This window comes from Dendrobates tinctorius, unplaced genomic scaffold (assembly GCF_039654945.1).
Source record: "Dendrobates tinctorius isolate UK_male_01 unplaced genomic scaffold, ASM3965494v1 ptg000162l, whole genome shotgun sequence".
NCBI classification, from domain to species: Eukaryota; Metazoa; Chordata; class Amphibia; order Anura; family Dendrobatidae; genus Dendrobates; species Dendrobates tinctorius.
Window position 1 is genome coordinate 74782255 of NW_027361829.1, and position 144179 is coordinate 74926433.

The window sequence follows — 144179 nt, forward strand, 5'->3', positions numbered from 1 at the left end:
TCTACCGGATGGTAGCTGCATGTCTCTGCTGCCTGACGGTAGCGGCGTGTCTCTTCTGCCGGATGGTAGCGGCATGTCTCTGCTGCCGATTGATAGCGGGATGTCTTTGCTGCCTGATGGTAGTTGCATGTATCTGGTGCCCATTGGTCGTTGCACTTTTTTGCTAGCAAAAGGTAGCAGCTTGGATCTGCTGACTGATAGAAGTGGCATGTTTCTGCTGCCGGATGGTAGCAGCATGTTTCTGTTGCTGATTGGTAGTGGAATGTCTCTGCTGCTGGATGTTTGCAGCATGTCTCTGCTGCCGGATGTTTGCGGCATGTCTCTGCTGCCAGATGGTAGCGGCATGTCGCTGCTGCTAGATGGTAGTGGCATGTCTCTAGTGCCGGGTGGTAGCAGCGTGTCTCTGCTGCCGGATAGTAGTGGCGTGTCAATGCTGCCGGATGGTAGCTGCGTGTCTCTGCTGCCGGACTGTAGCGGAATGTTTCTGCTGCCTGATGGTACCGGCATGTTTTTGCTGCTGAAAGGTAGCAGTATGGATCTGCTGACGGATAGAAGCGGCAATTTTCTGCTGCCCGATGGTAGTGGCATGTTTCTGGTGACTGATGGTAGCTGCGTGTCTGTGCTGCCGGGTGGTATCGGCATGTCTCTGCTGATGGATGGTAGCGGTGTGTCTCTGCTGCCGGGTGGTAGCGGCGTGTCTCTGCTGCCGGATGGTAGCGGCATATTTTTGCTGCTAAAAGGTAGCAGTATGGAACTGCTGATGGATAGAAGCGGCAATTTTCTGCTGCCGGATGGTAGTGGCGTGTCTCTGCTACCTGACAGTAGTGGCATTTCTCTGCTACCAGATGGTAGCGTCATATCGCTGCTACCTGACAGTAGTGGCGTGTCTCTGCTTCCTGACGGTAGTGGCATGTCTCTGCTTCCTGACGGTAGTGGCATGTCTCTGCTGCCGGATGTCATGTTTCTATATAGAGTGGAGATATAACAAACAATAATGTTAAAGCGCTTTTCAGTCACAATATATTGATGCGCTATCCTTAGGACCTATATTATGTCACAAAAGTGAGTACACCCCTAAGTTTAAATGGCCAAATTGTGCTCAATTAGGCATTTTCCCTCCCTGTTGTCATGTGGCCCATTAGTATTGCAAGGTTTCAGGTGTGAATGGGGCGCAGATGTGTTACATTTGGTGTTATCGCACTCACACTCTCTCATTCTGGTCACTGGATGTTCCATATGTCACCTCATGACCAAGATGTCACTTACTGGGCTGCTTGCTGTAGGTTCAATAAAATCAGAGTTTTATCAGCAGGAGATTATCACTGGAGGACTTATAATTCAGCTGCCATGTAGTCCTCCTCACTCATGAGCTTTGTGTAGCTTTGCACCCACCCCTGTTTGGCAGCTATCTGCCTATGCACAGCGCAGACAGAAAGCTGCCAATCAGTGTTGGGAACGGTTTATACAGAGCTCAGCATTCAGAGAACTGCTATATCTGCAGCAGAGAAAACAGGGATTTTTTTTTAAACTGCAGCAAGCAGCCTGGATTCCAAGTGACACATTGGAGTCATTGCTTTTTGATGGGGAAGCAAAAATCTGGTGATAGATTCCCTTTAATGCCAGGGTCGCAAGACCAAAGATTCCCTCATCCGAGAGAATCGGGCTGATTATGCTGATCACAGTATGATTATCCTCTGATCTAAATGTTGGCATAGTGTATTCCCACTTTCGCATAAGAGAACAGGAGCTCACTGTGAGCAGAAGATGGAGGACGACATTTCTCAATCTATCTGTTCTGTGAGTCCTCAGAAATCGGACTGCACTTAGCTGTCATCCGAGTGCAGTTCGGTGTTTTCCACACACCCATAGATTTCAATGGGTCAGTGGCATCTGGTATCAAAGTGAATCACAGCAAGCTGGGATTTTGTCACTCACAGATTCTGTCAGAGAAAAGAAATCGGTGATCAGCACTGTCTCTGTGAATAACATTGGTCTGAGTGCAATCCCATAAAATATCAGATAGAGCTCGTCGGATGTATACGGCGGTGCGAGCAAGCTCCAATGCTAAAGCTCTGTCTGTCAGAAGCTGCCAATAGAGGGCGTTTCTGTATGGGCATACCCAGAGATCTAGAAGATTCATAGCAGGAAAACACCACGTGCTCCATCTTGTCTATTATTTCCCTTTTTACATTTACAATATCACCCCCGTTTTCTCCACGTAACATTAAGAAAAGGGAATAAAAATAAAAAACCCACATATGTGATATCAACATGTTCAGAAAAGTCAGAGCTATGAAAATATAAAATTAATTGACCCAATCTGTAAAACAAATAAATCAAAATGGCTGCAACTCCATAAAAAATGCATTAAGAAGCGATGGAAGCGTCATAACTACCACACAATGGTATCAATACAAAGATCAGATCACCGCACAGAACACACAAGCCCTCACACAGCTCCATCAGCCAGAAAATAACAATGGTGCGGGCATTCAGGAATGGCGACTCAAGCTTATGTTAGTTTTTTGCTCTTTTTGTCACCACTTAAATAAAGAAATACAAGTTTGATCTCGTTGTAATCGCACCGGCCTGATTGGTCCGGGCATTTGGCCGTGTATAAAGAGCGGACATCAGACCTCAGAAACTCATTATTATCTACGTATACAGACAGCATTACCGGCACTGCTCTGAATTTCAGGATTTTTCTTATTTCGGACTTACAGAAATTGTTCTCGGATTCTCGGTCGTTAGTTTTCAGATACAAATAATCGTTAAATCCTGAGTGGGAGAAATAGAGAGGTTTCCTTATAAATCACCGGCTCTTCAGTAAGAGTGTCATCAGGAGTAAATATCGCCATAGCCATAAATATCAGGTTTTCTCATTAATGATGTATGGGGTGTGAGAATTGGGAAGTAGAGGAAGCTTGTCATAAGAAATCAGAAAGTTCTAGAGAGAGGAAATGGGAACTAATAAGGACAGAACAAGAGTAGAAGACGCGCATACTCACTCTCAGCTCCTACTATAACCCTCACCGGAGGTCTGGGCAGCAGCTGCTTATATATCCTTCATGATGTCATAATGTCCCAGCAGAGGTGGCCATTGCCATGACCTCACAATGTTCTAGAATGTTCTTAGAACAAGCCCTGCAGCCAATGAGCTCCAATATAATCCTGTGTAATAAAGTCTATGGAGGGTTAATAAATGTGTATAATCTGATACAGTGATAGGACCCCACACATCCATGACCACATATACACAGAGGCGTCTTACCATCCAATCTTTCTCCTATACATTATACATATATGCCATATGGACAGAAGTCTAGGGATGCAGAGTTTTACAACATCCCATTCTAAATCCATAGGCATTCATTGGGAGCTGGTCCCTTTCTTCAAGTTTGTGGAGGCGTCTGTGGGAATTTGTGCCCCTTCATTCAGTAGAGCATTAGTGACATCAGACGCTGATTCTGGATGGGTGATCCTGACTAGAGATGAGCGAACCTTTCACGGTTCGGTTCGGGACAATTCGCCGAATGTTCAGACGTTTGCCGTACGTGTTCAATAAACGTACCCGAACCCCATGAGATTCAATGGGAGGCCAAACCAAACGAATACACAACACCTTATACCACATGGATGACTATGGGATGTGTATTATATTTATTTATAAAAATGGGCTGTTCATTATACTTTATGTGTGAATATGAGGGTGCATTATACTTTATGGGTGATTATGGGGATTCATTATACTTTGTAGAGGACTATGGGGTGCATTATACTTTATGGGTGATTATGGGGATTCATTATACTTTGTAGAGGACTATGGGGTGCATTATACTTTATTAATGACTATGTGCCGTGCATTGTACTTTATGGATATAGGAAAAGAAAAAAGCACCACTGCAAAAGCGCACACTACTCAATGAAAATAGAAAATGTTTATTGATGCAAGAAGAATGTTAAAAACACAATAAAAACATGATGAGCAACCCACAATGATATAATGGTTGAATATAACATGTATAACATACACTCACTGGCCACTTTATTAGGTACACCATGCTAGTAAGGGGTTGGACCCCCTTTTGCCTTCAGAACTGCCTCAATTCTTCGTGGCAGAGATTCAACAAGGTGCTGGAAGCATTCCTCAGAGATTTTGGACCATATTGACATGATGGCATCACACAGTTGGCGCAGATTTGTCGGCTGCACATCCCTGATGCGAATCTCCCGTTCCACCACATCCCAAAGATGCTCTATTGGATTGAGATCTGGTGACTGAGGAGGCCATTTGAGTACAGTGAACTCATTGTCATGTTCAAGAAACCAATCTGAGATGATTCGAGCTTTATGACATGGCGCATTATCCTGCTGAAAGTAGCCATCAGATGTTGGGTACATTGTGGTCATAAAGGGATGGACATGGTCAGCAACAATACTCAGGTAGGCTGTGGCGTTGCAACGATGCTCAATTGGTACCAAGGGGCCCAAAGAGTGCCCAGAAAAAATTCCCCACACCATGACACCACCACCACCAGCCTACCGAACGCGCAGTGCACACATGGACAAACATGAGACAATACAGTATAACAGATACACAAGGGAAGGGGCACACAAACATAGAATAAGAGAATTGAAAAAGATAATGATACAAGGATAAAAAGCCGCACGGGTTGTGGCGACACGCGTAGGGTATGGCTTTGGGTTGAGTACCCACTTGTTGTTATCTCCTTATAGCTTTGCCGCTTATTGTGCTTAGTGTGGTGTTTGGATCACTTGGTGGTGGACTCTGGCCATTTTTCTATGTGGCCTATTGTGGCCCATATGCTATATAATGGAGAGTGTATATGATTGTGTGGACTGAATTACTTCTTGCAGTCACCACGTTATATTAGGATTATGTGGTCCTCATTAGCCTAGCTTAAAGGTGGTTGCTGAGATACGTCTCTCATGGTTTGATTGTATATGCATTATTATATCAGCTATATATGTTATACATGTTATATTCAACCATTATATCATTGTGGGTTGCTCATCATGTTTTTATTGTGTTTTTAACATTCTTCTTGCATCAATAAACATTTTCTATTTTCATTGAGTCTAGTGTGCGCTTTTGCAGTGGTGCTTTTTTCTTTTCCTATAGTCATGTTATTCCATTGTTGCAGCACCTATTCTCATATATGAGGTTGTGATTAGCACAGATAGTGCGCCCTACACATTTTCTGTTCAAATACATTGTTTTTGATTGGTGCTATACCAGTCCTTCTTGTGGGCAGCACACACTTAACTGGGAGTGTATGTGCTTTATGATTGGCTAGGAACATTATTATATGTGCCTGGAATTGTATTATCATTGATGCTGGGTGTCAATAATTGATACTTTTTTATTTTTTGTTTTGTTTCAGCTTTCTTACTGTGGCTTCCTTTGGGATGGATTGGGACACAAGAGAGGCAGCTTGGAGGGCGCAGTCCTCGGACATTTTTTCTTCCACCAATACGAATATACCCAGTTCAGAATTTGCTAATGTCACTTCGGAGTTAACAGCAGCACATAAGCTGGGTATTAGACTATGGTGGAATGTTCGGTCCTTAGAGGAGTATATTAAATCCAACATTGTACCAAGAGGTTTGAGAGTCTCTATATACCCGGCTTGGGAACCCTCCTCAGATTTTCGTGCCACTTGGGAGCAGGGACTCCTGCGATGCTCGGGCATTATCATGAACATGTTGCTGGAACATGATAGGGAGTTGTTAGTTTCAGTTAAAAAACAGATTAAGGAATTGGCCCAAGTTTCACCTTTTAAAGTCCAACTCAAAGGTATTCTGGACAGATACGATAAGGAGATTACCAATAAGAAAAAAACTACGTTTCATAGAGACCGTAGAGATTTTGAGGAAAAGCAAGTATTTCAATGGAAACATAAGGGGAACACTAGACATAGGGCTCCCACCAATAGAGCCCCGGATAGAACAGCGGAGGTGGCCCGCAAGTCAGACTACACATCAGGTAGTGATTTTTTTATCCTCAGCTGAGAGCGAGGCCGACACCGGACCAGAAGGGGCCGTCGCAAGCGGCCGCATTTTCACGAGAAATACCCGCTTCAGGGGACGCAGGCCCCCACAATACAATCAACACAGAAATTTCCGCAATTAGAGGAGAAGGACACCATGAAGGTTGGGATCATGGATACACAGGTACAGGAGAATGGGCCTCAAATTATCAACCTATCTCAGTATCAACTCTCACCATTGGAGATCTCTGTGTTACTGAGGGGATTAACCTTTGCTCCTGTTAAGGATTTGGATAAGTTCACCTTGATTAAGGATCTTTATGTTTTTTTGCAGGCATTTAATTCTTCAGGTTTTACACAATAAACCACGGATGGTCGATGGTCTGGATCAGACGGATCGTCAGGTGTTACAGGTCTTGCTGGACCTTTTACAGGAGGATTCGATTAATGGTAAGGGTCGATTTCCCTACAAAAATAAGTCTACGGTAGCTCCACCTTTTGCCCTGGTCCCAGCTATCAGGGTCTTCTTTGAAGAATTGGTCAAAAAGGATTTTTTGGCCATCCCTGTTAGGTCACGGGTTATGGACAACTTGCATGCGGGGGAAAGACTGGCTGTGGATAATTTGAGGTCCAACAAATTGTTTGTGATTAAGGAGGCCGATAAGGGCGGGAATCTAGTGCTGTGGCCGCATGAATTATATCAGGAAGAGGCTCACCGTCAATTGGACAATGGTCGATATTATAAAAGATTGCCATCGGATCCAACAGGACCCTTTTCTGTCAAATATAGGAGGTTATTGGACAGAGCAGTTGAATTGGGCATTATTAATAAGAAAGAGATGGAATTCTTGTGGGTGGATACATCCTATAACACCCACCTTTTATATGTTACCTAAGGTCCATAAAGATCTGGTGAGACCTCCGGGTCGACCGATAGTTGCTAGCATAGGCAGCCTATGTGAAAAGGCTTCCATCTATGTTGATTATTTTCTCCAACCCATAGTTAAGGTCTTGCCTTATTATTTACAGGATACTTCCCACTTCATCAGGAAATACCGGGATGTAACCTTGCCCTCTGGGGCCTTCTTCGTTACCTGCGATGTGGAATCGCTCTATTCAAACATTGATCATTCTGATGGTATCACATCGGTATTATATTTTCTTGATCAGGTAGTCCAGTCAGATAGAATGCATGATTCATTCATTGTGGATCTGCTGGGATTTATCATGAAACACAATTTTTTCCTTTTTGACAGATCTTATTACCTTCAGACTTCCGGTGTGGCCATGGGGGCCAGGTGTGCCCCGGTTTTGGCGAATCTTTTTCTCGGATGGTGGGAGGCTACTCAGGTATATGTTACAGGTCCATTCAGTGATAGGGTGCGACATTGGTGGCGCTTTATCGACGATATATTCTTTATTTGGACTGGCACAGTGGAGGAATGTGATGTTTTTATGGGTTTACTAAACTCTAACCCATATAACATTGTGCTTACTTATACTGTGTCCTTTGTTTCCGTTAACTTCCTAGATCTTACGGTTTCCAATGTGAATGGGGGTATTTCCACGAGACTATTTAGGAAACCTACTGCTACGAATAGTTTGTTGGACTACACAAGCTTTCATCCGGCCCATACTAGAAATGGAGTTCCCGTGGGGCAATTTTTAAGAGCACGGAGAAATTGCACATCGGATGAAGTGTTTTGGGAGGAAGCCTTAAATCTAACTAAGCGCTTTAAGAAGAGGAATTACCCCCATGGCAGCATTTCACGAGCTTACCAACGAGCAAATGGATGTACACAGAATTCTCTTTTGGCCACACATGACAAGACCCGAGATTCAATGCCTCGGTTCATTACAAAGTATAACAGCCAATGGTCACAGGTGAGAGAAGTGCTTGGGAGACATTGGGGTATACTTAGGACGGATCTACAGACATCTGCTCTTGTGTCGGAGCAGCTTTGCATTACAGCAAGAAGGGTTCCGAATCTCAGAGACATCTTAACTAAAAGCCATTATATGAGACCAACAATTGGGTTGGATAGGGGAATAAAACTGAGAGGCTCATTTGCATGTGGCAATTGCACCATATGCTCTTATATGCCTCCTACCAGGGACTACTTTGTGAACCCAAGGAATGGAACTAAACATAAGTTGATGTCGTATATCAATTGCAAAACGAATTGTGTGGTTTATGCCTTAATCTGTCCGTGTCATCAGGTATACGTCGGTCAGACTTCACAGGAGTTACGCCGTAGGATACAGAAACATTTCTCTACAATCAATTTGGCATGTACTGATCAAGCCAAGGGCAAGATCTTGACATCTTTGGCAGCTCATTTCCTGACTTACCATGCTGGTAAGGTTGCGGATACCAGGGTATTTGGGTTGGAGAAAATATTTTTATCTAATAGGGGTGGTTCACCTAGGAAACTGTTACTACAAGTGGAGTCCAGGTGGATATTTAACTTGGACTCATTGAGCCCGAGTGGCTTAAATGAAGAGCTCCTATTTACAGGATTCCTAGGTTGACTTTTCATGTATTATCTTTTACTCATGTTCCCCCTCTCTTTTCCTTTTTTCCTTAGGCTTTTTCCCTCCTTGGACATGACTATCAATGAGGGGACGATTATTTTATCATCGTATTGAAGTCGCATCCAACAATATTGCGCTTGGGCTCATATATGTATTAACTATTGAATAAAAATTGGGATTATTGTTTATCATGTCTTTTTGGATATATGGAACTTGGTATAAAATCGGGATCCCTCCACTGTGTCAATATATTTGACCGCTAGGGGGTTCCCTTAGGGAATGTTATTGTCGGTCGTATTATGGCCGGTGATGCACAATTGGGTCTCTTTAAGCCTTGATGGATCATCTAATATACTTTTTATGTCATGGTTGACTAATTTGTCCTTGATATTGGGCTCATGGGGACCGTAGTGTAGGGTTCTGGACCGATCCCTTGATTGTGGATGGGCCCTCTTGAATGGCCAAAGTGTAGGTGGAATTCTGTGATCCTTGGTTGATGTATCAACCCTAGTTGACCATTTTCTTTAGTACATCATCCTTCTTCCTTTATCCATATTGGGTGACCATGTCATCTGGGATACGCTTATTACTTATGTAATTAGTTCTTGTTAATTAGGGCACTGTACAGTACTATCCGTGGTCATGACGGTATTCTGGGTTTGGTCGGGGCTGTTTTTAGCCCCTTGGTTGAGGAGGGGAGGGGAGTGGGAGAGGGGGGAGGGGAGAGATAACAATATCTTTTCTCTTCTCTCTCTTCTTTTCTTTTCCTCCTCCGCTTCCTTCTATTTTCTTGGTTTATTGTACTCTTTTCAATTCTGGTTGTGACATTTTTATCCTTGTATCATTATCTTTTTCAATTCTCTTATTCTATGTTTGTGTGCCCCTTCCCTTGTGTATCTGTTATACTGTATTGTCTCATGTTTGTCCATGTGTGCACTGCGCGTTCGGTAGCCCTATGTGTTCCCTTGCTCCCTGGTATAGCTTATGGATATATGGTTCATAGTGCCGCACATTGATCTATTTGTGGCACAACCATTGTAGTGTGCCGGTTTTGCGTTTCATGGGAGAGGTCTATGCGTCCCACTGGACGCATGCGCAATAGAACTCTGGTGGTTATTCACCAGTCTCATGAGGATTACATAGCACATGCGTGGTGGCCATGTTTTCTATGAGACCGGGACGCCGGTCTTTGAATAAGTTCCTTGGATGGAGGGGGCCCTCCCAGGGCACATAAGTGCTTCCACCTGGCCTCAGTAAGGTATTTAAGCAATTTGGACTTTAGCCAGATCACTTCCCCTGATGAAGCCGCACGGGTTGTGGCGACACGCGTAGGGTATGGCTTTGGGTTGAGTACCCACTTGTTGTTATCTCCTTATAGCTTTGCCGCTTATTGTGCTTAGTGTGGCGTTTCGATCACTTGGTGGTGGACACTGGCCATTTTTCTATGTGGCCTATTGTGGCCCATATGCTATATAATGGAGAGTGTATATGATTGTGTGGACTGAATTACTTCTTGCAGTCACCACGTTATATCAGGATTATGTGGTCCTCATGAGCCTAGCTTAAAGGTGGTTGCTGAGATACTTCTCTCATGGTTTGATTGTATATGCATTATTATATCAGCTATATATGTTATACATGTTATATTCAACCATTATATCATTGTGGGTTGCTCATCATGTTTTTATTGTGTTTTTAACATTCTTCTTGCATCAATAAACATTTTCTATTTTCATTGAGTCTAGTGTGCGCTTTTGCAGTGGTGATTTTTTTCTTTTCCTATAGTCATGTTATTCCATTGTTGCAGCACCTATTCTCATATATGAGGTTGTGATTAGCACAGATAGTGCGCCCTACACATTTTCTGTTCAAATACATTGTACTTTATGGATGACTATCGGTTTTGCATTAAAGTTTGTGGTTGACTATGAGGGTGAATTATACTTTATGGGTGATTATGTGCTATGCATTATACATTATGGGTGACTATAAGCTGCATTAACTTCATGGGTGTCTGTGTATTATACTTTATGGGTGACTATGGGCTTTTCATGTAATTTATGGATGACTATGGGCTATGAATTTTTCATGTTAATGCTTAAATTTGACCTATAACTACATCAGACTTTCACTCCAGTCATATAAGTTGATAAATAAAACCAAATAAAAAAATGAGTAAAACATATTACATTATGTCGTTTTTAAATAAGGAAAATGATCAAACATCGATTGTCTGTGAGTGGCAAAAGTATGTATACCTTTGTTTGACTCACGTGTGCTACATTAACTGCATCTAAATGTTTCCGGTAATTGTTTATTAGTCCTGTACTTCGGCTTAGAAGAATTTGTGTCATGGGCTCATCTGGTGCTGTTGATTCTCTAAGCCATTTGTCAGGGTGAACAACATGGACTAAGTGTTGGCGCTGCAGAGCATGACTTGCCAGAAGGCATGTGGATCAGAGAGGGCAGCGGGATGGAAAGACTGACAAGTGGAGTAGAAATCACCAGAAGACAGAGCCAGAACTGTAGATATACACAGGAACATTTGATGTATCATCAATCCAGGACTTGCAGCAGGAAAATTGCTAATGGCTGAGTTGTATGCTCTAAGAAGACAGGTGATCAATAGTGATGAGCAAAAGTGTTCGCTACTTGAGTTTGCATCGGATGCTTGGGTACGCACTGAGTATCATGGTGCTCGAGTGACATGCTCGAGTTCCGTCCTGTGGCTGTTTGCCAAAACACATGCGGGGATTGCCTGTGTATGGCAAAGGCCAAAGACCTTGGGTAGTGATGTCAAACGTGGTTGCCGGATAACCTCAGTAATCCTTTGCAGAGTTACACAAAGGGAACCAAGCTCAGACACCTGAACACGGACAGTTGAGGAACATATAGTTCTTTTCTAGCTTCAAAACAGTTTCAAGTCTCTGTCACAATCCATGTTGGATTGTGGCAGATCTAGCACATATAACCTTTTTTTTTCTTTCAAGCCTTTGAATTAAGGTTAGTTTTGCCCCCAGTGGCCGCTCGCGTTACTACACTGTAGTCGCTTTAGTGTGGGTTTTGCCCCCGGTGGCCGCTGGGGTTACTACAACTGTGGTGGCTTTAGTGCTGGTGTTGCCCCCGGAGGCTGCTGAGGTTATTACACGTAAATTACCGAGCAGGTGTGATTTCTCTGGCTCCTACCTATAAAGGAGTGTTAGGTGTTCTGAATCACTGTTGGTGACAATGTTCATTCCCCAACCAACCTTGGTGGAGAGAGGAGCTATTAAGAGCAGTGCCTTGCAGCTCAGCCAGAGCTTTGTATTAGCAGCTATTCAGGTGGAAGCTGTATCCGGGTGCCGTACTCTGTTGCTTGGAGCAATTGCAGCAGAGCAAAGCTAAGTTGGGTGTTTTCCCTATTTTGTTGTATTTCCCTTGTGTGTATTAGTAAAGTGGTGGCACTAGTGTCTGCACCAACCAGTTCCCTAGAAAGGGATAGGTGCAGGGCGAGCTAGGGATTGAGGTATCCTGCTCGGCGACAGGTGAAGAGTCTGTATAGGGAATGTTAGGAGTGTTCAGGGACACTGCCTCAGGGGAGTGCAGGAGGTGTCCACGTCCCCGTTCCCTATTGCATGGCCCACCGTTGTAACTGTTTCCCTGGTGTTCCCCTTGTTTGTCCTGTCGTTTTAGTACCGTCCTGCGGGTCGCGTCACATAGGGCAAGTCACTCCGTGACACACTCTTTTCCCATTGACTGCTTCATCTTATGGACACATGTCCTGACGTTTTTGCAGACAATTTGCTGGTTTAATTTAAAATTCATTGTTCCATCAATAATGGAAAGCCATCCTGGCCCAGATTTAGCAAAACAATGCCAAACCACGCTACTGGCACCACCGTGTTCTGCATATTTTATTTTTCCCAACGTAAAACTTCTCATTGAAACCAAAAGGCTGTCACCCATCCACAAAAAATTGCTCAAATAGCGATCTGTTGTGAGTTCATTTTTCCCTTCACCGTTGAGGTCTGATGAACTCCCTCCTCTGGTGAAGGAAGGTAGTGAGGCTGATTACCAAACACCTGGGCAGCTAGATGATGACTGGGTGGCTGGAATTGAGGACTGGATATAAGGCAGCCGACGCCCTTCTGCCTTGCTGGTGATCCTGCTGGATTCTTGGAGACCAGTCTGATTCCTGCGTCTCAAAGCTAAGTTTTTCTGCTATGCTTTGTACACTTTTTGGGAGTTCTGCCATCCCCGGCCGGGGGTGAGCTGAATTCCATTTTTATCTATGATCTGTTGATCTTTTGCTCTGTCTTCAGAATATACCTGAGTGCTGATATAGTCTTTTGAAGCCTAGCGACTTCAGGGCCTGTTTTTCCTATCAGTCGGTTGGCACATTTTGGATAGGGTTTTTGCGGATGGCAGACAGCGGCTTTCCTATCCTTTTCTATTTAGTTAGCTTGGGCCTCATCATTTGCTCAACCTATCTTTCTATCTGTGTTAGTGTTTTCATCTTGCTTCACTGTCATTATATGTTGGGGGCTGCCTATTGCTTTGGGGTCTGCTCTGGGGCAGTTTAGTTTTTCCGCTTTCTGTCTTTAGGCTATGTAGTTCTCCGGCTGTGATCGAGGGGTCTAGGGCACCGTAGGAACCCCCCACGGCTACTGCTAGTTGTTGTGGATAGGTTCAGGGGTCTGCAATCCGATAGCTGCCAACCTCTCTGGTTTTTCTGGACTTAGCTAGTATTTTGTTTTTTCCTCCTTCGGTGACTCATCATAACAGAATCACCAGCCATACCGCAGATCCGAGGGTACTCAATAGCAGGGGAGAATTGTAAAAAAAAAAAAAAAGAAAGAAAAAAAAAAAGTGTGTCAGAATTTTTTTTTTTTTTTTTTGTGCATATTTTTTCCTCTATATCTCTGAGGCCGTAGGGGGAATTTTTCTCTTAATGGAGATGAAGCAATTGTCTGATCGTGTGGAGCAGCTCGCTGCTGAAGTGCGGGGAATTTCCGCCTATCTTGCTCATTCACATGCTGCTGAACCAAAGATTCATACTCCTGATGTGTTTTTTGGGGATCGGTCTAAATTCTTGAATTTCAAGAATAATTGTAAATTATTTTTTGCCTTGAAGCCTAACTCGTCGGGGAACTCCACGCAGCAGGTTAAAATTGTCATCTCTTTGCTGCACGGCGATCCCCAGGATTGGGCGTTTTCTTTGAAACCTGATGATCCTATTCTGAATAATGTGAACGCATTTTTTCAAGCCTTGGGGTTGTTGTATGATGAACCTAATGCTATTGATCAGGCTGAAAAGACCCCGTTCGCATTAAGCCAGGGTCGGGATTCGGCAGAGTTGTACTGTCAAAAATTCCGAAAGTGGGCTGTCCTTACTACCTGGAATGATTGTGCCTTGGCAGCCCTCTTTCGGAAGGGTTTGTCAGAAACTGTAAAAGATACTATGGTGGGATTTCCTGTTTCCTCTGGTCTTGACGATTCTATGTCATTAGCCATTCAGGTGGATCGGCATTTACATGAACGCAAAACTACACGAGAGATCTTGCCACCTGTTGAACAAATGTCTGAACCTATGCAATGTGATAGAGTTTTGTCTAGGGCGCAACATCAGGTGTTCAGAAGGCGTAATAAGCTGTGTTTTTTTTGTGGAGATGCCTCGCATATTATTTCTGTGTGCCCTAAACGGGAGAAACGTTGTGCACACACGTTTTCTGTGGGTGGTGTTCAATCTAAGTTTCTTCTGGCAATTACTCTGATCTGCTCCCTGTCCACATTTTCCGCCAAGGCTTTTGTGGATTCGGGAGCTGCTCTGAACCTGATGGACTTGGATTTTGCTAAACGTTGTGGATTTCCTATGACACCTCTGCGGACGCCTATCCCTTTGAGCGGTATTGATGCTACTCCTTTGGCAAAGAATAAACCTCAGTTTTGGACCCAGGTGGTAATGTGGGTCGCCCCAGACCATCATGAAAATTGCAGATTTTTGGTGTTGCATAATTTGCATGATACCATTGTTCTGGGGTTTCCCTGGTTGCAAATCCATAATCCAGTTCTGGATTGGAAATCTTTGTCTGTGGTGAGTTGGGGTTGTCGGTGTGCCCTTAGTGATGCTCCTGTTTTCTCCACCTCTCCCCAGTCGCATGATGTTCCTGACTATTTGGCTGACTTTTATGATGTATTTAGTGAGAATGAGTCTGCGTCTTTGCCTCCTCATAGGAGTTATGACTGTGCAATTGAGCTGAACCCGGGGTGTAAATTCCCCAAGGGTCGGCTTTTCAATTTATCTGTACCCGAGCAGGAGGCTATGCGATCCTATATTAAGGAGTCGTTGGAGAAGGGTCATATTAGACCATCCTCTTCACCCTTAGGTGCTGGGTTTTTTTTCGTGGCTAAAAAGGATGGTTCATTAAGGCCTTGTATTGACTATCGTGCCCTCAACAAAATTACTGTTAAATATCAGTATCCGTTACCCCTGATTTCTGATCTATTCTCCAGAGTTAAAGGTGCTTGCTGGTTTACCAAGCTTGACCTCAGGGGGGCGTATAATCTTATTCGCATTAAGCATGGGGATGAATGGAAGACGGCGTTTAATACTCCGGAGGGACATTTTGAGTACCTGGTGATGCCTTTTGGGCTCACTAATGCCCCTTCTGTCTTCCAGTGCTTCATGAACGATATATTCCGAGACTTTGTGGATAAATTTTTGATTATCTATCTGGATGATATTTTGATCTTCTCCAAGAATTGGGACTCTCATGTGGAACATGTTCGGACTGTGTTCCGGATTTTCAGGGAGAATTCCCTGTATATCAAGGGATCGAAATGCCTTTTTGGGGTACAGAGGATTTCATTTTTGGGATTTATTTTGTCTCCGTCAACTATTGAAATGGACCCGGCCAAGGTACAGGCCATTTATGATTGGGTTCAGCCCACCTCTTTGAAGGCCCTCCAGAAGTTTTTGGGTTTTGCTAATTTTTATTGGAAATTTATAGCTAATTTTTCTGGTATTGCCAAGCCATTGACTGATTTGACTAGGAAGGGTGCTGATGTGCTGAATTGGTCTCCGGAGGCTGTTTCTTCCTTTCAGGAGCTGAAGCGAAGATTCACTTCTTCTCCGGTTTTGCAGCAACCTGATGTCTCACTCCCCTTTCAAGTGGAGGTGGACGCTTCTGAGATTGGTGCAGGAGCGGTGGTGTCCCAAAAAGATCCTGTGACATCTAAAATGAATCCTTGTGCTTTCTTTTCCCGAAAGTTCTCCCCATCCGAACGTAACTATGATGTGGGGAATAGGGAACTGTTGGCCATGAAATGGGCATTTGAGGAGTGGAGACATTGGTTGGAGGGAGCCAAACACCAAGTCGTGGTCCTTACTGACCACAAGAATTTGATTTACCTGGAGTCGGCCAAGCGCTTGAATCCTAGACAGGCTAGGTGGGCCTTGTTTTTCACACGTTTTGATTTTGTGGTCTCTTTTCTTCCGAGCACTAAGAATGTCAAGGCAGACGCCCTCTCTAGGAGTTTCCTTGCTGATTCTCCTGTTGTGACTAAGCCTGCTACCATCTTAGGCGAGGGGGTAGTTCTTTCTGCCATCTCGCCCGATTTGAGACGTGCTCTGGAAGAGTTTCAGGAGGTCAAACCTGAGCGTTGTCCCAGTGAAAATTTGTATGTTCCTGACCAGTGGAGGAAGAGAGTGATGTCTGAAGTTCATTGCTCTGCATTGGCTGGTCATCCAGGTATTTTTGGTACTAGAGATCTTGTGAGTCGGTCTTTTTGGTGGCCCGCCTTGTCTCATGATGTCAGGAATTTTGTGCAGTCCTGTGGGACTTGCTCCCGGTCTAAACCTTGTTCTCGCTCTAGTGGCTTGTTGATGCCTTTGCCGGTGCCCAGGAGGCCATGGACCCATATTTCAATGGATTTTATCTCTGATATGCCTGTCTCTCAGAGAATGACTGTTATTTGGGTGATTTGTGATAGATTCTCTAAGATGGTCCATCTTGTACCACTCCCTAAGTTGCCATCTTCCTCTGAGTTGGTGCCCTTGTTTTTGCATCAGGTGGTTCGCTTGCACGGGATTCCTGAGAACATTGTATCTGACAGAGGAGTTCAGTTTGTGTCTAGATTTTGGAGGACTTTCTGTTCCAAGCTGGGAATTCAGTTGTACTTCTCCTTTGCATTTCACCCTCAGACCAATGGGCAGACGGTGAGAGAACAATCCAGACTTTGGAGTCGTATTTGAGATGTTTTATTTCTGCCGATCAGGATGATTGGGTTTCATTTTTGCCCTTGGCCGAATTTGCTTTAAATAATAGAGCTAGTTCTGCCACTTTGATGTCACCTTTTTTTTGTAACTTTGGTTTTCACCCTCGATTTTCTTCAGGGCAGGTGGAGCCTTCTGCCTGCCCAGGTGTTGACACTGTGGTGGAGAGAATGCACCAGATCTGGGACCAAGTAGTGGATAAGTTGTCTCTCTCCCAGGAAAAGGCCCAGCGGTTTTCCAACCGGCGTAGGACCGTTGGTCCCCATTTTAAGGTGGGTGATATGGTTTGGTTGTCATCAAAAAATATCGCCATGAAGGTGGCTTCTCCTAAGTTTAAGCCTAGATTTATTGGACCTTACAAGATTTTGGAGATTATTAATCCGGTCTCTTTTCGGTTGGCTCTTCCTGTCACATTTAAAATTCATAATGTGTTTCATAAGTCCTTGTTGAAGAGGTTTGTTGAACCAGTAGTTCCTGTGGTGGCACCTCCTGACCCTGTATTGGTTGACGGTAACATGGAATATGAGGTAGAGAAGATACTGGATTCCCGTCTGGCTAGACGGAGACTCCAGTATTTGGTTAAGTGGAAGAGTTATGGTCAGGAGGATAATTCCTGGGTCTCTGCCTCTGATATTCATGCCGAAAGATTGGTGCGTGCCTTTCATCGGGCTCACCCGGATCGCCCTGGTGGCATGGATGAGGGTTCAGTGACCCCTCCTCATGGCGGAGTTACTGTTGTGAGTTCATTTTTCCCTTCACCGTTGAGGTCTGATCAACTCCCTCCTCTGGTGAAGGACGGTAGTGAGGCTGATTACCAAACACTTGGGCAGCTAGCTGATGACTGAGTGGCTGGAATTGAGGACTGGATATAAGGCAGCCGACGCCCTTCTGCCTTGCTGGTGATCCTGCTGGATTCTTGGAGACCAGTCTGATTCCTGCGTCTCAAAGCTAAGTTTTTCTGCTCTGCTTTGTACACTTTTTGGGAGTTCTGCCATCCCCGGCCGGGGGGTGAGCTGAATTCCATTTTTGTCTCTGATCTGTTGATCTTTTGCTCTGTCTTCAGAATATACCTGAGTGCTGATATAGTCTTTTGAAGCCTAGCGACTTCAGGGCCTGTTTTTCCTATCAGTCGGTTGGCACATTTTGGATAGGGTTTTTGCGGATGGCAGACAGCGGCTTTCCTATCCTGTTCTATTTAGTTAGCTTGGGCCCCATCATTTGCTCAACCTATCTTTCTATCTGTGTTAGTGTTTTCATCTTGCTTCACCGTCATTATATGTTGGGGGCTGCCTTTTGCTTTGGGGTCTGCTCTGGGGCAGTTTAGTTTTTCCGCTTTCTCTCTTTAGGCTATGTAGTTCTCCGGCTGTGATCGAGGGGTCTAGGGCACCGTAGGAACCCCCCACGGCTACTGCTAGTTGTTGTGGATAGGTTCAGGGGTCTGCAATCCGATAGCTGCCAACCTCTCTGGTTTTTCTGGACTTAGCTAGTATTTTGTTTTTTCCTCCTTCGGTTACTCATCATAACAGCGATCTGGCTTATCCAGGTGATCTTTAGTAAAGTGGAGATGAGCAGCAATGTCTTTCTCCTTGCAATCCTGCTGTGCATTGCATAGTAACATAGTATTTAAGGTTGAAGGGAGACTTTAAGTCCATCTAGTTCAACCCATAGCCTAACATGTTGATCTAGAGGAAGGCAAATAAAACTTGCGGCAAACTCTAAGGCTAGTTTCACACTAGCATATGGCAGAGCTGCTGAGGGATGCTGACTTCAGTTGAGCTCCGCCCACTGCCACACCTCCTCCATTCAGCTCCACTTACGTCGTCATGCGGCCTGCTTACCCTGTCTTTAGCATTGGGTATGCAGGCCATGCCGATGTATGTGGATGCCTCCGCATGCATCGTTTTGACGGTGCAGCAACCGCAACTAAATGCAATACGTAGCGTTCGGCGCAGGTTGCCACACCGTCAAAGCAATGCATTCGGTGGCATCCGCATACATTGGCATGCCCTGAGTACCCAGTGCTAAAGATAGGCAGACATAGGCAGAGATGAACGAAGAAGATGGGGCAGTGGGTGGAGCTTCTCGGAGGAAGTCTGCATCCCTCCGTAGCTCTGCCATACACTAGTGTGAAATTAGCCTTAACTCCACACTAGGGAAAAAAATTCCTTCCCAACTCCACAAACGGCAATCAGACTAGATCCCTGGATCAACACCCTATTAAGGAATCTAGTATATATAACCTGTAACATTATACTATTCAAGAAAGGCATCCAGGCCTTTCTTAAATTTTAGTAGGGACTCACTCATTACAACATCATACGGCAGAGAGTTCCATAGTCTCACTGCTCTTACAGTAAAGAAACTGCGTCTGTGATTATGCGTAAACCTTCTTTCCTCCAGACGTAGAGGATGCCCCCTTGTCCCAGTCACAGGTCTAAGAATAAAAAGATCATTAGAAAGGTCTTTGTACTGTCCCCTCATATATTTATACATTGTAATAAGATCACCCCTAAGCCTTCGTTTTTCCCAATCGAAATAACCCAAAGTGTAATAACCTGTCTTGGTATTGCAGACCCCCCTGTTCCCTAATAACCTTAGTCGCTCTTCTCTGAACCCGCTCCAGTTCAGCTATGTCTTTCTTATACACCGGAGACCAGAACTGTACACAGTATTCTAAGTGTGGTCGCACTATTGACTTGTATAGAGGTAAAATTATGTTTTCCTCATGAGCATCTATGCCTCTTTTAATGCATTATTTTATTTGCCTTTGCAGCAGCTGCCTAACACTGGCCACTATCTGTGAGTTTTTCGTCTACCCATACACCCAGGTCTTTTTCATTGACGGTTTTGCCCAGTGTTTTACAATTAAGCACATAATTATACATCTTGTTTCTTCTGCCCAAGTGCATGACTGTTGTGAATTCCCTGGCTCGGACTTTTGAGCTGGAGCTTCCTCTGCTCCCTCTGGTGGTTACTGGGAGTAGTGGAGCTGGCCAGGTTGATGGTAGTTCCCCACCTGACGATGATAATTGGGAACCTGGGATTTCTGGCTGGGAGCATATAATTGAGCAGACTGCCCTTGGTGGTTTTTTCTCCCTGTGCTTTTGGAGTTCCTCAGTCTCCTGCCTAATCTGCATGTTCAGTTAAGTGATTCTTTTGCTAATCCTTTGCATCTAGTTCTGTTGTACTTTTGTTTGCTTTCTGCCTTGCTGGTAGGGTTCAGCGTACTCTATGCTGGGGGCAGCGCTGGGCCCCACTCCATATGTTGCAGCTTGTGTCTCTTTGTTCAGTCCCCTGTTATATTGGTATACTTCAGATACTTGAAGTTAAGCTCACTGGCCTTTAATTTACAAGTTCAGTTTTTGTCCCCCGTTTGAATATTGGCACCACATTTGCTATACGCCAGTCCTGTGGTACAGACCCTGTTATTATGGAGTCATTAAAGATTAAAAATAATGGTCTATAACTGTACTTAATTCCTGCTGTACTCGGGGGTGTATCCCATCCGGGCCCGGGGATTTGTCAATTTTAGTGACTTTTAGACTTCGCCGTGCTTCCTGCTGGGTTAAGCAGGTGACATTTAATTGAGAGTTTTCTTATCATTGATCATGTTATCCGTCATGGGATTTTCTTGTGTAAATACTGTAGAAAAAACAGTCGCTAGTCATATTGACTTTTTCCTCATCCACCATTTCACCCAAACTATTTCTAAGGGGACCAACACTATCATTTTTTAGTTTCTTACTATTTATGTAGTTAAAGAATATTTTGGGATTATTTTTACATTCTCTGACAATGATCTGTCTCAATCTTTGCTGCATTGATTTGCTTTTTACAGAATTTATTTAATTTTCTGTATTTATTTAATGCCTGATCACTGCCTACTTGCTTTAATTCTCTAAATGCTTTCTTTTTGTCACTTATTGCGCCCCTTACAGCTCTATTTAGCCATAGTAGTTTCCTCCTATTTCTAGCATGTTTATTCCCATACGGTATATATTGTGCACAGGTCCTATTCAGGATGCTAATATACGTCTCCCATTTTCTTTGTGTATTTTTATGTCTCAGGATATCGTCCCAGTTAATTGTACCAAGATCATCTCTCATCCGTTGGAAATTTGCTTTCCTGAAGTTTAGTGTCCTTGTAACCCCTCTACTACACATCTTATTAAAGGACACATGAAAATTTATTATTTTGTGATCACTATTACCCAAGTGACCCTCAACACTTATATTTTATATGCGGTCTGGCCTATTAGTTAATATCAGGTGTACCAGTGACCCTCCCTCTTGTTGTGTCCTGAACTAGTTGTGAAAGGTAATTGTCTCTCATAGTTGTCAAAAACCTGTTACCTTTGCCGGAACTGCAGGTTTCGGTTCCCAATGTATTTCAGGGTAGTTGAAGTCCTCCATAATAATGACTTCTCCTTGAGTCGCAGCTTCATATATTTGCTTTACGAGGATATTCTCCGTTGCTTTCATTATTTTTGGAGACTTATAACAAACCCCTATCAATTATTTTCCCCCTCCCCTTATCTCCACTCACAGGGACTCTACATTCTCTACATTGTTTTTCAGTGTCTTGATAGTAATCATGATTATTAACAATAGCTAATGTGATAGAAGCCTTTCGTTGCTTAGAGGATACCATAGGTTCCTTCGTGACCTCGCTGACTATTATATGTCTTGCTCTGGGCGTGATCTTTGTGGGTAGATCTCTCTTGTGGTAATAACTTCTCAATTTTTACACAATCTGACTGTGGATTGCAGGAGTGTGAACTCTTTTCCGATAGTTTTGTAACCTTTTCAGCCTGATGTGCATCAACGTTTTTTCTTCTGAGGCTCCCAGAAATGTTTTTTGATCATTCCATGATACACGTCTACAAATATGTATTAGACTTTGATAGACACATGTTCTTGAAATAAAACTGGTTCCACGCTCACACCTGATTGTCATTTCATTGGTTTAACAATATCATAATGTAATTTTACATTATATTTATCCACTTATCCTATGAAGTGGCGCTGTCAATCTCTGACAGCGGGATTTAACTTGCGCTGACCGGATGTGCGTCACTAACGCCGCCCATCGGCGACGGTCACATGATCGTGGGGCAGTGATGGATTGGTATGACAGCCGGGGGTCTACAGAAGACCTCCGTCCTTGTCATTGCAGATCTCCTATGGATGCCTGCACGTGGCCAGCATTCATATTAGATGATTTCTGCTGAAATCCTGCTTAGTGAAGCACAAGTGATCGGAAGATCGCAACTTCAAGTCTCCTAAGGAGACAATGGAAGCAAGTAAAAATATATATATATACTGTATATGTTAATGAAATATAAACTTCAAGTTACCCCTCTTTTGCCCCAGTCAATATGAAATAATGGAAAAAATATACGTTTGGTATCGTTGCGTTCAGAAATGCCCGATTTTTCAAAATATAAAGTAAATTAGTTCAGTGAGTTAACGGTGTAACGAGAAAAAAAAAATCAAAACTCCGTAAGTATGTTTTTTTTGGTATCCGCAACATTGCAATAAAATGTGATCAAAACATTATCTCTACCCTAAAATGGTATCAATAAAAAAAGTCAGCATGGTGCACAAAAAATCCTGATCCTGAAAAATGGAGATGCTAGGGGTCTTTTAAAATGGCGTCATTTCTTTGTTACAAACTTTGGAATTTTTTTTCACCACTTAAATTAAAAGAACCTTTACATGTTTGATACCTCCAAACTCATAATGACCTGGCAGGTCAATTTTAGCATTCAGTGAACATGGTAAATTTAAAAAAAAACTAAAATTTGTGGAATTGAACTTATTTTTGCAATTTTACCCGTACTTGGAATTTTTTCCCATTTTCCAGTACACTATATGTTAAAATAAAAGGTGGTTTTCAAAAGTACAACTCGTCCTGCAAAAATTAAGCACACATGTGGCCATATTGACGGAAAAATAAAAAAGTTATGGCTGTGGGACAAAAAAGGAGCAAAAAACGAATAAGCAAACATGGAAAATCACAAGGTTGTCAAGGAATTAAAGGAAGTCTGTCAACCCATACTGACAGTATAAACTAAGCACATAGTCATGCACCTCTAGGCCCAGATTCATCAAAGCGATTTATGCCAGAATTTTGCCATAAAATGCTTTGAAAATGTTCAAACTTCTTGCAACTTTTTGCGTTTTCATGCTAATTTCACCCAGCACCACCAAAATAATGAGCAGACACCCAGCTCTAATTCATGACGAGTTGTGGTGTACCTTACGCCAGAAATATTACTTCTGTCCCTGACTGGATAAGGATTTGTGGTGTGGTGCACTGGGGCGCACACCTCTTTTCAGACGTGTCTGAGGCAGTGAATGGAGGCAGCATTTGGAATATTAAGGGCTCATACCCATTTACGAGTAAAAAAAATGGTACAATTTCAGGACCTAAAAAAGGTCCAAGTGCTATGCAAGTATCATGCGAGTGTAATGCGATTTTCGTGCGATTTTTTCCATATGACATCCGTATTACATGCGTATGGAATCCGTATGCAATGCGATTTTAACATGAGGTTTTACATAGACCAGTTCTCTCCATGTAAAAACTCATGTTAAAATAGCATTGTAAACTAAAACTGTACACATCATTTTTTTAAAAAATTCTTCAAAACACGCACACATATATTGTAACTCGGCGGGGTTACGAAGAGGACACCAGCGGCTGTGTGTGAACAGCAGCCGGTGGTGTCGGTGATCGGTGACAGCAGGAGCTGTGGTGGTGCCAGCAAGGATTTGTGTGATATCGTAAGAGACACAAACTGTGTGGTGTGAACTGTGGTCTGAGAAGACCGGTATAATGGACATGGGGAGATCCCGAAAGGGGGTGGAGTCCCAGAAGGGGGCGGTGACCCAAATCTGGGTGGTAGCCCAAAAGGGGGTGGAGTCCCAAACTGGGGTGGTAACCCAAAAAGGGGTGGAGTCCCAGAGGGGGGCGGTGACCCTAATCGGGGTGGTGGTCCAGAAAGGAGCTGAGTTTGGAAAAATGGCAGCACTGGTTGGCTCAGTGGGTATGTCTGGGAAACCGCAGTGTTCGTGTATGTTGTTTCCAGAATGTGGGTTGTACTTTCCGGAGCATGACAGACCGCAAGTGTGTACCGTGGTGCTGCATCGGGAAGGAATCTCTGGACGGTTGGACTCAGAGTCAGGTAACTCTGGTAGGAACTCCTCTCCCTTTCTGCCTGACCAAGAAAATGGCCCAGGTTCGCTGTAAACATGGGGTCACTGTCAACTATGTGCTAGACAGTGTGGTGTTTGAGAGGCCTGGAGGCAGTGAGTGCCAAGGTGGTGGGATACCACCAGGCTTAGTGTATACCTTGGAGAGGGGCCGGGACTTTGTCATGTTTGAGGATGTGTGGCAGGAGGATGGAGACGTTCCTACTGTGGGGCTAGTAGACACTGAGACACTGACGCCTCCTAAAGTGGACAGGTCAGATGTAGAAGTGACCGGAAGAAGGGGTACATCTGCCCAACTTATGGACCCGACGTCTCGTGACATGACGGATGGTGGGCTGGGAGATGAGACGACTGGACTAGATACACGACACGGGTGGACGGTAACTGGAGGGTTCACTCGACTGACCCAGTGGTACCCTTTGACAATATAATTAAAAAAGTTGTGGTGCGACACGTACTGGCCAAAAGAGAACAAGATCATGAGATGCAGTTGATAAGAGACAGTGTAGGAACATCTCGAGCAAGAAAAATTCCTGAGACAAATGGCCGAGCACAGGGTCGAGGAGCTCGAGAAAGAAGTCTTGGAGCTCAGAGGTCACCTGTCCACCTGGCAAATTGTGAATAAGAGCCTTAAGGAAGAGATGGAGGAACTCAGAGGAGTAGTAGAAGGTCTTCTGCGGGAGAAGAGCTTGGATGGAGATGTACAGCGGCCGAGTCCGAGTGATAACAAGACGGAACTGCTGGTACCCATCTTGGCAAAGGGTCCCGAAGAAATAAAATCTCCTGAAGTTGGTGAGCAAAGCGCTGAAGAAGACAGTCACCTGGTCTGGTCAATTGTAGTGAGGGAAGTGTCCGTGGTAAATCCAGAGTCTTCTGTCCAGGAAGAGAGCAAGACCACGACCTTCAAATCTGTGATCGAGGTACCCGAAGACAGGCAAGGAGCCTGTGCGGAGGAAGGTGTACATGAGGCTTTCAAAGAGGCGGTCAAAGCGTGTGAGGTGCACTGGACACCTGAGACTCGGCAGTTGGTGATAATATCAGCCAGAGAAGATACATCAACCCGAGTAGCTGTCCTGAAAGAAATGCACTTGCAATGTCTCCACGCCAAACAGCTGGTCAGGTGGAGTAATACAAAAGCTGCTCGATGCCTAGAGTTAGCAAGGGAGGCTATGGATTGGCTGGGTTTGCAGAAAGATGTGGTTCCGGTACCCAACGGTCTGATTGGGATTTGGAGATCCGGGAAGGTAATCCAAGACCTTGTAAATTTCTCCGGTGTGGTGAGGATCCCTCCAGATGATGAAGACCAGGTATCCAGTGAAGTGGATAGGATTCCCATCATGGTGGTTGGCTCCGTGGAAAGCCTCAGAGACTTTTGGATGCTCTTGGAGTATCGAGTGGGGTACCTACAAGAGATTGAGCTATTGAGGCTGGATCGTCGCTGAATCAATAAAGAGATATGGAACACAAGGTGGCGGCCGCCTTCAACCCAAGATGTAAGGACCCGAAGGGTTCCTCCAAGTAGTGACATGGCAGGTGGCCGAAGAATGTCAGCGAGTGGCAGTTCGACGGGCCATGCGAGGCTGAGAGACATTAGTTCCTGTGAGAGGTTGAATGGGTCAGACTCAGGCCAGACAGTAGGCCCGATTAAGATTGATGACCGTACCAACCGGGAGATCCGGTCAGTGGGAGAAAGGTCAGGTGACAAAGCGCACTGTAGGAGGGTGGTGACTAAACAGTGTCTGAGGACGCAGACAGACTGTGACTGGAGTGCCAAGGATCAAGGTCAATATGCTGACCGCTGGGGGCGGGGAAGGCCTAACGCAGAGATGAGGCCGTATGACAGATGGAGATGGTTCTCTCGACCTGGGGGGCAAGGTGTATTGAGTGCCCGGTTTCGAGTCCCTTAGGTGATGCTGCGTGTTCAACCCCACAGGTTTGAACAAATGGGGAGGTATGTGGTGTAATGATCACTGTGTCCGCAAGGGGGCGCTGTGTGGATGTCCCAAGAGAGAGGATGAATGGCAGAATATGGAAGGACCGTTATGTATCTCAAGGTGGCCGGCCTTGAGATGGAGACTGATGTGTGTGTTGAGAAGCAATGATACGGCTGAGGTGCTGTGTCAATGTGCCGGGGAGAAGTCTCCAGGTAACTAGGGAGACGGGTGGCCTAGTTACCTACAAACCCACCCAGAGGGTGTGTTTAGTACACTATAGTAAAAGACTGTGAGTGTGAGAAGGACCTGTGATGAGGTCATAGCCATGTGACCTGGTGGGCGTGGCTACGTACCATATATGGTGGCCAGGGTAGGTCACATGTGGTGAATGCAGGGACCTGGTTGGTCCAGAGCGGAAGGTCCCGCTAGAAGAGGTGTCTCCTGGCTCACAGCATGTGAGGTGGCTGTGAGCAATGGCGATGTGTGCCTGAGAGTTCCCTGGAGGGAACAAACATCTACAGTATGGATGAAGCAGCCACGAGGTAAAAGCCTGTCAGGGTGAGAACTGTGAGGCTAGAAAGCCTGCGCAATGGACATTTGCATGACCTGTGTGAGTACAGGATAAGCAGAGTGAAGCTCTGTAATGGACGCTAAGCTGTTGTATATTGCTGCTGTGGGTTTATGATGGAGGAATAAACCGCATGGACTATGTTATGGTTTATGAAAACACGGTGCCGGATGTGTTTTATTCGCTGCCAAGCGAGTGATCCCCTAACTGAATGACAGCGCTACCTCACAATATACTGTGTGTGTGTATATATATATATATATATTTATATATATATATATAATGGTTTATTGACCACTGTGTCCGCTATGGGGCACTGTGTTGGTGTCCCTGGACAGGCGTATAAGCATTTCCAGTGTTCATATAGGAGTAGGATGCTGAATGATCATAATGTATCTCAAGGTGGGTGACCTTGGGATGAAGGCTTGATTATGTATTGATCAGCAGAGGCACTGCTGAGGTTTTGGTATAATGTGTCAGGGAGAAGCCTTCAGGTGGTTGGTGAGACGGGTGGGGTCCATCACCTACAAATCCACCCAGGGGCGTGTGTCTAGAACGCCATAGTAAAGTGGATGTGTGTGAAGGACCTGCGATGAGGTCATAGCCTTGTGATCCAGTTGGCGTGGCTACGGACCATATAAAGTGACCAGAGTAGGTCACATGAGTGAATGTTTGGACCCGGTTGGTCCGTATGGAAGGTCTCGTCTGGAAGATGTGGCTGCCTTCCTAACAGCACGTGTGTACGCTGTGTTTAATGGCTGCAAGTGTCTGACAGTTCCCTGGAGGGAATGAACATCTGGAGTATGAAGCAGCGGCCACGGGGTGAGATAACTGTGAGGCTAGAGAGCCTGTGTACTGGAGATAACATAACCTGTGTGACTACAGGGTTAACAGAGTGGAGCTCTGTCATGGACGCTGTGCTGTTTGATATGAACTTTCTGTTGCAGAATCTGGTTTATGCTAACTAATAAACCGCATGGACTGTTATTGTTTTATGGAAAACCCGTGCCGGATCTGGTTATTTGGCTGCCTAGCGAGTATCCCCTACTTTAATGACAAGCGCTGCCTTACAATTGGTGGAGAATGCAAAGAGCAGTGTTGTAGCCTTGTTGCTAGGGGCAAAGGATGAGGTCTGCAAAATTCGGTTGCTAAGGGCAACGATTTCCAAAAGCACATGTTGCAGGGCTGGCATCGCTGAGCCAGGAGGGCGGATGGTCTTGAAAGCCGTGTGATATACTAACTGGGGTCAGTGGAAGAGGCTTATAGGACACCTTTACGGTAGAGGGGTCCGAGAACCTGCGTGGCTGGCAGGTGACGGTAGTGAAAGCCGTGTGATATGCTGACCGGGGTCAGAGAAAGAGACTGTGGATTGCTATAGGGTGCCTCTGTGGATAAGAGGTACCCGAGAACCTGTGTGGCCGACACAGGTAACAGATATCAGTCTGTGTTGTACTGACTGGGGTCAGTGAGGAAGACTGTGTACCTGGAGGGTTCAGTGTGCAAAGGTCCTGGAGGGTCAGTGTTGGGAGGTTCTGGGAGAAGAATCGGATCCCTGGAACACGTGCTGTGACCTTGGACCTGGTGAGGCGTGAGTGTTGGGCAGTCTCGTGATGAGACAGATGTCCTGAAGAGCACCCGCTGAGCCCCTGGACCTGTCAGCTTGCGGTGGCTCAGTGGGGTCAAGAAGGGGACAAGCGGCTTGCTGTAACTCGGCGTGGTTATGAAGGTGACACCAGCAGCTGTGTGTGAGTGGCAGCTAGAGGTGTCGGTGATCGGTTACAGCAGGAGCTGTGGTGGTGCCAGCAAGAAATTGTTTGGTATCGTACTTAAAGGGCCAGTACAGGCCCAAGAGACAAACTGTTTTGTGTGAACTGTGGTCTAAGGAGACCTATAGAAAGGACATGGGGAAATCCTGAAAGGGGGCGGTGACCCAAATCGGGGTGGTAACCCAAAAAGAGGTGGAGTCCCAGAGGGGGGCGGTGACCCAAATTGGGGTGGTAACCCAAAAAGAGGTGGAGTCCCAGAGGGGGCGGTGACTCAAATTGGGGTGGAAACCCAAAAAGGGGTGGAGTCCCACAGGGGGGCGGCGACCCAAAGCGGGGTGGTCCAGAAAAGGGCAGCACTCGGTACCTCAGTGGACATGTCTGAGGAACCGCAGTGTGTGCGTGTACGACTTTTTCAGAATGTGGGACATTCTTTCCGGATAATGATGGGCCTCAGGTGTGTACTGTGATGCTGCACCGGGAAGGAGTCTCTGGATGGTTGAACTCAAAGAGTCAGGTGACTCTGACAGGAACTCCTCTCACTTTCTGTCTGACCGAGAAAAAGGTCCAGGTGCGCTGCAAACATGGGCTTACTGTGAACTATGCGGTAGACAGAGAAATGTTTGAGGGGTCCAAAAGCATTGGGTGTCAAGGTGGCGGGATACCACCTGACTTAGGCTAGTTTCACATTTGCGTGTCAGGGCGCAGCGACGGCCTGCGCACGGCCGCCGCTAAGCCCTGCCCCCTGCCGCGTCTCCTCCGGTAGCTCTGCCTACCGGCGCAAGACGCTGCATGCATCCTGCGACCCCTATCTTTATCACTGGGGACGCAGGCCGTGCGCAGTATGCGTTTGGCGGCGCATGCGTCCTTTTGACGGTGCACTGACCAGCGCCAAACGCAACCTGTTGCAATTTGGTTGCGCAAGGATGCATGCGCCTCCAAACGCATACTGCGCATGGCCTGCGTCCTCAGTGATAAAGATAGGGGACGCAGGACGCATGCAGCGTCATGCTCTGGTAGGCGGAGCTACCGGAGGAGTCGCGTCAGGGGGCGGGGCTTAGCGGCGGCCGTGCACAGGCCGTCGCTGCGCCCTGACACGCAAATGTGAAACTAGCCTTAGTGTGTGCCTTTGAGAGTGGCCGGGACTTTGTTTTGTTTGATGATGTATGGCCGGATGATGGAGACTTTTCTACTGTGGGGCCAGCAGACACTGAGATGGTGACGCCTCCTAAAGTGGACAGGTCAGAGGTAGAAGTTACAGGAAGAAGGGGTACGTCTGCCCAACTGACGGACCTGATGTCTCGTGACAGGACTGACGTTGACCTGACTGAGGAGACAACTGGAGTAGAAACACTGTTAGACAGTAACTGGAGGGTTCACTCGGCTGACGTGACTGACCCAGTGCTACCCTTTGAAAATATAATTATAGAAGTAGTGGTGCGACACGTGCTGGCCAAAAGAGAACAAGATCATGAGATACAGCTGATAAAAGAGACAGTGGAAGAACATGTCAAACGAGAAAGAGTCCTGAGACAAATGGCCGAGCACCGGGTCGAGGAGCTTGAGCAAAGTCTTGGAGCTCAAAGAAATCGTAAGAGGTCTTCTGCGGGAGAAGAAGTTGGACAAAGACTTACAGCGGCCGAGCACGAGTGACAACAAGACGGGACTGCCAGTACTCATCTTGGCAAAGGGTCTTGAAGTGGCCAAATCTCATGAAGATTTGGAGCCAGGAGCTGAAGAAGACAGTCACCCGGTCGGGACAACTGTAGTGAGGTAAGTGTCCGTGGTAAACCCAGAGCCTTCTGTCTAGGAAAAGAGCAAGACCACGACCTTCAAGTCTGTGATTGACGTGCCCGAAGACATGCAAGAAGCCTGTGCTGGGGAAGGTGTGCATGAGGCTTTTAAGGAGGCGGTCAAGGCGTGTAAGGTGCACTGGGCACCTGAGACTCGGCAGTTGGTGATAATATCAGCCAGGGAAGACACAGCAAACCGGGTAGCTGTCCTGAAAGAGATGCATTTGCAATGTCTCCACGCCAAACAATTGTTTAGGCGGAGTAATATGAAAGCTGCTCGATGCCTAGAGTTAGCAAGGGAGGCTATGGATCGGCTGGGTTTGCAGAAAGATGCAATTCCGGTACCCAAAGGTCTGATTGGGAGAATCATTGGAAGACTCAGGAAGGTAATGCAAGACCTTGTAAATATCTCCGGTGTTGTGAGGATCCCTCCTGATGATGACGACCAGGTATCCAGTAAAGAGGCCATGGTTCCCATCATGGTGGTTGGCTCCATGGAAAGCCTGAGAAACTTTCGGATGCTCTTGGAGTATCGAGTGGTGTACCTGCAAGAGATGGAACACTTGAGGCTGGACTGACTGCGGATCAATAGAGAGGTACGGAACACCAGGTGGCGGCCGCCTTCAACCCAAGATGTAAGGACCCGAAGGCTTCCTCCAAGAAGTGACATGGCAGGTGGCCGAAAACTAACAGCAAGGCAAGGACATCAGAAGTCTGCGAGTGGCAGTGCGACGCGCTGTACATGGCTGAGAGACCTTAGCCCTTGTGAGACACTGAATGAGTCTAACTCAGACATGACAGTAGGCTCAACTAAGATGTATGACCGCGCCAACCAGGAGAGCCGGTCAGGGAATGGAACAGATAGAGAAAGGATGGAGAGTAAACAGTGTATGATTATGGAAGGCCAAAGACCAAGGCCGATATTGTGACCACTGGGAGGTGGGGGAGGCCTAACGTAGGGATGAGGCCGTATGACAGACGGAGACGGTTCTCTCGACCTATTGGGCAAGGTGTAATGAGTGCCTGGTCTCAAGATCCTGGGGTAATGTTGTGTTTTCAACCCCACAAGTTTGAACAGAGGGGAGAGGTATGTGGTTTAGTGACCACTGTGTCCACTAGGGGGCGCTGTGTGGGTGTCCCAGGACAGGCGTATAGGCATTTCCTGTGTGCTAATAGGAGTAGGATGCTGAATGATCGTAATTTATCTCAAGGTGGGTGGCCTTGGGATGAAGGCTTGATTATGTATTGATCAGCAGAGGTACTGCTGAGGTTTTGGTACAGTGTGTGAGGGAGAAACCTTCAGGTGGTTGGTGAAACGGGTGGGATCAATCACCTACAAATCCACCCAGGTGCGTGTGTCTAGAACGCCATAGTAAAGTGGATGTGTGTGAAGGACCTGCGATGAGGTCATAGCCATGTGATCCGATGGGCGTGGCTACTGACCATATAAGGTGACCAGGGTTGGTCACTTGAGTGAATGCTTGGACCCGGCTGGTCCGTATGGAAGGTCACATCTGGAAGATGTGGCTGCCTTCCTAACAGCACGTGTGGACGCTGTGTTTAATGGTTGCAAGTGTCTGACAGTTCCATGGAAGGAATGAACATCTGGAGTATGAAGCAGCTATGAGGTAACCTGGCCACGGGGTGAGATAACTGTGAGGCTAGAGAGTGTTATGAATGAGTCACCGGAGGAGGAGAAAACAAAAATACAAGCTAAGTCCAGAAAACCGGAGAGGTTGGTAGCTATTGGATTTCAGACCCCTGATCCTATACAGCACAACTAACAGTAGCCATGGGGGGTTCCTACGGTGCCCTAGACCCCTCATCACAGCCGGAGAACTACATAAGCCTAAAGAAGGAAAGGGGAAATCTAAACTGCCCCAGAGCAGACCCCAAAGCAATAGACAGCCCCCAACATGTATTGTTGGTGAAAAACAGATGAAAACACAGACAGAAAGACAGTCTGAGCAAACGATGGGGCCCAACTAACTAGATAGGACAGGACAGAAAAGATGCTGGCTGCAATCCGCAAAAAACCCTACCAAAAATGTCCCTACCGTCTGACTTCAAAATCACTATATCAGCACTCAGGTATATTCTGAAAACAGAGCAAAGAGATCAACTGATCAGAGACAAAAATGGAATTCAGCCAGTCCCAACCAGGACTGGCTGAATACAAACACTAAGGAAACCAGACAAAATCTCATGGAATAATAGCAGGGCAAAAACTTACCTTTTAGTAGACAGGAACTAAGCTAGATGCAAGAGCTCAGAGCAGAAAGGATCACCAGCAGCCCTGCAGGGTGTCGGCTGCCTTATATCCACTCAGAAATTCCAGATGTCCAATCACACTCCGCCAGTTCAGATGACAGGTTCTTCCCATCCCAATCAATTTCACTACCTCTCTTCACCAGCAGAGGGAGTTCATCAGACTTCAAAGGTGAAGGGGAGAATGAACTCACAACAAGAGAGCCTGTGTACCGGAGATAGCATAACCTGTGTGACTACAGGGTTAACAGAGTGGAGCTCTGTCATGGACACTATGCTACTTGATATGAACTTTCTGTTGCAGAATCTGGTTTATGCTAACTAATAAACCGCATGGACTGTTATTGTTTTATGGAAAACCCATGCCGGATCTGGTTATTTGGCTGCCTAGCGCAGGGGTCCCCAACCGCCGGTCCGCGGCCCAGCACCGGGCCGCTACAGTGCCCTTGCCGGTCCGCGGACACAAGGGGAGGTCAGTGGCGTAACGGGGGCTGGGGCGGCGCGCAGCAATTCTTAAACTGCCCTCATGTGTAGCGGCGGCCAGGGAGCGATCCAAGCAGCTCCGCTGCCTGCAATAGGGAATAGCAGGAGCGGAGCTGCAAGGACCCGTCCAGCTTCCTGCCCGCGCTTCCTGTCTCTGACTGACACAGAGAGGGGCGTGCCGCTGCTGTGTCAGAGCGAGGAAGCGCGGGCGATGCTGCGACAGGTGAGAGGAGAGAGGTGGTGTGTGTATGTATGTCTGTCTGTGTGTGTACATGTATGGCTGTGTGTGTGTTTGTCTGTGTTTGTGTAGGTGGAGCCTGGCCCTGGAGGAGATGGGGACATGAGGAGAAGACCGTGATGGGGAGAGAAGGCCATGATGCCTGGGGTGATGGGAGAAGGCCATGAGGGGGTAATGGGAGAAGGCCATGATGGGGGTGATGGAGAGAAGGCATTGATGGGAGTGATGGAGAGACGTCAGTGATGGGGTGAAGGCAATGATGGGGAGAAGGGAGTGATGGGGTGAAGGCAATGATGGAGAGACAGCAGTGATGGGGTGAAGGCAATGATGGAGAGATGACAGTGATGGGGAGAGGGGAGAAGGGAGTGATGGGGTGATGGAGCAGGCAAGAATAGGGTGATGGAGCAGGCAAGGATGGGGGTGATGGAGCACTCATTCAAAACCCATGGTGAGTTGAGTCACATTAGAAATGTTATTTAATTATAAGTATGCACTGCTATACTACAACCGCGTCCATAGCCCCACCCCCTTATGACCAAAGCCCCGCCCCTGCCACACCTCCATCCCCGCCCTGCCGGGCCATGGAAGAATGGTCTTGCTTGAAACCGGTCCCTGGTGCAAAAAAGGTTGGGGACCACTGGCCTAGCGAGTATCCCCTATCTTAATGAGAAGCGCTACCTTACTATATATATATATATATATATATATATATATATATATATATATATATATATGCACATGCAGTATTTGGACACACCTCATTCAAAGAGTTTTCTTTATTTTCATGACTATGAAAATTGTAGGTTCACTCTGAAGGCATCAAAACTATGAATTAACACGTGGAATTATATAATTAACAAAAAAGTGTGAAACAACTGAAAATATGTCTTATATTCTAGGTTCTTCAAAGTAGCCACCTTTTGCTTTGATTACTGCTTTACACACTCTTGGCATTCTCTTGATGAGCTTCAAGAGGTAGTCACCGGAAATGGTTTTCACTTCACAGGTGTGCCCTGTCAGGTTTAATAAGTGGGATTTCTTGCCTTTTAAATGGGGTTGGGACCATCAGTTGTGTTGTGCAGAAGTCTGGTGGATAGTCCTACTGAATAGACTGTTAGAATTTGTATTATGGCAAGATAAAAGCAGCTAAGTAAAGAAAAATGAGTGGCCATCATTACTTTAAGAAATGAAGGTCAGTCAGTCCGAAAAATTGGGACTTATTTTTTTAAATTCATTTATTAAACCATAAACTGGGTATACAACATACATACTTGTACATGATGTGAAATATAGTACAAAATATATATATGTTTCACATGACATTAAATGCAAGGCAAAATGTGCATACCAGTTGTATACAAGATAAAACAAAACATAGTGTCAGTTAAATCGCATTGGTCTTATGTTAAATTGGGAAAACTTTGAAAGTGTCCCCAAGTGCAGTGGCAAAAACCATCAAGCGCTACAAAGAAACTGGCTCACATGAGGACCGCCTCAGGAAAGGAAGACCAAGAGTCACCTCTGCTGCGGAGGATAAGTTCATCCGAGTCACCAGCCTCAGAAATCGCAGGTTAACAGCAGCTCAGATCAGAGACCAGGTCAATGCCACACAGAGTTCCAGCAGCAGACACATCTCTACAAGTGCTAAGCATCTCTGGGAACTCCTTCAAGACTGTTGGAAGACCATTTCCGGTGACTACCTTGAAGTTCATCAAGAGAATGCCAAGAGTGTGCAAAGCAGTAATCAAAGCAAAAGGTGGCTACTTTGAAGAACCTAGAATATAAGACATATTTTCAGTTGTTTTGCACTTTTTTGTTATTTACAGTATATAAATCAACATGTGTTAATTCATAGTTTTGATGCCTTCAGAGTGAATCTACAATTTTTATAGTCATGAAAATAAAGAAAACTCTGAATGAGAAGGTGTGTCCAAACTTTTGGTCTGTACTGTATATATCATATATATATATTATATGTTACATATATATAATACCTATTATGTATATATATTATATATATATATATGTGTGTCACTGACAGGTGTATATATACAGTATACATTATGTATGTTCTCCATGTGCATATATCTAGTGTTTTGTGATCTGTCAGTGTGATTCGACAAAAGCCGACAAATGAATTATCACCTAATCTACTATGTATCTGTCTATGAAATATAAAGATATGTATATGTGTATATATATATATATATATATATATATATATATATATATATATGTGTGTCTCACTGATATATATATATATATAATATACACAGTATATATATTCACCTATTCTATGTGTATACATGTGTTATATCTTTTGTATTCTAACATGTCAGTGTGATTTTACTGTATATCCGCATATGAATTACTGGCTTTTCTCCTATCTATCTAATATAAATACATATATATGTGTTTGTGTCACTGACATGTATATATCTATGTATTCTATGTGTATATATCTATTCTCTTTATTCATTTCTGAGCTATCAGTGTGATTATACAGTAGCCACATATGAATTGCCAGCTTTTCAAAGGACACCGGTGCGTATAAATCGGACAGCACTCGCATGGTCCAAGTGCTGTCCGATTTTATTCTCGCACCCATTGACTTGTATTGGCGATTTTCAGCCGAAAATCGCAGCATGTCGCAGCATGCTGCGATTTTTTTTCTCAGTTCAATTTCGGATGGGAAAAAAAATCACAAGTGAGGTGTCACCTATTGAATAACATTCGATTTTTAATCAGATTGCACTCGTCCGATTTTCTCTCCAGTGAGTATGAGCCCTAAGGCTATGTGCCCACGATGCGATTTTTAAGTGTTTTTGCCACGATTTTTGGCGCGAAAATGCTGCGAAAACGTTTAAAAATCATGTACAGAACGCACCCCATGCATTCCTATGGCATTCCGCACATGCTGTGCTAATGCTGCGCTTTTTTCCGCAGCGGAATCGCAGCATGGTCATTCTTTTGTGCGGAATCGCAAAGAATTGCCGCGATTCCGCACCCATAGGAATGCATGAGAATCGCTTACTTCCCGCATGTGGCTATGCCCACCATGGGGGAAGTTAAGCATCTCATGTGCGGTTGGTACCCACGGTGTGGAGGAGAGGAGACTGTCCTCCAGGCCCTGGGTACCATACCCCTGTAAAAAAAAGAATAAAAATAAAAAATCGGGGTATATTTACCTTCCGACGTCCCGCGCTGCATTCCCGGCCTCAGCATTCCCAGTAATGCCTTGCGGCAAGGTCCTGTGATGACGTGGTCTCGCGTGACTCTATCGGTCTTGCGAGATCGCTATAGTAACGCGAGACCAACGTCATCACAGGTCTCGCAAGGCATTACTGGGAACGCTGAGGCCCGGGATGGCAGCGTGGGACGTCGGAAGGTAAATATACCCCGATTTTTTATTTTTCTAACATTTTATCTTTTACTATTGATGCCGCATAGGTGGCCTCAATAGTAAAAAGCTGCTCACACTTGTCAAACACTGTTTGACGAGTGTGACCAACCTGTCAATCACTTTCCAAGCGATGCTTCAAATCGCTTGGAAAGTGCTTGAGAAAATCGCGGCAAAATCGCGAACAACATCGCGGTGAAATCGCGCGGAAAAAAACGCGTGATTTCTGGGAAGGAGTCCGGTTTTCAGTGTACGTTTTAACACGTAACGTGGGCACATAGCCTAAAAGTGTAATTGTTATAGGAGCCATTTCCTTACATGTCTGAGTGCTTAGTTTGTACTTTCACATCCACAGGATATTGCATGTGATTTTACTGTATAGCCGCATATGAATTACTGGCTTTTCTCCTATCTATCTAATATAAATACATATAAATGTGTTTGTGTCACTGACATGTATATATCTATGTATTCTATGTGTATGTATCTATTCTCTTTATTCATTTCTGAGCTATCAGTGTGATTATACAGTAGCCGCATATGAATTGCCAGCTTTTCAAAGGACACCGGTGCGTATAAATCGGACAGCACTCGCATGGTCCGAGTGCTGTCCGATTTTATTCTCGCCCCCTTTGACTTGTATTGGAGATTTTCAGCCGAAAATCACAGCAAGTCGCAGCATGCTGCGATTTTTTTTCTCAGTTCAATTTCGGATGTGAAAAAAAAATCACAAGTGAGGTGTCACCTATTGAATAACATTCGATTTTTAATCGGATTGCACTCGTCCGATTTTCTCTCCAGTGAGTATGAGCCCTAAAGGTGTAATTGTTATAGGAGCCATTTCCCCTACATGTCTGAGTGCTTAGTTTGTACTTTCACATCCACAGGATATTGCATGCAATGCTGCTGTCTGTCAGTCCACAGTCTAGTGCAAACATGGATGCCTGCAGTTTAGCCCACAAATATTATAAAGAAGTCAATACTAGTGATAAGTGAGCAGTAAAATGCTCAAGTGCTCGGTACTCTAATCGAGCAACTCTGATGCCCGGACTGGCTCGACTCAAGTATGAGTATAATGGAAGTCAATGAGAAACTCAAGCATTTTTCCTGAAGACCCTACCCGGAGGGGTGGTGGTGGGGGAAAGGGTAAGGAAAATCACTAAAATGTATGGAAACAGCTCTCAAATGGAATGGGAGCAGCATGGGGAAGACCCATGGAAGCATCTCTGACTCCCAGGTCGCTGCTGGGAACAATGTTGTCAGAGTATTACGGCACTTTTTCAGACTGACAATAAATCGTACAAAACTGAAGAGAAAATGGATTTTACAGGAAAAAATGTCAGAAAACATAATTTCCTTTATAATGACTCATATATAAGGCAAAATTTTAAAAAGAGAAAAAAAAATGGCCTTCTCCACCCCTTAATGGCCAGGCAGACTCTCACCATATTTCCCCATCACATATGACCACAGTAGATGACCTCGTAGAGGGGGAAATAAAACTACACCCACCGGTAGTCACCAATAAATGTAATTCTAACATCTTGCTACCTTATTTGGGCATGTGGTGTGTGTGACAGTCAGACAAATCCTGTTTAATTTATGAAGTAGAGAATCTACAACTCAAAAAGCTTATGCGGGCAATGTAGGACCTACCAAAAATTAGAAGAGGGACTACAGTACACCCTGTACTCTCCTAAACTGGTAAAGCCTATGTACTAAGTGCACATGCTGCCAAAAATTAGAAAAAGGGACTGCAACACACTCTTGAAGACAAAAATTTTGAATGAGTGCCGCATGACGACCTTCTAAAAATTTGAAGACAGTGACTCACAGTGACCTTCTAAAAATTTGGAGTCAGAGCTGCATGATAACCCTACTCAGTCTCAAGCTGTCAAGAGCTTACAAGTCAACACAAATCTAATAGTCCAACAATAGTCCGAAAATGCGCTCCCCAAAACCCATAAAGGTATATTTCCCCTCCTGTACTCTACGCCCTATCATCTCAGGCATAGGTGGTCTTAATGAGAATTTAAGTCAGAGGTTCGATGAGCACCACTTAATTGGCAGGACCCCTGGATATCTTAAAGATACCACTACAGTTCTGCTGTTCTTTCCCACATTTGAATGGAATGATAATTTCTGCTTTGTTACCAGTGATGTCACCAATTTATATTCTACCATCCCTCACCCTTTAGCCCTAATTGCTATTAAACACCACCTGGACGTGTACAGTGCATACTCTGTTCCCCTAAAATCATTTATTTTGGCAGCTTTGAATTATTTTCTTCAGCACAATGTTTTCAGCTTAAAGGACAAGTTTTATTTGCAGGTATTAGGTGCCCCGATGGTTCTAAATTCTCCCCCTCCGTAGCAATCCTTTACATGTCCTGGTGGGAAGAAAAATATATTTTTACTGTCAGCAATACCGTTTTACCACATATAAAATGGTTTGTTAGATATGTGGACAATTTGTTGTTAGTTTGGGAAGGCTCCACTAATATATTTGAGGGATTCCTATTGTGAAGGGTTAATACTAAATTCAGAGCTTAAGTTTCGCTTCTCCATTTCTGTGAAGGTTTCGTTTCTTCATTTTTGTTACTGCAAGATAAATTTTTATAATTGGGATGGCCTGTCATGAAACCAGACTGTTTCCATCAGGTGCAAGATAAGGGGCTGGGGGGGGGGGAGTGTATTGCTCTGAATATGCCATTATACTACTTTCTATTTGGATACGGACATATATGTAGTTTCCGGTTTTCTTGCAATATTATTGGCTTATAAAGTGAAATGATGCTATTGGTACTTGAGAACCTTGCATAAATAAGCAAAAGATTATAAAAGATGTGACTAAAATAAAGGGGCTTAGTGATCTGCCTCGATCCTCCCGTACAGAGACCCCGTCTCCGTGTGGTCATTTGAGTTGCTAGCAACACTGGAATAATTTGGAAATCACTGGCTCAACCGTGAAGGGTTAATTTAACTCTCTCCTTATCAGCTTGGCGCGCAACGTGGGGCCCCCGAACAGGGACGCCTCTGCCCCCGGAGGACAACAAGACAAAGGACTCTCGGAGCGGACACAGGTGTTGGAAAATTGGGACTGATCACCCCCCACAATCACGGTAAGTTGGCAGTTATACTGTTCAGACTGACCGTTGGTGTGGTTTTCCTGTGCTTGTTGCTGCAAAGAGGATCTGAGGTTTGTCCCCTGGTGGGGTGATTCATGGGTGGAATCATATAGAGCTGTAGTCCCATTGGGGGCCCAGTGCTCGAACCGTACCTCATAAGGGACGGACACCCCGGATTGACCAGTGATTGTGGCTCTCTTTATAGTCAAAATATCCTGAATTCCTGAATTCACTGTTAGTAATCAGGGTGGTCATGTGATCGAAGATGGGTAGGATACGTAACTCAGGTATATATAGATATATATATATATATATATAACCAGAGGTGTCCGGAGGGAGAGTCTGAGACGCCCTCCTCCTTTCACTGAGTACCACGAATTTTGGGCAATCCCAGAGGGGGATTATTGACCCGGTGGAACAAACTGAGACGGCCGCTCCAGTATTGTGCACAATTGAAGTAAGGGTATTTAGCTGTAAATGAGAGAATCTGTGGAAGGAAAAGAAGAATTTTGTGGCTTGGCACATGTATAATACAAAATAAAATTGTGGTACCGTGTTAGACAGAAAAATAGATGTAATTATTCAAGGTGTGATACCTTTTTTGGCTAACCAGAGAAATTATATTTGCAAGCAAGCTTTCAGGGCTCAGGCGGCCCCTTCATCAGGCTAGATTACAAGTGAATCACTGAGAAAAGATGGCAACATTTAAATAGGAATTACAACAGGACATGAGATGATGCTAGCTATAGACATGCCAAGGAAATCAAATTAAGGTTTTTGTTACACATGCAGATGAGGACCAAGTGTTCTATTAGAGATCTGAAGACCTTCTTGTGGAGGTGTGAACTGTGTCCATGTAATGAGTCATGAACCCAGGTGTCAAATTCAGTCCTATTGTTAGCGATTGGAACATATTTATAAATTTAAACTCCCAAATCTTCCTTTCTCTGTCACTATTAAAAAAAATGAAAAATGACCTTTCAATATTAGGACTTTTAGATCTGCCAAGCTGTGTCCAGGTGTAGAGAAGTGTATCCCTACAGGTGTGTCCAGCTCAGTCTTTATCGTATGTCTGTGCAGATTCATCCTTGTTTGTAGCTTTTGCTTAGTTTCCCCGATGTATGTCCCTGCATTGCACCTTGTACACTGTGTCATGTACACGACATTGAAGGATGGACATGAGAAAGAGTCCATGATCTTATAGTCCTGATTTGTGTTGGGTATGGGGACTTTATCTGTTGGTGATATGTGGGGGCAGGTCTTGCATTTCTTACTGTTACAGGGACTGTGCCTGTCTCTGAAGGTGATGTGAGGGTACTTCTGACAAGGATATTCCTTAGGTTGGGAGGCTGTTTGTAGGAGAGAAGTGGCAGTTCCGGGAATATTGCTTTCAGTCTGTGGTCTCTGTGGAATATGGGTTGGAGGTCTGCGATGTTTTTCTGAGTGATTATTATTATTATTATTATTTATTGTTATAGCGCCATTTATTCCATGGCGCTTTACATGTGAGGAGGGGTATACATAATAAAAACAAGTACAATAATGTTAACAATACAAGTCATAACTGGTACAGGAGGAGAGAGGACCCTGCCCGCGAAGGCTCACAATCTACAAGGGATGGGTGAGGATACAGTAGGCGAGGGTAGAGCTGGTCGTGCAGCGGTTTGGTCGGTCGGTGGTTACTGCAGGTTGTGGGCTTGTCGGAAGAGGTGGGTCTTCAGGTTTTGTTTTTTTTTTGTTTTTTTTTTTTTTTTTAATGTTTCCATGGTAGGCGAGAGTCTGATATGTTGTGGTAGAGCGTTCCAGAGTAAGGGTGATGCGCGAGAGAAATCTTGTATGCGATTGTGGGAAGAGGAGATAAGAGGGGAGTAGAGAAGGAGATCTTGTGAGGATCGGAGGTTGCGTGCAGGAAAGTATCGGGAGACAAGGTCACAGATGTATGGAGGAGACAGGTTGTGGATGGCTTTGTATGTCATTGTTAGGGTTTTGAACTGGAGTCTTTGGGTAATGGGGAGCCAGTGAAGGGATTGACAGAGGGGAGAAGCTGGGGAATAGCAGGGGGACAGGTGGATTAGTCGGGCAGCAGAGTTTAGAATAGATTGGAGGGGTGTGAGAGTGTTTGAGGGGAGGCCACAGAGCATGAGTTTGCAGTAGTCAAGGCGAGAGATGATGAGGGCATGGACTAGGGTTTTTGCAGATTCTTGGTTGAGGAATGAACGGATTTGTGAAATATTTTTGAGTTGAAGTCGGCAGGAAGTGGAAAGGGCTTGGATATGTGGTTTGAAGGAGAGATCAGTGTCAAGGATTACTCCGAGGCAGCGAGCTTGTGGGACTGGGGAGAGTGGGCAGCCATTTACTGTAATGGATAGGTTCATTGGGGGGGGTCACGTGAGATGGGGGAAAGATGATGAATTCTGTTTTGTCCATGTTAAGTTTCAGAAATCTAGCAGAGAAGAAGGATGTAATAGCAGTCAGACATTGAGGGATTCTGGTTAGTAGGGAGGTGATATCTGGTCCAGAGATGTAGATCTGTGTGTCATCAGCATAGAGGTGATACTGAAAGCCATGAGATTCTATGAGCTGTCCCAAGCCGAAGGTATAGATGGAGAAGAGCAGGGGTCCAAGGACTGAACCTTACGGGACTCCGACGGATAGGGGGCAAGGTGAGGAGAGAGAGCAGAGGTCTCTGAGGTGAGGAGGTGGTGTGTGAGTGGGAGACGCTGAATGTCCGGTCTGTTAGGTATGATGAGATCCAGGATAGGGCCAAGTCTGTGATGCCAAGAGATGAGAGGGTCTGTAGTAATAGGGAATGGTCCACTGTGTCAAAGGCAGCCGACAGGTCCAGGAGGAGGAGGACAGAGTAGTGTCGCTTGCTCTTGGCGGTTAAGAGGTCATTGGTGACCTTAGTAAGGGCAGTTTCAGTGGAGTGGTGTGACCGGAAGCCAGATTGTAAGCGGTCGAAGAAGGAGCAAGAAGAGAGATGGGAGGACAGTTCAAGGTAGACGTGTTGTTCCAGTAGCTTGGAGGCATAGGGGAGAAGTGATATAGGGCGATAGCTGGATACAGAGGATGGGTCAAGAGAGGGCTTTTTGAGGATAGGCGTGATAGTAGTTGTAGTTTTCTATCCTCATTGTCTGAACAGATCTGAATGTACCTTAGAGCTTGACTGTAGGTTCTAGAAAATGGATTTGGGATTTTGAAGAGTTGAGGGTGAGTTTGATGTTTGGGTGGAACTTGTTGCACATGAATTGTGTGACGAAGGTGTTAGGAAGAGCAGAGGAAGTGAATTCTGATCGTTTTTATTGCTATGTGGAAAAAGGAAAATTGTCTAACACTGTGAAAAAGACAGAAAGTGTTGTGGTACAGGAGAGAATTGAGAATGTGATTAACGGAGACGACACTGAGATCGAGGTTAATGTGTCAGGGAAATAGTTAAAAGTGATGATTTGAAAAACAAAAAAACAAAAAGCAAGCTAACAGCTGCAGCTGCTTCAGTACCCCCTCCCATCTTAACCCACACCATATCCCCCTTCGCCCCCACCGCAGCTGCGAGTGCACAGCCAATCTCTTATCACTGGAGCACACAGCAAACTCTGCCCCCCCCTCAGACTTCAGCTACTGGGAATCCTGCTCCTCAGCCCCTCCCTGCTAATTCTGGCGATGCGCCAGACTCGAGCACTATCAGAGATTGTCATTCCCCTGCTGTTTTGATCGGAGTAGATGGTATACCCAATTAATATACTTTTATAAACCCTATTTCTGTGGGACCCTTCCCCGAAGTTACTGCCCAGTTTGTAATCTCTCCCACATGCCTTGTAAATTTACTAAATTCTCGGACTTTTGTGCGCTACCAAAAGTCCGAGAATTTATTCCAAAATCTTATGTGTAAGCGGTCGCAGAGCTGACCTTTGGACGTGCAGCAAACAGATACTGATCCTACATGCTTGAACCTCTCCTAAAAAGGGTGAGTATAATCTAATCTACTTTTTCAGCATTAACCCGGATAAGACCCTATTGCGCTCTTTTTGTTCCTCTAGTTTTGACACATTGTAAATTTACTAGGGAGAGATTTATTATCGCAGTTCCGCTCCTGAATACAATTCCAAGATGATGGTCATTTGGTTTTTTTTTTTTTTTTGTTATATAATCCCTATGTAGATGAAGACAGTGAGAAAATCTGTATTTTGCATGCCCTTCCTACAGTTATGATGGCCCTGATAGGCCCAGATCCACCCCCAATATTGCCTGAGGATCAATGACTCACCTCATACCTCTTAGAGATACTATCTAAACCCCTGTCAAAAGGGCCAAATGATATAGGGAAAATGCCTGTAGAACCAGTAAAAGTGTTTCTCAAACCTGGTGCCTAATCCTCATACTTTTTGTCCCAAATACCCCAGGATGCTGCTTGGTTTACAGTTATTGATCTTACCAATGCCTTCTTTAGCATTCCGTTATACCCAGGCTGCCAGTTTCTATTTGTATTCACTTAACTGTCGATATTAACTGTCGTCCCTGCTATGTCAAAAGGGGCCCAAAACATTCCCAACCAGTTTGCAAAAAAATATGAGCAGGTGTCTTTTGCCTTTTCTGCCACTGTTAGCCTCCTTAAGTATCTGGCAGCACTGAACTGTTGGGTTTCGGCCTCGAGACTTCAGTTCTGCCTTGGTCAAGTGATATTCTTGGGTCACTGTCTCCTTCAGGGTGCCAGACACCTCGCAGAAGAAAGAAAAATAGCTGTCAGCTCCCTTCCTTTCCCAAAAGATGAAACTGAACTCCAGCGTTTTCTTGGACTATGCACTTATTGTTGTCAGTGGATACCGGATGCATCCCGCATAATGCAACCCCTTTACAACGCCTTGAAAGACGGTATAATGAACTATAAGGAAAGATGGCAGTGATGAGGATTACCTCCAACATGATTGTTCCCAATTTCTGATAGAAGAAACAACTACTCCAGCAAATGTCAGTGACAATCCACTCCCAAATCCTGATCTGGTGTTATACACGGATGGTTCAAGATATGCTGATGAGTTTGGTAGATTCACACAGGATACGCTGTTACCACAGAGGACACTGTAGTGCATGCAGCTGCGCTCCCGCCCTCACAGTCAGCACAAGAAGCAGAACTCCAGGCTCTGTCTACTGCATGTACTTTGGCCAAGAACAGACGGGCTAATATATACACGGACTCACGGTATGCATTTGGTGTTGCTCACGATTTTGGGGCTCTACGGGCCAATCGAGGGTTTATTACTACTGCCGGAACCCCAGTGAAAAATGCTGAAGCTGTTAAAGCCCTCATGGACTCGATCAAATTACCTACTCAGGTGGCTATTATCAAAGTTAAGGCGCACGGTCCTAGGACCAGTCCACAGACTGTTGGCAACACATTTGTGGATATGCAAGCAAAAGCCGCCGCTCTCTTACCCGTTGAACCAACCATACCAACTATGGTGACCACACGCTCTCAGCGTAAACAGTTACAAGAAGCATTGACCCTACAAGAACCTGATGATCTACAACAGACTGAAGTTTTCTGTCGGACCCTGCAAGACCCCTTAATGACAACGCAGAGAATGTCTCCAAAGGAAGAGGTGAAGCAATGGAAGACTGATGGGGCACGTATGGATAATGGTCTCTGGAAAAAGGAGCGATTTGTGTGTCTCCCTAAGCGGATGTACCTTGCTATTGCCACATGGGCCTACACATCGAGGAAAAAAAAATCAGGCCCTCGCACTGGTGCAAAAATTCTACTGGGCCCCGGTTCTCCAGTTGGCCGGAAGCATTCCCTGTTACCAACATGACTGTAAAGACCACATCGAAGAAACTGGTGATGGAAGTTATATGCAGATATGGGGTTCCAGAAGTTGTTGAAAGTGATCAAGGCCCAGCCTTTTCTTCTCATATGTACAAAGAAGTTCTGACAATGCTTGGATCCACTGTAGCCCTCCATACTCCGTACCACCCACAATCCAGTGGTGAAGTTGAGAGGCTGAACGGCACACTGAGGGGATAACTGACCAAAATGATGCAGGAGACTACGGCTCCATGGCCGGAGCTCCTACCCATTGTACTATACCATATCCGTACTACCCCTATTACAAAATATTGCTTGTCCCCATATGAGATATTGTTTGGTACTAGGCCCCCAGTTGCAAATTTCCAGCCTCAGCAGTTATCAGAAGAGACTGACCGTGTTGTTCAATATGTTATTCTGCTTAGTAAAAATCTTGCTAACACCTATGTTCTAGTTTTCTTTTCCTTTCCAGATTCAGCAGAAACCGATACCTGTTATAACCTGAAGCCTGGCGATTTGGTAGTCGTGAAAAGGCATGTCAGGAAGCACGGACTAGAACCCTTGTATGACGGTCCCTATCAAGTTCTCCTCATCACCCAACAAGCCAATAGCAAATGAAGGGGCATAATGTTTTGGTTTTCCGCATTTTTCATATTATTATTGGTAGAAGTTAAAAGTTAAAGTTAGAAGATATTCAATGACTCAGAGATTAATACGATAAAGACAATGATCGTAATAAGGACAGTTGGTTGTTCGGACACCTTCTCCTTTTTCAATTCAGCCAATTGATTTAGGGGAATTGGGGGCTGAATAGCTGGGATCTTACAAAGCTTGATACACATTGCTGCCTGTATCCTTGCTGTATATGTGATACTAAAACTTGTTCTTTGGTGTATTTCTGTATGTATTAGGAAATTCTGCACTAAGACAGCTAATGATGATACCAAAGGTGTCGTTGCCTCTGCTCTTCTCTGTACCGATCTCAAAAGGCTACTTGATGAAGATGTTGAAGCCAAGCACATGGCTACCTACAAAAGATCTCCACCACCGTCATCAAAAATTGTTATTCGTGAACTGCAGTATACAGGGGGGACGGGTGCGCCGCGACAGCCATGACTGGTAACACGGCATCAGTCATGTGAAGACCAGTACCCCTCAAGCTGTTAGCTTGGGATAGCACCTCTGATGCTGCATATGTGTTAAAAAAAATTATCTAGGGGGGAATGTGAAGGGTTAATACTAAATTCAGAGCTTAAGTTTCGCTTCTCCATTTCTGTGAAGGTTTCGTTTCTTCATTTTTGTTACTGCAAGATAAATTTTTATAATTGGCATGGCCTGTCATGAAACCAGACTGTTTCCATCAGGTGCAAGATAAGGGGCTCGGGGGGGGGGGGAGTGTATTGCTCTGAATATGCCATTATACTACTTTCTATTTGGATACGGACATATATGTAGTTTCCGGTTTTCTTGCAATATTATTGGCTTATAAAGTGAAATGATGCTATTGGTACTTGAGAACCTTGCATAATTAAGCAAAAGATTATAAAAGATGTGACTAAAATAAAGGGGCTTAGTGATCTGCCTCGATCCTCCCGTACAGAGACCCCGTCTCCGTGTGGTCATTTGAGTTGCTAGCAACACTGGAATAATTTGGAAATCACTGGCTCAACCGTGAAGGGTTAATTTAACTCTCTCCTTATCACTATCATTTATCAACATTAACAGAAATAAACACGTGCAATAGATCGCTCTTTTTGCATTGAAGAACTGAAGTAAATGAACTTTTTGATGATGTTCTAATTTTGTGAGAAGCACCTGTACATGGAGGGGATAAAGATCAGTTTTTATTATCTGACGTCTGGAGTGCGGCCATCTCTTACCGTATATAACTATAAATAAATGTATCCATATCAATCTCTATTCATATGTTACATTTATATGTAAAACAACAAGTGCATACATGTGTCATATATTATACAGACTGGAGCCAATCCATCAGCAGGATCTAGTGTAAGGCTATGTGCACACGTTAACAATCTCTGAATAATACACAAGGGTCTAGAATATAATCATAAAGAAATATCCCCTAAAAATGATACTTTATTAGGTTAAAAATAACGAAAAAACTTGGTTATGCACCAAAAACAAAAAGTGACAAAAATCAAAACAAAAGTGTTCAAACCAAACCCCAGTAAGGGAACAACTAGGAATCCCTATTAAATGTGCTGAGCTTTCAACTTCCTGGCCGCGGAGGTTGGCACCCTAGGGGGGACGTTGTGGCGCCCCCGCTCAACGATGACTGTCCCTAGGGACCCTGATGTACCCTGAAGCCACTAGGGTTACCCTCTACCCAGTCGTAAAGGGACCCCTCATTCTAGACAATAAAGATACTGCTCTAAGGAGGGCCCTGTATCCCTTATAGTTAAAAACAATAGGACTCATTCAATCCACATTAACAGGTGGTATCAGGGAAGAGTTATGAAAGAAGTATTTCTATTTTCACACATGGACTGTTATTAATCTTGTGGTCAAAGGATAATTTCTCAAAGAATACCACAATCACTAGACTCGAAACTAGTGCCAAATGGAGATAATAACTCTCTTAGTGCCCAATGGCTATCATAAATGGCTCAAATAGAAATTCATACTAGCATGTCAGCAGTGTACATGCAGAAATGCTGTGGAAATGTCCGCAGCATTTCTGCAACTCCCGCCGCGGGTAAAACGCATGCGAATTCGCATGCATTTTTCCTGCGGAAAACAAGCGTTTTTCAAGCGGTTTTCGCTTGCAGAATGCTTGCGTATTCCAAGCGATTTTAAGCATCGCTTGGAAATGTGATTGACAGGTTGGTCACACACAAGCATAGTGCTTGACAAGTGTGACCAACTTTTTAGTATTGATGCTGCCTATGCAGCATCAATAGTAAAAGATAGGATGTAAAAATAATAATAAAAAAAAAAATTGTTATTCTCACCTTCCGATGACCCACGATCTGCTCCCGCCATCTTCTGGTCCCAGTAATGCTTTGCGCGAAAGACCTGAGATGACGTCACGCTCGCGAGAGCACAATGTCGTCAGCGGTCATTCGTGCAAAGCATTACTGGGACCGGAAGATGCCGGGAGCGTGGTGAGAGGCGGGAAGGACTCCGGGGGCCGTCAGAGGGTAACTATATCACTATTTTTTATTCTTATTCTATTTTTTACAGGAATATGGTACCCAGGGCATGGAGGAGAATCTCCTCTCCTCCAGACCCTGGCTACCATCCACACATTGAGCCCACATTTTACGCATGGTGGGCATTACCACATGCATAAAGTGAGCATTTCAATGCAATCCTATGGGTGTGGCATCGCTGCGATTCCGCAAAAAGAATGAGCATGCTGCGGATTTTTCCGCTATGCGATTCCGCAGCGGAAAAATCCACAGCATTAGCACAGTATTGCGGAATCCCATAGGATTGCATGGGATGCATTTTTTTGCCTTTTCGTGTCAATTCCGCAGCGGAAAAACGCTGCAAAAAAAACGCAACATGTGCACACACCCTAAATCTTGCAGACTTCTTCGGCCGCTATTCAGACTCCAGCATCTTGGATTCACAGTATGTGGCACTTAATACAAGGGCGACTATTTCTGACCGGCTGAATAACTTTCCATGACCCTGATCCGATTCCCATGGAGTCCTGTGACTCTTCTCATTCAGCTCTACATTACACCATTACATATGATGTTGGTTGCACGGTGATTTTGGCCATGGTGCTGGTCGTGCAGCAGAATCATTGTAAGATGCTGCTACATGACATAACAGCAGAAATAAAGTGAGTAGGGTCACATTACGTCTCCTTATGTACCGCAATAAGCAGAGTAAAAAAACATCAAAACTTGTGACGTCACCGCAGAGGTCGTAATGTGACCCTACTCCCCGGCATCATGCTACCATGTAGCAGCGGCACAGAATAGAGTTTGACAGCATGACCTATGTTGTGACCAAACATTGTGTAGCCCCAGCATAGGTTAGATTGTGTAGGTTAATGTCACTGCCATGCCACGTCTGTCCTTGGCATGCCAACTCAGCTGCTGGCCTCTGATTGGCCAGCGTTGTATAATACAGTGCAGGGACCCAGCACGTCTCTGCGCCGCAACACACTTCAGCTGATTGTGGGTCCTTAGGTGCAAATCCAAGTGAAGTAAGCACTGGCGTCAGCAAGAGGCTAGTCACATTTTCTGCCCCCACAAATGTTACTCCCCTGGGTAATGTAGGGGACACGTGATGACTATCACCATTGTGTATGGGTTGTGAGGTGTAGTGATCGGTGCTACAGATAAAGCACATGATGACTGGTCAGTCACCTCCAATGCTGGAATGAATGAGGTCAGTGCTGGGGCAGATTACTAACAGCTAATTCTGTGTATTGGGAGACAGAAGGCCGCACTGGACAACAGAGCCTGGTAGTGCTGGCTCTAGAGGGGAGGATTAAAAAAAAGTACTGGGAGTTCTCCAGTCTGGAGAGCAGCATGTGAAGAGGGTAGGAAATGAAGTGAAATCAAAGCAGAACAAAAGGTAAAGATTAAAAAGAATTTATTGGGATGTCGTACAAAATTATCATAAAAAAAAAAAAATTGGTTGACAACCTTTTGGAGATGGTAACGGGATGTTTCTGCTGCCGGATGGTAATGGCATGTTTCTGCTACCGGATGGTAATGGCATGTATGCTGCTGGGTAGTAGCGGCATGTCTCTGCTGCCGGATGGTAGCGGCATATCTCAGCTGCCGGATGCTAGCGGCATATTTTTGCATGTCTCTGCTGCCTGACGGTAGCGGCGTGTCTCTTCTGCCAGATGGTAGTGGCATGTCTCTGCTGCTTATGATAGCGGCATGTCTCAGCTGCCAAAAGATAGCTTCATGTCTCTGCTGCCAGACGGTAGCGGCAAGTCTCTTCTGCCGGATGGTAGCGGCATGTTTCTGCTGCTTATGTAGCGGCATGTCTCAGCTGCCAGACGGTAGCTGCATGTATCTGCTGCCGGATGGTAGTGGCTTGTTTTTGCTTCTGAAAGGTAGCAATATGGATCTGCTGACGGATAGTTGCGGCATGCATCTGCTGTCGGATTGTATCAGCACATCTCTGTTGCTAAATGGTAGCCGCTTGTTTCTGTTGCCGGATGGTAGAGGCACGTTTCTGCTGATGGATGGTGGTGGCATGTCTTTTCTACTGGATGGTAGCGGCGAGTCTCTGCTGCCGATTGATAGCGGCATGTTTTTGCTGCCTGATGGTAGTTGCATATCTCTGGTGCCCATTGGTCGTTGCACTTTTTTGCTAGCAAAAGGTAGCAGTATGGATCTGCTGACTGATAGAAGTGGCAAGTTTCTGCTGCCGGATGTTAACGGCATGTTTCTGTTGCTGATTGGTAGTGGAATGTCTCTGCTGCTGGATGTTTGTGGCAAGTCTCTGCTGCCGGATGTTTGTGGCATGTCTCTGCTGCCGGATGGTAGCGGCATGTCGCTGCTGCCGGATGGTAGTGGCACGTCTCTGCTGCCGGATGTTTGTGGCATGTCGCTGCTGCCGGATAGTAGTGGCGTGTCAATGCTGCCGGATGGTAGCGGCGTGTCTCTGCTGCCGGACTGTAGCGGGATGTTTCTGCTGCCTGATGGTACCGGCATGTTTTTGCTGCTAAAAGGTAGCAGTATGGATCTGCTGATGGATAGAAGCGGCAATTTTCTGCTGCCGGATGGTAGTGGCATGTTTCTGGTGACTGATGGTAGCTGCGTGTCTCTGCTGCCGGGTGGTATCGGCATGTCTTTGCTGCCGGATGGTAGTGGCATGTCTCTGCTGCCCGATAGTAGTAGCCTGTCTCTGCTACCGGTTGGTAGCGTCATATCGCTGCTACCTGATGGTAGTGGCATGTCTCTGCTGCCGGATGGTAGCGGCGTGTTTTTGCTGCCGGATGGTAGTGGCATGTCTCTGCTGCCGGATGGTAGCGGCGTCTCTCTGCTGCCGGATAGTAGTGGCATGTCAATGCTGCCGGATGGTAGCGGCGTGTCTCTGCTGCCGGACTGTAGCGGGATGTTTCTGCTGCCTGATGGTACCGGCATGTTTTTGCTGCTGAAAGGTAGCAGTATGGATCTGCTGACGGATAGAAGCGGCAATTTTCTGCTGCACGATGGTAGTGGTATGTTTCTGGTGACTGATGGTAGCTGTGTGTCTCTGCTGCCAGGTGGTATCAGCATGTCTTTGCTGCCGGATGGTAGCGGCATGTCTCTGCTGCCGGATGGTAGCGGCGTGTCTCTGCTGCCAGATGGTAGCGGCGTGTCTCTGCTGCCAGATGGTAGCGGCGTGTCTCTGCTGCCGGATGGTAGCGGGGTGTCTCTGCTGCCGGATGGTAGCGGGTTGTCTCTGCTGCCGGATGGTAGCGGCGTGTCTCTGCTGCCAGATGGTAGCGGCGTGTCTCTGCTGCCAGATGGTAGCGGCGAGTCTCTGCTGCCGGATACTAGAGGCATGTTTCTGCTGCCGGATGGTAGCGGCATGTTTCTGTTGCCGATTGGTTGTGGCATGTCTCTGCTGCCGGATGTGTGCGGCATGTCTCTGCCGCCAGATGGTAGCGTCGTGTTTTTGCTGCCGGATGGTAATGGCGTGTCTCTGCCGGATGGTAGTGGCGTGTCTCTGCTGCCGGATGGTAGTGGCATGTCTCTGCTGCCGGATACTAGAGGCAAGTTTCTGCTGCCGGATGGTAGCGGCATGTTTCTGTTGCCGATTGGTTGTGGCATGTCTCTGCTGCCAGATGGTAGCGGCGTGTTTCTGCTGCCGGATGGTAATGGCGTGTCTCTGCTGCCGGATGGTAGTGGCGTGTCTCTGCTGCCGGATGGTAGCGGCGTGTCTCTGCTGCCGGATGGTAGGGGCATGTCTCTGCTGCCGGATACTAGAGGCAAGTTTCTGCTGCCGGATGGTAGCGGCATGTTTCTGTTGCCGATTGGTTGTGGCATGTCTCTGCTGCCAGATGGTAGCGGCGTGTTTCTGCTGCCGGATGGTAATGGCGTGTCTCTGCTGCCGGATGGTAGTGGCGTGTCCTTGCTACCTGACGGTAGTGGCATGTCTCTGCTGCCCGATAGTAGTAGCCTGTCTCTGCTACCGGTTGGTAGCGTCATATCGCTGCTACCTGATGGTAGTGGCATGTCTCTGCTGCCGGATGGTAGCGGCGTGTTTTTGCTGCCGGATGGTAGTGGCATGTCTCTGCTGCCGGATGGTAGCGGCGTGTCTCTGCTGATGGATGGTAGCGGCGTGTCTCTGCTGCCTGATGGTAGCAGCATATTTTTGCTGCTAACAGGTAGTATGGATCTGCTGATGGATAGAAGCGGCAATTTTCTGCTGCCGGATGGTAGTGGCGTGTCCTTGCTACCTGACAGTAGTGGCATGTCTCTGCTGCCCGATGGTAGTAGCATGTCTCTGCTACCGGTTGGTAGCGTCATATCGCTGCTACCTGATGGTAGTGGCATGTCTCTGCTGCCGGATGGTAGCGGCGTGTTTTTGCTGCCGGATGGTAGGGGCATGTCTCTGCTGCCGGATGGTAGCGGCATATTTTTACTGCTAAAAGGTAGCAGTATGGATCTGCTGATGGATAGAAGCGGCAATTTTCTGCTGCCCGAAGGTAATAGCGCGTCTCTGCTACCAGATGGTAGCGTCATATCGCTGCTACCTGACAGTAGTGGCATGTCTCTGCTACCTGACGGTAGTGGCATGTCTCTGCTGCCGGATGTCATGTTTCTATATAGAGTGGAGATATAACAAACAATAATGTTAAAGCGCTTTTCAGTCACAATATATTGATGCGCTATCCTTATGACCTATATTATATCACAAAAGTAAGTACACCCCTAAGTAAATTGTGCTCAATTAGGCATTTTCCCTCCCTGTTGTCATGTGGCCCATTAGTATTGCAAGGTTTCAGGTGTGAATGGGGCGCAGATGTGTTACATTTGGTGTTATCGCTCTCACACTCTCTCATTCTGGTCACTGGATGTTCCATATGTCACCTCATGACCAAGATGTCTCTTACTGGGCTGCTTCCTGTAGGTTCAATAAAAACAGTTTTATTTAGTAATTCAGCTGCCATGTAGTCCTCCTCACTCATGAGCTTTGTGTAGCTTTGCACCCACCCCTGTTTGGCAGCTATCTGCCTATGCACAGCGCAGACAGAAAGCTGCCAATCAGTGTTGGGAACGGTTTATACAGAGAACTGCTAGATCTGCAGCAAAGAAAACAGGGATTTTTTTTAAACTGCAGCAAGCAGCCTGGATTCCAAGTGACACATTGGAATCATTGCTTTTTGATGGGGGAGCAAAAATCTGGTGATAGATTCCCTTTAATGCCAGGGTCGCAAGACCAAAGATTCCCTCATCTGAGAGAATCGGGCTGATTATGCTGATCACAGTCTGATTAACCTCTGATCTAAATGTTGGCATAGTGTGTTCCCACTTTCGCATAAGAGAACAGGAGCTCACTGTGAGCAGAAGATGGAGGACAACATTTCTCAATCTCTCTGTTCTGTGAGTCCTCAGAAATCGGACTGCACTCAGCTGTCATCTGAGTGCAGTTCGGTGTTTTCCACACACCCATAGATTTGAATGGGAGAGTGGCATCTGGTATCAAAGTGAATCACAGCAAGCTGGGATTTTTTCACTCACAGATTCTGTCAGAGAAAAGAAATCGGTGATCAGCACTGCCCCTGTGAATAACATTGGTCTGAGTGCTGTCCCATAAAATATCAGATAGAGCTCGTCCGATGTATACGGCGGTGCGCGCAAGCTCCAATGCTAAAGCTCTGTCTGTCAGAAGCTGCCAATAGAGGGCGTTTCTGTATGGGCATACCTAGAGATCTAGAAGATTCATAGCAGGAAAACACCACGTGCTCCATCTTGTCTATTATTTCCCTTTTTACATTTACAATATCACCCCCGTTTTCTCCACGTAACATTAAGAAAAGGGAATAAAAATAAAAAACCCACATATGTGATATCAACTTGTTCAGAAAAGTCAGAGCTATGAAAATATAAAATTAATTGACCCAATCTGTAAAAAAAAAAAGTCAAAATGGCAAAATTGCATTTTTGATGGCTGCAACTGCACAAAAAATGCATTAAGAAGCGATGGAAGCGTCATAACTACCACACAATGGTATCAATACAAAGATCAGATCACCGCACAGAACACACAAGCCCTCACACAGCTCCATCAGCCAGAAAATAACAATGGTGCGGGCATTCAGGAATGGAGACTCAAGCTTATGTTAGTTTTTTGCTCTTTTTGTCACCACTTAAATAAAGAAATACAAGTTTGATCTCGTTGTAATCGCACCGGCCTGATTGGTCCGGGCATTTGGCCGTGTATAAAGAGCGGACATCAGACCTCAGAAATTCATTATTATCTACGTATACAGACAGCATTACCGGCACTGCTCTGAATTTCAGGATTTTTCTTATTTCGGACTTACAGAAATTGTTCTCGGATTCTCGGTCGTTAGTTTTCAGATACAAATAATCGTTAAATCCTGAGTGGGAGAAATAGAGAGGTTTCCTTATAAATCACCGGCTCTTCAGTAAGAGTGTCATCAGGAGTAAATATCGCCATAGCCATAAATATCAGGTTTTCTCATTAATGATGTATGGGGTGTGAGAATTGGGAAGTAGAGGAAGCTTGTCATAAGAAATCAGAAAGTTCTAGAGAGAGGAAATGGGAACTAATAAGGACAGAACAAGAGTAGAAGACGCGCATACTCACTCTCAGCTCCTACTATAACCCTCACTGGAGGTCTGGGCAGCAGCTGCTTATATATCCTTCATGATGTCATAATGTCCCAGCAGAGGTGGCCATTGCCATGACCTCACAATGTTCTAGAATGTTCTTAGAACAAGCCCTGCAGCCAATGAGCTCCAATATAATCCTGTGTAATAAAGTCTATGGAGGGTTAATAAATGTGTATAATCTGATACAGTGATAGGACCCCACACATCCATGACCACATATACACAGAGGCGTCTTATCATCCAATCTTTCTCCTATACATTATACATATATGCCATATGGACAGAAGTCTAGGGAGGCAGAGTTTTACAACATCCCATTCTAAATCCATAGGCATTCATTGGGAGCTGGTCCCTTTCTTCAAGTTTGTGGAGGCAACTCAAATTAACCTGATTTTAAGGCAATACCACAAAAAACACGTGAAAGAAAGAAAGAAAGAAAAAAAAAAAAAAAATAAATAATATATTTTTTATATATATAACAATAATAATGAAATGATTATAATTCTATTAGTATACCTTTTTCAACGTGTATAAGTGTGTGCCACTGGAAGAATGGTAGACCATTCGAGAAAAGATTTGTAAACCGAATCAAAGAAAAACCCAAATTTTGGTCAAAAAATATATATAAAAATTAAATAAGATATATGAATAATAAAAAAGTCATAAAACAAATATACGATTAAAATACCTTTATTAAGTAATAGTAATACAAATACATATAAAAAAGATGTGTGCTCAAAAGAATTTTATATATACACCTATATAGGTTAATAAAGCACGGCGTTCCCCATTAATAAATAACTATATTTTATCCCTCTATACATTGGCTCCTTAAAAAAGTGACATAAAATATATGGAGACCATATAGGCTCAAACAAGTGTCTGTGCATAGAACCATGTGGTGATGCAAAACAATCAACAAGGAGAGAAACCAATGTGATGGTATAAAGTGCAAAAAATGCAAATTCCAAAATTCAGGGGACGAAGGATTCATTCCGAAACGTACGTCGGGCGTGTGTAGCTCATTCAGCAGCGTTCCTCCAAGGTATATACCCTCTTCCCTCCTTTCCCCTACACTCACTCTTTTATTTATTTTTGGAATTTGCATTTTTTGCACTTTATACCATCACATTGGTTTCTCTCCTTGTTGATTGTTTTGCATCACCACATGGTTCTATGCACAGACACTTGTTTGAGCCTATATGGTCTCCATATATTTTATGCCACTTTTTTAAGGAGCCAATGTATAGAGGGATAAAATATAGTTATTTATTAATGGGGAACGCCGTGCTTTATTAACCTATATAGGTGTATATATAAAATTCTTTTGAGCACACATCTTTTTTATATGTATTTGTATTACTATTACTTAATAAAGGTATTTTAATCGTATATTTGTTTTATGACTTTTTTATTATTCATATATCTTATTTAATTTTTATATATATTTTTTGACCAAAATTTGGGTTTTTCTTTGATTCGGTTTACAAGTTTGTGGAGGCGTCTGTGGGAATTTGTGCCCCTTCATTCAGTAGAGCATTAGTGACATCAGACGCTGATTCTGGATGGGTGATCCTGACTAGAGATGAGTGAACCTTTCACGGTTCGGTTCGGGACAATTCGCCGAATGTTCAGACGTTTGCCGTACGTGTTCAATGAACGTACCCGAACCCCATGAGATTCAATGGGAGGCCAAACCAAACGAATACACAACACCTTATACCACATGGATGACTATGGGATGTGTATTATATTTATTTATAAAAATGGGCTGTTCATTATACTTTATGTGTGAATATGAGGGTGCATTATACTTTATGGGTGATTATGGGGATTCATTATACTTTGTAGAGGACTATGGGGTGCATTATACTTTATTAGTGACTATGAGCCGTGCATTGTACTTTATGGATGACTATCGGTTTTGCATTGAAGTTTGTGGTTGTCTATGAAGGTGAATTATACTTTATGGGTGATTATGTGCTGTGGATTATACATTATGGGTGACTATAAGCTGCATTAACTTCATGGGTGTCTGTGTATTATACTTTATGGGTGACTATGGGCTTTTCATGTAATTTATGGGTGACTATGGGCTATGAATTTTTCATGTTATTGCTTAAATTTGACCTAAAACTACATCAGACTTTCACTCCAGTCATATAAGTTGATAAATAAAACCAAATAAAAAAATGAGTAAAAAATATTACATTTTGTTGTTTTTAAATAAGGAAAATAATCCAACATCCATTGTCTGTGAGTGGCAAAAGTATGTAAACCTTTGTTTGACTCACGTGTGCTGCATTAACTGCATCTAAATGTTTCCGGTAATTGTTTATTAGTCCTGTACTTCGGCTTAGAAGAATTTGTGTCATGGGCTCATCTGGTGCTGTTGATTCTCTAAGCCATTTGTCAGGGTGAACAACATGGTCTAAGTGTTGGCGCTGCAGAGCATGACTTGCCAGAAGGCATGTGGATCAGAGAGCGCAGCGGGATGGAAAGACTGACAAGTGGAGTAGGAATCACCAGAAGACTGAGCCAGAAATGTAGATCTACACAGGAACATTTGATGTATCATCAATCCACGACTTGCAGCAGGAAAATTGCTAATGGCTGAGTTGTATGCTCTAAGAAGACAGGTGGTCAATAGTGATGAGCGAAAGTGTTCGCTACTTGAGTTTGCATCGGATGCTTGGGTACGCACTAAGTATCATGGTGCTCGAGTGACATGCTCGAGTTCCGTCCTTCGGCTGTTAACCAAAACACATCCGGGGATTGCCTGTGTATGGCAAAGGCCAAAGGCCTTGGGTAGTATTGTCAAACGTGGTTGCCGGATAACCTCAGTAATCCTTTGCAGATTTACACAAAGGGAACCAAGCTCAGACACCTGAACAAGGACAGTTAAGGAGCATATAGTTCTTTTCTAGCTTCAAAACAGCTCCAACTCTCTATCACAATCCATGTTGGATTGTGGCAGATCTAGCACATATAACCTTTTTTTTTCCTTCAAGCCTTTGGCTTAAGGTTAGGTTTGCCCCCGGTGGCCGCTGGGGTTAGTACACTGTAGTCGCTTTAGTATGGGTTTTGCCCCGGTGGCCGCTGGGGTTACTACAACTGTGGTGGCTTTAGTGCTGGTTTTGCCCCCGGTGGCTGCTGGAGTTATTGCACGTAAATTACGCAACAGGTGTGATTACTCTGGCTCCTACCTATAAAGGAGTGTTAGGTGTTCTGAATCACTGTTGGTGATATTGTTCGTTCCCCAACCAACCTTGGTGGAGAGAGGAGCTATTGAGAGCAGTGCCTTGCAGCTCAGCCAGAGCTTTGGATTAGCAGCTATTCAGGTGGAAGCTGTATCCGGGTGCCGTACTCTGTTGCTTGGAGCAATTGCAGCAGAGCAAAGCTAAGTTGTGTGTTTTCCCTGTTTTGTTGTATTTCTCTTGTGTGTATTAATACAGCGGTGGGACTAGTGTCTGCACCAACCAGCTCCCTAGAAAGGGATAGGTGCAGGGTGAGCTAGGGATGGAGGTATCCTGCTCGGCGACAGGTGAAGAGCCTGTATAGGGAACATTAGGAGTGTTCAGGGACACTGCCTCAGGGGAGTGCAGGAGGTGTCCAGGTGTCCTATTGCAGGGCCCACCGTTGTAACTGTTTCCCTGGTGTTTCCTTTGTTTGTCCTGTCATTTTAGTACTGTCCTGCGGGTCGCGTCACATAGGACAAGTCACTCCGTGACTCTCTCTTTTCCCATTGACTGCTTCATCTTATGGACACATGTCCTGTCCTTTTTGCAGAGAATTTGCTGGTTTAATTTGCAATTCATTGTTCCATCAATAATGGAAAGCCATCCTGGCCCAGATTCAGCAAAACAACGCCAAACCACGCTGCCAGCACCACCGTGTTTTGCATATTTTATTTTTCCCAACGTAAAATTTCTCATTGAAACCAAAATGCTGTCATCCATCCACAAAACATTGCTCAAATAGCCGTCTGGCTTATCCAGGTGATCTTTAGTAAAGTGGAGATGAGCAGCAATGTCTTTCTCCTTGCAATCCTGCCATGCATTGCATAGTAACGTAGTATTTAAGGTTGATGGGAGACTTTAAGTCCATCTAGTTCAACCCATAGCCTAACATGTTGATCCAGAGGAAGGCAAACAAAAACATGTGGCAAACACTAAGGCTAGTTTCACACTAGCATATGGCAGAGCTGCTGAGGGATGCGGACTTCCGTGAAGCTCTGCCCACTGCCACACCTCCTCCATTCAGCTCCAGCTACATCGTCATGCAGCCTGCTTACCCTGTCTTTAGCATTGGGTATGCAGGCCATGCCGATGTATGCGGATGCCTTCGCATGCATCGTTTTGATGGTGCAGCGACCGCAACAAAATGCAACACGTTGCGCTCGGCACAGGTCGCCACACCGTCAAAACAATGCATTCGGAGGCATCCGCATACATTGGCATGCCCTGGGTACCCAATGCTAAAGATAGGCAGGCGTATGCAGAGATGAACGAAGAAGATGCGGCAGTGGGTGGAGCTTCACGGAGGAAGTCCTCATCCCTCTGTAGCTCTGCCATACGCTAGTGTGAAATTAGCCTTAACTCCACATTGGGGAAAAAAATTCCTTCCCAACTCCACAAATGGCAATCAGACTAGATTCCTGGATCAACACCCTATTAAGGAATCTAGTATATATATCCTGTAACATTATACTATTCAAGAAAGGCATCCAGGCCTTTCTTAATGTTAGCGAATCACTCATTACAACATCATACGGCTCTTTCATAGTCTCACTGCCCTGTGTGCCCTGCGTCTGTGATTATGCTTAGACCTTCTTTCCTCCAGACGTAGAGGATGTCCCCTTGTCCCCGTCACAAGTCTAAGAATAAAAAGATCATTAGAAAGGTCTTTGTACTGTCCCCTCATATATTTATACATTGTAATAAGATCACCCCTAAGCCTTCGTTTTTCCCAATCGAAATAACCCCAAGTGTAATAACCTGTCTTGGTATTGCAGACCCCCCCTGTTCTCTAATAACCTTAGTTGCTCTTCTCTGCACCCACTCCAGTTCAGCTATGTCTTTCTTATACACCGGAGACCAGAACTGTACACTGTATTCTAAGTGTGGTCGCACTAGTGACTTGTATAGAGGTTATTATGTTCTCCTCATGAGCATCTATGCCTCTTTTAATGCATCCCATTATTTTATTTGCCTTTGCAGTAGCTGCCTGACACTGGCCACTAAATGTGAGTTTGTCGTCTACCCATACACCCAGGTCTTTTTCATTGGCGGTTTTGCCCAGGTTTTTACAATTAAGCACATAATTATACATTTTTTTTCTTCTGCCCAAGTGCATGACTGTTGTGAATTCCCTGGCTCGGACTTCTGAGCCGGAGCTTCCTCTGCTCCCTCTGGTGGTTACTGGAAGTAGTGGAGCTGGCCAGGTTGATGGTAGTTCCCCACCTGACGATGATAATTGGGAACCTGGGATTTCTGGCTGGGAGCATATAATTGAGCAGACTGCCCTTGGTGGTTGCTGGTGATTTTTTCTCCTTGTGCTTTTGGAGTTCCTCTGTCTCCTGCCTGATCTGCATGTTCAGTTAAGTGATTCTTTTGCTAATCCTTTGCATCTAGTTCGGTTGTACTTTTGTTTGCTTTCCGCCTTGCTGGTAGGGTTCAGCGTACTCCCTGCTAGGGGCAGCGCTGGGCCCCATTCCATATGTTGCAGCTTGTGTCTGTTTGTTCAGTCCCCTGTTATATTGGGGGCTATCTATTTCTTTGGGGATCTGCTCCGGGACAGTTTAGATTTCACCTTTCTGGCTTTAGGTTTAGTTAGTTCTCCGGCTGTGACGAAGCATCTAGGGCATCGTAGGAAAGCTCCACGGCTACTGCTAGTTGTGATGATAGGATCAGGGGTCTGCAATCCGCTCAGTTACCAACCCCTCTGGTTTCCTGGTAGCTTGGCCTGTTCCTGCCATTCTCCTCGGTGACCCATTCGTAACACATGACCTTACGTTTATCCCCATTAAAGCTCATTTGCCATTTATCAGCCCAAACTTCTCATTTACATAAATCTTCCTGCAATATTAAATTTACCTCCTCTGTATTGATTACCCTGCAGAATTTAGTCTCATCTGCAAATATTGAAATTCTACTCTATGCCCCCTACAAGGTAATTTATAGATATGCTAAAAAGAAGCAGGCCCAATACTGACCCCTGTGATACCCCACTGCTAACCGTGACCCAGTCTGAGTGTGCTCCATTAATAACCACCCTTTGTTTCCTATTCCTGAGCCAGCTCTTAACCCACTTACACATATTTTCCCCAATCCCCATTGTTCTCATTTTATGTATCAACCTTTTGTGTGGCACCGTATGAAAAGCTTTTGCAAAGTCCTTGTACACCACTTCCACTGCATTCCCTTGGTCTATTCCGGAACTTAGTTCTTCATAGAAACTCATTAGATTAGTCTGACAGGAACGGTTCCTCATAAACCCACGTTGATATTGGGTCTTGATGTTATTCTTCTTCAGATACTCCAGTATAGTGTCTCTTAGAAAACCCTCCAGGATTTTACCCGCAGTTGAGGTTAAACTTACTGGCCTTTAATTTACAAGTTCAGTTTTTGTCTCCCGTTTGAATATTGGCACCACATTTGCTATACGCCAGTCCTGTGGTACAGACCCTGTTATTATGGAATCATTAAAGATTAAAAATACTGGTCTATGACTGTACTTAATTCCTGCAGTACTCGGAGGTGTATCCCATCCGGGCCCAGGGATTTGTTAATTTTAGTGACTTTTAGACTTCGCTGTGCTTCCTGCTGGGTTAAGCAGGTGACATTTAATTGTGATTTTTTGCTATCATTGATCATGTTATCCGTCATGGGATTTTCTTGTGTAAATACTGTAGAAAAAAAGTCGTTTGGCATATTGACTTTTTCCTCATCCTCATCCACCATTTCACCCAGACTATTTCTAAGAGGACCAACACTATCATTTTTTAGTTTCTTACTATTTATGTAATTAAAGAATATTTTGGGATTATTTTTACATTCTCTGGCAATGAGTCTCTCTGTCTCAATCTTTGCTACATTGATTTGCTTTTTACAGAATTTATTTAATTTTCTGTATTTATTTAATGCCTGATCACTACCTACTTGCTTTAATTCTCTAAATGCTTTCTTTTTGTCACTTATTGCGCCCCTTACAGCTCTATTAAGCCATAGTGGTTTCCTCCTATTTCTAGCATGTTTATTCCCATACGGTATATATTGTGCACAGGTCCTATTCAGGATGCTAATATACGTCTCCCATTTTCTTTGTGTATTTTTATGTCTCAGGATATCGTCCCAGTTAATTGCACCAAGATCATCTCTCATCCGTTGGAAATTTGCTTTCCTGAAGTTTAGTGTCCTTGTAACCCCTCTACTACACATCTTATTAAAGGACACATGAAAACTTATTATTTTGTGATCACTATTACCCAAGTGACCCCCAACACTTATATTTTATATGCGGTCTGGCCTATTAGTTGATATCCGGTGTAGCAGTGACCCTTCCTCTTGTTGGGTCCTGAACTAGCTGTGAAAGGTAATTGTCTCTCATAGTTGTCAAAAACCTGTTACCTTTGCCGGAACTGCAGGTTTCGGTTCCAAATGTATTTCAGGGTAGTTGAAGTCCCCCATAATAATGACTTCTCCTTGAGTCGCAGCTTCATATATTTGCTTTACGAGGATATTCTCCGTTGCTTTCATTATTTTTGGAGACTTATAACAAACCCCTATCAATAATTTATTATTTTCCCCCTTCCCTTATCTCCACTCACAGGGACTCTACATTCTCTACATTGTTGTTCAGTGTCTTGATAGTAATCATGATTATTAACAATAGCTAATGTGATAGAAGCCTTTCGTTGCTTAGAGGATACCATAGGTTCCTTCCTGACCTCGCTGACTATTATATGTCTTGCTCTGGGCGTGATCTTTGTGGGTAGATCTCTCTTGTGGTAATAACTTCTCAATTTTTACACAATCTGACTGTGGATTGCAGGAGTGTGAACTCTTTTCCGATAGTTTTGTAGCCTTTTCAGCCTGATGTGCATCAACGTTTTTTCCTCTGAGGCTCCCAGAAATGTTTTTTGATCATTCCATGATACACGTCTACAAATATGTATTAGACTTTGATAGACACATGTTCTTGAAATAAAACTCGTTCCACGCTCACACCTGATTGTCATTTCATTGGTATAACAATACCAGAATGTAATTTTACATTGTATTTATCCACTTATCCTGAGAAGTGGCACTGTCAATCTCTGACAGCGGGATTTAACTTGCGTCACTAACGCCGCCCATCGGCGACGGTCACATGATCGTGGGGCAGTGATGGATTGGTATGACAGCCGGGGGTCTACAGAAGACCTCCGTCCTTGTCATTGCAGATCTCCTATGGATGCCTGCACGTGGCCGGCATTCATATTAGATGATTTCTGCTGAAATCCTGCTTAGTGAAGCACAAGTGATCGGAAGATCGCAACTTCAAGTCTCCTAAGGAGACGATGGAAGCAAGTAAAAATATATATATACTGTATATGATAATAAAATATAGACTTCAAGTTGTCCCTCTTTTGCCCCAGTCAATATAAAATAATGGAAAAAAAATATACGTTTGGTATCGTTGCGTTCAGAAATGCCCGATTTATCAAAATATAAAGTAAATTAGTTCAATCAGTTTGAAAAAAAAATCAAAACTCCATAATTATGTTTTTTTTGGTATCCGCAAAATTGCAATAAAATGTGATCAAAACATTATCTCTACCCTAAAATGGTATTAATAAAAAAATGTCAGCATGGTGCACAAAAAATCCTGATCCCAAAAAATGGAGATGCTAGGGGTCTCTTAAAATGGCGTCATTTTTTTTTGTTACAAACTTTGGAATTTTGTTTCACCACTTAAATTAAAAAGAACCTTTATATGTTTGATACCTCCGAACTCATAATGACCTGGCAGGTCAATGTTAGCATTTAGCGAACATGGTAAATTTAAAAAAAAAAATAAAATTTGTGGAATTGAACTTATTTTTGCAATTTTACCGCACTTGGAATTTTTTCCCATTTTCCAGTACACTATATGTTAAAATAAGCAGTGGTTTTCAAAAGTACAACTCATCCTGCAAAAATTAAGCACTCACGTGGCCATATTGACGGAAAAATAAAAAAATTATGGCTGTGGGACAAAAAAGGAGCAAAAAAGCGAAAAAGCAAACATGGAAAATCACAAGGTCGTGAAGGAATTAAAGGGCGTCTGACAACCCATACTGACAGTATAAACTAAGCACATAGTCATGCACCTCTAGGCCCAGATTCATCAAAGCGATTTATGCCAGAATTTTGCCATAAAATGCTTTGAAATTTTTCAAAATTCTTGCAACTTTTTGCGTTTTCATGCTAATTTCACCCAGCACCACCAAAATAATGAGCAGACACCCAGCTCTAATTCATGACGAGTTGTGGTGTACCTTACGCCAGAAATATTACTTCTGTCCCTGACTAGATTAGGATTTGTGGCGTGGTGCACAGGGGCGCACACCTCTTTTCAGACGTGTCTGAGGCAGTGAATGGAGGCAGCATTTGGAATATTAAGGGCTCATACCCATTTACGAGTAAAAAAACAGTACAATTTCAGGACCAAAAAAAGGTCAGAGTGCTATGCAAGTATCATGCGAGTGTAATGCGATTTCCGTGCGATTTTTCCATATGACATCCGTATTACATGTGTATGGAATCTGTATGTAATGCGATTTTAACATGAGGTTTTACATAGACCAGTTCTCTCCATGTAAAAACTCATGTTAAAATAGCATTGCAAACTAAAACTGTACACATCGTTTTTAAAAAAATAATTCAAAACACACACAAATATCTTGTAACTCGGCGGCATTACGAAGAGGACACCAGCGGCTGTGTGTGAACAGCAGCCGGTGGTATCGGTGACAGCAGGAGCTGTGGTGGTGCCAGCAAGGACTTGTGTGGTATCGTAAGAGACACAAACTGTGTGGTGTGAACTGTGGTCTGAGAAGACCGGTATAATGGACATGGGGAGATCCCGAAAGGGGGTGGAGTCCCAGAAGGGGGCGGTGACCCAAATCGGGGTGGTAGCCCAAAAGGGGGTGGAGTCCCAAATTGGGGTGGTAACCCCAAAAGGGGGGAGTCCCAGAGGGGGGCGGTGACCCAAATCGGGGTGGTGGTCCAGAAAGGGGCCGAGTTTGGAAAAATGGCAGCACTGGTTGGCTCAGTGGGTATGTCTGGGAAACCGCAGTGTTCGTGTATGTCGTTTCCAGAATGTGGGTTGTACTTTCCGGAGCATGACGGACCGCAAGTGTGTACCAAGATGCTGCATCGGGAAGGAATCTCGGGGCGGTTGGACTCAGAGTCAGGTGACTCTGGTAGGAACTCCTCTCACTTTCTGTCTGACCAAGAAAATGGCCCAGGTTCGCTGTAAATATGTGGTCACTGTGAACTATGTGCTAGACAGAGTGGTGTTTGAGAGGCCAGGAGGCAGTGAGTGCCAAGGTGGCTGGATACCACCAGACTTAGTGTATACTGTTATGAATGGGTCACCGAGGAGGAAAAAGCAAAACCAGCTAAGTCACAGAAAACCAGAGAGGTTGGTAACTATGCAGATTGCAGATCCCTGATCTTACCACACAACTAGCAGTAGCCGTGGAGCGTGCCTACGATGTTCCTAGATGCCTCGTCACGGCCGGAGGACTACATAAGCCTAAAGCAAGAAAAGTGAAAACTTACTGCCCCAGAGCAAACCCCAAAGGAATAGATAGCCCCCACACATGTATTGATGGTGAAACACGATGAAGGCACAAACACAGGCAGGAAAATAGGCTGAGCAAATGATGGGGCCCAAACTAACTAGACAGGAAAGGAAAGGAAAGGAAAGACACTGTCTGCAACCTGCAAAAAACCCTGCAAAAATAATGTCCAACACTTCTGATAGCAAAATTAACCCTGAAGTCACTAGACTTCTCCCACTATATCAGCACTCTGAAATATTCTGAGACAGAGCAAAAAGAGACCGAACTAATATGGGACAAAAAGCCAATTGGCAAAATACTGATAAATAAGAGTGGAAATTCAGCACAGCCCCCAGCCGGGGCTGGCTGACCACACAAAAAACTGAACAGACCAACAAAATCAAGTGTAAACATTACCAGAAAAACTTAGCCTTAGAAGACTGGAACAGAGCTGAAAACCAAGAGCTGACAAGCCAGAAGGAATCACCAGCAACTGAATAGGGCGTCGGCAGTCTTAAATCCAATCTGAGAATCCCGAGGTCCAATCGTCATCCTCATTCTCAGGTGGCAGACCTCCACCGATCAAACCAGCCTCACCACCTCCTGTCACCACCAGTGTGAGTCTGGAAGGGGAACTCACAACAGTACCAAACCCTCATCCAAGCCACAAGGCCAATCAGGATGGGTCCGGTGAAAAGCACGAACCAATCTATTGGCATGAATATCGGAGGCAGAGACCCAAGATTTATCCTCCTGACCATAACCCTTCATTTGACCAAATACTGGAGTCTCCGTCTAACCAAACAAGAATCCAATATTTTCTCTACCTCATATTCCAAATTGCCTTCGACCAACACAGGGTCAGGTGGTGCTGCCATAGGAACCACTGGCTCAACAAACCTTTTCAACAGAGATTTGTGAAATACGTTATGGATCTTGAACGTAACTGGAAGAGCCAATCGAAATGAAACAGGATTAAGAATTTCCAAGATCTTATAAGGACCAATAAATCTTGGCTTAAATTTAGGAGATGCAACCTTCATAGGAATATTCTTAGATGACAACCAAACCATATCACCCACTTTAAACCGGGGACCAATGGTCTTATGCCGGTTGGAAAATCGCTGGACCTTTTCCTGAGAGAGTGACAACTTATCCACCATTCGGTCCCATATCTGCTGCATTCTCTTAACCACAGTGTCCACACCTGGGCAGGACGAAGATTCCACTTGCCCTGAAGAGAATCGAGGATGAAACCCAAAATTACAGAAAAAGGGTGACATCAAAGTGGCTGAACTAGCTCTATTGTTCAATGCGAATTCGGCCAAGGGCAAAAATGAGACCCAATCATCCTGATCAGCAGATATAAAACATCTCAAATAAGACTCCAAGGTCTGGTTTGTTCTCTCAGTCTGTCCATTGGTCTGGGGATGAAACGCGGAGGAGAAGGATAACTGAATTCCCAGATTGGAACAAAAGGCTTTCCAGAATCTGAAAACAAACTGGACTCCTCTGTCGGACACAATGTTCTCAGGAATCCCATGTAACCGAACCACCTGTTGTAAAAACAAGGGCACCAACTCAGCGGAAGATGGCAACTTTGGGAGTGGTACAAGATGGACCATCTTCGAAAATCTATCACAAATCACCCAGATAACAGTCATTCTCTGAGAGATAGGAAGATCAGAAATAAAATCCATTGAGATATTGGTCCATGGCCTCTTGGGCACCGGCAAGGGCATCAGCAACCCACTAGAACGAGAACAGGGTTTAGACCGAGAACAAGTCCCACAGGACTGTACAAAATTCCTGACGTCACAAGATAAGGCAGGCCACCAAAAGGACTGACTCACCAAATCTCTGGTACCAAAAATACCTGGATGACCAGCCAATGTGGAGCAATGAATTTCAGACATCACTCTCTTTCTCCACTGGTCAGGAACATACAATTTTCCCATAGGACAACGCTCAGGTTTATCCTCCTGAAATTCCTCCAGGGCGCGTCTCAAATCGGGCGAAATGGCAGAAAGAACTACCCCTTCACCTAGGATGGTAGTAGGCTCGGTCACACTAAGAGAATCGGCAAAGAAACTCCTAGAAAGGGCATCAGCCTTAACATTCTTAGTGCCTGGAAGAAAAGAGACCACAAAATTAAAACGCGTAAAAAACAAGGCCCACCTAGCCTGTCTAGGATTCAAGCGTTGGGCCGACTCCAGATAAATCAAATTCTTGTGATCGGTGAGGACCACAACTTGATGTCTAGCTCCCTCCAACCAATGTCTCCACTCCTCAAATGCCCACTTCATGGCCAACAATTCCCAATTCCCCACGTCATAGTTGCGTTCAGATGGGGAGAACTTTCAAGAAAAGAAGGCACAGGGATTCATCTTAGAAGTCACAGGGTCTTTTTGGGACAAAACAGCTCCTGCACCAATCTCAGAAGCATCTACCTCCACCTGAAATGGAAGTGAGACATCAGGTTGCCTGAAAACTGGAGCTGAAGTAAATCTCTGCTTAAGCTCCTGAAATGCTGAGATAGCCTCAGGAGACCAATTCAGCACATCAGCGCCCTTCTTGGTCAGATCAGTCAGTGGTTTGACAATACCAGAAAAATTACCTATAAATTTACAATAGAAATTAGCAAAACCCAAAAACTTCTGGAGGGCCTTCAAAGAAGTAGGCTGAACCCAGTCATAAATGGCCTGTACCTTGGCCGGGTCCATTTCAATAGTCGATGGAGATAAGATAAATCCCAAAAATGAAATCCTCTGTACACCAAAGAGGCATTTCGATCCCTTAACAAACAGGGAATTCTCCCTCAAAATCCGGAACACAGTCTGGACGAGTTCCACATGAGAATCCCAATGTCACGGGGGCTTAGTTCAACTAAGGCTGAAATACCCGGGGCCCCTGTGGTGTCCCTTTTACTAGGGGAAACCCTGTCTGACCCTCAACCCAGGGTTTTTGCTGAAGGTGCAAATGCCTGAGCCTCCGACCTTTCCTTATCTCCTGCTCAGCCCTGCACTTAACCCTCCACCCTCCACCCAGTGAGGAGTCACACCACCAAAGCTCCCACACAAATAATGACAGACAGGGAGAACTTAAACTGCACTGCGCCGCACACACACAGGAATAAACAGTAATGTGAACAGGGCACAACTAAACACAAATATGGGAAGGAGAAAGGATAACGACGGATCATACGACACCAGATATGAATCTCTCTCTCTTGAACACCTCCACTCCAGACCGGAACCACTTGGTATGAAACACAAGCTATAATCGGCGACGCCCATATGCCAGTATGACTATTTAAAGACCGTGGGCGTGACTAACCTTCCAACCTGGTCTCCAGCAGGATTAACCCCCGAGAGCCTGAAGATCAAACCGGCGCCACTGAGGCTATAGTGGCTGGAGGTGGAACTACCTCTGCCTGCCGGATGTTGTGGTGTGAACAGCGTCCGACATGACAGTACCCCGTCTTCTACGAGGGACCCCAGGGCCCTCAAGACTCATAGGACCCGGCTTGTCCGGATGACGACGGTGAAAAGAACTGACCAGCCGATCCGCATGTATGTCTGAGGCTGGAACCCAAGACCTCTCCTCTGGACCATACCCCCGCCAGTGCACCAAATACTGAAGAGTACGGCGTACTACTCGAGAGTCCACCACCTTGGCGACCTCGAACTCTAACTCGCCATCCACCATGACTGGAGGTGGCATCGGCGTCGTGTCCACCAAGCCTACCACCTTTTTCAATAAAGCCCTGTGAAAAACGTTATGTATTCTGTACACCGCAGGAAGTTCCAACCGATAAGCCACTGGGTTAATGATGGCAGAAATCCTAAAAGGCCCAATAAACCTTGGACCCAGTTTTAAAGATGGGATTTTGAGTTTTATGTTCTTCGTAGCTAACCACACCCATTCACCCACACAGGTCCGGACCTGGCACGCGTCTACTGTCAGCCACCCGTTTGTACCTGGCACTCATGCTCAACAAACGCTGTTTCACCCGCCTCCAGACTGATGACAATTGGGCTCCTAGCTGATCCTCCTCCGGGACACCCCCGGAGTCACCCTGACGTAAGGTACAAAACTGAGGATGTTGACCGTACACACAAAAGAATGGAGACTCTCCTGATGACTCTTGGCGGTGATTATTTAATGCGAATTCGGCCAGAGGAAGGAAAGTAGACCACTCCTCCTGGTTGTCGGACACAAAGCATCGTAAATACTGTTCTAGATTTTGGTTCATGCGCTCAGTTTGTCCATTAGACTGTGGATGAAACGCCGATGAATGTGACAACTTGATCCCCAACCTAGAGCAAAAAGCTTTCCAAAACCTCGCCACAAATTGCGTACCCCTATCAGATACTATGTCAGACGGTACTCCGTGGAGTCTGACCACCTCCTTCACAAATACCTGAGCCAACGTCTTAGCATTGGGCAAAGAGGACAACGCCACAAAATGCGCCATCTTTGAAAAACGGTCAACCACCACCAGGATGACCGTGTTCCCTGCCGAGGCTGGCAAGTCAGTGATAAAATCCATGGAGATTTCTGTCCATGGCCTATTGGGTACCCCCAGAGGCTGTAGCGTGCCAGCAGGACGGGTTCGGGGTGACTTAGCCCTAGCGCACGTGATGCAAGCTGCCACGTACGAGACCACGTCCTGCCGGATTTTGGGCCACCAGAAACGAGGCGATACCAGCTCTAAGGTGCCCTTCACCCCTGGGTGACCAGCCAGTACCGAATCGTGGTGTTCCTTCAACACCTTAGGCCGAAGATGCAGGGGTACAAATGATTTGTTGGCAGGAAGTCCTGGTGGTACCTCCTCTTGGGCCTCGGCAATCTCCGCCTCTACCTCAGTCGTGAGAGCCGAGACCACTACCCCTTTCTGGAGGATGGGTACCGGCTCTTCCCGAGGTTCTCCCCCCGGAAAACACCTAGACAAAGCATCCGCCTTGGTGTTTTTAGCCCCGGGACGGTACGTCACAAGAAAATTGAAACGAGTAAAAAACAATGCCCAGCGAGCCTGCCTAGGAGACAGACGCTTGGCCGACTCCAGGTAGAGCAGATTCTTATGGTCGGTGATAACTGTGACCTGGTGAGCCGCCCCCTCCAAGAAGTGTCGCCATTCCTCAAAAGCCAGTTTGATGGCCAACAACTCCCTGTTGCCGATATCATAATTCCGTTCGGCCGGCGACAGCTTCTTGGAGAAGTAGGCGCATGGATGCATCTCGCTCAAGGACGAGCCTTGAGACAGTACTGCCCCCACTCCCACCTCCGACGCATCAACCTCTACCACAAAAGGTTTAGACACGTCTGGTTGCACCAGAATGGGGGCTGAAGCAAAACTATTCTTCAGACGCTCAAATGCACGTATAGCCACCTCAGGCCAGTTCGCCAGATCGGCACCCTTCTTTGTCATGTCCGTGAGCGGTTTGGCGACAGTCGAAAAGTGTTTTATAAATTTCCTATAATAATTCGCAAACCCAAGGAACCGCTGGAGTGCTTTCAGACTCTCCGGCCTCTCCCATTGCAACACCGCTTGCACCTTAGCGGTGTCCATTTTAAAACCGGCTGCGGACACAATATATCCCAAAAAGGGCAACTCCTGGACAAAAAATAAACATTTTTCCAGCTTAGCATAGAGCTGGTTCTCCCGGAGCAACTGTAACACCTGCCTAACATGCTCCAAATGAGTGTCCCGATCGCTAGAATAAATGAGGATATCATCCAGGTATACAATCACAAATCTCCCCAGGACATGAGCAAATACATCATTAATAAAATGTTGGAAAACGGCAGGCGCGGTGGTCAACCCAAACGGCATAACCAGACTCTCAAAATGACCCTCAGGAGTGTTAAACGCCGTCTTCCACTCATCCCCCTGACGGACCCTTATGAGGTTATACGCCCCCCTGAGGTCCAGCTTGGAAAACCATTTCGCCCCCCGCTACCTGGTTGAACAAATCCGGGATCAACGGCATTGGGTAGGGATCACGGATAGTAATCTGGTTTAACTCTCGGAAATCCAGACACGGGCGTAACCCCCCATCTTTCTTCTTAATGAAGAAAAACCCCGCGGCTACAGGCGAGGACGAAGGCCGGATGTGACCTTTGCTCAGACTCTCCGCGATGTAGTCTTTCAGAGCTTGTCTCTCAGGACCAGAAATATTAAACATCCTGGCCTTAGGTAATTTGGCCCCGGGTTTTAACCTAATAGCACAGTCATAGGCTCTATGTGGAGGCAGTTCTGAGCAACCCTTCTCAGAGAAAACATCCGTGAAATCCTGCAAAGCCTCCGGCAGGCTTGGCGTCACGGCGGACACACATGTGGCCAAGCAATTGTCTTGGCAGAAACCACTCCATTGTACTATGTCCTGAGTTTTCCAATCAATTACCGGGTTGTGCCTGGACAGCCATGGAAAACCCAGGACCATTTGAGCTGGAAGATTACGGAGGACCCTACATGTAACCGACTCAGAATGTAGGACCCCAATGTGGAGTTTCACCTCTGCCACAAACTCAGTAATCTCCCCTTGAGGGAGGGGAACAGCATTAATGGTCACCACCTGTATGGGGTAAGGAAGTTTTTCGATCTTAAACCCGGCGGTGTGTGCAAACTCCTCATCTATGAGATTGGTGGCGGAACCGCTATCCACAAACACTGATATAGGTAGCTCTCTGCCGGCGATAATAACCTTGGCAGGGAGCATACATTGAGATACCATCATGGAGGATATGCATACGCTCAGTTGGGTCTCCTCCATACCCTCTGAGCTTAACAGTTTTCCGCCGGTGTGACCCTCTTAGGTAGTACCGGGCAAATGTTAACATAATGACCTCCTTTACCACAGTAGAAACATGCTCCGGGCTTCCGGAATCCCGGAGCGCGAGGCTGAACCTGTGCCACGCCAGCAATCTGCATAGGTTCAGGGGAGTCATCTACTTCAACCACACCTGCACCTCTGTTTTCCCCCAGAGGTAGCGTCTCCTGTGCCCCCTGACGAAAACGGCGATCAATACGTATCACCAAACTCATGGCAGACTCCAATGATGCCGGAGTCTCATACATCAGGAGGGCTTGTTTCACCCTCCCTGATACCCCATGAATAAACTGGCTCCGCAGTGCTGGGTCATTCCACTGTGTGTCTACAGCCCAGCGGCGAAATTCCGAACAATAGTCTTCTGCCAAGCGCTCCCCCTGGCGGAGGGCGCGGATTTTAGATTCCGCTAGAGCCAGTCGGTCAGGGTCATCGTAAATGAGCCCGAGGGCAGAAAAAACATTATCGACCGAATGAAATGTAGCAGAGTCAGCTGGTAAGGAAAATGCCCATGCTTGGGGGTCACCACTCAGTAATGACAACACCAGCCCTACTCGCTGGGCCTCATTACCTGAGGATATTGGCCGCATGCGGAAGTATAATTTGCAGGCCTCCCGAAATACGACAAATTTGCTGCGATCGCCTGAAAATCGTTCTGGCAGCGGAAACTTCGGCTCTGCACCGATACCTGCAGATGCCGTTTGCACCTTTGCTACTACCAGGCCCTGCTGCTGAACTGCCCCTTTCAACTCGGAGACCTGTATGGACAGCGCCGCCAACTGGCGGGTTATGGAATCTAATGGATCCATGGACTCCTGAAAAAATGTGGGCCGATTATAATGTCACGGGGGCTTAGTTCAACTAAGGCTGAAATACCCGGGGCCCCTGTGGTGTCCCTTTTACTAGGGGAAACCCTGTCTGACCCTCAACCCAGGGTTTTTGCTGAAGGTGCAAATGCCTGAGCCTCCGACCTTTCCTTATCTCCTGCTCAGCCCTGCACTTAACCCTCCACCCTCCACCCAGTGAGGAGTCACACCACCAAAGCTCCCACACAAATAATGACAGACAGGGAGAACTTAAACTGCACTGCGCCGCACACACACAGGAATAAACAGTAATGTGAACAGGGCACAACTAAACACAAATATGGGAAGGAGAAAGGATAACGACGGAATATACGACACCAGATATGAATCCCTCTCTCTTGAACACCTCCACTCCAGACCGGAACCACTTGGTATGAAACACAAGCTATAATCGGCGACGCCCATATGCCAGTATGACTATTTAAAGACCGTGGGCGTGACTAACCTTCCAACCTGGTCTCCAGCAGGATTAACCCCCGAGAGCCTGAAGATCAAACCGGCGCCACTGAGGCTATAGTGGCTGGAGGTGGAACTACCTCTGCCTGCCGGATGCTGTGGTGTGAACAGCGTCCGACATGACACCCAATCACTAGAAAAGATCAAAATATCATCCAGATAGATGATCAAAAACGTATCCACAAAGTCACGGAAAATATCATTCATAAAGGACTGGAAGACAGAAGGTGCATTAGTGAGCCCAAAAGGCATCACCAGGTACTCAAAATGTCCCTCCGGAGTATTAAACGCCATCTTCCATTCATTCCTGTGCTTTATGCGAATAAGATCATACGCCCCCCTGAGGTCAAGCTTGGTAAACCAGCAGGCACTCTTAACTCTGGAGAATAAATCAGACATCAGAGGTAACGGGTACTGATATTTAACCGTCATCTTGTTAAGGGAACGATAATCAATACACGGTCTTAATGAACCATCTTTCTTGGCCACAAAAAAAACCCAGCACCTAAAGGTGACGAGGATGGTCTAATATGACCCTTCTCCGATGACTCCTTAATATAGGATCTCATAGCATCATGTTCGGGTACTGATAAGTTGAAAAGCCGACCCTTGGGAAATTTACACCCAGGCATCAACTCAATTGCACAGTCATAACTCCTATGAGGAGGCAAAGACGCAGACTTGCTTTCACTAAATACATCAGAAAAATCGGCTAGATAATCAGGAATATCATGAGACTGAGGAGAGGTGGAGAAAACAGGAGCGTCCCTAAGAACACACTGACAACCCCAACTCACCACAGACCCAGATTTCCTATCCAAAACTGGATTATGAGTTTGCAACCAAGGAAAACCCAGAACAATAGTATCATGCAAATTATGCAGCACCAAAAATTTACAATTTTCTTGGTGGTCTGGGGCAACTCGCATTATCACCTGGGTCCAAAACTGAGGTTTATTCTCCGCCAAAGGAGTAGCATCAATACCCCTCAAAGGAATAGGCGTCTGCAGAGGCGTCATGGAAAAACCACAACGTTTAGCAAAGTCCAAATCCATCAGATTCAACGCTGTTCCTGAATCCAAAAAAGCCTTCGTGGAAAATGTAGATAAGGAGCAGATCAGAGTAATTGCCAAAAGAAACTTAGGTTGTATACTGCCCACAGCAAATGTGTGTGCAGAACGTTTCTCTCGTTTTGGGCAGACAGAAATAGTATGAGAGACGTCTCCACAGAAAAACACAGATTATTACGCCTTCTAAACTTCTGACGTTGCGCCCTAGACAAAACCCCATCACATTGCATAGGTTCAGACGTTTGTTCAAAAGGTGGCAGCGCCTCCCGTGTAGTTTTACGTTCACGTAAACGCCGATCAACTTGAATGGCTAATGACATAGAATCATCCAGACCAGAGGGAACAGGAAATCCCACCATAACATCTTTTGTGGTCTCTGATAAACCCTTCCGAAAGAGAGCTGCCAATGCACTATCATTCCATGTAGTAAGGACTGCCCACTTTTGACAGTATAACTGCAGAATCCTGACCCTGGTTTAATGCCAACAGGGTTCTCTCAGCTTGATCAACAGCATTAAGTTCATCATACAACAACCCCAAGGCTTGAAAAAATGCATCCACATTAGTCAGAATAGGATTTTCAGGTGTCAGAGAAAAAGCCCAATACTGGGGATCGCCGCGCAGCAAGGAGATGACAATTTTTACCTGCTGCGCAGAGCTCCCCGATGAGTTAGGCTTCAAGGCCAGAAATAATTTACAATTATTCTTAAAATTCAGAAATTTAGACCGATCCCCAGAAAACAAATCAGGAGTAGGGATCTTAGGTTCAGCAGCATGTAACTGAATGAGGTAGGTGGAAATTCCCTGCACTTCAGCAGCCAGCTGCTCCACACGATCAGACAATTGTTTAATCTCCATTAGGAAAAAGAAAAAAAAATCCTCCTACGGCCCCAGAGAAAAAAGAGGAAAGAACATATATATATAAAAAAAAAAAATTCTGACACTTTTTTTTTCTTTTTTTTTTTTCTAAACAACTCCCTCCTGCCTTTGAGTACCCTAGATTCTGCGGTATGGCGCGTGATTCTGTTATGAATGGGTCACCGAAGAGGAAAAAACAAATCCAGCTAAGTCACAGAAAACCAGAGAGGTTGGTAACTATGCAGATTGCAGATCCCTAATCTTACCACACAACTAGCAGTAGCCATGGAGTGTGCCTACGATGTTCTTAGACGCCTCGTCACGGCCGGAGGGCTAAATAAGCCTAAAGCAAGAAAAGGGAAAACTAACTGCCCCAGAGCAGACCCCAAAGGAATAGATAGCCCCCACACATGTATTGACGGTGAAACAAGATGAAGGCACAAACACAGGCAGGAAAATAGGGTGAGCAAATGATGGGGCCCAAACTAACTAAACAGGAAAGGAAAGACACTGTCTGCAACCTGCAAAAAACCCTACAAAAATAATGTCCAACACTTCTGATAGCAAAATTAACCCTGAAGTCACTAGACTTCTCCCACTATATCAGCACTCTGAAATATTCTGAGACAGAGCAAAAAGAGACCAAACTAGTAAGGGACAAAAAGCCAATTGGCAAAATACTGATAAATAAGAGTGGAAATTCAGCACAGACCCCAGCCGGGGCTGACTGACCACACAAAAAACTGAACAGACCAACAAAATCAAGTGTGAACATTAGCAGAAAATCTTAGCTTTAGATGACTGGAACAGAGCTGAAAACCAAGAGCTGACAAGCCAGAAGGAATCACCAGCAACTGAATTGGGCGTCGGCAGTCTTAAATCCAATCTGAGAATCCCGAGGTCCAATCGTCATCCTCATTCTCAGGTGGCAGACCTCCACCGATCAAACCAGCCTCACCACCTCCTGTCACCACCAGAGGGCGTCTGGAAGGGGAACTCACAACTGGTGAACCAGAGAATGAACTCACAACAGTATACCTTGGAGAGGGGCCGGGACTTTGTCATGTTTGAGGATGTGTGGCAATAGGATGGAGACGTTTCTACTGTGGGGCTAGTAGACACTGAGATGCTGACGCCTCCTAAAGTGGACAGGTCAGATGTAGAAGTGACCGGAGGAAGGGGAACATCTGCCCAACTTATGGACCTGACATCTCGTGACTTAACGGATGGTGGGTTGGGAGATGAAACGACTGGACTAGACACATGGGTGGACGGTAACTGGAGGGTTCACTCGACTGACCCAGTGGTACCCTTTGACGATATAATTAAAGAAGTAGTGGTGCGACACGTGCTGGCCAAAAGAGAACAAGATCATGAGATACAGTTGATAAAAGAGACAGTGGAGGAACATCTCGAACAAGAAAAATTCCTGAGACAAATGGCCCAGCACAGGGTCGAAGAGCTCGAAAAAAGTCTTGGAGCTCAGAGGTCACCTGTCAACCTGGCAAATTGTGAATAAGTGCCTTCAGGAAGAGATGTTAGCAAGGGAGGCTATGGATTGGCTGGGTTTGCAGAATGATGTGGTTGCGGTACCCAAAGGTCTGATTGGGAGAATCATTTGGAGATCCAGGAAGGTAATGCAAGACCTTGTAAATATCTCCAGTGTGGTGAGGGTGAGGATCCCTCCTGATGATGAAGACCAGGTATCCAGTGAAGTGGATAGGATTCCCATCATGGTGGTTGACTCCGTGGAAAGCCTCAGAGACTTTCGGATGCTCTTGGAGTATCGAGTGGGGTACCTACAAGAGATTGAGCTATTGAGGCTGGATCGTCGCCGAATCAATAAAGAGATACGGAACACAAGGTGGCGGCCGCCTTCAACCCAAGATGTAAGGACCCGAAGGGTTCCTCCAAGTAGTGACATGGCAGGTGGCCGAAGAATGTCAGCGAGTGGCAGTTCGATAGGCCGTGCGAGGCTGAGAGACATTAGTTCCTGTGAGAGGCTGAATGGGTCAGACTCAGGCCAGACAGTAGGCCCGATTAAGATTGATGACCGTACCAACTGGGAGAGCCAGTCAGTGGGAGAAAGGTCAGGTGACAAAGCGCACTGTAGGAGGGTGGTGACTAAACAGTGTCTGAGGACGCAGACAGACTGTGACTGGATGGCCAAGGATCTAGGCCAATATGCTGACCGCTGGGGGCGGGGGAGGCCTAACGCAGAGATGAGGCCGTATGACAGATGGAGATGGTTCTCTCGACCTGGGGGGCAAGGTGTAGTGAGTGCCCGGTCTCGAGTCCCTGGGGTGATGCTGCGTGTTCAACCCCACAGGTTTGAACAAAGGGGGAAGGTATGTGGTGTAATGACCACTGTGTCCGCAAGGGGGCGCTGTGTGGATGTCCCAAGAGAGAGGATGAGTGGCAGAATATGGAAGGACCGTTATGTATCTCAAGGTGGGTGGCCTTGAGATGGAGACTGAGGTGTGTGTTGAGCAGCAGTGATACGGCTGAAGTGCTCTGTCAATGTGTCAGGGAGAAGTCTCCAGGTAAGAGTGTGCCAAGCAGTAATCAAAGCAAAAGGTGGCTACTTTGAAAAACCTAGAATATAAGACATATTTTCAGTTGTTTCACACTTTTTTGTTAATTACAGTATATAATTCCACATGTGTTAATTCATTGTTTTGATGCCTTCAGAGTGAATCTACAATTTTCATAGTCATGAAAATAAAGAAAACTCTGAATGAAAAGGTGTGTCCAAACTTTTGGTCTGTACTGTATATATCATATATATATATTATATGTTATATATAATACCTATTATGTATATATTATATATATGTGTGTCACTGACATGTGTATATATACAGTATACATTATGTATGTTCTCCATGTGCATATATCTAGTGTTTTGTGATCTGTCAGTGTGATTTGACAAAAGCCAATAAATGAATTATCACCTAATCTACTATGTATCTGTCTATGAAATATAAAGATATGTGTGTATATATATATATATATATGTGTCTCACTGATATATATATATATAATATACACAGTATATATATTCACCTATTCTATGTGTATACATGTGTTATATCTTTTGTATTCTAACATGTCAGTGTGATTTTACTGTATAGCCGCATATGAATTACTGGCTTTTCTCCTATCTATCTAATATAAATACATATATATGTGTTTGTGTCACTGACATGTATATATCTATGTATTCTATGTGTATGTATCTATTCTCTTTATTCATTTCTGAGCTATCAGTGTGATTATACAGTAGCCACATATGAATTGCCAGCTTTTCAAAGGACACCGGTGCGTATAAATCGGACAGCACTCGCATGGTCCGAGTGCTGTCCGATTTTATTCTCGCCCCCTTTGACCTGTATTGGCGATTTTCAGCCGAAAATCACAGCAAGTCGCAGCATGCTGCGATTTTTTTTCTCAATTCAATTTCGGATGTGAAAAAAAAAATCACAAGTGAGGTGTCACCTATTGAATAACATTCGATTTTTAATCGGATTGCACTCGTCCGATTTTCTCTCCAGTGAGTATGAGCCCTAAAGGTGTAATTGTTATAGGAGCCATTTCCCCTACATGTCTGAGTGCTTAGTTTGTACTTTCACATCCACAGGATATTGCATGCAATGCTGCTGTCTGTCAGTCCACAGTCTAGTACAAACATGGATGCCTGCAGTTTAGCCCACAAATATTATAAAGAAGTCAATACTAGTGATAAGTGAGCAGTAAAATGCTCAATCGCTCGGTACTCTAATCGAGCAACTCTGATGCCCGGACTGGCTCGACTCAAGTATGAGTATAATGGAAGTCAATGAGAAACTCAAGCATTTTTCCAGAAGACCCTACCCGGAGGGGTGGTGGTGGGGGAAAGGGTAAGGAAAATCACTAAAATGTATGGAAACAGCTCTCAAATGGAATGGGAGCAGCATGGGGAAGACCCATGGAAGCATCTCTGACTCCCAGGTCGCTGCTGGGAACAATGTTGTCAGAGTATTACGGCACTTTTTCAGACTGACAATAAATCATACAAAACTGAAGAGAAAATGGATTTTACAGGAAAAAATGTCAGAAAACATAATTTCCTGTATAATGACTCATATATAAGGCAACATTTTAAAAAGAGAAAAAAAAAAAGGCCTTCTCCACCCCTTAATGGCCAGGCAGACTCTCACCATATTTCCCCATCACATATGACCACAGTAGATGACCTGGTAGAGGGGGAAATAAAACTACACCCACCGGTAGTCACCAATAAATGTAATTCTAACATCTTGCTACCTTATTTGGGCATGTGGTGTGTGTGACAGTCAGACAAATCCTGTTTAATTTATGAAGAAGGGACTCTAAAACTCACAAAGCCTATGCGGGCAATGTAGGACCTACCAAAAATTAGAAGGGGGACTACAGTACACCCTGTATGAGACATAAAGGAGGGCCTCAAACATATTCTTTTAAAATTTTTAGGTTGTGGGACTCCTAAACTGGTAAAGCCTATGTACTAAGTGCACGTGCTGCCAAAAATTAGAAAAAGGGACTGCAAAACACTCTTGAAGACAAAAATTTTGAATGAGTGCTGCATGACGACCTTCTAAAAATTTGAAGACAGTGACCTTCTAAAAATTTGGAGTCAGGGCTGCATGATAACCCTACTCAATCTCAAGCTGTCGAGAGCTTACAAGTCAACACAAATCTAATAGTCCAACAATAGTCCGAAAATGCGCTCCCCAAAACCCATAAAGGTATATTTCCCCCTCCTCTACTCTACGCCCTATCATCTCAGGCATAGGTGGTCTTAATGAGAATTTAAGTCAGAGGTTCGATGAGCACCACTTAATTGGCAGGACCCCTGGATATCTTAAAGATACCACTACAGTTCTGCTGTATAGAATCATAGAGTTGGAAGGGACCTCCTGGGCCATCTGGTCCAACCCCCTGCTCAAAGCAGGATTCGCTAAATCATCCCAGTCAGATGTCTGTCTAGCCTCTGTATAGAATCGTAGAGTTGGAAGGGACCTCCTGGGCCATCTGGTCCAACCCCCTGTTCGAACCCAGGACTCCAGCGCTGCAAGGCTGCAGTGCTATCCACTGAGCCACCGTTCCACCCACTAAAGTTCTAACATATTCCGCTGCGCTTTACAGTTTGCACACATCATCACTGTCCCAGATGGGGCTCACAATCTAAATTCCCTATCAGTATGTCTTTGGAATGTGGGAGGAAACCCACGCAAACGCAGATGTTGCCCCTGGTTCTTTCCCACATTTGAATGGAATGATAATTTCTACTTTGTTACCAGTGATGTCACCAATTTATATTCTACCATCCCTCACACTTTAGCCCTAATTGCTATTAAACACCACCTGGATGTGTACAGTGCATACTCTGTTCCCCTAAAATCATTTATTTTCGCAGCTTTGAATTATTTTCTTCAGCACAATGTTTTCAGCTTCAATGACAAGTTTTATTTGCAGGTATTAGGTGCCCCGATGGTTCTAAATTCTCCCCCTCCGTAGCAATCCTTTCATGTCCTGGTGGGAAGAAAAATCTATTTTTACTGTCAGCAATACCTTTTTACCACATATAAAATGGTTTGTTAGATATGTGGACAATTTGTTGTTAGTTTGGGAAGGCTCCACTAATACATTTGAGGGATTCTATCAATCATCAACATTAACAGAAATAAACACATGCAATAGATCGCTCTTTTTGCATTGAAGAACTGAAGTAAATGAACTTTTTGATGATATTCTAATTTTGTGAGAAGCACTTGTACATGGAGGGGATAAAGATCAGTTTTTATTATCTGACGTCTGGAGTGCGGCCATCTCTTACCGTATATAACTATAAATAAATGTATCCATATCAATCTCTATTCAGATGTTGCATTTATATGTAAAACAACAAGTGCATACATGTGTCATATATTATACAGACTGGAGCCAATCCATCAGCAGGATCTAGTGTAAGGCTATGTGCACACGTGCAGAAATGCTGTGGAAATGTCCGCAGCATTTCCGCAACTCCCGTCGTGGGTAAAACGCATGCGAATTCGCATGCATTTTTCCCGCGGAAAACAAGCGTTTTGCAAGCGGTTTTCACTTGCAGAATGCTTGCGTATTCCAAGCGATTTTAAGCATCGCTAGGAAATGTGATTGACAGGTTGGTCACACACAAGCATAGTGCTTGACAAGTGTGACCAAGTTTTTAGTATTGATGCTGCCTATGCAGCATCAATACTAAAAGATAGGATGTAAAAATAATTAAAAAATATATATATATATATTGTTATTCTCACCTTCCGACGACCCCCGATCTGCTCTGCGGCGCTCCCGCCATCTTCTGGTCCCAGTAATGCTTTGCACGAAGGAGCTGAGATGACGTCACGCTCGCGAGAGCACAATGTCGTCAGTGGTCATTCGCGCAAAGCATTACTGGGACCGGAAGATGCCGGGAGCGTGGTGAGAGGCGGGAAGGACTCCGGGGGCCGTCAGAGGGTAACCATATCACTATTTTTTATTCTTATTCTATTTTTTACAGGAATATGGTACCCAGGGCATGGAGGAGAGTCTCCTCTCCTCCAGACCCTGGCTACCATCCGCACATTGAGCCCTCATTTTACGCATGGTGGGCATTACCACATGCGTAAAGTGAGTATTTCAATGCAGTCCTATGGGTGTGGCATCGCCGCGATTCCGCAAAAAGGATGAGCATGCTGCGGATTTTTCCGCTATGCGATTCCGCAGCGGAAAAATCCGCAGCATTAGCACAGTATTGCGGAATCCCATAGGATTGCATGGGATGCATTTTTTTGCCTTTTCGTGTCAATTCCGCAGCGGAAAAACGCTGCAAAAAAACGCAACATGTGCACACACCCTAAATCTTGCAGACTTCTTCGGCCGCTATTCAGACTCCAGCATCTTGGATGCACAGTATGTGGCACTTAATACAAGGGAGACTATTTCTGACCGGCTGAATAACTTTCCATGACCCTGATCTGATTCCCATGGAGTCCTGTGACTCTGATTATTCAGCTCTACATTACACCATTACATATGATGTTGGTTGCGCAGTGATTTTGGCCATGGTGCAGGTCGTGCAGCAGAAGCATTGTAAGATGCTGCTACATGACATAACAGCAGAAATAAAGTGAGTAGGGTCACATTACGTCTCCTTATGTACCGCAATAAGCAGAGTAAAAAAACATCAAAACTTGTGACGTCACCGCAGAGGTCGTAATGTGACCCTACTCCCCGGCATCATGCTACCATGTAGCAGCGGGACAGAATAGCGTTTGACAGCATGACCTATGTTGTGACCAAACATCGTGTAGCCCCAGCATAGGTTAGATTGTGTAGGTTAATGTCACTGCCATGCGACGTCTGTCCTTGGCATGCCAACTCAGCTGCTGGCCTCTGATTGGCCAGCGTTGTGTAATATAGTGCAGGGACCCAGCGCGTCTCTGCGCCGCAACACACTTCAGCTGATTGTGGGTCCTTAGGTGCACATCCAAGTGAAGTAAGCACTGGCGTCAGCAAGAGCCTAGTCACATTTTCTGCCCCCGCAAATGTTACTCCCCTGGGTAATGTAGGGGACACGTGATGACTGTCACCATTGTGTATGGGTTGTGAGGTGTAGTGATCGGTGCTGTAATGCTACAGATAAAAGCACATGATGACTGGTCAGTCACCTCCATTGCTGGAATGAATGAGGTCAGTGCTGGGGCAGATTACTAACAGATAATTCTGTGTATTGGGAGACAGAAGGCCGCACTGGACAACAGAGCCTGGTAGTGCTAGCTCTGGAGGTGAGGATTAAAAAAAAGCACTGGGAGTTCTCCAGTCTGGAGAGCAGCATGTGAAGGGGGTAGGAAATGAAGTGAAATCAAAGCGGAACGAAAGGTAAAGATTAAAAACAATTTATTGGGATGTCGTACAAAATTATCATAAATAAAAAAAATTGGTTGACAACCTTTTGGAGATGGTAACGGGATGTTTCTGCTGCCGGATGGTAATAGCATGTTTCTGCTACCGGATGGTAATGGCATGTATGCTGCTGGGTAGTAGCGGCATGTCTCTGCTGCTGGATGGTAGAGGCATGTCTCTGCTGCCGGATAGTAGCTGCATGTCTCTGCTGCCGGATAGTAGCTGCATGTCTCAGCTGCCTGATGATAGCGGCGTGTCTCTTCTGCCGGATGGTAGAGGCATGTCTCTGCTGCTTATGGTAGCAGCATGTCTCAGCTGCCGGACGGTAGCTTCATGTCTCTTCTGCCGGATGGTAGCGGCATGTCTCTGCTGCTTATGGTAGCGGCATGTCTCAGCTGTCAGACGGTAGCTGCATGTATCTTCTGCCGGATGTTAGTGGCTTGTTTTTGCTTCTGAAAGGGAGCAATATGGATCTGCTGACGCATAGTTGCGGCATGTATCTGCTGTCTGATTGTATCAGCACGTCTCTGTTGCTAAATGGTAGCGGCTTGTTTCTGTTGCCGGATGGTAGCGGCATGTTTCTGTCGCCGGATGGTAGAGGCACGTTTCTGCTGATGGATGGTGGCGGCATGTCTTTTCTACTAGATGGTAACGGCATGTCTCTGCTGCCGATTGCTAGCGGCATGTCTTTGCTGCCTGATGGTAGTTGCATGTCTCTGGTGCCCATTGGTCGTTGCACATTTTTGCTAGCAAAAGGTAGCAGCTTGGATCTGCTGACTGATAGAAGTGGCATGTTTCTGCTGCCGGATGGTAGCAGCATGTTTCTGTTGCTGATTGGCAGTGGAGTGTCTCTGCTGCTGGATGTTTGCAGCATGTCTCTGCTGCCGGATGTTTGCGGCATGTCTCTGCTGCCGGATGGTAGCGGCATGTCGCTGCTGCCGGATGGTAGTGGCACGTCTCTGCTGCCGGATGTTTGCAGCATGTCTCTGCTGCCGGATGTTTGCGGTGTGTCTCTGCTGCCGGATAGTAGTGGCGTGTCAATGCTGCCGGATGGTAGCGGCGTGTCTCTGCTGCCGGACGGTAGTAGGATGTTTCTGCTGCCTGATGATACCGGCATGTTTTTGCTGCTAAAAGGTAGCAGTATGCATCTGCTGACGGATAGAAGCGGCAATTTTCTGCTGCCCGATGGTAGTGGCATGTTTCTGGTGACTGATGGTAGCTGCGTGTCTGTGCTGCCGGGTGGTATCGGCATGTCTCTGCTGCCGGATGGTAGCGGCGTGTCTCTGCTGCCGGATGGTAGCGGCGTGTCTCTGCTGCCGGATGGTAGCGGCGTGTCTCTGCTGCCGGATGGTAGCGGCGTGTCTCTGCTGCCGGACGGTAGCAGGGTGTTTCTGCTGCCGGATGGTTGCGGCACGTTTTTGCTGCTAAAAGGTAGCAGTATGGATCTGCTGATGGATAGTAGAGGCAAGTTTCTGCTGCCGGATGGTAGCGGCATGTTTCTGTTGCCGATTGGTTGTGGAATGTCTCTGCTGCCGGATGTTTGCGGCATGTCTCTGCTGCCGGATGGTAGCGGCGCGTTTCTGCTGCCGGATGGTAGCGGCGCATTTCTGCTGCCGGATGGTAGCGGCGTGTCTCTGCTGCCGGATGGTAGCGGCGCGTCTCTGCTGCCGGATGGTAGCGGCGCGTCTCTGCTGCTGGATGGTAGCGGCGTGTCTCTGCTGCCGGATGGTAGCGGCGTGTCTCTGCTGCCGGATGGTAGCGGCGTGACTCTGCTGCCGGATGGTAGCGGCGTGTCTCTGCTGCCGGATGGTAGCGGCGTGTCTCTGCTGCCGGATCGTAGCGGCGTGTCTCTGCTGCCGGATGGTAGTGGCATGTTTTTGCTGCTAAAAGGTAGCAGTATGGATCTGCTGATGGATAGAAGCGGCAATTTTCTGCTGCCGGATGTTAGTGGCGTGTCCTTGCTACCTGACAGTAGTGGCATGTCTCTGCTGCCCGATGGTAGTAGCGTGGCTCTGCTACCGGATGGTAGCGTCATATCGCTGCTACCTGACAGTAGTGGCGTGTCTCTGCTACCTGACTGTAGTGGCATGTCTCTGCTGCCGGATGGTAGCGGTGTGTTTTTGCTGCCAGATGGTAGCGGCGTTTCTCTGCTGCTGGATCTTAGCGGCATGTTTCCGCTGATGGATGGTAGTGGCGTGTCTCTGCTGCCGGGTGGTAGCGGCATATTTTTGCTGCTAAAAGGTAGCAGTATGGATCTGCTGATGGATAGAAGCGGCAATTTTCTGCTGCCGGATGTTAGTGGCGTGTCCTTGCTACCTGACAGTAGTGGCATGTCTCTGCTGCCTGATGGTAGTAGCGTGTCTCTGCTACAGGATGGTAGCGTCATATCGCTGCTACCTGACATTAGTGGCGTGTCTCTGCTTCCTGACGGTAGTGGCATGTCTCTGCTACCTGACTGTAGTGGCATGTCTCTGCTGCCGGATGTCATGTTTCTATATAGAGTGGAGATATAACAAACAATAATGTTAAAGCGCTTTTCAGTCACAATACATTGATGCGCTATCCTTAGGACCTATATTATATCACAAAAGTGAGTACACCCCTAAGTCTAAATGGCCAAATTGTGCTCAATTAGGCATTTTCCCTCCCTGTTGTCATGTGGCCCATTAGTATTGCAAGGTTTCAGGTGTGAATGGGGCGCAGATGTGTTACATTTGGTGTTATCGCTCTCACACTCTCTCATTCTGGTCACTGGATGTTCCATGTGTCACCTCATGGCCAAGATGTCACTTACTGGGCTGCTTGCTGTAGGTTCAATAAAATCAGTGTTTTATCAGCAGGAGATTATCACTGGAGGACTAGTAATTCAGCTGCCATGTAGTCCTCCTCACTCATGAGCTTTGTGTAGCTTTGCACCCACCCCTGTTTGGCAGCTATCTGCCTATGCACAGCGCAGACAGAAAGCTGCCAATCAGTGTTGGGAACGGTTTATACAGAGAACTGCTAGATCTGCAGCAGAGAAAACATGGATTTTTTTAAACTTCAGCAAGCAGCCTGGTAAGTGACACATTGGAATCATTGCTTTTTGATGGGGAAGCAAAAATCTGGTGATAGATTCCCTTTAATTCCAGTGTCACAAGACCAAAGATTCCCTCATCCGAGAGAATCGGGCTGATTATGCTGATCACAGTCTGATTAACCTCTGATCTAAATGTTGGCATAGTGTGTTCCCACTTTCGCATAAGAGAACAGGAGCTCACTGTGAGCAAAAGATGGAGGACAACATTTCTCAATCTCTCTGTTCTGTGAGTCCTCAGAAATCGGACTGCACTCAGCTGTCATCCGAGTGCAGTTCGGTGTTTTCCACACACCCATAGATTTCAATGGGTCAGTGGCATCTGGTATCAGAGAGAATCACAGCACGCTGGGATTTTTTCCCTCACAGATTCATTCATCGGTCTGAGTGCAATCCCATAAAATATCAGATAGAGCTCGTCCGATGTATACGGCGGTGCGAGCAAGCTCCAATGCTAAAGCTCTGTCTGTCAGAAGCTGCCAATAGAGGGCGTTTCTGTATGGGCATACCCAGAGATCTAGAAGATTAATAGCAGGAAAACACCACGTGCTCCATCTTGTCTATTATTTCCCTTTTTACATTTACAATATCACCCCCGTTTTCTCCACGTAACATTAAGAAAAGGGAATAAAAATAAAAACCCACATATGTGATATCAACATGTTCAGAAAAGTCAGAGCTATGAAAATATAAAATTAATTGACCCAATCTGTAAAAAAAAAAAGTCAAAATGGCAAAATTGCATTTTTGATCGCTGCAACTGCACAAAAACTGCATTAAGAAGCGATGGAAGCGTCATAACTACCACACAATGGTATCAATACAAAGATCAGATCACCGCACAGAACACACAAGCCCTCACACAGCTCCATCAGCCAGAAAATAACAATGGTGCGGGCATTCAGGAATGGCGACTCAAGCTTATGTTAGTTTTTTGCTCTTTTTGTCACCACTTAAATAAAGAAATACAAGTTTGATCTCGTTGTAATCGCACCGGCCTGATTGGTCCGGGCATTTGGCCGTGTATAAAGAGCGGACATCAGACCTCAGAAATTCGTTATTATCTACGTATACAGACAGCATTACCGGCACTGCTCTGAATTTCAGGATTTTTCTTATTTCGGACTTACAGAAATTGTTCTCGGATTCTCGGTCGTTAGTTTTCAGATACAAATAATCGTTAAATCCTGAGTGGGAGAAATAGAGAGGTTTCCTTATAAATCACCGGCTCTTCAGTAAGAGTGTCATCAGGAGTACATATCGCCATAGCCGTAAATATCAGGTTTTCTCATTAATGATGTATGGGGTGTGAGAATTGGGAAGTAGAGGAAGCTTGTCATAAGTAATCAGAAAGTTCTAGAGAGAGGAAATGGGAACTAATAAGGACAGAACAAGAGTAGAAGACGCGCATACTCACTCTCAGCTCCTACTATAACCCTCACTGGAGGTCTGGGCAGCAGCTGCTTATATATCCTTCATGATGTCATAATGTCCCAGCAGAGGTGGCCATTGCTGTGACCTCACAATGTTCTAGAATGTTCTTAGAACAAGCCCTGCAGCCAATGAGCTCCAATATAATCCTGTGTAATAAAGTCTATGGAGGGTTAATAAATGTGTATAATCTGATACAGTGATAGGACCCCACACATCCATGACCACATATACACAGAGGCGTCTTATCATCCAATCTTTCTCCTATACATTATACATATATGCCATATGGACAGAAGTCTAGGGAGGCAGAGTTTTACAACATCCCATTCTAAATCCATAGGCATTCATTGGGAGCTGGTCCCTTTCTTCAAGTTTGTGGAGGCGTCTGTGGGAATTTGTGCCCCTTCATTCAGTAGAGCATTAGTGACATCAGACGCTGATTCTGGATGGGTGATCCTGACTAGAGATGAGTGAACCTTTCACGGTTCGGTTCGGGACAATTCGCCGAATGTTCAGACGTTTGCCGTACGTGTTCAATGAACGTACCCGAACCCCATGAGATTCAATGGGAAGCCAAACCAAACGAATACACAACACCTTATACCACATGGATGACTATGGGATGTGTATTATATTTATTTATAAAAATGGGCTGTTCATTATACTTTATGTGTGAATATGAGGGTGCATTATACTTTATGGGTGATTATGGGGATTCATTATACTTTGTAGAGGACTATGGGGTGCATTATACTTTATTAATGACTATGAGCCGTGCATTGTACTTTATGGATGACTATCGGTTTTGCATTGAAGTTTGTGGTTGTCTATGAGGGTGAATTATACTTTATGGGTGATTATGTGCTATGCATTATACATTATGGGTGACTATAAGCTGCATTAACTTCATGGGTGTCTGTGTATTATACTTTATGGGTGACTATGGGCTTTTCATGTAATTTATGGATGACTATGGGCTATGAATTTTTCATGTTAATGCTTAAATTTGACCTAAAACTACATCAGACTTTTACTCCAGTCATATAAGTTGATAAATAAAACCAAATAAAAAAATAAGTAAAAAATATTGCATTTTGTCATTTTTAAATAAGGAAAATGATCAAACATCGATTGTCTGTGAGTGGCAAAAGTATATAAACCTTTGTTTGACTCACGTGTGCTACATTAACTGCATCTAAATGTTTCCGGTAATTGTTTATTAGTCCTGTACTTCGGCTTAGAAGAATTTGTGCCATGGGCTCATCTGGTGCTGTTGATTCTCTAAGCCATTTGTCAGGGTGAACAACATGGACTAAGTGTTGGCGCTGCAGAGCATGACTTGCCAGAAGGCATGTGGATCAGAGAGCGCAGCGGGATGGAAAGACTGACAAGTGGAGTAGGAATCACCAGAAGACTGAGCCAGAAATGTAGATATACACAGGAACATTTGATGTATCATCAATCCAGGACTTGCAGCAGGAAAATTGCTAATGGCTGAGTTGTATGCTCTAAGACAGGTGGTCAATAGTGATGAGCGAAAGTGTTCGCTACTTGAGTTTGCATCGGATGCTTGGGTACGCACTGAGTATCATGGTGCTCGAGTGACATGCTCGAGTTCCGTCCTTCGGCTGTTAGCCAAAACACATGCGGGGATTGCCTGTGTATGGCAAAGGCCAAAGGCCTTGGGTAGTGATGTCAAACGTGGTTGCCGGATAACCTCAGTAATCCTTTGCAGATTTACACAAAGGGAACCAAGCTCAGACACCTGAACAAGGACAGTTAAGGAGCATATAGTTCTTTTCTAGCTTCAAAACAGCTCCAACTCTCTATCACAATCCATGTTGGATTGTGGCAGATCTAGCACATATAACCTTTTTTTTTCCTTCAAGCCTTTGGTTTAAGGTTAGTTTTGCCCCCGGTGGCCGCTGGGGTTAGTACACTGTAGTCGCTTTAGTATGGGTTTTGCCCCGGTGGCCGCTGAGGTTACTACAACTGTGGTGGCTTTAGTGCTGGTTTTGCCCCCGGTGGCTGCTGGAGTTATTGCACGTAAATTACGCAACAGGTGTGATTACTCTGGCTCCTACCTATAAAGGAGTGTTAGGTGTTCTGAATCACTGTTGGTGATATTGTTCATTCCCCAACCAACCTTGGTGGAGAGAGGAGCTATTGAGAGCAGTGCCTTGCAGCTCAGCCAGAGCTTTGGATTAGCAGCTATTCAGGTGGAAGCTGTATCCGGGTGCCGTACTCTGTTGCTTGGAGCAATTGCAGCAGAGCAAAGCTAAGTTGTGTGTTTTCCCTGTTTTGTTGTATTTCTCTTGTGTGTATTAATACAGCGGTGGGACTAGTGTCTGCACCAACCAGCTCCCTAGAAAGGGATAGGTGCAGGGCGAGCTAGGGATTGAGGTATCCTGCTCGGCGACAGGTGAAGAGCCTGTATAGGGAACATTAGGAGTGTTCAGGGACACTGCCTCAGGGGAGTGCAGGAGGTGTCCACGTCCCCGTTCCCTATTGCAGGGCCCACCGTTGTAACTGTTTCCTCGATGTTCCCCTTGTTTGTCTTGTCATTTTAATACCATCCTGTGGGTCGCATCATACAGGACAAGTCACTTTGTGACATTATCACCAACCATTACCCATTTTTCCTTGTTGAGCCATCGACCTAATGCAGACCTTTGCCCAATTGCTGCAGACCTTCACTGATGAGCTTAGGGTGCTGCGTGGTGAGGTGGTGCAGCAACTGCAGCTGTTGGTGGGCTTTGGGGGCTTGGTTCATGGGCAGGCTCAGCCAGAACCCAAGATATCCCTCCCTGACAGGTTTTCTGGAGGGAGAGAGAATTTCTTGGTTTTTCAGCAGGCCTGTAAGTTGTACTTCAGGCTCCGCCCTCGTTCATCAGAGAGTGAGGAACAATGGGTGTGAATCATTATGTCCCTTCTTAAGGGGGATCCCCAATCCTGGGCCTTCTCCCTGCTGGTCGATTAACCATCCTTATGATCTGTGGATGAGTTCTTTGCGGCATTGGCACTAGTGTATGGGGATCCTGATGGCGTCTCCCTGGCGGAAACCTGACTCCGTAGGATTAAACAGGGAGCCCGGCTTGCTGAGGAGTACTGCTCAGAGTTCAGGAGGTGGGCCACTGACACGCAGTGGAATGACCCTGCACTTAGGAGTCATTTTGTGCAGGGCCTGTCTCCAAAGTTGCAGGATACTCTGATGCAGTACGCCACCCCAGGTCTCTGGAGGCCGCCATGTCCCTTGCCATCCGGGTGGATAGACGCCTCCGGGAGAAACATACACGAAATGTGCCCCCTGTGGTCCTCGCTAGAGAGGAGGACACACCAGTGCGGACTGAGGAACCCATGCAGCTCGGAGTAGTTGGTGCTAAAAAGGGGTTGCCTGCGGGTCGCCGTGATCTGGGGGTATGTTTTTCCTGTGGGAAGCCTGACCGTTTCATAGGAGCCTGCCCAGTGCGTGCCAAAGCTCCAGACGAACCCATACAAGTAGGAGGAACTAGTCTTCATACAGTGTTGCCTACGGTTCGTGGAGTGGTGGGGGCATGTTTTTACTGTGGTCGCTTTAGTGCTGGTTTTGCCCCCGGTGGTTGTTGGAGTTATTACACGAAAATTATGCAGCAGGTGTGATTACTCTGGCTCCTACCTATAAAGGAGAGTTAGGTGTTCTGAATCACTGTTGGGATATTGTTCATTCCCCAACCAACCTTGGTGGAGAGAGGAGCTATTGAGAGCAGTGCCTTGCAGCTCAGCCAGAGCTTTGGATTAGCAGCTATTCATGTGGAAGCTGTATCCGGGTGCCGTACTCTGTTGCTTGGAGCAATTGCAGCAGAGCAAAGCTAAGTAGTGTGTTTTCCCTATTTTGTTGTATTTCCCTTGTGTGTATTAGTACAGTGGTGGGACTAGTGTCTGCACCAACCAGCTCCCTAGAAAGGGATAGGTGCAGGGTGAGCTAGGGATGGAGGTATCCTGCTCGGCGACAGGTGAAGAGCCTGTATAGGGGACGTTAGGAGTGTTCAGGGACGCTGCCTCAGGGGAGTGCAGGAGGTGTCCAGGTGTCCTATTGCAGGGCCCACCGTTGTAACTGTTTCCCTGGTGTTTCCCTTGTTTGTCCTGTCATTTTAGTACTGTCCTGCGGGTCGCGTCACATAGGACAAGTCACTCCGTGACTCTCTCTTTTCCCATTGACTGCTTCATCTTATGGATACATGTCCTGCCCTTTTTGCAGAGAATTTGCTGGTTTAATTTGCAATTCATTGTTCCATCAATAATGGAAAGCCATCCTGGCCCAGATTCAGCAAAACAGCGCCAAACCACGCTGCCAGCACCACCGTGTTTTGCATATTTTATTTTTCCCAACGTAAAATTTCTCATTGAAACCAAAATGCTGTCATCCATCCACAAAACATTGCTCAAATAGCCGTCTGGCTTATCCAGGTGATCTTTAGTAAAGTGGAGATGAGCAGCAATGTCTTTCTCCTTGCAATCCTGCCGTGCATTGCATAGTAACATAGTATTTAAGGTTGACGGGAGACTTTAAGTCCATCTAGTTCAACCCATAGCCTAACATGTTGATCCAGAGGAAGGCAAACAAAAACATGTGGCAAACACTAAGGCTAGTTTCACACTAGCATATGGCAGAGCTGCTGAGGGATGCGGACTTCCGTGAAGCTCTGCCCACTGCCACACCTCCTCCATTCAGCTCCAGCTACGTCGTCATGCGGCCTGCGTACCCTGTCTTTAGCATTGGGTATGCAGGCCATGCCGATGTATGCAGATGCCTCCGCATGCATCGTTTTGATGGTGCAGCGACCGCAACAAAATGCAACACGTTGCGCTCGGCACAGGTTGCCACACCGTCAAAACAATGCATTCGGAGGCATCCGCATACATTGGCATGCCCTGGGTACCCAATGCTAAAGATAGGCAGGCGTATGCAGAGATGAACGAAGAAGATGCGGCAGTGGGTGGAGCTTCACGGAGGAAGTCCTCATCCCTCTGTAGCTCTGCCATACGCTAGTGTGAAATTAGCCTTAACTCCACATTGGGGGAAAAAATTCCTTCCCAACTCCACAAATGGCAATCAGACTAGATTCCTGGATCAACAGCCTATTAAGGAATCTAGTATATATATCCTGTAACATTATACTATTCAAGAAAGGCATCCAGGCCTTTCTTAATGTTAGCGAATCACTCATTACAACATCATACGGCTCTTTCATAGTCTCACTGCTCTTACAGTAAAGAAACTGCGTCTGTGATTATGCTTAAACCTTCTTTCCTGCAGACGTAGAGGATGTCCCCTTGTCCCCGTCACAAGTCTAAGAATAAAAAGATCATTAGAAAGGTCTTTGTACTGTCCCCTCATATATTTATACATTGTAATAAGATCACGCCTAAGCCTTCGTTTTTCCCAATCGAAATAACCCCAAGTGTAATAACCTGTCTTGGTATTGCAGACCCCCCCTGTTCCCTAATAACCTTAGTTGCTCTTCTCTGCACCCGCTCCAGTTCAGCTATGTCTTTCTTATACACCGGAGACCAGAACTGTACACTGTATTCTAAGTGTGGTCGTACTAGTGACTTATATAGAGGTTATTATGTTCTCCTCATGAGCATCTATGCCTCTTTTAATGCATCCCATTATTTTATTTGCCTTTGCAGTAGTTGCCTGACACTGGCCACTAAATGTGAGTTTGTCGTCTACCCATACACCCAGGTCTTTTTCATTGGCGGTTTTGCCCAGTGTTTTACAATTAAGCACATAATTATACATCGTTTTTCTTCTGCCCAAGTGCATGACTGTTGTGAATTCCCTGGCTCGGACATCTGAGCCGGAGCTTCCTCTGCTCCCTCTGGTGGTTACTGGAAGTAGTGGAGCTGGCCAGGTTGATGGTAGTTCCCCACCTGACGATGATAATTGGGAACCTGGGATTTCTAGCTGGGAGCATATAATTGAGCAGACTGCCCTTGGTGGTTGCTGGTGATTTTTTCTTCTTGTGCTTTTGGAGTTCCTCTGTCTCCTGCCTGATCTGCATGTTCAGTTAAGTGATTCTTTTGCTAATCCTTTGCATCTAGTTCGGTTGTACTTTTGTTTGCTTTCCGCCTTGCTGGTAGGGTTCAGCGTACTCCCTGCTGGGGGCAGCGCTGGGCCCCATTCCATATGTTGCAGCTTGTGTCTGTTTGTTCAGTCCCCTGTTATATTGGGGGCTATCTATTTCTTTGGGGATCTGCTCCGGGACAGTTTAGATTTCACCTTTCTGGCTTTAGGTTTAGTTAGTTCTCCGGCTGTGACGAAGCATCTAGGGCATCGTAGGAAAGCTCCACGGCTACTGCTAGTTGTGATGATAGGATCAGGGGTCTGCAATCCGCTCAGTTACCAACCCCTCTGGTTTCCTGGTAGCTTAGCCTGTTCCTGCCATTCTCCTCGGTGACCCATTCATAACACATGACCTTACGTTTATCCCCATTAAAGCTCATTTGCCATTTATCAGCCCAAACTTCTCATTTACATAAATCTTCCTGCAATATTAAATTGACCTCCTCTGTATTGATTACCCTGCAGAATTTAGTCTCATCTGCAAATATTGAAATTCTACTCTATGCCCCCTACAAGGTAATTTATAGATATGCTAAAAAGAAGCAGGCCCAATACTGACCCCTGTGATACCCCACTGCTAACCGTGACCCAGTCTGAGTGTGCTCCATTAATAACCACCCTTTGTTTCCTATTCCTGAGCCAGCTCTTAACCCACTTACACATATTTTCCCCTATCCCCATTGTTCTCATTTTATGTATCAACCTTTTGTGTGGCACCGTATGAAAAGCTTTTGAAAAGTCCTTGTACACCACTTCCACTGCATTCCCTTGGTCTATTCCGGAACTTAGTTCTTCATAGAAACTCATTAGATTAGTCTGACAGGAACGGTTCCTCATAAACCCACGTTGATATTGGGTCTTGATGTTATTCTTCTTCATATACTCCAGTATAGTGTCTCTTAGAAAACCCTCCAGGATTTTACCCGCAGTTGAGGTTAAACTTACTGGCCTTTAATTTACAAGTTCAGTTTTTGTCTCCCGTTTGAATATTGGCACCACATTTGCTATACGCCAGTCCTGTGGTACAGACCCTGTTATTATGGAATCATTAAAGACTAAAAATAATGGTCTATAACTGTACTTAATTCCTGCAGTACTCGGAGGTGTATCCCATCCGGGCCCGGGGATTTGTTAATTTTAGTGACTTTTAGACTTCGCTGTGCTTCCTGCTGGGTTAAGCAGGTGACATTTAATTGTGATTTTTTGCTATCATTGATCATGTTATCCGTCATGGGATTTTCTTGTGTAAATACTGTAGAAAAAAAGTCGTTTGGCATATTGACTTTTTCCTCATCCTCATCCACCATTTCACCCAGACTATTTCTGAGGACCAACACTATCATTTTTTAGTTTCTTACTTTTTATGTAATTAAAGAATATTTTGGGATTATTTTTACATTCTCTGGCAATGAGTCTCTCTGTCTCAGTCTTTGCTACATTGATTTGCTTTTTACAGAATTTATTTAATTTTCTGTATTTATTTAATGCCTGATCACTACCTACTTGCTTTAATTCTCTAAATGCTTTCTTTTTGTCACTTATTGCGCCCCTTACAGCTCTATTAAGCCATAGTGGTTTCCTCCTATTTCTAGCATGTTTATTCCCATATGGTATATATTGTGCACAGATCCTATTCAGGATGCTAATATACGTCTCCCATTTTCTTTGTGTATTTTTATGTCTCAGGTAGTGTTGAGCATTCCGATACCGCAAGTATCGGGTATCGGCCGATACTTGCTGTATCGGAATTCCGATACCGACTTCCGATATTTTTTCAATATCGGAATTCGGCATCGGAATCGGAAGTTCAGTTGATTGACGGCCTGACGTCATCATGATGCGCGGTGTGTGCGCATCATGATGCGCCGTCATTTCGGGCCTTCCGGGGGTCTCTGCCGGCCTGCCGGGGGGCTGTGCCGGCCTGCCGGGGGGCTGTGTGGACTGCCCGGGGTCTGTACCGGCCTGCCGGGGGGCTGTGCCGGCCTGCCGGTGGTCTGTGCACCCTGTGGGGGTCTGTACCGGCCTGCCGGGGGGCTGTGCCGGCCTGCCGGGGGGCTGTGCAAGCATCGTCCGATGGGACTACAAGTCCCATCGGGCGATGCCTGCTACCATGACAGTGATTGACACATTAGCCAATGATGGGACAGTAGTAGTCCCATCATCCGGCTAATGTGTTAAATGTTAAAAAAAAAAAAAAAAAAAAAAAAATACTACATGCTACATACATACTACATGCATGCTACATATATACTACATACATACTACATACATGCTACATACATACTGCATGCTACATACATACTACATACATACTACATACATACTACATATATACTACATACATACTACATACATGCTACATACATACTGCATGCTACATACATACTACATACATACTACATGCATGCTACATACATACTACATATATACTACATACATACTACATACATACTGCATGCTACATACATACTACATACATACTACATATATACTACATACATACTACATACATACTGCATGCTACATATATACTACATGCTACATACATACTACATATATACTACATGCATGCTACATACATACTACATACTACATATATACTACATACATACTACATATATACTACATACATACTGCATGCTACATACATGCTACATACATACTACATACATACTACATACATACTACATGCATGCTACATGCATGCTACATGCATGCTACATGCATGCTACATACATACCACATACATACTACATGCTACATACATACCACATATATACTACATACATACAATACATTCATACAATACATACATAGACATACAGTACATATAACATAGAGTAACATACTTACCAATACTTGTCACATTGTTCCCCGAAGCCATTGTCTATTCCGGGATAAATATTAACATAACAAACCACAAAAATACTCACCCACGATCCGAAGCAGTCCACGAGTGTGTCCCACGACGATCTTGGGTAGAGAACTGCAGCATCAGATGATGCTGCCGTTCTCTACGGGCTGTAGGAATCCAATGACGGAAGGTAGGTATCCTTCCGCACTGTATTCCTCCGCCACTTAAAAAAAAAAAGTCCCTAGTCTCACTTTATGCCATTGCTGTGTGGGAATTTCCCACACAGCAATGGCATAAAGTGAGACTAGGGACTTTTTTTTTTTTAAGTGGCGGAGGAATACAGTGCGGAAGGATACCTACCTTCCGTCATTGGATTCCTGCAGCCCGTAGAGAACGGCAGCATAATCTGATGCTGCAGTTCTCTACCCAAGATCGTCGTGGGACACACTCGTGGACTGCTTCGGATCGTGGGTGAGTATTTTTGTGGTTTGTTATGTTAATATTTATCCCGGAATAGACAATGGCTTCGGGGAACAATGTGACAAGTATTGGTAAGTATGTTACTCTATGTTATATGTACTGTATGTCTATGTATGTATTGTATGAATGTATTGTATGTATGTAGTATATATGTGGTATGTATGTAGCATGTAGTATGTATGTGGTATGTATGTAGCATGCATGTAGTATGTATGTAGCATGCATGTAGTATGTATGTAGTATGTATGTAGTATGTATGTAGTATATATGTAGTATGTAGTATGAATGTAGTATATATGTAGTATGTATGTAGCATGTAGTATGTAGCATGCATGTAGTATATATGTAGTATGTATGTAGTATGTATGTAGCATGCATGTAGTATATATGTAGTATGTAGCATGTAGTATGTATGTAGCATGCATGTAGTATGTAGCATGTAGTATGTATGTAGCATGCATGTAGTATATATGTAGTATGTATGTAGTATGTATGTAGCATGCATGTAGTATGTATGTAGCATGTAGTATGTAGCATGCATGTAGTATATATGTAGTATGTAGCATGTAGTATGTATGTAGCATGCATGTAGTATGTAGCATGTAGTATGTATGTAGCATGCATGTAGTATATATGTAGTATGTATGTAGTATGTATGTAGCATGCATGTAGTATGTATGTAGCATGTAGTATGTAGCATGCATGTAGTATATATGTAGTATGTAGCATGTAGTATGTATGTAGCATGCATGTAGTATATATGTGTTATGTATGTAGCATGTAGCATGCATGTAGTATGTATGTAGTATATATGTGGTATGTATGTAGCATGCAGTATGTATGTAGCATGCATGTAGTATATATGTAGTATGTATGTTGCATGTAGTATTTATGTAGTATGAATGTAGCATGTATGTAGTATGTAGTATGAATGTAGCATGTATGTAGTATGCATGTTGTATGTATGTAGCATGTAATTTTTTTTTTTTTTTTTTTTTTTACATTTAACACATTAGCCGGATGATGGGACTACTACTGTCCCATCATTGGCTAATGTGTCAATCACTGTCATGGTAGCAGGCATCGCCCGATGGGACTTGTAGTCCCATCGGACGATGCCTGCACAGACCCCCGGAGCCTGCACAGCCCCCCGGCAGGCCGGCACAGCCCCCCGGAGCCTGCACAGCCCCCCGGCAGGCCGGCACAGCCCCCCGGAGCCTGCACAGCCCCCCGGCAGGCCGGCACAGCCCCCTGGCAGGCCGGCACAGCCCCCCGGAGCCTGCACAGACCACCGGCAGGCCGGCACAGACCACCGGAGCCTGCACAGACCCCCTGGCAGGCCGGCACAGCCCCCCGAAAGGCCCGTACAGACCCCAGAGAGGCTGTACAAGGGCAGGAAAGGGTTTTTCTTATTCCGATACCGGAAGTCCCATAGACTTGAATGGGACTTCCGGTATCGGAATCGGCGATACCGATACTTTTTTTAAAGATCGGCCGATACCATCCGATACGATACTTTGAAGTATCGGACGGTATCGCTCAACTCTAGTCTCAGGATATCGTCCCAGTTAATTGCACCAAGATCATCTCTCATCCGTTGGAAATTTGCTTTCCTGAAGTTTAGTGTCCTTGTAACCCCTCTACTACACATCTTATTAAAGGACACATGAAAACTTATTATTTTGTGATCACTATTACCCAAGTGACCCCCAACACTTATATTTTATATGCGGTCTGGCCTATTAGTTAATATCCGGTGTAGCAGTGACCCTCCCTCTTGTTGGGTCCTGAACTAGCTGTGAAAGGTAATTGTCTCTCATAGTTGTCAAAAACCTGTTACCTTTGCCGGAACTGCAGGTTTCGGTTCCCAATGTATTTCAGGGGAGTTGAAGTCCTCCATAATAATCACTTCACCTTGAGTCGCAGCTTCATATATTTGCTTTACGAGGATATTCTCCGTTGCTTTCATTATTTTTGGAGACTTATAACAAACCCCTATCAATAATTTATTATTTTCCCCCTTCCCTTATCTCCACTCACAGGGACTCTACATTCTCTACATTGTTGTTCAGTGTCTTGATAGTAATCATGATTATTAACAATAGCTAATGTGATAGAAGCCTTTCGTTGCTTAGAGGATACCATAGGTTCCTTCGTGACCTCTCTGACTATTATATGTCTTGCTCTGGGCGTGATCTTTGTGGGTAGATCTCTCTTGTGGTAATAACTTCTCAATTTTTACACAATCTGACTGGATTGCAGGAGTGTGGACTCTTTTCCGATAGTTTTGTAACCTTTTCAGCCTGATGTGCATCAACGTTTTTTCTTCTGAGGCTCCCAGAAATGTTTTTTGATCATTCCATGATACACGTCTACAAATATGTCTTAGACTTTGATAGACACATGTTCTTGAAATAAAACTGGTTCCACGCTCACACCTGATTGTCATTTCATTGGTTTAACAATACCAGAATGTAATTTTACATTATATTTATCCACTTATCCTGAGAAGTTGCGCTGTCAATCTCTGACAGCGGGATTTAACTTGTGCAGACCGGATGTGCGTCACTAACGCCGCCCATCGGCGAAGGTCACATGATCGTGGGGCACTGATGGATTGGTATGACAGCCGGGGGTCTACAGAAGACCTCCGTCCTTGTCATTGCAGATCTCCTATGGATGCCTGCACGTGGCCGGCATTCATATTAGATGATTTCTGCTGAAATCCTGCTTAGTGAAGCACAAGTGATCGGAAGATCGCAACTTCAAGTCTCCTAAGGAGACGATGGAAGCAAGTAAAAATATATATATATACTGTATATGTTAATAAAATATAAACTTCAAGTTACCCCTCTTTTGCCCCAGTCAATATAAAATAATGGAAAAAAATATACGTTTCGTATCGTTGCGTTCAGAAATGCCCGATTTATCAAAATATAAAGTAAATTAGTTCAATCAGTTAACGGTGTAACGAGAAAAAAAAATCAAAACCCCACAATTATGTTTTTTTTTGGTATCCGCAAAATTGCAATAAAATGTGATCAAAACATCATCTCTACCCTAAAATGGTATCAATAAAAAAAGTCAGCATGGTGCACAAAAAATCCTGATCCTGAAAAATGGAGATGCTAGGGGTCTCTTAAAATGGCATCATTTTTTTGTTACAAACTTTGGAATTTTTTTTCACCACTTAAATTAAAAAGAACCTTTACATGTTTGATACCTCCGAACTCATAATGACCTGGCAGGTCAATTTTAACATTTAGCAAACATGGTAAATTTAAAAAAAAAAAAAAATTTGTGGAATTGAACTTATTTTTGCAATTTTACCGCACTTGGAATTTTTTCCCATTTTCCAGTACTCTATATGTTAAAATAAGCAATGGTTTTCAAAACTACAACTCGTCCTGCAAAAATTAAGCACTCACGTGGCCATATTGACGGAAAAATAAAAAAATTATGGCTGTGGGCCAAAAAAGGAGCAAAAAACGAAAAAGCAAACATGGAAAATCACAAGGTCGTGAAGGAATTAAAGGGAGTGTGTCAACCCATACTGACAGTATAAACTAAGCACATAGTCATGCACCTCTAGGCCCAGATTCATCAAAGCGATTTATGCCAGAATTTTGCCATAAAATGCTTTGAAAATTTTCAAAATTCTTGCAACTTTTTGCGTTTTCATGCTAATTTCACCCAGCACCACCAAAATAATGAGCAGACACCCAGCTCTAATTCATGACGAGTTGTGGTGTACCTTACGCCAGAAATATTACTTCTGTCCCTGACTAGATTAGGATTTGTGGCGTGGTGCACAGGGGCGCACACCTCTTTTCAGACGTGTCTGAGGCAGTGAATGGAGGCAGCATTTGGAATATTAAGGGCTCATACCCATTTACGAGTAAAAAAAACAGTACAATTTCAGGACCAAAAAAAGGTCCGAGTGCTATGCAAGTATCATGCGAGTGTAATGCGATTTCCGTGCGATTTTTCCATATGACATCCGTATTACATGTGTATGGAATCTGTATGTAATGCGATTTTAACATGAGGTTTTACATAGACCAGTTCTCTCCATGTAAAAACTCATGTTAAGATAGCATTGCAAACTAAAACTGTTCACATCATTTTTAAAAAAATAATTCAAAACACACACAAATATCTTGTAACTCGGCGGCGTTACGAAGAGGACACCAGCGGCTGTGTGTGAACAGCAGCCGGTGGTGTCGGTGATCGGTGACAGCAGGAGCTGTGGTGGTGCCAGCAAGGACTTGTGTGGTATCGTAAGAGACACAAACTGTGTGGTGTGAACTGTGGTCTGAGAAGACCCGTGTAATGGACATGGGGAGATCCCGAAAGGGGGTGGAATCCCAGAAGGGGGCGGTGACCCAAATAGGGGTGGTAGCCCAAAAGGGGGTGGAGTCCCAAATTGGGGTGGTAACCCAAAAGGGGTGGAGTCCCAGAGGGGGGCGGTGACCCTAATCGGGGTGGTGGTCCAGAAAGGGGCCGAGTTTGGAAAAATGGCAGCACTGGTTGGCTCAGTGGGTATGTCTGGGAAACCGCAGTGTTCGTGTATGTCGTTTCCAGAATGTGGGTTGTACTTTCCGGAGCATGACGGACCGCAAGTGTGTACCAAGATGCTGCATCGGGAAGGAATCTCGGGACGGTAGGACTCAGAGTCAGGTGACTCTGGTAGGAACTCCTCTCACTTTCTGTCTGACCAAGAAAATGGCCCAGGTTCGCTGTAAATATGTGGTCACTGTGAACTATGTGCTAGACAGAGTGGTGTTTGAGAGGCCAGGAGGCAGTGAGTGCCAAGGTGGCTGAATACCACCAGACTTAGTGTATACTGTTATGAATGGGTCACCGAGGAGGAAAAAACAAAACCAGCTAAGTCACAGAAAACCAGAGAGGTTGGTAACTATGCAGATTGCAGATCCCTGATCTTACCACACAACTAGCAGTAGCCGTGGAGCGTGCCTACGATGTTCCTAGATGCCTCGTCACGGCCGGAGGACTACATAAGCCTAAAGCAAGAAAAGGGAAAACTAACTGCCCCAGAGCAAACCCCAAAGGAATAGATAGCCCCCACACATGTATTGATGGTGAAATACGATGAAGGCACAAACACAGGCAGGAAAATAGGCTGACCAAATGATGGGGCCCAAACTAACTAGACAGGAAAGGAAAGGAAAGACACTGTCTGCAACCTGCAAAAAACCCTGCAAAAATAATGTCCAACACTTCTGATAGCAAAATTAACCCTTAAGTCACTAGACTTCTCCCACTATATCAGCACTCTGAAATATTCTGAGACAGAGCAAAAAGAGACCAAACTAGTAAGGGACAAAAAGCCAATTGGCAAAATACTGATAAATAAGAGTGGAAATTCAGCACAGACCCCAGCCGGGACTGGCTGACCACTCAAAAAACTGAACAGACCAACAAAATCAAGTGTGAACATTCGCAGAAAATCTTAGCTTTAGATGATTGGAACAGAGCTGAAAACCAAGAGCTGACAAGCCAGAAGGAATCACCAGCAACTGAATTGGGCGTCAGCAGTCTTAAATCCAATCTGAGAATCCCGAGGTCCAATCGTCATCCTCATTCTCAGGTGGCAGACCTCCACCGATCAAACCAGCCTCACCACCTCCTGTCACCACCAGAGTGAGTCTGGAAGGGGAACTCACAACTGGTGAACCAGAGAATGAACTCACAACAGTATACCTTGGAGAGGGGCCGGGACTTTGTCATGTTTGAGGATGTATGGCAATAGGATGGAGACGTTTCTACTGTGGGGCTAGTAGACACTGAGATGCTGACGCCTCCTAAAGTGGACAGGTCAGATGTAGAAGTGACCGGAGGAAGGGGTACATCTGCCCAACTTATGGACCTGACATCTCGTGACATGACGGATGGTGGGTTGGGAGATGAGACGACTGGACTAGACACATGGGTGGACGGTAACTGGAGGGTTCACTCGACTGACCCAGTGGTACCCTTTGACGATATAATTAAAGAAGTAGTGGTGCGACACGTGCTGGCCAAAAGAGAACAAGATCATGAGATACAGTTGATAAAAGAGACAGTGGAGGAACATCTCGAACAAGAAAAATTCCTGAGACAAATGGCCCAGCACAGGGTCGAGGAGCTCAAAAAAAGTCTTGGAGCTCAGAGGTCACCTGTCCACCTGGCAAATTGTGAATAAGTGCCTTCAGGAAGAGATGGAGAAACTCAGAGAAGTAGTAGAAGGTCTTCTGCGGGAGAAGAGCTTGGATGGAGATGTACAGCGGCCGGGTCCAAGTGATAACAAGACGGAACTGCCGGTACCCATCTTGGCAAAGGGTCGCGAAGAGATAAAATCTCCTGAAGTTGGTGAGCAAAGAGCTGAAGAAGACAGTCACCCGGTCTGGTCAACTTTAGTGAGGGAAGTGTCCGTGGTAAATCCAGAGTCTTCTGTCCAGGAAGAGAGCAAGACCACGACCTTCAAATCAGGGATCAAGGTACCCGAAGACAGGCAAGAAGCCTGTGCGGAGTAAGGTGTACATGAGGCTTTCAAAGAGGCGGTCAAAGCGTGTGAGGTGCACTGGACACCTGAGACTCGGCAGTTGGTGATAATATCAGCCAGATCAAACCGAGTCGCTGTCCTGAAAGAAATGCACTTGCAATGTCTCCACGACAAACAGCTAGTCAGGTGGTTTAATACGAAAGCTGCTCGATGCCTAGAGTTAGCAAGGGAGGCTATGGATTGGCTGGGTTTGTAGAATGATGTGGTTGCGGTACCCAAAGGTCTGATTGGGAGAATCATTTGGAGATCCAGGAAGGTAATGCAAGACCTTGTAAATATCTCGGGTGTGGTGAGGGTGAGGATCCCTCCTGATGATGAAGACCAGGTATCCAGTGAAGTGGATAGGATTCCCATCATGGTGGTTGACTCCGTGGAAAGCCTCAGAGACTTTCGGATGCTCTTGGAGTATCGAGTGGGGTACCTACAAGAGATTGAGCTATTGAGGCTGGATCGTCGCCGAATCAATAAAGAGATGCGGAACACAAGGTGGCGGCCACCTTCAACCCAAGATGTAAGGACCCGAAGGGTTCCTCTAAGTAGTGACATGGCAGGTGGCCGAAGAATGTCAGCGAGTGGCAGTTCGATAGGCCGTGCGAGGCTGAGAGACATTAGTTCCTGTGAGAGGCTGAATGGGTCAGACTCAGGCCAGACAGTAGGCCCGATTAAGATTGATGACCGTACCAACTGGGAGAGCCAGTCAGTGGGAGAAAGGTCAGATGACAAAGCGCACTGTAGGAGGGTGGTGACTAAACAGTGTCTGAGGACTCAGACAGACTGTGACTGGAGGGCCAAGGATCAAGGCCAATATGCTGACCGCTGGGGGCGGGGGAGGCCTAACGCAGAGATGAGGCCGTATGACAGATGGAGATGGTTCTCTCGACCTGGGGGGCAAGGTGTAGTGAGTGCCCGGTCTCGAGTCCCTGGGGTGATGCTGCGTGTTCAACCCCACAGGTTTGAACAAAGGGGGAAGGTATGTGGTGTAATGACCACTGTGTCCGCAAGGGGGCGCTGTGTGGATGTCCCAAGAGAGAGGATGAGTGGCAGAATATGGAAGGAACGTTATGTAACTCAAGGTGGGTGGACTTGAGATGGAGACTGAGGTGTGTATTGAGCAGCAGTGATACGGCTGAGGTGCTCTGTCAATGTGTCAGGGAGAAGTCTCCAGGTATGAGTGTGCCAAGCAGTAATCAAAGCAAAAGGTGGCTACTTTGAAAAACCTAGAATATAAGACATATTTTCAGTTGTTTCACACTTTTTTGTTAATTACAGTATATAATTCCACATGTGTTATTTCATTGTTTTGATGCCTTCAGAGTGAATCTACAATTTTCATAGTCATGAAAATAAAGAAAACTCTGAATGAGAAGGTGTGTCCAAACTTTTGGTCTGTACTGTATATATCATATATATATTATATGTTATATATAATACCTATTATGTATATATTATATATATGTGTGTCACTGACATGTGTGTATATATACAGTATACATTATGTGTGTTCTCCATGTGCATATATCTAGTGTTTTGTGATCTGTCAGTGTGATTTGACAAATGCCGACAAATGAATTATCACCTAATCTACTATGTATCTGTCTATGAAATATAAAGATATGTGTGTATATATATATATATATATGTGTCTCACTGATATATATATATAATATACACAGTATATATATTCACCTATTCTATGTGTATACATGTGTTATATCTTTTGTATTCTAACATGTCAGTGTGATTTTACTGTATAGCCGCATATGAATTACTGGCTTTTCTCCTATCTATCTAATATAAATACATATAAATGTGTTTGTGTCACTGACATGTATATATCTATGTATTCTATGTGTATGTATCTATTCTCTTTATTCATTTCTGAGCTATCAGTGTGATTATACAGTAGCCACATATGAATTGCCAGCTTTTCAAAGGACACCGGTGCGTATAAATCGGACAGCACTCGCATGGTCCAAGTGCTGTCCGATTTTATTCTCGCCCCCTTTGACCTGTATTAGCGATTTTCAGCCGAAAATCGCAGCAAGTCGCAGCATGCTGTGATTTTTTTCTCAGTTCAATTTCGGATGTGAAAAAAAAAAACAAGTGAGATGTCACCTATTGAATAACTTTCGATTTTTAATCGGATTGCACTCGTCCGTTTTTCTCTCCAGTGAGTATGAGCCCTAAAGGTGTAATTTTTATAGGAGCCATTTCCCCTGCATGTCTGAGTGCTTAGTTTGTACTTTCACATCCACAGGATATTGCATGCAATGCTGCTGTCTGTCAGTCCACAGTCTAGTACAAACATGGATGCCTGCAGTTTAGCCCACAAATATTATAAAGAAGTCAATACTAGTGATAAGTGAGCAGTAAAATGCTCAATCGCTCGGTACTCTAATCGAGCAACTCTGATGCCCGGACTGGCTCGACTCAAGTATGAGTATAATGGAAGTCAATGAGAAACTCAAGCATTTTTCCAGAAGACCCTACCCGGAGGGGTGGTGGTGGGGGAAAGGGTAAGGAAAATCACTAAAATGTATGGAAACAGCTCTCAAATGGAATGGGAGCAGCATGGGGAAGACCCATGGAAGCATCTCTGACTCCCAGGTCGCTGCTGGGAACAATGTTGTCAGAGTATTACGGCACTTTTTCAGACTGACAATAAATCGTACAAAACTGAAGAGAAAATGGATTTTACAGGAAAAAATGTCAGAAAACATAATTTCCTGTATAATGACTCATATATAAGGCAACATTTTAAAAAGAGAAAAAAAAAGGCCTTCTCCACCCCTTAATGGCCAGGCAGACTCTCACCATATTTCCCCATCACATATGACCACAGTAGATGACCTGGTAGAGAGGGAAATAAAACTACACCCACCTGTAATCACCAATAAATGTAATTCTAACATCTTGCTACCTTATTTGGGCATGTGGTCTGTGTGACAGTCAGACAAATCCTGTGTAATTTATGAAGAAGGGACTCTAAAACTCAAAAAGCCTATGCGGGCAATGTCGGACCTACCAAAAATTAGAAGAGGGACTACAGTACACCCTGTATTAGACATAAAGGAGGGCCTTAAACATATTCTTTTAAAATTTTTAGGTTGTGGGACTCCTAAACTGGTAAAACCTATGTACTGAGTGCACGTGCTGCCAAAAATTAGAAAAAGGGACTGCAAAACACTATTGAAGACAAAAATTTTGAATGAGTGCCGCATGACGACCTTCTAAAAATTTGAAGACAGTGACTCACAGTGACCATCTAAAAATTTGGAGTCAGGGCTTCATGATAACCCTACTCAGTCTCAAGCTGTCAAGAGCTTACAAGTCAACACAAACCTAATAGTCTGACAATAGTCCGAAAATGCGCTCCCCAAAACCCATAAAGGTATATTTCCCCCTCCTCTACGCTACGCCCTATCATCTCAGGCATAGGTGGTCTTAACGAGAATTTAAGTCAGAGGTTCGATGAGCACCACTTAATTGGCAGGACCCCTGGATATCTTAAAGATACCACTACAGTTCTGCTGTTCTTTGCCACATTTGAATGGAATGATAATTTCTGCTTTGTTACCAGTGATGTCACCAATTTATATTCTACCATCCCTCACCCTTTAGCCCTAATTGCTATTAAACACCACCTGGACGTGTACAGTGCATACTCTGTTCCCCTAAAATCATTTATTTTGGCAGCTTTGAATTATTTTCTTCAGCACAATGTTTTCAGCTTCAATGACAAGTTTTATTTGCAGGTATTAGGTGCCCCGATGGGTTCTAAATTCTCCCCCTCCGTAGCAATCCTTTACATGTCCTGGTGGGAAGAAAAATCTATTTTTACTGTCAGCAATACCTTTTTACCACATATAAAATGGTTTGTTAGATATGTGGACAATTTGTTGTTAGTTTGAGAAGGCTCCTCTAATACATTTGAGGGATTCCTTTCAATCACCAACATTAAGGCTGGAGTCACACTAACCTGCGCAAAATACGGTCAGTATTTTACATGCGTAATACGGATGACAGACCCCTAAACAGTGCTCCGTATGTCATCCGTAATCAAGGTGCAGTCGCGTATTTTGCGCATGTAAGCATCCGTATGTAATCCGTATGGCATCCGTATGTCGAGATTTTCTCGCAGGCTTGCAAAATGGACATATAATGGAGCCCTATGACAGGGTTTATAACACAAACCAAAGAATAGATATAGACACATAGAATACATATATATATATGTATTCTATGTGTATATATCTATTCTTTCGTTTCTTTATTAAACCTGTCAGTGTGAGTTTACTGTATAGCACACTGAATTGCTGGCTTTGCTAAAAGACACCGGGTGCGTATTTCTCGCAAGTCACATGTGTGGTCCGTGTGTAATCCGTATTTTTTGCGCACCCATAGACTTGCATTGGCGTACTACGGCCGTAGTACGCTGACAATCGCAGCATGCTGCGATTGGCACGGACCGTAGAATACGGATGAGAAATATACGGCTGGTGCAAGGGACCCCATAGAGAATCATTTGTCCGTGTGTAATGTGTGCTTTTAGCGCCTCTCACTCGGCCGTATTCCTCGCCAGTGTGACCCCGGCCTAACAGAAATAAACACGTGCAATAGATCGCTCTTTTTGCATTGAAGAACTGAAGTAAATGAACTTTTTGATGATATTCTAATTTTGTGAGAAGCGCCTGTACATAGAGGGGATAAAGATCAGTTTTTATTATCTGACGTCTGGAGTGCGGCCATCTCTTACCGTATATCACTATAAATAAATGTATCCATATCAATCTCTATTCATATGTTACATTTATATGTAAAACAACAAGTGCATACATGTGTCATATATTATACAGACTGGAGCCAATCCATCAGCAGGATCTAGTGTAAGGCTATGTGCACACATGGAGAAATGCTGTGGAAATGTCCGCAGCTCCCGCCACGGGTAAAACGCATGCGAATTCGCATGCATTTTTCCTGCGGAAAACAAGCGTTTTTCAAGCGGTTTTTCACTTGCAGAATGCTTGCGTATTCCAAGCGATTTTAAGCATCGCTTGGAAATGTGATTGACAGGTTGGTCACACACAAGCATAGTGCTTGACAAGTGCGACCAACTTTTTAGTATTGATGCTGCCTATAATAATAAATATATTGTTATTCTCACCTTCCGACGACCCCCGATCTGCTCTGCGGCGCTCCCGCCATCTTCTGGTCCCAGTAATGCTTTGCGCGAAGGACCTGAGATGACGTCACGCTCGCGAGAGCACAATGTCATCAGCGGTTATTCGCGCAAAGCATTACTGGGACCGGAAGATGCCTGGTGCGTGGTGAAAGGCGTGAAGGACTCCGGGGGCCGTCAGAGGGTAACTATATCACTATTTTTTATTCCTATTCTATTTTTTACAGGAATCTGGTACCCAGGGCATGGAGGAGAGTTTCCTCTCCTCCAGACCCTGGCTACCATCCGCACATTGAGCCCTCATTTTGCGCATGGTGGGCATTACCACATGCGTAAAGTGAGTATTTCAATGCAGTCCTATGGGTGTGGCATCGCCGCGATTCCGCAAAAAGAATGAGCATGCTGCGGATTTTTCCGCTATGCGATTCCGCAGCGGAAAAATCCGCAGCATTAGCACAGTATTGCAGAATCCCATAGGATTGCATGGGATGCATTTTTTTGCCTTTTCGTGTCAATTCCGCAGCGGAAAAACGCTGCAAAAAAACGCAACATGTGCACACACCCTAAATCTTGCAGACTTCTTCGGCCACTATTCAGACTCCAGCATCTTGGATGCACAGTATGTGGCACTTAATACAAGGGTGACTATTTCTGACCGGCTGAATAACCTTCCATGACCCTGATCCGATTCCCATGGAGTCCTGTGACTCTTCTTATTCAGCTCTACATTACACCATTACATATGATGTTGGTTGCGCAGTGATTTTGGCCATGGTGCAGGTCGTGCAGCAGAATCATTGTAAGATGCTGCTACATGACATAACAGCAAAAATAAAGTGAGTAGGGTCACATTACGTCTCCTTATGTACCGCAATAAGCAGAGTAAAAAAACATCAAAACTTGTGACGTCACCGCAGAGGTCGTAATGTGACCCTACTCCCCGGCATCATGCTACCATGTAGCAGCGGCACAGAATAGAGTTTGACAGCTTGACCTATGTTGTGACCAAACATCGTGTAGCCCCAGCATAGGTTAGATTGTGTAGGTTAATGTCACTGCCATGCCACGTCTGTCCTTGGCATGCCAACTCAGCTGCTGGCCTCTGATTGGCCAGCGTTGTGTAATACAGTGCAGGGACCCAGCGCGTCTCTGCGCCGCAACACACTTCAGCTGATTGTGGGTCCTTAGGTGCACATCCAAGTGAAGTAAGCACTGGCGTCAGCAAGAGCCTAGTCGCATTTTCTGCCCCCGCAAATGTTACTCCTCTGGGTAATGTAGGGGACACGTGATGACTATCACCATTGTGTATGGGTTGTGAGGTGTAGTGATCAGTGCTGTAATGCTACAGGTAAAAGCACATGATGACTGGTCAGTCACCTCCAATGCTGGAATGAATGAGGTCAGTGCTGGGGCAAATTACTAACAGATAATTCTGTGTATTGGGAGACAGAAGGCCGCACTGGACAACAGAGCCTGGTAGTGCTGGCTCTGGAGGTGAGGATTAAAAAAAAGCACTGGGAGTTCTCCAGTCTGGAGAGCAGCATGTGAAGGGGGTAGGAAATGAAGTGAAATCAAAGCGGAACGAAAGGTAAAGATTAAAAACAATTTATTGGGATGTCGTACAAAATTATCATAAAAAAAAAAAATTGGTTGACAACCTTTTGTAGATGGTAACGGGATGTTTCTGCTGCCGGATGGTAATGGCATGTATGCTGCTGGATAGTATCGGCATGTCTCTGCTGCCGGATGGTAGAGGCATGTCTCTGCTGCAGAATAGTAGCTGCATGTCTCTACTGCCGGATATTAGCTGCATGTCTCTGCTGCTTATGGTAGCGGCATGTCTCTACTGCCGGATGGTAGCTGCCTGTCTCAGCTGCCTGATGATAGCGGCGTGTCTCTTCTGCCGGATGGTAGAGGCATGTCTCTGCTGCTTATGGTAGCAGCATGTTTCAGCTGCCAGACGGTAGCTTCATGTCTCTGCTGCCAGACGGTAGCGGCGTATCTCTTCTGCCGGATCGTAGCGGCATGTCTCTGCTGCTTATGGTAGCAGCATGTCTCAGCTGTGAGACGGTAGCTGCATGTATCTTCTGCCGGATGGTAGTGGCTTGTTTTTGCTTCTGAAAGGGAGCAATATGGATCTGCTGACGGATAGTTGCGGCATGTATCTGCTGTCTGATTGTATCAGCACGTCTCTGTTGCTAAATAGTAGCGGCTTGTTTCTGTTGCCGGATGGTAGAGGCACGTTTCTGCTGATGGATGGTGGCGGCATGTCTTGTCTACTAGATGGTAACGGCATGTCTCTGCTGCCGATTGCTAGCGGCATGTCTTTGCTGCCTGATGGTAGTTGCATGTCTCTGGTGCCCATTGGTCGTTGCACATTTTTGCTAGCAAAAGGTAGCAGTTTGGATCTGCTGACTGATAGAAGTGGCATGTTTCTGCTGCCGGATGGTAGCAGCATGTTTCTGTTGCTGATTGGCAGTGGAGTGTCTCTGCTGCTGGATGTTTGCAGCATGTCTCTGCTGCCGGATGTTTGCGGCATGTCTCTGCTGCCGGATGGTAGCGGCATGTCGCTGCTGCCGGATGGTAGTGGCACGTCTCTGGTGCCGGGTGGTAGCAGCGTGTCTCTGCTGCCGGATAGTAGTGGCGTGTCAATGCTGCCGGATGGTAGCGGCGTGTCTCTGCTGCCGGACGGTAGCGGGATGTTTCTGCTGCCTGATGATACCGGCATGTTTTTGCTGCTAAAAGGTAGCTGTATGGATCTGCTGACGGATAGAAGCGGCAATTTTCTGCTGCCCGATGGTAGTGGCATGTTTCTGGTGACTGATGGTAGCTGCGTGTCTGTGCTGCCGGGTGGTATCGGCATGTCTCTGCTGCCGGATGGTAGCGGCGTGTCTCTGCTGCCGGATGGTAACAGGGTGTTTCTGCTGCCGGATGGTAGCGGCACGTTTTTGCTGCTAAAAGGTAGCAGTATGGATCTGCTGATGGATAGTAGAGGCAAGTTTCTGCTGCCGGATGGTAGCGGCATGTTTCTGTTGCCGATTGGTTGTGGAATGTCTCTGCTGCCGGATGTTTGCGGCATGTCTCTGCTGCCGGATGGTAGCGGCTTGTTTCTGCTGCCGGATGGTAGCGGCGCGTTTCTGCTGCCGGATGGTAGCGGCGCGTTTCTGCTGCCGGATGGTAGCGGCGCGTCTCTGCTGCCGGATGGTAGCGGCGCGTCTCTGCTGCCGGATGGTAGCGGCGCGTCTCTGCTGCCGGATGGTAGCGGCGCGTCTCTGCTGCCGGATGGTAGCGGCGCGTCTCTGCTGCCGGATGGTAGCGGCATGTTTTTGCTGCTAAAAGGTATCAGTATGGATCTGCTGATGGATAGAAGCGGCAATTTTCTGCTGCCGGATGTTAGTGGCGTGTCCTTGCTACCTGACAGTAGTGGCATGTCTCTGCTGCCCGATGGTAGTAGTGGTAGTAGCGTGTCTCTGCTACCGGATGGTAGCGTCATATCGCTGCTACCTGACAGCAGTGGCGTGTCTCTGCTTCCTGACGGTAGTGGCATGTCTCTGCTACCTGACGGTAGTGGCATGTCTCTGCTGCCGGATGGTAGCGGCATGTTTTTACTGCCGGATGGTAGCGGCGTTTCTCTGCTGCTGGATCTTAGCGGCATGTTTCTGCTGATGGATGGTAGTGGCGTGTCTCTGCTGCCGGATGGTAGCGGCATATTTTTGCTGCTAAAAGGTAGCAGTATGGATTTGCTGATGGATAGAAGCGGCAATTTTCTGCTGCCGGATGTTAGTGGCGTGTCCTTGCTACCTGACAGTAGTGGCATGTCTCTGCTGCCCGATGGTAGTAGCGTGTCTCTGCTACCGGATGGTAGCGTCATATCGCTGCTACCTGACAGTAGTGGCGTGTCTCTGCTTCCTGACGGTAGTGGCATGTCTCTGCTACCTGACGGTAGTGGCATGTCTCTGCTGCCGGATGTCATGTTTCTATATAGAGTGGAGATATAACAAACAATAATGTTAAAGCGCTTTTCAGTCACAATACATTGATGCGCTATCCTTAGGACCTATATTATATCACAAAAGTGAGTACACCCCTAAGTCTAAATGGCCAAATTGTGCTCAATTAGGCGTTTTCCCTCCCTGTTGTCATGTGGCCCATTAGTATTGCAAGGTTTCAGGTGTGAATGGGGCGCAGATGTGTTACATTTGGTGTTATCGCTCTCACACTCTCTCATTCTGGTCACTGGATGTTCCATATGTCACCTCATGGCCAAGAAGTCACTTACTGGGCTGCTTGCTGTAGGTTCAATAAAATCAGTGTTTTTTCAGCAGGAGATTATCACTGGAGGACTAGTAATTCAGCTGCCATGTAGTCCTCCTCACTCATGAGCTTTGTGTAGCTTTGCACCCACCCCTGTTTGGCAGCTATCTGCCTATGCACAGTGCAGACAGAAAGCTGCCAATCAGTGTTGGGAACGGTTTATACAGAGAACTGCTAGATCTGCAGCAGAGAAAACAGGGATTTTTTTTAAACTTCAGCAAGCAGCCTGGTAAGTGACACATTGGAATCATTGCTTTTTGATGGGGAAGAAAAAATCTGGTGATAGATTCCCTTTAATGCCAGGGTCGCAAGACCAAAGATTCCCTCATCCGGGAGAATCGGGCTGATTATGCTGATCACAGTCTGATTAACCTCTGATCTAAATGTTGGCATAGTGTGTTCCCACTTTCGCATAAGAGAACAGGAGCTCACTGTGAGCAGAAGATGGAGGACAACATTTCTCAATCTATCTGTTCTGTGAGTCCTCAGAAATCGGACTGCACTCAGCTGTCATCCGAGTGTAGTTCGGTGTTTTCCACACACCCATAGATTTGAATGGGTCAGTGGTATCTGGTATCAGAGTGAATCATAGCAAGCTGGGATTTTTTCACTCACAGATTCTGTCAGAGAAAAGAAATCGGTGATCAGCACTGCCCCTGTGAATAACATTGGTCTGAGTGCTATCCCATGAAATATCAGATAGAGCTCGTCCGATGTATACGGCGGTGCGCGCAAGCTCCAATGCTAAAGCTCTGTCTGTCAGAAGCTGCCAATAGAGGGCGTTTCTGTATGGGCATACCTAGAGATCTAGAAGATTCATAGCAGGAAAACACCACGTGCTCCATCTTGTCTATTATTTCCCTTTTTACATTTACAATATCACCCCCGTTTTCTCCACGTAACATTAAGAAAAGGGAATAAAAATAAAAACCCACATATGTGATATCAACATGTTCAGAAAAGTCAGAGCTATGAAAATATAAAATTAATTGACCCAATCTGTAAAAAAAAAAAAGTAAAAATGGCAAAATTGCATTTTTGATCGCTGCAACTCCACAAAAAATGCATTAAGAAGCGATGGAAGCGTCATAACTACCACACAATGGTATCAATACAAAGATCAGATCACCGCACAGAACACACAAGCCCTCACACAGCTCCATCAGCCAGAAAATAACAATGGTGCGGGCATTCAGAAATGGCGACTCAAGCTTATGTTAGTTTTTTGCTCTTTTTGTCACCACTTAAATAAAGAAATACAAGTTTGATCTCGTTGTAATCGCACCGGCCTGATTGGTCCGGGCATTTGGCCGTGTATAAAGAGCGGACATCAGACCTCAGAAATTCATTATTATCTACGTATACAGACAGCATTACCGGCACTGCTCTGAATTTCAGGATTTTTCTTATTTCGGACTTACAGAAATTGTTCTCGGATTCTCGGTCGTTAGTTTTCAGATACAAATAATCGTTAAATCCTGAGTGGGAGAAATAGAGAGGTTTCCTTATAAATCACCGGCTCTTCAGTAAGAGTGTCATCAGGAGTAAATATCGCCAGAGCCATAAATATCAGGTTTTCTCATTAATGATGTATGGGGTGTGAGAATTGGGAAGTAGAGGAAGCTTGTCATAAGAAATCAGAAAGTTCTAGAGAGAGGAAATGGGAACTAATAAGGACAGAACAAGAGTAGAAGACGCGCATACTCACTCTCAGCTCCTACTATAACCCTCACTGGAGGTCTGGGCAGCAGCTGCTTATATATCCTTCATGATGTCATAATGTCCCAGCAGAGGTGGCCATTGCTGTGACCTCACAATGTTCTAGAATGTTCTTAGAACAAGCCCTGCAGCCAATGAGCTCCAATATAATCCTGTGTAATAAAGTCTATGGAGGGTTAATAAATGTGTATAATCTGATACAGTGATAGGATTCCACACATCCATGACCACATATACACAGAGGCGTCTTATCATCCAATCTTTCTCCTATACATTATACATATATGCCATATGGACAGAAGTCTAGGGATGCAGAGTTTTACAACATCCCATTCTAAATCCATAGGCATTCATTTGGAGCTGGTCCCTTTCTTCAAGTTTGTGGAGGCGTCTGTGGGAATTTGTTTTCCAAATGTTTTATTTGAGTTTCAATAAATGGGGAGGATGGGGGAGGAAAGATGGGCAAAAATGGGGGGGAGGGAAAAATGTAAATGGAAAGAAGGAAAAAGGAAGGACAACAAAGTCCAAATGTAAAGAAGACATAAAATGAAACAAGTTAATGCAGAAGCATGTTATGCAGTGAATTATTCCAAAGGTAGGTATTTAAGCATATAATATATTAATATATATGTTCCAAAGACCCAAACACAAGGGGCCTTAGGCAGGTGCACTCTGGGTGAAGACTTAAGAGAACAACTCCAGCCATCTAGACCATTTCCTAGAATGTTTAGCAAATTGATCATGCACATTCGCAAATTTCAATTCAAAAGAATGATGAAGGCTAAGTTTGTCTATAATTTCATTAATTTGTGGGGGTTTTGGGTTTTTACAAAGAAAGGCAATACTATGTTTGGAGACTAGTAAAATGTGCATAACCAATAGCCTGTTAGAAGTATCAATTTTGTCTGCGTCCAGAGAAAGAAGGGCCAGACGAGGAGACAAAATAAGTCGTGTTCCTAGGATAAAATCGATAAGGTTAGAAATCTTTCTCCAAAAGGGAACAATTTTGGGACTTTGCCAAAATATATGCAAGATATTTCCTGGCCTTCCACAACCCCTAACACTAAATATAAGCAAACACTAATCAGAAAAAAATCCATAAAAAATCATTTGAAAGGTAACTCACCAAACCCTGACTGGTGCACTGGCAGGACGCAGCAGAACCCCATTGATAAAGGTTTAGGCAGCACAGGTGCATTCCACTGATCAGGACAGCCAGTAACCATTTGTGGTCCGGCTGCCCAGTGGAAATGCACACAGATGAGGCTTGCATAAGGCATAAGTCACACTGATAAATGTGATGCAAAAGTGTCTGAGCAGCCTATTGATCACGCCCATAGTATTAGCAGGCGGGCCGCTCTGCACTATAGATACATGCATCACACAAGGAACCAAGCCAAGCCTTGTGCAAGCCTCATCTGTGTGCATTTCCACTGGGCAGCCGGACCACAGATGGTTACTGGCTGTCCTGATCAGTGGAGTGCACCTGTGCTGCCTAAACCTTTATCTATGGGGTTCTGCTGCGTCCTGCCAGTGCATAGTAACCAATACCCCATATCTATTTATCTTTTTTTGCACTTTTCAGCAGGACGCAGCCAGAGCCCTTTATATTTGGCTTGGTTCCTTGTGTGATGCATGTATCTATAGTGCAGAGCGGCCCGCCTGCTAATACTATGGGCGTGATCAATAGGCTGCTCAGACACTTTTGCATCACATTTATCAGTGTGACTTATGCCTTATGCAAGCCTCATCTGTGTGCATTTCCACTGGGCAGCCGGACCACAAATGGTTACTGGCTGTCCTGATCAGTGGAATGCACCTGTGCTGCCTAAACCTTTATCAATGGGGTTCTGCTGCGTCCTGCCAGTGCACCAGTCAGGGTTTGGTGAGTTACCTTTCAAATGATTTTTTATGGATTTTTTTCTGATTAGTGTTTGCTTATATTTAGTGTTAGGGACTCACAATATCTGGGGACCCTTGACGTTGGGTTGTGAGCTTATCTGCTTTGGCCAAAATAGTAACCAATACCCCATATCTATTTATCTTTTTTGCACTTTTTAGCAGGATGCAGCTAGAACCCTCTATATTTGGCTTGGTTCTTTGTGTGTTGCATGTATCTATAGTGCAGAGCAGTCCGCCTGCTAATACTATGGGCGTGATCAATAGGCTGCTCAGACACTTTTTCATCACATTTATCAGTGTGACTTATGCCTTGTGCAAGCCTCATCTGTGTGCATTTCCACTGGGCAGCCGGACCACAGATGGTTACTGGCTGTCCTGATCAGTGGAGTGCACCTGTGCTGCCTAAACCTTTATCTATGGGGTTCTGCTGCGTCCTGCCAGTGCATAGTAACCAATACCCCATATCTATTTATCTTTTTTTGCACTTTTCAGCAGGACGCAGCCAGAGCCCTTTATATTTGGCTTGGTTCCTTGTGTGATGCATGTATCTATAGTGCAGAGCGGCCCGCCTGCTAATACTATGGGCGTGATCAATAGGCTGCTCAGACACTTTTGCATCACATTTATCAGTGTGACTTATGCCTTATGCAAGCCTCATCTGTGTGCATTTCCACTGGGCAGCCGGACCACAAATGGTTACTGGCTGTCCTGATCAGTGGAATGCACCTGTGCTGCCTAAACCTTTATCAATGGGGTTCTGCTGCGTCCTGCCAGTGCACCAGTCAGGGTTTGGTGAGTTACCTTTCAAATGATTTTTTATGGATTTTTTTCTGATTAGTGTTTCCTTCCACAACCCCTCCAACAGAGCGGAGAATTGTCAGGGTTGATTCTATGGAGTCTTACAGGGGTATAATACCATCTCGTTAAAAGCTTGAAGTGGGTCTCTTGTAGTGATAAGGAAATGGAAGAGGCATACGAGAGGGTACATGCCTGTTCAAGGTCAGAAGGGTCAATTGTCGTGTGCAATTCGGTTTCCCATTTGACAATATTTTGAGTCTTTACCGCTTCAAAGCTATTGTTACACCATTTTGTACGTGTATTCAAAACTCCAAAAAATATTATAATCTTTATTACAAATGAGGTTAACTGCTGGTTCCGAGATTCTCGGGTAGATAGTAAGGAACTCATGGATTATGTATTTGAGGATAACATATTGTAAGAAAGCAGGGGTAATAGATTGAAATCTTTCCTTGAGTTTATTGTAAGGTGTACAAGTAACGCCATCGTATAAATCTTTAATTTTTTAAGTCCAAGTTCATACCAAATGGGGTCAATGGTCTGATTAGACGCTTGAAAGATAACTGATAGAGATAGATTTTTTTATTGTGACTTCTTTGTTAGAGCCTCTTTTTGGAGCAGAATATTTTTTCCAAACTTCAGAAATAGCTTGAAAAATCGGATGAGAATTTGTAATTTATTTTTTATGAAGGAGTTGGTTCAGAATTAGTAGGTGAAGAGGTTTATAATTATTAAAGAACAGTTCTAGTTCATGCCAAGCTGTTGTCGTATCATGAGGCCACCAGTATGAGCTTTGTTTGACTAAATTTGCAGTGTAATAAGCCGTAATATTTGGGGAACCAGCTCCACCATAAGATTTATGGTTGTATAGAATATTTTTTGCTATTCTGGGTCTTTTGTTATTCCATATAAAGGAGTTTAATGAGGCTTGAAGGTTTGTGAGAGAGGAAGTGGGTATTTTTAAAGGCAGTGAGCGAAGTAGGTATAGGATTTTTGGGAAAATATACTGTTGTGAGCTCATTTGTTCATTCATCTTTTGTGTCCAAGGATCTCCCTCTTCTGGTGAAGGAAGGTAGTGAGGATGATTTGGATGAAAGAAACCAAACACCTGATCAGGTGGATCGTGATTGGGTAATGGGAACTACAGACTGGATATAAGGCAGCCGACGCCCTTCTGAGTCGCTGGTGATTTCTCTGCTGGATTCTTGGAGACCAGTCTGATTCCTGCTTACCAAAGATAAGTTTTTGCTCTGCTATTGAGCTTATTAGTTTTGGTTTTGTTTACCTTGTTTTTTGAGTTCAGCCATCCCCGGCCGGGGGTGTGCTGGATTCTTTTTCCTTGATCAGTGTTCTCTTTTGCTCTGCTTCCAGAATATTCTGAGTGCTGATATAGGGTTTGAAGTCTAGTGACTTCAGGGTCCTTTTTGCTTATCAGTTGTGTTGGTAGTATTTTTTGGCAGGGTTTTCTCGGATTGCAGACAGCAGCTTTTCTGTCCTGTCCTGTTTAGTTAGCTTGGGCCCCATCGTTTGCTCAACCTATCTTTCTATCTGTGTTAGTGTTTTCATCTTGCTTCACCGTCATTATATGTTGGGGGCTGCCTATTGCTTTGGGGTCTGTTCTGGGGCAGTCAGTTTTTCTCTTTTCTCTCTTTAGGCTTGTGTAGATCTCCGGCTGTGACGAGGTGTCTACGATCACTGTAGGAACACTCCACGGCTACTGCTAGTTGTGTGATAGGATCAGGGATCTGCAATCCGCTAGTTTCCAACCTCTCTGATTTTCTGGGCTGAGCTTGTGTTTTGTTTTTTTCCTCCTCGGTGACTCAATCATAACAATATACGACTTGACCATCATGATTCTTCCCCACCAAGAAAGCCCATCATCTCTAGATGTACGGAATTCATTAAAAAGCTTTTTAGTAAGCAGCTCTAAGTTTATTTTTATTAGAAAGTTTACGTTTTTGACAAATTTTAGGCCTAGATTTGTCAGCCCATCAGTGGCCCACCCCCAAGGTGAGAGGCCCTCAAATTCCTCTTGGTCTGATCCTAGGTTAAAGCCAAGTATTTGGGATTTTGAGTCGTTTATTTTAAAATAAGAGATTTTAGCAAAAGTCTGGATTAATGTTTGTAAGGCAGAGATAGAGTTGCTTGGATCTGTGAGGGTAAGAATAATGTCGTCTGCATACAACACTATTTTAAAATCTCTGTGCAAAGTTTTGATTCCCGAGATCTTTGTGCTGTTCCTGATTAGTTGGGCCAGAGGTTCAATAGCTAATGCAAAAAGCAATGGTGACAATGGGCAACCCTGTCTGGTCCCATTAGCTATATTAAACGTAGAGGAAAGGTGATTGTTGGAATAAACCCTCGCACCAGGGCCGGAGTATAATGCCATAATACCTTTTGTGATCTGAGAATCCATTCCAAATTTTTTGAGAGTTGCTTCGAGATATGACCAATTAAGGCTGTCGAACGCTTTCTCAGCATCAAGAGAGATAACAATGGCCCTGAGTTTGTTTGAGGAAATAAGCGTAATTATGTTAATGAGTCTTCTCATACCATCTATGGATTGTCTTCCTTTGATGAAGCCTATCTGATCATTGGAAATTAAACTCAGGAGGAATTGATTTAGTTTATTGGCCAGGATCTGTGCATAAATTTTTACGTCCGTATTGATGAGGGATATAGGTCGATAATTAAAAATTTGGCTAGTGTCAGAATTTGGTTTTGGGATTACGATAATTGTCGCTTCCAGCATCTCTTTAGTAAATTGACCTGTTTGGAAAGCTGAGTTAAATACTTTGACAAGGTGGGGGTTAATATGTTACTAAAAGACTTGAAATAATCATTACTAAACCCGTCTGGGCCGGGTGATTTGAATGTTTTAAGTTTGTTTATGGTATCTAGGACTTCTTGTTCATTGAAGGGAGAAGACAAAAATTATAAGTCTTCAGGGTTAAGCTTTGGAAGGTTCATGCTGGAAAGAAATTATCCAATCTTTGAGGTAGATGGCTGCATATTTTGGTTGTCTTGGTTGATATTGTACAGATTTTTGTAATTATCGGCAAAGGCTCCTACAATATCTTTAGGGTGGGCCAGGGATGTACCATTAGAGGAAGTTATACTGTCAATTCTATTCCGTTTCCGTATATTCTTAATTCTGTTTGACATGTATTTTGAAGCGCGATTTATAGATAAGTAATGTTTGCATTTTGCTGATCTAATAGCTAAGTCGTAAAAATTGAGTATGATTTTCCTTAACTGCAACCTGAGATCAGTAAGTTCTGATAATACAGCTTGTTTGTTAGAGGAAACAGAGGATCGACATAGTTCCTCTTCTTTAGATTTAATAGACTGTTGTAGGGTAAGGATTTTATCCCTATTAATTTTTTTTTGCCTGGAGGAAATTTGAATCAACACTCCCCTCAACACCGCCTTGTGAGCATTCCAATAGGTAAATGGATTGAGGAGGTTTGATTCGTTTTCACTAAAATAATTTTCAGATTTGATGGTGGGGTTATGAAGCAGAGAGGAGTTGAATTTCCACATGAATTGGGGATGAATTGGGGACCCTATTATCAGTTCTGCAGTTACCGGGGAATGATCTGAAATAGATTTATTAAGTATGGAGCGGAGGAGAACCTTGGCAAGGAGAAGACATCTGTGAGTATCAGATCTATTCTAGATGCTGACTGATGGCCATCAGAAAAATGAGTAAATTCTCTAGATGTGGTGTTCAAACAGCAGAATGTGTTATGAATGAGTCGCCGAGGAGGAAAAACAAAAACAAGCTGAGCCACAGAAAACCAGAGAGGTTGGTAACTAAGCGGATTGCAGACCCCTGATCCTATCCACACAACTAGCAGTAGCCGTGGAGCGTTCCTGCGATGATCCTAGATGCCTCGTCACGGCCGGAGAACTAAATAAGCCTAAAGCAAGAAAAGGGGAAACCTAAACTGCCCCAGAGCAGACCCCAAAGCAATAGACAGCCCCCAAACATGTATTGTCGGTGAGACAAGATGAAAACACAAACACAGATAGAAAAATAGGCTGAGCAAACGATGGGCCCACACTAACTAGAAAGGACAGGAAAGGAAAGATGCTGTCTGCAATCACGCACAAAACCCTGCCAAAAAATGTCCAACAACTTCTGATAACAAAAAACCCTGAAATCGCTAGACTTCAATTCCCTGTATCAGCACTCTGGTATATTCTGAAGACAGAGCAAAAAGAGACCAAACTGATCAGGGACAAAAAGCAAACTGGCATAAACAGAGACATAAGAATGGAAATTCAGCACAGCCCCAGCAGGGGCTGGCTGACCACAAAAACTGAGTAAACCAGACCAAATCTCATGTGAAAACATAGCAGAGCACACTTAGCTTGAGAAGGTAGGAACAGAGCTGGAAACCAGAACCACAGGGCAGGAAATCACCAGCACAAAATTAGGGAGTCGGCTGTCTTAAATCCAGTCAGAGACTCCTGATGTCCAATCACAGTCCTCCTCAGGTGGCAGGTCTCTGCCATTTAGATCAGCTTCATTACCTACTGTCACCACTAGAGGGAACCCGGATGGAGAACTCACGACTCCTCTGTCAACACAGCCAGCTCCACCACCCTCAACAGAAGCCAGAGGTAAACCAGAAAATGAGTTCACAACAGGAATGAGTCGAATAGCTCATGATTATATATCCAGCTGTTCAAGGATTGCGTTTTTTGTCTGCTGGGAGAGGTGGAGTCAAGTACACCATCTGGCACCATATTAAAGTCCCCTAACAAAAGTAGGGTTCCTGATCATAAGGTGTCTAATTTTTTCATTAGTTTATTCAGGAAGCTAATTTGTCTGATTGTGGGCACATAAGTATTAACTGTTGTGAAGATCTGGCCATTCAATTTGCACAGGAGAATATGATAATGTCCTTTTTCGTCTTTTACTTCAGAAAGCAATTCAAAGGAAATTGAGTTACTAGTCAGGGTTAAAACCCCAGCTTTCTTTCGTGGGCCGCAAGATTCAAATACAAATGGGAAATTTTTGAGATTTATAGAAGGGTCGTTGTCTTTTTTGAACTTGGTTTCTTGAAGGTATACAACCTCAGGATGCATCCCGTTAATCTCCCTACCAATGGAAAATCTCTTCCAAGGGCTATTTAGCCCCCTGACATTGTATGATACGAATTTTATTTTCATGTTACAAAAATGGCTGGGTTCGTATGAAGTGGGGTAGAGGAAATGCAGAAACCAGAGTGCACCTACCTTTGTAGAACTTAGTTGTCCAAAAACCTCAAACTATATACCTATTTGAAACCAAAAACAAAAGAGACACAAAAACAATAAGAACAAAATTGTCCTTGAGGAAGAGCCGATCCGGAAGGCTCTAATTCCTTAGTGGGGAAAGTTTGTGTATGGATCCCATTGGAGGCATCCCTTGGCATAACAACACTATTCCCAGAAGGAAAATAATCTTATGTGATATATGAGTCCATAAAGTAGTAGAGAAGTGAGAAAACCTGTGGAAAGAAGAATAAGCAGTACAGTACAATACATTGACCAAATAATCAAGAAGTGAAGAGAGGCCTTATAACAAGGTGAGTAAATATATTGGCCAGGTCTCTCCGTTGGATCATCCCTTCTCTGACGAGGGCCCAATGTCTTGAGAGTTGGAGATTCTATGGCGGTCAGGTATCCTGTAGTAGGACAGGAAATCGTCCTTCTTTAGGTGAGAATAGGACGGTCATCTTTCCTTTGTAGATTATCAAAAGTTTAAGTGGGAAGCCCCATTTATAGGGGATATTATTTTCCCTCAAGGTGGAAGTGACTGGCTTAAAAGACTTTCTTCCTTCAATCGTTTCCTTTGAAAGATCCGTAAATAGCTGAAGGTGAGCATAGGGTTCTGAAAAACCTCCTAGATCTTTAACCGATTGTTGAATTTTTCATTAATCTTGAAGAAGTGTACCCTTAAGATGGTATCTCTAGGTAGATCTTTATCGATATTCCGTGGTTTGGGAAGGCTATGGATCCAATCTATGATGAGATCTTGGTAGTAAGTGTTGGTAGTAATTTTTTGAAAATTGTCTTGACGAAGTCTTCTAGTTTATCCGGTGAGATAGATTCTTGTATTCCTCTTATTTTCAAGTTGTTTCGTCTGTTCCTGTCTTCTATATCCGCAACTTTAATTTTAAGTCTGTGAAATTCAGATTTGAGGTCATGGGTGTCTTTTGATAAATCATCAGTGTGTTCTTCCACTACAGTTAGCCGTTTTTGTCGTGGTTGTCTAACCTGCTGCTAAATTTATCCAAGGTGGACTGTAAAATTTTATTTTGGTTTTCAAATGATTGAAACATACTGGATGTGATTTTCTGGGCGAGAGTATCCATGTAATAGTGTATGGATATAACATCCAGATTTTGGGAAGAAGGATTGGTGTTATTCATCTTAAATTTTGACCTTTCCGGCGAAAAGTTTGGTGAATTATCTCCAGACTCAGGACTTGAAGCGTCGGCTGGCGATGTGAATTTTTCAGAAATTTTACCAGGATTTTTCCTTTTTGATGAGAGAGATATATCCATGACCTCTTTATGAGGAGATCTGGCCTTAAATGGGTTAACGATATCCACTTGATCTTTAAAGTGAAGATTGTAAGAATCCTGAAATTTTTGTGCTTTTTGAGGAGTCGTATTAGACACTTTCGTTCATTTGGACACTGGAGTAGCCTTGTGACTCATCTTGTGCCCTTTTTTGAATCCTGCCTTGCAGGGATTATATTAGAGAGAATTGATATTATTGGTGATGTTTATACTGAATAAAGGTTAAAAATATAAAAAATTCTTGTGTCTTCCTATTCCTTTTTATAAAAGGGACCGTGAGGAATGAGATACACCACAGAAACAGATGGCACTTTTAATATTGTATGATGCATACAGTAAAATCCTTTATTAACTGCGCGCCGATATAGACGCGCTCCCTGTGACTTTAAATGCAGCTGTGACAGGCGGCTAGTCTTCACACAGGGCTCAGTGACGTCAGTCCCCGCTCATAAAATATGCAACAGGGGAGCCGGCAACTGATACACGGCACCACTGAAGAAAGGCAGATCACCCCAGTGGAGCCGCACAGGAGCGGTGGGGAGCGGAGGTTAAATAGAAATAGGCACAAATCACGGACTATTTTGTGTCCTTCCACCTCACAGATCTGTTATGATAGGAAAATGGCGTACTTGAGATAGGATGTTGAGATGAAAGAGATCCCTCCGCAGCCGTTATAGCTCCCGCAGCCTCGCACAAAGCAGGGGAATATAGCTAAATTAGGACACCCTGGAACTTCCCAAGGGTCTAAAACAGATGAGGAGATTCCAAAAAAAAGTCAATGTCTCTTAATTATGCAACGAGAGAAATCCTGTCAGATTAGGCACAGGGTGGGGACTATTTTGTATCCTTCCGCCAATCAGCTGGTATATGACAGGATTTGTGTAAAAATAAATCTCCAAAAGACAATAAAAATCTTTAAAATGTGGTAGACAAGCGTGTAGATACTTTTTCTGAGGACAAGGACAGCTGGTGGGTAATGGAGGGAGCAGGGAAAGGATTTTTTCACTCACTGTTCAAAATGGTGTCACCTTGCAGTAAAATGGCAGGAAAAGGCCTCAGATTTCAAAAATGTTTTTTTTAATGTCCAAAGCTCTGACAAGGGGTATCAGAATGTACCTCTGAGTAATGAGAAAACAATCCTTCCGTGGGTTATCGAAGAGAGCGATTTTCTTTTGCTTTCTTTGTCGCTTTAGGAGATGCCTCCTCAGAGATCCTGAGCCGTGCGTGTTACACCATCGCCAGCTCAGGCCACGCCCCGTCTATGGGAATTTGTGCCCCTTCATTCAGCGCATTAGTGACATCAGACGCTGATTCTGGATGGGTGATCCTGACTAGAGATGAGCGAACCTTTCAAGGTTCGGTTTGGGTCAATTCACCGAATGTTCAGATGTTTGCCGTACGTGTTCGACGAACGTATCCAACCCCATGAGATTCAATGGAAGGCCAAACCAAAGGAATACACAACATCTTATACCATATGGATGACTATGGACTGTGTCTTATTTATAAAAATGGGCTGTTCTTTAAACTTTATGGATATCTATGGGCTGTTCATTATACTTTGTGTGAATATGAGAGTGCATTATACTTTATGGGTGATTATGGGGATTCATTATACTTTGTAGAGGACTATGGGGTGCATTATACTTTATTAATGACTATGAGCTGTGCATTGCACTTTATGGATGACTGTGCGCTGCAAATTATACTTTATGGATGTCTATGAGGGTGAATTATACTTTATGGGTGATTATGTGCTGTGCATTATACATTATGGGTGACTGCGGGTTGCATTATACTTTAAGGACGACTATGGGGGTTTATTATACTTTATGGGTAATTATTGACTGCGCATTATGCTTTATGGATGACTATGAGTTGCATTAAACTTCATGGGTGTCTATGGGCTGTGCATTATATTTTATGGATGTCTATGGGCTGTGTATTATACTTTATGGGTGACTATGGGCTTTTCATTATAATTTATGGATGCCTATGGGGTGTGAATTTTTGATTTTACTGCTTAAATTTGACCTATAGCTACATCAGAGTTTCACTCCAGTCATATAAGTTGATAAATAAAACCAAATAAAAAAGAGTAAAAAAATATTACATTTTGTCATTTTTAAATAAGGAAAATGATCCAACATCCATTGTCTGTGAGTGGCAAAAGTATGTAAACCTTTGTTTTCTATATCTTTTGAGACCCACGTGTGCTACATTAACTGCATCTAAATGTTTCCGGTAATTGTTTTAGTTCGACTTAGAAGAATTTGTGTCATGGGCTCATCTGGTGGGGTGGATTCTCTAAGCCATAGATCAGGGTGAGCAACATGGACTAAGTGTTGGCGCAGCAGAGCATGACTTGCCAGAAGACATGTGGATCAGAGAGGGCAGAGGGATGGAAAGACTGACAAGTGGAGTAGGAATCACCAGAAGACAGAGGCAAAAATGTAGCTATACACAGGAAAATTTTATGTATCATCAATCCAGGAGACTTGCAGCAGGCAAATTGTTAATGGCTGAGTTGTATGCTCTAAGAAGACAGGTGGTCAATAGTGATGAGTGAAAGTGTTCGCTACTTGAGTTTGCATCCGATGCTTGGGTACGCACTTAGTATCACGGTGCTCAAGTGACATGCTAGAGTTCCTGTTAGAATCTGCTCAGTTTGTGACCATCCACCATTTTCTTGTAGTGTTCTGGCTGCTGGTCTTTTTCCCCTGGTGCTGGGTTTGCCTTTGGTCAGGTGATTGTATCACCCTTTATTTATCTGCACCTGTATCCCATTACTTACTGGACAACAGTGTTAATCCGCTTGAAGTCTGGCTTGGAGCCTTGCCTTGCTTTCTGTGTGTTTAATTAATGCAGTTCTGGGACCTCTGGTTCTGCTAGTCTTAGTTTCTGTTTTCAGTTTGTTTCTGCAGCCTTATTTGTGTTTTCTGTTAGGAGGTGACCCATTTTTGTACCCAGTCCTTATATCTTTCAGGGACCCCCATTCCCCTATCTATACGTCTTCGATAGACCTTTTGTCTGGGATTCTGCACTGTTTTTAGGGCATTCTGATTTTTCATTTTTGCACTATCTGGACATTGTTTTCCCTCCTGTCAAATCAGGGACTGATAGGGGAGTGAGGGACAGCCCTCGTTGAGTGCCGGCGCCAAAATCGTTTCTTAGGGTGCCCACCTCCACAGTCAGGCAGGTATCAGGCTGAATTATAGGGTTGTGCAGCATCTCAGAGTAGGTCTTTTTCTTTATTGTGGTATTTGCTAAGAAATTTCACTGGGAAAGTGTTTTTTAACGTTTATTTAATAAAAGTGTTTTTAAGGGGTTTGCATGTTCAGCTCAAAAATTTTTCTGAATCCCATAATATAGTGTTTTTGTTCCTAAGTTCTGCTAGTCTTAGTTTCTGTTTTCAATTTGTTTCTGCAGCCTTATTTGTGTTTTCTGTTACGAGGTGACCCGTTTTTGTACCCAGTCCTTATATCTTTCAGGGACCCCCTTTCCCCTATCTATACGTCTTCGATTGAGATTAGCCTAGGATTGTCTGTGGGTCTATTCACAAGGAATGGGTCGCCCACTCCATCGTAGGGCATCAGCCTAGTCGCAGTGCAGGGTTAGTTTTCCCCCCTCCTACCCTAGTCCTGTGCTGCAGAACCGTAACAGTTCCACACTGCGGTTGTTACCCAAAACACATACGGGGGTTGCCTGTGTATGGCAAAGGACAAAGGCCTTGGGTAGTGATGTCAAATGTGGTTGCCGGATAACCTCTGTAATCCTGTGCAGACTTACACAAAGGGAACCAAGCTCAGACACCTGACCAAGGACAGTTGAGGAGCATATAGTTATTTTCCAGCTTCAAAACAGCTTCAACTCTCTTTTCCCATTGACTGCTTCATCTTATGGACACATGTCCTGACCTTTTTGCAGAGAATTTGCTGGTTTAATTTAAAACTCATTGTTCCATCAATAATGGAAAGCCATCCTGGCCCAAATTCAGCAAAGCAACGTCAAACCGCGCTACCAGCACCACCGTGTTTTACATATTTTATTTTTCCCAACGTAAAACTTCTCATTGAAACCAAAACGCTGTCATCCATCTATAAAACATTGCTAGAATAGCCGTCTGGCTTATCTAGGTGATCTTTAGTAAAGTGCAGATGAGCAGCAATGTCTTTCTCCTTGCAATCCTGCCGTGCATTGCATAGTAACATAGTATTTTAGGTTGAAGGGAGACTTTAAGTCCATCTAGTTCAACCCATAGCCTAACATGTTGATCCAGAGGAAGTAAAAAAAAAACCCATGCTGCAAACACTAAGCTCCACACTGGAGAAAAAAATTCCTTACTGACTCCACATATGGCAATCAGACTAGGTCCCTGGATCAACAACCTATCAAGGAATCTAGAATATACAACCTGTAACATTATACTGTTAAAGAAAAGCATCCAGTCCCTTATTAAATTTTATTAGGGAATCACTCATTACAACATCATATGGCAGAGAGTTCCATAGTCTCACTGCTCTTACAGTAAAGAATCTGCGTCTGTGATTATGATTAAACCTTCTTTCCTCCAGACGTAGAGGATGCCCTCTTGTCCCGTCACAGGTCTAAGAGTAAAAATATCATTAGAAAGGTCTTTGTACTGTCCCTGCATATATTTATACATTGTAATAAGATCACCCCTAAGCCTTCGTTTTTCCAAACTAAATAACCCCAAGTGTAATAACCTATCTTGGTATTGCAGACCCCCCAGTTCTCTAATAACCTTGGTCGCTCTTCTCTGCACCCGCTCTAGTTCAGCTTTGTCTTTCTTATACACCGGATACCAGAACTGTGCACAGTACCCTAAGTGTAGTCGCACTAGTGGCATATATATATAGAGGTAAAATTATGTTTTCCTCATGATCATCTATGCCTCTTTTACTGCATCCCATTATTTTATTTGCCTTTGCAGCAGCTGCCTCACACTGGCCACTAAATGTGAGTTCGTCCTCCAGCCATACACTCAGGTCTTTTTCATTGACAGTTTTGCCCAGTGTTTTACAATTAAGCACATAATTATACATCTTGTTTGTTCTACCCAAGTGCATGACCTTACATTTATCCCCATTAAAGCTCATTTGCCATTAATCAGCCCAAGCTTCTAGTTTACATAAATCCTCCTGTAATATAAAATTGTCCTCCTCTGTACTGATTACCCTGCAGAGTTTAGTGTCATCTGCAAATATTGAAATTCTACTCTCTATGCCCCCTACAAGGTCATTAATAAATATGTTAAAACGAAACGGGGCCCAATACTGACCCCTGTGGTACCCCACTGCTAACCGTGACTCAGTCCGAGTGTGCTCCTTTAATAACCACCCTTTGTTTCCTATCCCTGAGCCAGCTCTTAACCCACTTACAAATATTTTCCCCTATCCCCATTGTTCTCATTTTATGTGTCAACCTTTTGTGTGGCACCGTATCAAAAGCTTTTGAAAAGTCCATGTACACCATGTCCACTGCATTTCCTTGTTCCAATCCGGAACTTATCTCTTCATAAAAGCTTATCAGATTAGTCTGACAGGAACGGTCCCTCGTAAACCCATTTTGATATTGGGTCATGAGGTTATTCTTCAGATACTCCAGTATAGTACCTCTTAGAAAACCCTCCAGGATTTTATCCACAGTAGAGGTTAAGCTCACTGGTCTTTAATTTACAAGTTCAGTTTTTGTCCCCCGTTTGAATATTGGCACCACATTTGCGATACGCCAGTCCTGTGGTACAGACCCTGTTATTATGGAATCATTAAAGATTAAAAATAATGGTCTATCTATGACTGTACTTAATTACTGCAGTACTCGGGGGTGTATCGCATCCGGGCCCGGGGATTTGTCAATTTTAGTGACTTTTAGATCTCGCTGTGCTTCCTGCTGGGTTAAGCAGGTGACAGTTAATTGAGATTTTTTTTATCACTGATCATGTTATCCATCATGGGATTTTCTTGTGTAAATACTGTAGAAAAAAAGTCGTTTGGCATATTGGCTTTTTCCTCATCCTCATCCACCATTTCACCCAGACTATTTCTAAGGGGATCAACACTATCAATTTTTAAGAGTGAGACACAGAAATAAGCACACAGCATGACAAACGTGCATGAATACTCTGTTCTAAAATATATGTAACAATAAGCAGCAAGTGCTGGTAAAAGATGACAAAAACAGGGTATTTAGTTAATACGTTTTTTGCAAAAAATGTATACGAAGCCACTCCACCACGTCACGGTATACCCTTCTCGGAGCAGTCCTATCTAATGTATTTAAACCTGATCATGTGAACAATACCTACATGAGCAGGATTCAGAAAGGCGAGATCCCCGCCTCTCTCTTGTGGGACTTGCACATGAAGAGCCATTTTGTCCAGCGTGCCCATACCGGGCAGCGCCTTTCTGAATCCTGCTCATGTAGGCATTGTTCACATGATCAGGTTTAAATACATTAGACAGGACTGCTCCGAGAAGGGTATACCGTGACATGGTGGAGTGGCTTGGTATACATTTTTTTGCAAAAAACGTATCAACTAAGTGTCCTGTTTTTGTTATCTTTTACCAGCACTTGCTGCTTATTGTTATATATATTTTACAACAGAGTATTCATGTACGTTTGTCATGCTGTGTGTTTTTTTTGTGTGAAAGGTAATTGTCTCTCATAATTGTCAAAAACCTATTACCTTTGCCGGAACTGCAGGTTTCAGTTCTCAATGTATTTCAGGGTAGTTGAAGTCCCCCATAATAATGCCTTCTCCTTGAGTCGCTGCTTCATATATTTGCTTTACGAGGATATTCTCTGTTGCTTTCATTATTTTTGGAGACTTGTAACAAACCCCTATCAATAATTTATTATTTTCCCCCTCCCCTTATCTCCAATCACAGGGACTCTACATTCTCTACATTGTTGTTCAGTGTCTTGATAGTAATCATGATTATTAACAATGGCTAATGTGATTAGAAGCCTTTTGTTGCTTTGAGGATACCATAGGTTCCTTCGTGACTGTCATGGTAAGCCTAGGTAACTATAGGCTGAAACCCCGGGGCCCCTGCGGTGTCCCTCAGACTAGGGGAAACCCTGTCTGTCCCTCAACCCAGGGTTTATACTGAAGGTGTGCCTGCCTGGGCCTCCACCCTGTCCTTGTCTCCTGTCCAGCCCTAAGCTGAACCCACCACCCTCCACCCAGTGAGGAGACCAAGCACCAGACCCCACAAATAAGTATGGACAGGGATAACGGAAATGCACCACACCGCATACACACAGGGGAATACAGTAATGTGCAAGGGCAACCAAATAATACAACATAGGGAGGCAAAATGGCAACAATGGAATATACTACACCAGCAACCGTATGCTCCTTAGACCACCACTCCAGACCGGTATCGCTTAGCACAAGGCAAGAGCTATAGTCGGCGACGCCCATAGTCACACAGGGCAATTTAAAGACAGAGGGCGTGGCTAAGCCCTCAGCCAGAATGACAGCCTGGTTAACCCAATCCAAGCCGGATCAGAAGACCAACCAGCGCCGCTGAGAACCATGTGGTAGGATGGGGTATTACCACTGTCTGCCGGACACCCTGGTGCGAACAGTGTCCGACATGATAGTGACCTCGCTGACTATTTTATGTCTTGCTCTGGGCGTGATCTTTGTGGGTAGACCTCTCTTGTGGTAATAATGGTCTTAAATCTTTTTAATTTTTACACAATCTGACTGTGGATTGCAGGAGTGTGGACTCTTTTCTGATAGTTTTGCAGCCTTTTCAGCCTGGTGTGCATAAGCATTTTTTCCTCTGAGGTTCCCAGAAATGTTTTTTGATCATTCCATGATACACGTCTACAAATATGTATTAGACTTTGATAGACACATGTTCTTGAAATAAATCTGATTCCACGCTCACTCCTGATTGTCATTTCATTGGTATAACAATACCAGAATGTAATTTTACATTATATTTATCCACTTATCCTGAGAAGTAGTGCTGTCAATCTCTGACAGTGGGATTTAACTTGCGCAGACCGGATGTGTGTCACTAACGCCGCCCATCGGTGACGGTCACATGATTGTGGGGCACCGATGGATTGGTATGACAGCCGAGGGTCTACAGAAGACCTCCGTCCTTGTCATTGCAGATGTCCTTTGGATGCCTGCACATGGCCGGCATTCATATTAGATGATTTCTGCTGAAATCCTGCTTAGTGAAGCACAAGTGATCAGAAGATCGCAACTTCAAGTCTCCTAAGGAGACGATGGAAGCAAGTAAAAAGTAAAAAAATATATATACTGTATATGTTAATAAAATATAAACTTCAAGTTACCCCTATTTTGCCCCATTCAATATAAAATAATAAAAAAATATATATACGTTTGGTATCGTTGCTTTCAGAAATGCCCGATTTATCAAAATATAAAGTAAATTAGTTCAATCAGTTAACGGTGTAATGGAAAAAAAAATCAAAACTCCATAATTATGTTTTTTTTGGTACCCGCAACAGTGCAATAAAATGTGATCAAAACATTATCTCTACCCTAAAATGGTATCAATAAAAAAAGTCAGCATGGTGCACAAAAAATCCAGATCCCGAAAAATGGAGATAAAAATGGAGATCCCGAAAAAGGGAGTCTGTCAACCCATACTGACAGTGTAAACTAAGCACATAGTCATGCACCTCTAGGCCCAGATTCATCAAAGCGATTTATGCCAGAATTTTGCCATAAAATGCTTTGAAAAGTCTCAAGCTTCTTGCAACTTTTTGCGTTCTCATGCTAATTTCACCCAGCACCACCAAAATAATGAGCAGACACCCAGCTCTAATTCATGACGAGTTGTGGTGTACCTTACGCCAGAAATATTACTTCTGTCTCTGACTGGATTAGGATTTGTGGCGTGGTGCACAGGGGCGCACACCTCTTTTCAGACGTGTCTGAGGCAGTGAATGGAGGCAGCATTCGGAACATTAAGGGCTCATACCCATTAAAAAAAGGTCCAATTTCAGGACCAAAAAAGGTCCGAGTGCTATGCAAGTGTCATGCGATTTCCATGCGATTTTTCCGTATGGAATCTGTATGCAATGCGATTTTAACATGAGGTTTTACATAGAACAGTTCTCTCCATGTAAAAACTCATGTTAAAATAGCATTGTAAACTAAAACTGTACACATCGTTTTTAAAAAAAAAAATTCTTCAAAACACACACATTATATATATATATATATATATATATATATATATATATATATATATATATATATATATATATATAGTGAGGTAGCGCTGTCATCTAAGTAGGGAATCCTCGCTAAACAGCGAACAAAACACATCCAGCACAGATTTTCCAAAAAATCATAACAGTCCATGCGGTTTATTAGGCATCATAAACCGTGACCAGCAACATAAATATCATATAAACGGCATAGCGTCCATGACAGAGCTTCTCTCTGTTAGCAATGTCCAATACGCAGGCTTTTCAGCCTCACAGTTATATCTCACCCCGTCAGGGTTCTCTCATGGCTGCTTCTCCATACTGCAGACATTCATTCCCTCCAGGGAACTCTCAGGCCCTTGCAACCATTAAAAGACAGCGTCCACATGCTGTCAGGACCAATCGGGTCCCTGCATTCACCTCATGTGACCTACCCTGACCACATTATATGGTCCATAGCCACGCCCACCGGGTCACATGACTGACCTCATCACAGGTCCTTCACATACACTTTACAATAGCGTTATTAAACACACCCCCTGGGTAGGTTTGTAGGTAACTAGTCCCTGACACATTGAACCAGCACTTCAGCAGTATGACTGCTGATTAACACACACGTAAATCTCCATCTCAAGGCCACCCACCTTGAGATACATAACGGTCATTCAGTAACTTGCCATTCATCCACTCTCCTGGGACATTCATACAGCGCCCCCTAGTGGACACAGTGCTCACTACACCATAATAAAAATATACATATACAGTATTTGGACACACCTTCTCATTCAAAGAGTTTTCTTTATTTTCATGACTATGAAAATTGTAGATTCACTCTGAAGGCATCAAAACTATGAATTAGAATTATATAATTAACAAAAAAGTGTGAAACAACTGAAAATATGTCTTATATTCTAGGTTCTTCAAAGTAGCCACCTTTTGCTTTGATTACTGCTTTGCACACTCTAAGCATTCTCTTGATGAGCTTCAAGAAGTAGTCACCGGAAATGGTTTTCACTTCACAGGTGTGCCATGTCAGGTTTAATAAGTGGGATTTCTTGCCTTCTAAATGGTGTTGGGACCATCAGTTGTGTTGTGCAGAAGTCTGGTGGATACACAGCTGATAGTCCTACTGAATAGACTGTTAGAATTTGTCTTATGGCAATAAAAAAGCAGCTAAGTAAAGAAAAACGAGTGGCCATCATTACTTTAAGAAATTAAGGTCAGTCAGTCCGAAAAATTGGGAAAACTTTGAAAGTGTCCCCAAGTGCAGTGGCAAAAACCATCAAGTGCTACAAAGAAACTGGCTCATATGAGGACTACCCCAGGAAAGGAAGACCAAGAGTCACCTCTGCTGCGGAGGATAATTTCATCCGGGTCACCAGCCTCAGAAATCGCAGGTTAACAGCAGGTCAGATTAGAGACCAGGTCAATGCCACACAAAGTTCTAGCAGCAGACACATCTCAACAAGTGCTAAGCATCTCTGGGAACTCCTTCAAGACTGTTGGAAGACCATTTCCGGTGATCTCTTGAAGCTCATCAAGAGAATGCCAAGAGTGTGCAAAGCAGTAATCAAACCAAAAGGTGGCTACTTTGAAGAACCTAGAATATAAGACATATTTTCAGTAGTTTCACACTTTTTTGTTAATTATATAATTCCACATGTGTTAATTCATAGTTTTGATGCCTTCAGAGTGAATCTACAATTTTCATAGTAATGAAAATAAAGAAAACTCTTTGAATGAGAAGGTGTGTCCAAACTTTTGGTCTGTACAGTATATATATATATATATATATATATGTATATATATAGAGAGAGAGAGAAACCGAGAGAGAGAGAGCGATGTCATTGACAAATACAAATAATATAGCGTTGCTGTCTCTAAACTATTGGGGGACCCCACGCCATTTTGTTTCTTGAAAAAATCATTTATTAATTAAATATTAAATACATATCCACAATTTAGAAACAACACTAGACTAATTGTATTTGTCACTAACACACATATATATATATATATATATATATATACACTCACTGGCCACTTTATTAGGTACACCTGTCCAACTGTGTGTTAAGACTTAATTTCTAATCAGCCAATCACATGGCGGCAACTCAGTGCATTTAGGCATGTAGACATGGTCAAGACAATCTCCTGCAGTTCAAACCGAGCATCAGTATGGGGAAGAAAGGTGATTTGAGTGCCTTTGAACGTGGCATGATTGTTGGTGCCAGAAGGGCTGGTCTGAGTATTTCAGAAACTGCTGATCTACTGGGATTTTCACGCACAACCATCTCTAGGGTTTACAGAGAATGGTCCGAAAAAGAAAAAAAATCCAGTGAGCGGCAGTTCTGTGGCCGGAAATGCCTTGTTGATGCCAGAGGTCAGAGGAGAATGGGCATACTGGTTCGAGCTGATAGAAAGGCAACAGTGACTCAAATTGCCACCCGTTACAACCAAGATAGGCAGAAGAGCATCTCTGAACGCACAGTGCGTCGAACTTTGAGGCAGATGGGCTACAGCAGCAGAAGACCACACTGGGTACCACTCCTCTCAGCTAAGAACAGGAAACTGAGGCTACAATTTGCACAAGCTCATCGAAATTGGACAGTAGAAGATTGGAAAAACGTTGCCTGGTCTGATGAGTCTCGATTTCTGCTGCGACATTCGGATGGTAGGGTCAGAATTTGGCGTAAACAACATGAAAGCATGGATCCATCCTGCCTTGTATCAACGGTTCAGGCTGGTGGTGGTGGTGTCATGGTGTGGGGAATTTTTTCTTGGCACTCTTTGGGCCCCTTGGTACCAATTGAGCATCGTTGCAACGCCACAGCCTACCTGAGTATTGTTGCTGACCATGTCCATCCCTTTATGACCACAATGTACCCAACATCTGATGGCTACTTTCAGCAGGATAATGCGCCATGTCATAAAGCTCGAATCATCTCAGATTGGTTTCTTGAACATGACAATGAGTTCACTGTACTCAAATGGCCTCCTCAGTCACCAGATCTCAATCCAATAGAGCATCTTTGGGATGTGGTGGAACGGGAGATTCGCATCAGGGATGTGCAGCCGACAAATCTGCGCCAACTGTGTTATGCCATCATGTCAATATGGTCCAAAATCTCTGAGGAATGCTTCCAGCACCTTGTTGAATCTCTGCCACGAAGAATTGAGGCAGTTCTGAAGGCAAAAGGGGGTCCAACCCCTTACTAGCATGGTGTACCTAATAAAGTGGCCAGTGAGTGTATATATATATATGATACATATTATATTTTGATTATATTTATATTATATATATGATATGTGTATATATATAATATATTTATAAATTAAGTATATAATATCAATTATATATAAAATATATTAGATATATATATATATATTACATGTGTGTGTGTATATATATATATATATATATATATACACTCACTGGCCACTTTATTAGGTACACCATGCTAGTAACGGGTTGGACCCCCTTTTGCCTTCAGAACTGCCTCAATTCTTCGTGGCAGAGATTCAACAAGGTGCTGGAAGCATTCCTCAGAGATTTTGGACCATATTGACATGATGGCATCACACAGTTGGCGCAGATTTGTCGGCTGCACATCCCTGATGCGAATCTCCCGTTCCACCACATCCCAAAGATGCTCTATTGGATTGAGATCTGGTGACTGAGGAGGCCATTTGAGTACAGTGAACTCATTGTCATGTTCAAGAAACCAATCTGAGATGATTCGAGCTTTATGACATGGCGCATTATCCTGCTGAAAGTAGCCATCAGATGTTGGGTACATTGTGGTCATAAAGGGATGGACATGGTCAGCAACAATACTCAGGTAGGCTGTGGCGTTGCAACGATGCTCAATTGGTACCAAGGGGCCCAAAGAGTGCCAAGAAAAAATTCCCCACACCATGACACCACCACCACCAGCCTGAACCGTTGATACAAGGCAGGATGGATCCATGCTTTCATGTTGTTTACGCCAAATTCTGACCCTACCATCCGAATGTCGCAGCAGAAATCGAGACTCATCAGACCAGGCAACGTTTTTCCAATCTTCTACTGTCCAATTTCGATGAGCTTGTGCAAATTGTAGCCTCAGTTTCCTGTTCTTAGCTGAGAGGAGTGGTACCCAGTGTGGTCTTCTGCTGCTGTAGCCCATCTGCCTCAAAGTTCGACGCACTGTGCGTTCAGAGATGCTCTTCTGCCTACCTTGGTTGTAACGGGTGGCAATTTGAGTCACTGTTGCCTTTCTATCAGCTCGAACCAGTATGCCCATTCTCCTCTGACCTCTGGCATCAACAAGGCATTTCCGCCCACAGAACTGCCGCTCACTGGATTTTTTTTCTTTTTCGGACCATTCTCTGTAAACCCTAGAGATGGTTGTGCGTGAAAATCCCAGTAGATCAGCAGTTTCTGAAATACTCAGACCAGCCCTTCTGGCACCAACAATCATGCCACGTTCAAAGGCACTCAAATCACCTTTCTTCCCCATACTGATGCTCGGTTTGAACTGCAGGAGATTGTCTTGACCATGTCTACATGCCTAAATGCACTGAGTTGCCGCCATGTGATTGGCTGATTAGAAATTAAGTCTTAACACACAGTTGGACAGGTGTACCTAATAAAGTGGCCAGTGAGTGTATACTGTATATTCTCTATATTTTCAATATAATATATTCTCTCTCTATATATATACACAGTACAGACCAAAAGTTTGGACACACCTTCTTATTCAAAGATTTTTCTTTATTTTCATGACTATGAAAATTGTAGATTCACTCTGAAGGCATCAAACCTATGAATTAACACATGTGGAATTATATAATTAACAAAAAAGTGTGAAACAACTGAAAATATGACTTATATTCTAGGTTCTTCAAAGTAGCCACCTTTTGCTTTGATTACTACTTTGCACACTCTTGGCATTCTCTTGATGAGCTTCAAGAGGTAGTCACCGGAAATGGTCTTCCAACAGTCTTGAAGGAGTTCCCAGAGATACTTAGCACTTGTTGGCCCTTTTGCCTTCACTCTGCGGTCCTGCTCACCCCAAACCATCTTGATTGGGTTCAGGTCTGGTAGCTTTGAAGGCCAGGTCATCTGGCGTAGCACCCCATCACTCTCCTTCTTGGTCAAATAGCCCTTACACAGCCTGAAGGTGTGTTTGGGGTCATTGTCCTGTTGAAAATAAATGATGGTCCAACTAAACGCAAACCGGATGGAATAGCATGCCGCTGCAAAATGCTGTGGTAGCCATGCTGGTTCAGTATGCCTTCAATTTTGAATAAATCCCCAACAGTGTCACCATCAAAGCATCCCCACACCATCACACCTCCTCCTCCATGCTTCACGGTGGGAACCAGGCATGTAGAGTCCATCCATTCACCTTTTCTGCATCGCACAAAGACACGGTGGTTGGAACCAAAGATCTCAAATTTGGACTCATCAGACCAAAGCACAGATTTCCACTGGTCTAATGTCCATTCCATGTGTTCTTTAGCCCAAACAAGTCTCTTCTGCTTGTTGCCTGTCCTTAGCAGTGGTTTCCTAGCAGCTATTTTACCATGAAGGCCTGATGCACAAAGTCTCCTCTTAACAGTTGTTGTAGAGATGTGTCTGCTGCTAGAACTCTGTGTGGCATTGACCTGGTCTCTAATCTGAGCTGCTGTTAACCTGTGATTTCTGAGGCTGGTGACTCGGATGAACTTATCCTCCACAGCAGAGGTGACTCTTGGTCTTCCTTTCCTGGGGCAGTCCTCATGTGAGCCAGTTTCTTTGTAGCGCTTGATGGTTTTTGCCACTGCACTTGGGGACACTTTCAAAGTTTTCACAGTTTTTCTGACTGACTGACCTTCATTTCTTAAAGTAATGATGGCCACTCGTTTTTCTTTACTTAGCTGCTTTTTTCTTACCATAATACAAATTCTAACAGTCTATTCAGTAGGACTATCAGCTGTGTATCCACCAGACTTCTGCACAACACAACTGATGGTCCCAACCCCATTTATAAGGCAAGAAATCCCACTTATTAAACCTGACAGGGCACACCTGTGAAGTGAAAACCATTTCCGGTGACTACCTCTTGAAGCTCATTAAGAGAATGCCAAGAGTGTGCAAAGCAGTAATCAAAGCAAAAGGTGGCTACTTTGAAGAACCTAGAATATAAGACATACAGTATTTTCAGTTGTGTCACACTTTTTTATTAATTATATAATTCCACATGTTGTAAATTCATAGTTTTGATGCCTTCAGAGTCAATCTACAATTTTCAGTCATGAAAATAAAGAAAACTCTTAGAATGAGAAGGTCTGTCCAAACTTTTGGTCTGTACTATGTGTATATATATATATATATATATATATATATATATATATATATAACATATAAATTATATATGTCTTATTCTATGTCTATATACTATTTAATGTGGTGTAGTGACCACTGTGTCCGCTAGGGGGCGCTGTGTGGGTGTCCCAGGACGATCGGATAGCCATGTCCAGAGTGGTAGCAGGAGCAGGGTGCTAAAGGATTGTTTTGTATCTCAAGGTGGGTGGCCTTGGGATGGAGGCTTGCTTATGTGCTGATCAGCAGAGCTGATCGTTCGTTCCAATGAGTCAGGGAGAAGTCTCCAGGTGGCTGGTGAGACGGACAGCACCAGTTACCTCCAAAACCACCCAGGGGGTGTGTTTAAGAACACTATTGTAAAGTGTGTATGAGTGGGTGAGGGACCTGTGATGAGGTCATAGCCATGTGACCTGGTGGGCGTGGCTACAGACCATATAAGGTGGCCAGGGTAGGTCACATGGAGTGAATGCTGGGACCTGGTTGGTCCGTTTTGGAAGGTCCCGTCTGAGAGAGATGGGGCTGTCTTCCGGACAGCAAGTGAACGCTGTGTTTAATGGCTGCACGTGCCTGATAGATCCCTGGAGGGAATAGACATCTGCAGTAAGCTGAAGCAACCATGAGGTAAACCCTGATGGGGTGAGTTATCTGTGAGGCTGAAGAGCCTGCGTATGGAACCTTGCATAACCTGTGTGACCACAGGACTAACAGAGTGAAGCTCTGTCATGGACGCTATGCTGTTTTCTATTGCTGTGATGGTTTTGATGCATGAATAGACTGCATTGACTGTTATTATTTTATGGAAAACCCGTGCCGGATGTGATTATTGGCTGCCAAGCGAGTATCCTCTACCCAAATGACAGCGCTACCTTACAATAAATATATATATATATATTATATATATTACCTATATTTATGATATGTACTGTACATACGTATTTTTCGGACTATAAGACGCACCGAACTATAAGACGCACCCAGGTTTTAGAGGTGGAAAATAGGGGAAAAATGTGTTTGAACCAAAAAAAGTGGTAAAATATTTAATAACATAAATAACATACTATTATATGTGGTGTTACTATATATATATATAATAGTATGTTATTATGTTGGGAGCTACAGGTAGAAGATGGTGCTGCGGGACTAGTGTGTTGTCTGTAAAGTACTGTATGAAGACGCTGGAGGGTGAGTATAAGAATGGGGGCACAGGGCTTATATTTAAAGCACCACTCCAGCACTGAAAAATAACACTGGGGTGGTGCTTTAATAGCCCATGGGAGAACTATAACTCCCAGCATGTCCTGCAGATCCTATGGCATGCTGGGAGTTAGTTCACCACAGGATGTCAGAGTGATTTTTATATGCTGCAATTACTAACCTTATCATTCATTCTTGTACAGGCTGCTGCTCACTGTGCTCAGTGCAGGTCCTGTAGCTAGGAAGCCACGCTGTGGTGAGGTAATGCAGCTTCCCATGGCCGCACAGAGCCCTCTTATGACCTCACCGCAGGTCATGTAAGAGGAAGCTGCACTGTTTGTAGTGCGGTGTCTGCAGGATCTGTGATGGGTGGTTCGTGAGTGAGTAATTCAAAATGAACTAATCTTCAGAACTAGTTCATCTAGTTCACCATCCTGTCAGAGATTAGTTCATTATGAACTAAACAGCAAGTGGGAGGAGACAGAGAGTGACCCCTCCTCCAGCTCCAGGACGCTGCCTGCTCTGTCTCACACTTGCTCTTTATTGCTCCTGATGCTGGAAAAGAAGGTAGTAAAACACTCTACCACACATCAAATACAAATATAATAGTAATAATATTATTATTAATAAAATCTGAAATTGCACAGTAGACAGACACAGCTCCTATGTGTGTATGAGAGAGAGAGTTTCTGTGTGTGGTGCATGCCCCTCGCCTGTCTTTTTTGATAAGATTAGCCTCCTGTTCTGTTCTCAAAATGGTGGATGCTGAACTGCTTCTCCGCTCCCTCATACACAATCATTAGGAGTCAGTGCTCTACACTACCACAGGTGGCGCTGCTGGGCTCAGTGAGATGCATCAGCTTGAACTAGGCTGTCTGGATTCATTCTCAATAGAACATTTAGTTCAGCAGTTCATATAGTTAGTTCACCGGTCACATGATGCATTTCCTATCAGCTCCTCACAGGATAGGAGGGAGAATTATCAGGCTGTCTTATAGGAAGATTTTCTTTGCCCCATAGCCACCAATCACAGGTCAGCTTTCTGATATTGCTCTGGCAAGTGAAATCTGATGAAAGTTATACATTTGAAAAAAAACGTAAGCTTTCCAGTCCTTCTCCGCTGCTGTATGCCGCAAGCCGTGTGATCTTCCCCGTCTGACACCGAGCTCCTTGCCACATGATATTCTGTGGGACATACAGCAGCTGAGAAGGACTGGGAGGCTGGAAGATTTAAAAAAGAGAAAAAAGGAAATTACTAACTTGAAGAAATAACTTTTGATTTTTTTTCTCCAGACTGAGTACCGCTTTACCAAGAGTTTGTTATATAATGATCAGATGTATTAACTATTTCTGATCATTTTAACAAAACTATAACTCACCCTAGGAGCCACAGCTTCTGTGTAACGAACTAGAACTGATCAATCTCTTCTCAGCAGAATCCAGAGAGAAATACTGAACTAAAGGAACTAATCTTTTCAGTGAACTAGTTCATGGTGAACTAATCAGCAAAATGAACTAGATTGCCCATCACTAGTCTGCAGGACCTGTGATGACATCAGGAAGAGGCAGGGCTTTGTGCGGTCATGTGATGCTCCATCCCGCCCTCTTCATGACGTCACCACAGGTCCTCCACAGGAGCATTCCGCATCGCATCAGTACTGCCCTGGCTGTGCTGCCTGTCACGTATGTGACGATCCCTCCTGCTGCACTCTGCTCTGCCCCCTCCACCACCTGACACACATCTCCCCAGCTGCTGCAGGAATCGGCGCTGGGGAAACCATGTGGGTCTGTCCTTTGCTGCTCACTGCTCAGCTGACAGGAGAGCGGGGAAGCGGCTCATGAATATTCGCTTCACTTTAAGTATCAGGACCATGTGGTTTCCCCAGCGGCTGCATTCCTGCAGCAGGCAACATTTTCCTGCCTCCTGTGATCCCAGTGCGGTCTCACTCCACCACTGCCCCCTCCCCACATGCTACATTCCGACCATAAGACGCATATTCTATATATATTACATATGCATATATTATATGTAACTATATATATGATCTAGTAAATAAAGCTCAAGTGTGTGTATATATGTGTGTGTATGTCCGGGATTGGCATCTGCACCGTCGCAGCTACAGCCACAAAATTTGGCACAGTCACACGTCTGGACCCCGAGAGCGTCCTAGGCTATGTTGTGAGGCGAAATTTTAACCCCGCGCCTTCCAATTCACCAGATAATTTTGCCCCTATCTACCTCCTGGGCAAAAAGTGTGTGCGTAACAAGCCCCGCCCCTCATTATGATGTCATAATGGTTGCCATGGCGACGCTAATGTCATAATAGGTTGCAATGGGGAAGATGCCGTCACAATGGTTGCCATGGTGATGAT